The following is a 121,896-nucleotide window of genomic DNA, read 5'->3' on the forward strand; positions in this document are numbered from 1 at the left end:
AGGAAATAGATGATCCACAGCTAATTCATGTCATTCTCTCATTCACGATGTCTCAAGGAATGATCTTCTTTCGGAATAAAGCTGTTGTTCCTGGGAACAGACAGGGCGCTCCACAGCGATTGTTCAATTGGCCTGAGCCTCAGGCACGCTGGCTGAGGAATTCTGGGAGTTGAAGTCCACAAGTCATAAAAGGGACAAGTTTGTAGACCCCTGCTTCAGAGGAAGACTTTGAGGCAGGTGGGGCTCTCTGGAATTCCTGTCCACAGTGATACTTCATTTTGAGGACTAACGGGGTTCTTTGAGTGGTGGTTGAAATTTGAGGGGAGGGTTTGGCAGTGGGCCTCAGTCTGAATCTACCACTCTTTCTGATTCATTGAGGCAAAAGATTTACTCTGCCTTGGAGCCAGTACTGCCTGGAAAGCATTGACATAAACATACCTCAACTCCTAATATCCTACTGTAATTAAATTAAAGTACATGCTATTGAAAGTAGTCACATGTTTTTCCCCATTTTAACTCCCCCTCTCTTCTTCCACAGAGGCTTCCTTGGTTGTTTAACAGATTTTCTGGGGAATTTAAAGGGTTAGAAAAAAGGCTGATAGTCAAGAGGAATTTACAACAAGATCTGATCTCTTTTGGACCTCCTCTAAAATTCTGAAAGCCCTCGATGTAATTATGTTCAAATTAAAATCCTAATAAAGTAGGGATCTGCTATGCACAAATCACTGTGGATGTAGAAAGATATCTCATCAACATTTTTTTCAGAAGCCCTCTGGCTTTTGGTTTCATTGAGATTTACTCCCAGAAAGCATGTGTTGGATTATGATCTCAAAAGTTTTTATTTAACAAGCCAGCAAGTCTCCACTGACAGCCAGCACCACAAGAAGGATTCATTGTTCTGAATGACTCTTTCCAACTCTGTTTTTTCACTAATTAACCAAAAGTTTCCATCTCCTCTTTGGGCTTTTCCCTTCCACTGACTCTGATCCACTCTCGGGTCAGCCAAAAAAGTGTAGCAGCATCAAATCATTGATTCCAATCCTGCCCCTATTGTTTCTGTTTCTGGTCACTGCTGTTACCTGACCACTTTCCAGGGTAACAAGTGATAAAGCTAAACTAATTTTTACATACCTTTGCAGAGTCTCTTGGAGGAAACCAGAATAAGAGGAAAAATATTTCTGTAGAACTGGAACAGCCAAGGTTGTCTGTTTCTCTTATGGCCTGGGATAAGAAGAAGATCATTAATGTCACAGCAATATGGCCAGGGCACATCTGTACCATAACCAGGGACAAATGATGACAGGCAACCCATCGGATTAAGTCTATATCTACCATTGGTACTAAATTCAGACACAGAGCCTCTTTTCTAGGATTGGGTTGGTAGAAAAATTGAGTCATCTTCTGAAATTATTAGCCAGCCTAACTGTGATATTAATATCACCTGTAGGTTATCTACTGAAGGATGTACGTGACCATATCGGCCTGCTCACTGTCTATTGCTTAACCAGTATTCCAAATAAAACAACCAACAACTTGTGCAGCAGGCAAAAAAGCTTCTTTCTGCTGCTGGGTTCCTCTTTTCAGGTGTTTTTTTTTAAAGAGTGCTCTGCAGGACACCTGCAGCCTGAAGTAGTGAAATATGTTTGATTACCTCAGCTTTTTCCTACCTCATGCTGCTTAAGGTAGCCAATAAACTGGGAAAGGAAAAACAGTGACAACTGGATCAGCTGTTTTTCTCTCAGGCTACTTCCAGAAAAACAAGGAGCGAAGACAGTGCTCTCTCTTTGCTCATAACTTTTTTTCCCCTGATTGTAAGAATAAGCAGCCAGCCAGCTCTGGCAATGGGCTCAACCCTCAGACTGATTAAAAAATAGTTATGCTTTTCTAGGGTCCCTCCCCCACGTGCTCCATCACCAAGCCTATCCCAAGATACTAGGTAGGATCTGGAAATCTTAAAATCTGTTACATAATGCGGGAAGGCATTGCTTGAGCTGGCCTTCCCTAAGCAGATGCCATCCAGATGTGTTTGAACTGCATTCCCAGTAATTCTAGTGGAACCCTACTGCAAAGGTTTAATCCTTTTTTGTAACTTATGTTTTGCAGATTGTAGAGAGAGGATTTGTGCTAAGCTTTAAACTATGCAAGTTCCTGTAATACTTCTGCATAAAAGCAAATTTCTGCAGTTGAAATTCAGTAGTGGGGGTGGGGACCAAGTTAAAGAAACCTCAGATTTCATGCAGTGTTAAAGCTGGTTGTTGCAAATGTTCTTTGAATGTTATCAGTAAGAAAGATTAGAACTGCTGGGCAGGAGTCTAACCCTTCTTTGAAATGACAGTCCTCATGATTATCTCCCACATGGTCATACAGGTTCCTATGTTGGGATAGGACCCAAGGGCCTGGGAAAACTCAGGCAAAAGCAGGGAGAAGGGAAACAAGCCATTTGCACATTACAAGTTTCTGAGTTACATCTGAAAGTCAAGGACATAGCTTTAAAAATATTTAAAATGGTGGTTGCCATTTTCAAGCCAGTGACTGTGGAGGCCTTTGAGACAACTTCAAAAACGGCGGCGCGGCAGTAGCTCGTAGCGGCCACTGCAAATCCAAAGTGGTGGTATCATTTTTACACAACATATGGATGTCGGAGCAACTGGTGTTTACATGTACCATCATCAGACATTATGGAAACTCAGAAACAACTCCAACAACTTCAATAACACTATTATCAAAGATTTGCAGAGGAAGCTGCGTAACCTCGGCTTGCTCCAAAGCCCAGGCCTTCAGACCCCGGCATCACCAGAAGCCGACGGATGGAGGAAGGGGCATCAGAAGCGGTGCGAGAGAAAGCGGAAGCGTGGAAAATGAGTAGGGGTAAATGCTAGGTTAAAGGCTAACTTTAGTCGGCCTGCTTTACCATCTATCTTGCTAGCAAATGTTTGTTCCCTGGACAATAAATTAGATTACATCAGACTCCAGCAAGCTACATGGCATGAGTACAGGCATTGATGTGTCTTTGTTTTTACGGAGACATGGCTGAGTGATAGAGTTCCAGATGCTACTACTGTTGGATGGGTTAGCTGCATTCAGTTGGATGGATTAGCCGCGTTTCGTGCCATTAGGAATGAAGCTCTGTGTGGTAAGACCCGTGGCAGTGGACTGTGTGTTTACATCAACACAGAATGGTGTATAAACTCTGTCCTCGTTTCCACCTACTGCTCACCGCTTGTGCAGTTTATGGTTGTGAGATGTAGACCTTTTTATCTACCCAGGGAATTTACCACTGCTTTTATACTCGGAGTGTATATTCCACCTAGCGCTAATGCTAAAGAAGCGCTCTGTGTACTTTACTGGAGTATCAACAAACTGCAGAACACACACCCTGACGGATTATTTATTGTTGCCGGAGATTTCAATCATGCAAATCTCAGAACTGTGCTCCCTAAATTTCATCAAAATGTGGACTTTGCAACCAGAGGGGAAAACATGCTGGATGTTGTTTATACAAACATCCCAGGTGCACATCAGGTGAAGCCCCGCCCCCACCTCGGTTATTCAGACCACATCTCTGTTATGCCAATTCCAGCATACAGACCACTCATCAGGCATTCAAGGCTAGTACGGAAGCAGGTGAGGACCTGGCCAGCAGGAGCCATCTCTGCTCTTCAGGACTGCTTTGAATGCACTGACTGGGACATGTTTAGGGAGGCTGCAACCAACGGCGACTCCATTGACTTGGAGGAGTATACATTGTCAGTGACCAGCTATATCAGCAAGTGCATTGATGATGTTACAGTCTCCAGGAAAATTATCTTACACCCCAATCAGAAGCCGTGGATAACTGGAGAGGTGCGTGCTCTACTGAAAACTCGAGACTCTGCATTCAGGGCAGGTGATAAAGCAGCCCTAAGAATAGCGAGAGCCAAATTGTCCCGGGCCATCAGAGGAGCAAAGCGTGCACATGCTCAGAGCATCCACCAATACTTCATGGACAGCGGCGACACACGGCGTATGTGGCAGGGCATCCAAGCCATCACTAATTACAGAATATTACCATCTGCCTGTGAGAGCGATGGCTCACTTCCAGATGTGTTGAACAGTTTCAACGCCCATTTTAAAGCACAGAACAACGTGACAGCAAGGAAGACTACACCTCCTTCCAACGACCAGATACTTTGTCTCTCCACTGCTGACGTGAGAAAAGCCCTAAGTAGAGTCAACCCACAGAAAGCTTCGGGACCAGACAATATTTCTGGCAGAGTGCTCAGAGGATGTGCAGACCAACTGGCAGATGTTTTCACTGACATCTTTAACATTTCTCTGAGCACCACTGTTGTCCCAAAGTGCTTCAAGACAACGATCATCGTTCCCGTGCCGAAGAAACCATCTGTGTCTTGCCTCAATGACTACCGTCCCGTTGCACTTACTCCCATCATAAAGTGCTTCAAGAGGCTCGTCATGAGGCACATAAAGACCCTGCTGCCCGTAACATTGGATCCACTGCAGTTTGTATACCGCTCAAATCGTTCCACCGATGATGCCATCTCTACTACACTCCATCAAGCTCTCACTCATCTAGAAAACAAGGACTCATACGTACATATGCTGTTCATAGACTTTAGTTCGGCATTCAACACTATTATCCCCCAACACCTGATGGGGAAGCTGGCCCTGTTGGGCCTGAACACCTCCCTCTGTAACTGGATCCTGGACTTTTTGACTGGAAGACCTCAGTCAGTCCAGATCACAAATAACATTTCTAAAACCATCATACTGAACACTGGAGCCCCTCAGGGCTGTGTGCTCAGTCCCCTGTTGTTCACCTTGCAAATACATGACTGTGTAGCAATGCACAGTTCGAACCACATCATTAAGTTCGCTGATGATACAACTGTGGTGGGTCTCATCAGCAAGAATGATGAGTCAGCATATAGAGAAGAGGTGGAGAACCTAATAGACTGGTGCAAAGCCAACAACCTGTCTCTGAATGTAGACAAAACAAAAGAGATGGTTGTTGACTTCAGGAGGACAAAATATGACTGCTCTCCGCTGAACATCGATGGCTCCTTCATGGAGATTGTAAGGAGCACCAAATTTCTTGGTGTTCACTTGGCAGAGAATCTCACTTGGTCCCTCAACACCTGTTCCATAACAAGGAAGGCTCATCAGCATCTTTACTTTCTGAGGAAACTGAGGAAGTCACAGCTTCTACCACACATCCTCACAATCTTCTACACAGTGCTTTTTTTCTAAAAGAAAAAGGTGCCGGAACTCACACATGTCATACAACCCACCTTGCCTACCCTACAAGGTTCCATCCAAAAAAGGTGCCGGAACTCCGTTCTGAGCGTTCTATGAGTAAAAAAGCCCTGCTTCTACAGAGGGACTATTGAGAGCACCCTGAGCAGTTACATTACTGCCTGGTTTGGAAACTGCACCGTTTCGGATTGCAAAACCCTACAGCGAATAGTGAGGATGGCAGAGAAGATCATTGGGGTTGCTCTTCCCTCTATCATGGATATTTACATCACACGTTGCATCCGTAAAGCCAGAAACATTGTGGCTGATTACACACACACCTCATACACACTCTTCACTCTTTTGCCATCTGGAAAGAGGTACAGGAGCATTTGGGTTTGGACATCCAGATTGTGTAACAGTTACTTTGTACAAGCCATTAGAATTCTCAACACGAAGAAACTGGAACTATAAATACTTGTATTTGTAGTTTTTTAAGTTTTTAGTTTAGAGTTATGTGTAGTTTGTGTTCTGTTCTTCTTTTGATTCGTGTCGTCTGATGTAGCACCTTGGTCCTGGGGAAATGTCGTTTCATTTCACTGTGTAGTTTATGAACCTGAGTGTGTGTTCCTAGGTCATATTTCCCCCCTCGTCTCTTTACCTTTCACCCCTTGAATTTCTCCAGAAAAAAATGATTTGTGTTTTAATAGTTTTTTTTCCTAAGAAATTTAGTAGAACTATGCATCAGATCCACCCAACAAGGCTATTGCATATTTTCAATTTTAGCCTGGAAAGCACAACTATACTTTAGTAATTGTTTTGTATATACTGCACCAAAAAACACTATGTCACTAACCAAATTTATAAAAAGTCGTGTCCATTTCTAATCCCCTCAGTCCAGGTTTTCCTTTGCTACGTTGAGCTAATAATTAAAGTATGGTAAGTATAATGTATTGGGATTTGTACTTGAACTGATTCACGTGTCTGTTTGAATGCTGCTTAAGGTTGCTCAATGGTGTGTCTGTGTAATGGTCACTGACTAAGCCAGACTTCTTGTCTCCAAGAAGATCTTTGGATGATTTGGGGCAGGAATGGGTTCCTTCAAACCTATTGGCTGCCGCCTAGTGGCCAACTGTATAAGTAGCTGCGCAGCAGCCTCTGTTTCAGTTCTGTTCCTGTTTAACTAAATAAAGCATGTTCCTGTTTGCAACCTTCCGTCTTGCTTATTGCCTGCTAAGAACTGGCCACACAACAGTAAGGATATATTTCTCTAGGTTTTTAAACATATGTCTCCATTATCACAAATGAAGATTAGAGACATATTTTTTAAAAACCTGGAGAAATATATCCTTCTCATACTTTAATTATTAGCACAATGTAGCAAGGGAAAAACTTGGACTGAGGAGATTAGAAATGGACACAACGTTTTATAAATTTGGTTGGTGTCATAGTGTTTTCTGGTGCAGTATATACAAAACAATTACTATGGTATTATTGTGGTGTTTTTTTTAAAAAAAAATATCCCAGCACTACTTACGAAGGGGAGTTGTAAGCTATCAAGCCATCTTTCCCCTGAAAAAAATGAAACTGAGAAACTAGTACAATCAAGCTTAATTCAAGCATAATAAAGCATAGATCAAGCCTAAATGGGGCAATGAACTATCTACGGGACCTTTAATCTTCATTAGTTGATTGCTCCATTTAGACTTGATCTATGCTTAATTATGCTAGTTTCTGGGCTTCATTTTTTTCAAGGGAAAGGGGGTTTGATGGCTTTACAATTCCCCTTCATCAGTACTGCTGGGATTTATTTATTTATTTGCCTATAACTGGACAAATGGACACAAGTAAGGACATTCTGTATGAAGTGTCTGTGTGCTATATGGGAACTTGCAACATTTGCTCCATGGCAGTAGTTTGAGATTAGCTATTTACAAGATGATCACGGTTGCCCAGGGAAGCAATAGCAGCTGGCAGAAAGACTGCGAAGCTGATTCCTTACAAATGAAAGAGGCCCCAGTCCAACTTAAATCCTACCAGGATCTTGTTAGCAGATGGGATTACCCCTGAAGGTTTAACCAAGGGATTCACACCGTGGGTGCGTATATCCCATTAAGCCCCTGTTGTTTAACCATGCTTGCTGTATTAACAATAAATAGCTAGATTTGCAAAATATGCTACTCCCAAACCAAACCCATTAGGTACTTTTGTATGAACCAGGTCAGGATTTCCCCATTTTGACTGAATAATGACATATACTCATTGTTACCGTTTTGCTGCCTGCTCACTTCAGTCTAATCATGTTCTCCTTTTTCAAAAATGAATTCCTGCAATTATTACTTGGCCCCTGATTACTTTCTTCTTACCCATCTGAATCCATTCCTGATTTCTCACCCCTGATTAAATTACTAGCTGTTGCATTTGACAGACAATACTGCTGGCTCAAGAATTCTGGAGTTGATGTCCACAGGCCATAAAAGGGCCATAGTTCCCTTCCCCTGATTTATAGGCTCTGGATGAATTTATATTTTGCCCCTTCCTTATGGAATTGTTTTGATACTTCACTCAGCCTCCGTGGCCAGGATATGCGCAACAAGGCAGCCTACTCATTGCTAATAATATAAGCATCTAATCAAGCTGCGTAAAAGAGCAGGTAACAGGCCAGTGAAGCAGGATGGAGTAGTGGCCTTAGTTGCACAAATCAATAGTTACCACACATCCTCTATACTTGTTTCACTATGCATTTAGCCAGTCAATTACAGTATTTCTAGCAGGACTACCCAATTCTGTAATAGCTTTGTTCCCTATGCCAACCATCTGGTAAACTCACAAGATTTATTTTTCTCGCCATGCACATGTATACATAACCTGAACTAGACTGTTGTTTCTCTGTGTCCTATAATATTTGTGGGTATATGCATAATTCTGTATTTATTTATTTATTTTTGTCATATTTGTGTAGTGTATATTGAATGTGGTGACTCTTTGAGAGCTGACTGCAACAAAATTTCATTTTAATGTATGCCGATCAGTATACATTCAAAGTGACAATAAAGTTATTCTTAGTTGTGTGTGTGTGTGTGTGTGTGTGTGTGTGTGCATCAAAGAAATTGACATAAAAGTAACATGCATTTCTTAGTATATAAATATTGTGGTTCCCACACAACATTGCCATGCTCTAACGTAAAAGCTTTAATCTTCCACAATAATTTCTGGAGGAAAACCAAACATTTGCATAAAAATTATTAGAACAGGAATAACAGAGGTATTGGGGAGCATTAAACAGAAATCAGACATGTGAATGGTATTGTTTCAAAAATGGTCAGAACACTACAATATTTCAGAAGCCACAATATTTTACTATGGACTGAAAGCAGGATATAAAATAACTAACACAACCTAAAATATTCATTGCTGAAACTATTTTGGCTGTTCCAGCTAAACATATTCCCAAAATATAATAGTAGAAATACAGCAGTTTGAAATACTGTACAAAAGCTATCAAAATGCATCCAAGTTTGGACTTCCGGTTTGTCATCGCGGCCGCCATGGCCTCTGGAAGTGGAGCTCTGTCTTCCGCGTTCAGTTTCGCTCTGCTGGGGGACCCTGGAAAGGGTCAAAAGTCGCTCTATAGAGGCGATCAGCAAGGAGGGGACCCCCCACTTGATTGCAGAAGGGCAGCATCCCTTCCACTCAATCTGGGGTAGCCCTCCAAACCAGCGGAGGAAAGACCAGCCATAGTAATATGGCATGTCACTAGGCTGCAGACAGCCGAAGTCAAACTTACCACAAAGCACTTTGAAAGCAATGCAGGTGAAATTGGGTGAGATCCAATCTTCTCTTTACCCTAAGTATTTTCTTTTCCTATAAAAGCTGCCTGAAGTATCTTTCCCCTTGTGAGGAGAGAGGGTAAAAATATATTCTAAAATATATATTCAAATAGATAAAATGTGTATTTTGGACATTAGATTCTGCTATGAATTGAGATAAGGAAAATCTTGGTTACCTAAAGCCTGAAAATTCTAAATATCAAAGATTAAATTGGAATATTAATGGGAAACTAAAAATTGGGAAAAAATTAATAACAGGGTATGGATTGTTTATGAAGATTGAATATAAAAAATAATTAAGATATGTATAAGCTAAAAATTTATTGATAAATGTAATAATGATGCTTTTACTGAGTTGATATAATAAGAACTGTATTAGCTTAAATACAAGACAATAAATGTTAAGGGAAAAAGAGAGGAAATATTTGAGGTTGTAACTTCAGATTTGTACTAAAGATTTTGTTATCAAACTATTGATTAACCCAGCTACCACATTGCTTTTAAAATACTTAAATGTAATAATAATAATAATAATAATAATAATAATAATAATAATAATAATAGTAATAGTAATAATAATAATAATAATAATAATAATAATAATAATAATAATAATAATAATAATAATAATAATAATTTTATTTGTATACCGCCCTTCTCCCGAAGGACTCAGGGCGGTGAACAGGGCAAACATGTAAAAGTACAAAGATACAAAAGTTAAAAAAGAATTAAACAAAATGCCCAAGCTAAAACAATAGGTAAATATATTTACAACAACAATAAAATCCCAACCCATCCCCCATCAGGCCAGGCCGGCTTGTTCAAACAAATAAGTCTTCAGATCGCGCCGGAAGGAGCGAAGGTCGGGCGCCATCCGGAGCTCAACCGGCAACTGATTCCATAAAGCCGGAGTGCCCACAGAGAAGGACCTCCCCCTGGGGGCCACCAGACAACATTCTCTGACCGGTGGCACCCTGAGGAGGCCCTCTCTGTGGGAACGCACAGGGCGGAGGGAAGTTGATGCCAGCAGCAGGTGATCCCTAAGGTACTCCGGACCCATGCCATGTAGGGCCTTGAAAACTGTAAAATTGGAAAATTAATAAAATATTATAAGAAAATCCATCCAAGTTTGGATCAACTGAAACATATATGAGTCTCCCAGATAGTGATAAAGCTTGATAAATTTACACTAGAGATGCCCAACATTTTCATCCCAAGACTGTATTTTTCCCTTGAAAGGACATGGGGGGGGCAGAGATGAGGATAGCTTACTCCAAACTGTGCAGGACCAAGGCAAAAATACCACAACTGCAAGAATACCATAGATTAATGTTTTTCAGCCTTGCCAACTTCAAATCCCAGAATTCTCAGCAATAATTGTCCAGGCTGGGAAATTCTAAGAGCTCAAGTCCACAGAGGCTCCAAAGCTAAGAAACATTGTTATAGGGTGTATTTCTGAAACCTGATATTACATACATTTATTTGGCAATAAGTGCCTCTGCACTGTTTCAAAAAGAATTTTTTAAATAAATAAATATTTGCAATAATCTACGAGGCTGGACGGCAAGCATCCACCTCAGAATCAAATGCTTCTCAAAACTGAAAGGAAAGAGAAGGACTGCTGAGATTAGTTGCATGGTCTCTAGAGGACCCTGACACTTAGCCTATTCACATAGCATCCACAGCAATTGTATTTCAGGTAGTTCTCAACTTCCAACTATTCATTTAGTTACAATTCAAAATTACAACAGCACTGAAAAATGTGACTTGGCCATTTTTCAGACTTATAACTGTTGCAGCATCCCCAAGGTCACGTTATCAAAATTCAGATCTTGGCAACTAGCATGTATTTATGATGGCTGCAGTGTCAACACTGCTAACATCGGATGTTTTTGCAATGACCACAAATGGAAATGTAGCCATTTTCTTCCTTTCACTTTTAGAGTTAGATGATGCTGGGGAGGGGGGATGTGAATAAGAGTCCAGCTAGACATAACAATACTGAGCCTAGCATGAGAATTAAGGTTGTTGAAATCAGAGCTGATAAAGAATTGGCCAGCCGGAGAGCTGGAGAGGAAGCCTGCACTTCAAGCTAATTGGGGGATGTGATTTATGACAGTAAATTGGAGGAGGGAATTGTGCTTTGCTACTATGTTCCCAGGGGAGGGGAATTCAGTTTTTGGCTTCGATTATGTAAGTGCCGATATTCTGCTACTTGAATAAAAGGTTCTTTAAGGTAAACAATGCCTCGAAGTTCTTTTGAAGAGTTTCATCTGTCGGAACCATGACAATCACCTTTTGCAACCTTCTGACCAGTAGTCAATGGGGAAGCCAGATTCACTTAACAACCATGTTACTATCTTTACAAAAGCAGTGATACACTTAATAACTGTGTCAAGAAAGGGGGGAAAATCATTTAACAATTGGCTCTCTAAGCAACAGAAATTTGGAGTTCAGCTGTAGTCGTAAGTGGTGGACTACTCATACTAAGCCAAAGTCTTCCTGATCATGGGGCAATGACATTACCAAATTAGATTGAGGAATTTTTCCTCCCGCAAACAAGCAGTAAATGCTCCTTTTAAGGGGCTTTTTCAAATTGCATCTATGAACTTGCCCTCTCGACTTTTTATTCTGCTATAGCCCCATGATGTTCCTTCATCTTGTTTTCAGCTCTTCCGTTATTCTCTAGTCATTTCTGTTTGAAAGGAGTCTTTGCCCTCTTAAGCCAGCAGCAGCCTTTGGTAGTTTCAAGGCATGTAAAATCTGACATGTTCTTTCAGTAGTGCTGTCCCACAAGGGGTGGGAACATCCTGATACTTATTGGCCACTTCAGGCTGATGCAGACTCTGATCCCAAGTGGTCTTCTTTCTTGGCATTCCTTTTTCATGGGGGAGGAAGTGGGCTGAAGGAGCTTGGCACAGCTACTTTCCACTGTACCAACAACTCCTCACAACCTTCTGAACAGCTATTGAGTGGGCTGTACTATGTGGCAAAGAAACCAGACTGTCTTTCTACTTTTAGTGGGTTTTAGCCAGATAGATTTAAGCACAAGTTTAGCCTTCCTTGTAGCTTGCACGGCTGGGCTATGAGACAGCCAACTCTCCCCATTTATATTCATTTCCCCATTCTGCCCCGACAAATCTGTTTGGTGGTCCACAGAGAGTGGACATCCAGCTCTTGCACTTTACAGCTCCCCCCAGTTTTGACAAGTGCTACAAAGCAGGGGAAGCAGATTAACTGCTTATCAAAACTTGGCACCTCCCTCAGATCCAGCCCTGCCCTAACTTGGTATCCTGTTGGTCAGTTCTAAAAGTGAGAGGACAGCAAAGCTGGACAGTTTAACAAATCAGTTTGCTTAACTTGCTCTGCACACACAGGGTTAGGATGCTTAAGATTTGACAGAAAACCAAAAAGGAATCAATCAGCAATGGGAACAGCAACTGTTACGTTGGCATAATTTTCTTCCAATTGAAGGTTAGATGGGTAGCATTTTAATTCAACAGAGCCAAAGGCCCAATGCTTGGATTCCCTAATTTTCTGGATGCTGTTCTAATTCTGCCTTAGTTCACCTTCAATCGTATGAATTTCTATTCTCCCAGGAAATTGGGTTTGCTCCATTTTTATTCATTTGATTTCCCCATTTTTTATTTTTTATTTTGTCTTTCGTCTTAAGTCTTCTCCCTGCTTTCCTCCTCCCCCTCCTCTTCGGTATTTCATAATGTTTAGTGTGTAATGCTGTCAAAGTAATGGGGAAATTCTCTTAGAAAGTTTGAACGGATGCTTCCCAAGAGGTCGGAGAAGAGAAACATTATTTTGTTACCTTACAGCTTGTGTCAGCAGAGCATATAGTTAAAGTCACTTAAGATTATAACAAGGGGAGACGATATATTAAGCAATTATAGTAATAGCAACCTTGTTAAGAATGAGCTACCAATATGAGATAGAAGCAATAACAGTGCTCACTCAGATGCAAGTGCAGACTTGCATTGTTCCAGAAGAAAGCACCTGCAATTTGCCCACAGGATTAACCCGTGGATTCCCAAGAGATTTTCCATGAGTGTGTTTTCTAATTCCCTCTGCCTAATCAGGAACATTTAAAATATGCCAAAAAGATAAATGTTACCAGTTTCCCAGTATGTACGTAAGAGAAAGGCAGCTGGTGGCTTCCAAATTACATTTTTCTGATCCTGGGAGACATCTCTTACCTTACTACTAAAAGTTGGTGACATAAATATTCACCAGTTTGAAGTTGGAAATTCATGCACATAGCAGTGTGTACCCTAAAATGGGCTAATTCATTAATTAATTGATAGGCTTTGTAAAGGGGGCCAGAAATTCTTCACTTGCGCCTCAAATCTAGGAAGTATGTATGAGGAAGTCCTGCCTTCTTAGGATCATAGTTTTGCTCACCGTGACCATCCCTCCCACCAAAACGTTAAGCATGGGCCCCAATTAATGCGAGGCTGGGCCTTCCTTGCTTCCTTCCTTGCTTCCTTCCAGATTAGTATTTAAGATAGTTCACTTAAAAGCAGTGAAACAATAAAAACATTAAAGCAGTAATTAAATTTGTATTCACTAATATTTCAGAGCCTAATTAAAGAAATGGGTCTTCATACATTTTCTGAACACTAAAAGAACAGGGGCCAAAAGCAATTTCAGAGGGAATGTCTTCCTTAATGGAGAAACATGGCCATCCCATCAGAATTATTTTGGTCTTTAATCAAAATTACCCTTTTCATTTAGGGCTCCGTGATCCAGAATAAATCAATATCCTTTTTTCTGTCCTTGCAGTGATTTTCATATTAGAAGGATGGCAAGGTAAACTGCACTGAAAGAACTCAAGTAATTTACAATCTGATATTCTTTATCCAAGCAGGATCAAACGTTTTATGGCTTATTTTAATCCTGCCCTTCACACAAAAATGAACAGGATGGTTGATATATAATAAAAATGATAATAAATGTAAGAAAAATGTGAAACAGACAAAAGTAAAAGCAGCTGATAAAACAAATGACATAAACAATTAAAACCAATTTCCTTTGGTTAAGAGGGCCCAGTAAATGTTTTAATTTTTTTAAAAAAATGCCTCATGGCATGATTAGACCTAGTCCTGGAGGGAAAGATTCATGGCCCAACAGGCGAGGAGGAGGTTCACCAAAACACACATTTTGAAGTAAGCAGTGTAATACCTATAATCTATGAGATGGGGGTTATCTGACTTACTTTCAGCATCTAAGTACATCACTGCTATTGTGAAAGGATATGAATCCTGAAAGCAGTTTACATAACTGTTATGTACTGGGCTTTTTGAGGGAATACCACATGGGTTGCTGGAGCAGCTAATGGCTCTCCAGCAACCCAGTCTACCAGTCTCCTGTGCTGCAATTGGCTATCCCCAGGAGGCAATGGTTGATTCAAACCTATTGGCTGCTGCCTAGGGGCTAGACTATATATTGCGGCTGGTTGCAGCCATTTCCCTCAGTACAGTTCCATCACGAAATAAACAATGAGTTATCCTGTATTCTGTTCCGCATCTTCATTCCTGCACCAAAGAATCCGCTATTTAACAGAGGATGGGATTCTGCTTCACCGACTAAAGAGTTGAAGTATATGAGGGAAAGGCAGCACATGCTGGAGGGAAGAGGCATTTCCCCTCCCCTCTCAAGGTTGGCTAGCAAGCTACACTAGCGACCTCATGCTCGGTGGACTCATTCCCTGAGCCCGTAGCAGGATCCAGAAAATGCAGGAACCAGTAAGAAGAATGCCGAAGGTTGGCAAGTTGAGAGAGTTTGACGTGAAACATCCGGAGGAATGGCCATCATATCTTTCGCAAGTAGAAAACTACCTCAGAGCCAACCAGATCGCGGAAGAAGGACTGAAGGCCGCAACGCTACTCTGCATGTGTGGCCCAGCTACCTTTGATTTAGCCGAGAACCTTTTGAATTGACATTGTCTTCTGCTGAGCGCAACTATGCTCAGATTGACAAAGAGGCCCTAGCCATCGTTGCTGGAATAAAAAAATTCCATGACTATTTATATGGCAGGGATTTCACGGTCTACACTGACCACAAATCTCTGTTGGGACTTTTCACAATGGACAAACAACCCCCCCACATACTATTTCCAAGAATGTTGAGATGGTCTATTTTTCTATCTGCATACAATTTTAAATTAATTCAGAAACCGGGCAAGGAAATGGGCCATGCTGATGGCCTCAGCAGACTACCACTGCCAGTAATGGATCCAGATCTGGCTCCTGCTGCTAGAATATTGTCCATACAGGACATACCTGAGTTTCCCCTCCAAGCAGGGGACATTGGTGCTGAAACTGCCACAGATGAAATACTTAGTAGAGTGTTGTCATGGTTATACATGGGCTGGTTGGAAAAAAGTCCAGGCTCAGAATTTCAAAGCTATTTTGTCAGGAGGCTTGAGTTATCTGCACATAAAGAGTGCATATTATGGGAGAACAGAGTCATAATTCCCACTTCCCTAAGAGACAGGGTTTTACAATCATTACATGAAGGCCATCCAGGCATTGTCAGAATGAAAGCTTTAGCTAGAAGCTACCTCTGGTGGCCTGGCCTTGATAAGGCCATTGAGGGTCAAGTCCATGGTTGTTATACATGCCAGTAGTCTAGGCCTGAAATGCCACAGGCTCCAGTTCACAGGTGGGAGGAAACGCATACTCCCTGGTCTAGGGTTCACATAGACTACGCTGGGCCTTTTCAGGGGTAGCTCTTCCTGATAGTAGTGGATAGCCACTCAAAATGGCTGGAAGTAATTCCAGTTCCTAACATGACTACTGCTAGGACCATCCAAGTGCTGAGAAAACTCTTTGCCACACATGGGTTGCCAGATGTCTTAGTTTCAGACAATGGGGCCCAATTCTCTGCTGCTGAATTTCAGGCCTTTCTTAGAGATAATCTCATCAGGCATGCAACGTCTGCGCCTTTTCATCCATCTTCTAATGGTCAAGCTGAACGCATGGTGAGGACAACAAAGGAAGCACTCAAGCGCATTGTTACAGGTGACTGGCATTACAGATTGGCAGATTTTTTACTCTTCCAGCATTCTATGCCCTGCACTGCTACAGGCAAAAGTTCTGCAGAACTGCGTTGGGGGAGGCGTTTGATTACTAAACTGGACAGGTTGCATCCAGATAGAGTGGCAGCAGAAGCCTCTCGACCAAAGCCCCCGAGGGGGCTGCACATGGGCGATTGGGTTTGGTCCAGGAACTATGGTCATGGGAATCTGTGGGTTCCTGGTCAAATCACCAAGGCATCCGGATCCCTATCTTATGAAATGGGGGTGGAGGGAGGGCGAGTTGTCAGATGACACATTGATCAGCTCAGGAAACAGTTTCCAGAATGGCCACTAAGCGAGGACTGCGTCATAAGTCCCTCCCAAGGTCCTCAAACTTGCAGCCAAGCCAGCCCTCACATGGACTACCAGGACTTTTCCTTCTTCACTGAGGTGGAACCAGAGGGAGAACTGGGGAGCTCTGCAGTGCAACATGGACCCCCTGAAGGAGCAAGCCAACCAAACCTCAGCAACCGCTGTGCCTACTCTCCCGAACAGTCTGACTCTGGGGTGGGCCAACCTGGAGAGGCCAGCCAGAGTGCATCGAATCCTCTTGACTCAGGAGCACAAAGGGACACAAGTCTACCCAGCCCACTGGGTAAGCTGGTAGACCACAAAGTGATGGGAACTCCAAGACATTCCTCTAGGGCACACAAGCCTCCTTCATATCTTGCAGATTACGTTGCAAAATAAAAAGCTATTTGTTGTTGTAAATCCTGTTGCCACTAGACTACAGAACTAATGCTATGATATAACTGTATAAAAGTGCCATTTTGGTAGCCTATTCATTCAGACGTTGTTTAATAACATTGTAGTCCACATTGTTTTTTATTATTATTGCTTTTACTTTAATGTGTTTGGACATTGAGTATTGACCGTTGTTGTGACTCATTAGTGTTATTGTGGTCTGAGCTAAGGGGGGAGGGGTGTTATGTACTGGGCTTTTTGAGGGAATACCACGTGGGGTGCTGGAGCAGCTAACAGCTCTCCAGCAACCCAGACTACCAGTCTCCTGTGCTGCAATTGGCTATCCCCAGGCAGCAATGGTTGATTCAAACCTATTGGCTGCTGCCTAGGGGCTAGTCTATATATTGTGGCTGGTTGCAGCCATTTCCCTCAGTACAGTTCCAGCACGAAATAAACAATGAGTTATCCTGTACTCTGTTCCGCGTCTTCATTCCTGCACCAAAGAACCCGCTATTTAACAATAACAATGAAGTGGCTTATTAAGCTGAACAGCAACCAAAGTGAGCATCTTCACCTATGGAGAGAAAGGAACTCTTGTGTTGATGCATGAGATAATCAGGCTCACCCTTTCTTAATTTTAATAATTAGATAAATTAAAACTGACTTTTAAAGTGGTTAAAAAGAATCCATAACTACCAAAGATTTGATTATTTATCCAGAAGGCTTTTATTTGAAAACAACAACCATTGCCCCCCCCCTCTTTTTTTTTAAAGGAGTCTGCTCCCAGTTCTGAGATGCTTGCCCTTTAATACATCCCTTCAAGCAGTACTCTCTGGCAATTTAATTGATAGGTAACTTGTTTGTCCAAGTAGTGAGGATTTTACTTCTTAGGCAGGGCCTAGCCTGGCCTCTTAAAGGATCAGGATAGCAATCAGGTGTGTTGGTAGATCTAGCTTTGTCACTGGAGGCCTAGGCGAAGTATATGGGCTGGTGCAGCTGCAACTAATAGGCTGCCTGTCCTGCACCCCAGACGGGGACCCTTGCCTCATTTCTCTATCTTTGGGTATATTTCTATGTTAGGCTGATGTAGCTGGCTCTGAAAACTGCTTAGAAATGGCCCTTGTGAAGCTCATTTCTAAACTGCTGTTTCTTTCCTTCAAACAGACCAAACAGTGCATGAGCCCTGGACCCTGTGCAGCCCCTTCAGAGCCTCAAGAGTTATTCCCTTGGGGTTCTTCCAAAAGGTAAACAGGTTTTTTTTAAGGTGATAAAAGAGAGTGATGATTAAATATTGGAGGAGGAAACAATCGTATTTACTGCATTGAATTAATTTAATTTTAATCAGATTGCCACTTAAATAAATTACATCAACTACATCTAGTCTCAGGCCTGGATCCACCCACTTCTATGTCCTGCCTACTTCGGAAATGTGTGTGTCTCCTTTCATGATATCCCAAAATCAAGTGCCACCCTTGGCTTTACTCCTGCTTTTAAATCCCACAGATGGCTTGGGAATAAAACAAGCAAGCAGCATGTGAAAAATGAGCATATTTGCTGATGGCATTTTATTAAATGCATAAGATTTTCTTATTACATACCCATGTATGCCATCAGGAAAAGAACTTGTTTAAATCAGAATATTTTTCTCTTGAGGATCAAGGAAGGTATGTCTTGTTTACTTTTTCCTCTGTTTTGTTGCCCTTTGTCCAAATTGTCCAGATTGACAGTCCAAGACAACCAGATCATTTAGAGTTTGGGTCACACATGGGCACATTATGTAAGTCCGCCTTGGAATCAGATCCACAGAATAAAAGGCTGATAGGAGGAAATGAAGCCAAATGCAGGTCTGTTTCCCGTTGCAATAGAAAAAGCTCAAGTAATTAATTCTAATGAGCAAAACTGGAACAAGGGACACATTAAAACATGGTGTGTAACTAAATATTGTTAATAGACTAAAAATCCCAAAGCTTGCATCAGGGATTGAATGGCCAACAGGTAGTCACCACTTTGCAGATTTACATCCTAGCTGTTTCATTTTGATGAATAGGCTTAAGAAATATGAAATTGTGTTGGCCCATTTTTTGGTCCTATTTGTTACTAAATGCACCAGCGCTGAACATTCATCTGCTATCCTGACCTACATACCATAGTGGATATGTCAGCATTTCACTTGCATCCATGAAGGCAGACTGGTTATACCGGAAATACAGTGTGTTTTTCCATGAAGCACATACAGTAGTGACAAATGACCTTCTAGTTTTCAACAGCCCATAAAAATAACATCTGCAATAATTGCAAAAATGCACATCTTCAGCCAATTGTTGGCAGGGAATTAAATATAATGGGCTTTAGTATAATGTTAAGTCTCTATTAGCCACAATGTACTTCTGCAAGTGAAGCAAGAAGCAAAACCACCACATCATTCTGCTTACAATCACCAGAACACTGCTGAGGTCAGATACTCCTTCCATGGTTTTTTAATTGAAGAAATTGGAAATGTAAGAATCTTCCTCCATTTTTGCTCCTGAATATAAATTCCTGGCCTCTTCCAGGAGAGACAAGTCTGAAATATTGATTTGCCCATCATAGGTATAGATTTCATTTCATTTCATTTCATTTATTGGATTTTTATACCGCCCTTCTCCCGAAGGACTCAGGGCGGTGAACAGGGCATATAAATAGCGATACAAAAGTTAAAAAAAAGATTAAATAAATTGCCCAATTAAAACAGTCAAATATAAAAACCCATAAAAACCCAGACATTCCCCCATCAGGCCAGGCCAGCTTGTTCGAATAAATGGGTCTTTAACCCGCGCCGGAAGGAGCGGAGATCCGGTGCCATCCGGAGCTCCACCGGCAGTTGGTTCCATAAAGCCGGGGCGCCCACAGAGAAGGCCCTCCCCCTGGGGGCCGCCAGCCGACATTCTCTGACCGGAGGCACCCTGAGGAGGCCCTCTCTGTGGGAGCGCACAGGGCGGAGGGGAGTAGACGCCGGCAGCAGGTGGTCCCCGAGGTATTCCGGACCCATGCCATGTAAGGACTTAAAAACTATCACCAAAACCTTGAACCTCACCCGGAAGACAACTGGTAGCCAATGCAGCTCGCGGAGCAAAGGTGTAACATGGGAGTACCGGGAAACTCCCAAGACAACTCTCGCGGCCGCATTCTGTACCAGTTGGAGCCTCCGAGTGGTCTTCAAGGGATAATTATAGTAACACCCTTGTCCATAGGTGAAGTGATAAATCTCACAGAATTATAGAAATATGGAAAAATTGGAATGGTATCTTGGAGAACATCTCACATAATCCCACTGAATCTGTTGCATGTTCACAGAGAATCTGAAGATTATCACAGGGAAAGACCAATCTGCCCCCCTTTCTGCTTTAATTATTTGTAAAAGCTACTCTCCATTCTTCAACAGCCATTCACCCTATGATGGCAACATTAACTGGAGAGATAAATGCTTCCTTCTATTGCTAGGGCCTAGACTTCCATACAAGCTCCAAATCAGCTCTGGCTTTAAGTGATCAAATGATCTTGGCTCAATTTGAAAGCGGAGTCAGCATTTTTCTGGCTTCATGCTGGCTTATTATAGCCAGAACAAAGCTGGTCTTGTTAACAGTGAGAATTGCGGGTGGTCCATTCTTGCATGGGTGGGAACTCCTACCACCACCCCCACTTTCTGGCTCCCAGGCTTGAGTAAGCTATGGCATTTCAAGGCAGTCATTCAAGAAAACTGACACTTTACATGCCTGCTCCCAGCCAGATTCTTGTTAAATAATTTCACTCTGCTGACTTTACCTGGATTACTGTGCACAGAGAAGACTTGCAAGGATCTGAAACTTGTCACAACAGTCCAGATCAGCCCTGAGTATATTTTAAAGTGGAATTTCTGAAGCATCTTTTTGTGATTTTCTTTCCTGCATCATCTAGATTCATGCAATGCAATAATGGTTAGGAATATTGCTTCCTTGCAGAAAGCAAGCATATTGTTGCATTTTCTTTTTTTAAAAAATAACTTTTATTGAAAGATTTTACATGGAGAATAAGAAATGCATTCAAAAAAAGTATAATAAAAGAGAAGAAGAAGAAGAGGATATAGAAAAAATAAAAGAAAATATACATTGACAAGTATCTCTTCTGCCATAATTGGCCTCTTGATTTAATTTTATATTCTCCTTATAATTCCCCAGTAATTCCTGGTTCATTAATTATTTGTCTTTACCTGTTGTTTCTCTTTCATGAAATGCTTCTTGTGCTGAGATCCATAAGGTATCCATGCCATCCAAACCTCAGATTGTGACCTAATTGTAAAATGTTTTGTTCCTCAGCAACTCCCTTTTTTTTCTCCAAACAAAACAACAGGCTCAAAAAACCATATTAAATCCAGTAAATCCAATCTTCTTTCCTTTGCACCATGTGACACTTTTAACTTGCAGGTTTTTTTCCCTTGACATACAAATGTTGATGTATGTTTTTGGCATCACTAGAATGGTACAATATATGGTCATTATTCTTGCCCTGTTCACCGCCCTGAGTCCTTCGGGAGAAGGGCGGTATAGAAATATTATTAAATTAAAATTAAATTAAATTATCAGGCAGTATCTAAAACAAAAACATTATTCTAGGCAAAACATTCATTTTTTATCATAGAAATTCTCCCCAACTGTTACAATTTTAATTTCTCCCATCTTAACGTTACCTTCTTAGTTTCATTCCATGTCTTAACCTAATTATTGTGAAATTAGGGCTAACCAAACTATTCCACCTTTAACGATGGGGGGTGAGGTGTTACCCCCCGTTGATAGGGCTCGCAACTTGGGCGTCCTCCTGGACTCACGGCTCAATTTTGAAGATCATATAGGAGCCGTGACCAGGGGGGCTTTTGCCCAGGTTCGCCTGGTGCGCCAGTTGCGACCCTACCTGGACCGAGATGCCCTACGCACAGTCACTCTTGCGCTCGTGACCTCCCGTTTAGACTACTGCAACGCTCTCTACATGGGGCTGCCCTTGAGGACCACTTGGAGGCTTCAACTGGTGCAGAATGCGGCTGCGCAAGTTGTGATGGGGGTTTCCCGATACTCCCATGTAACACCTCTACTCCATGAACTGCATTGGCTTCCAGTTGCCCTCCGGGTGAGATTCAAGGTGCTGGTGATGACCTATAAAGCCCTAAATGGCTTGGGTCTGGGATATTTGAGGAAACACCTGCTGCCAGCATCAAGTTCCCTTCATCCAGTGCGCTCGCACAGGGAGGGTCTTCTCAGGGTGCCGCCGGTAAAAGATTGCCGGCTGATAACACCCAGGGGGAGGGTCTTCTCTGTGGGTGCGCCTGCCCTCTGGAACCAGCTGCCCGTGGAGCTCAGGACTGCCCCTGACCTGCGTTCATTCCACTGGGACCTGAAGACTTGGCTCTTTCAGCTCTCTGGCCCAGGCTGAGAATTTTAACTGGGGTTCTATTTTCAGGGATAATTTAATCTTTTTAATTGTCTTTTAACTTTTGTATTTTGTATTGGTGTGATTTTAAAATGCCCTGTAAACCGCCCTGAGTCCTTCGGGAAAGGGCGGTATATAAATCTAATAAAATAAAATAAAAAATAAATAAAATAAAATAAATTGCATACAGTTCACATTCGTCATAATGCCCAAATATTTTACCTTTTCCTCAATCTCAAAACCAGTTTTCTCTACCAGTTCTACTTGACCGTCTCTTTTCATACTTTTGTTAACATCTTCATCTTCTGATCATTAATCTTAAAACCTGTAGCAAAGCAAATGTTCCCATTCATGTTTCTACTCCTTCTAATAGAGTGCTCCCCAAATCTGAGTAAATTACCCAAGATTGGACAAAAGTGGTTTTTCTTTAGGTAATGGTTTTGGGTGTCGCTACCCAATCACAACAAGGACATTTAAGTGAACTTTAAGTGTTTTATCTAAATTGGGTAAGATGGATTTTCTCATAAGCACTTTAGAATAGAATAGAATAGAATAGAATAGAATAGAATAGAATAGAATAGAATAGAATAGAATAGAATAGAATAGAATAGAATAGAATAGAATAGAATAGAATAGAATAGAATAGAATAGAATATTTTTACTATCATTGTGTATCTCACAATGAAATTAAGTGCTGTCCACAGTGCACACTACACACCAATCCATCTGCATAAGCCATTAAGTTATCTTTTTAAAATCTTAACTCCCATGATTCCTTCATCTTGTCTTATGTGCCTATTCAGTACCTCAAGGACTAAAGTGAACAATACTGGAGATAGCAGGCAGACTTGTCTTGTCCCTTTTTTGAATCATACAAGGTTTCGTTAATTCTCCGCTAACAATTGTGCTCTCTGTGACATATTAATCGATCTTACCCGCTTAATAAAATTATCTCCAAGGCTCATCCATCCCAAAACTCTAATCAAGAAAATCCAGTTCAAATTATCAAAGACCTTCCCTGCATCTAAGAAGACCGATACAGCTTGTTTTTCATGTGTTGCTCCAAACACTCTAGAAATATGATTTCTAATATTATCTTGCAATTGTCTTTTAGGTAAAATTCCACATTGGTCTTCATGAATAATTAATTATTAATTATTTTTTTCAAACTTTTATCCCAAACCATTGTAAACAATTTATTCAGTAAAGATACTGCTTGATAACCTTGTTAAAGTCAGGTTCTAGGCTTCTTTGGGTTTTAATGCTATATTAATCTCTTTCTAGCTTTCAGAAATCCTTTCTGTAATATACTGGCCTTTTATATGCTGAAAGTACTTGCTTGTTTATACCATTTGCTAATTGTTTAGGTTCATATGTATGTTTGTAACGGTTGCTGGGCCGGCCTAGACTGGCTGTCTTCAGCCAGCTAAGTAGGTCTTTGGGCGGGAAACTACTGCTTTAAACCTATTGGCCACCGCCTATCGGCCAACCGTATAAATACCTGCACACCAGCTCCTATGTTGTTTCTGTTATGTTCTGACCTTCAATAAAGTCTGTTGCTGTTTGAACCCTCTGTCTTGCTCAATGCCTGCAAAGAAATGACTACACAACACTGGCAATGAAGGTGGGATGTGCTGCTTCATCGTAAGAGCCTGAAGTCACTAGGGGGTGAGACCAGCACAGAGCCTGGTAGGGAACAGCGTTCCCCCACCCTCAGTCTGCCTAGCAAGCCATGCTGGAGACCAACCTGCCCTGATGATCTGTCCCAGGGCCTACGCAGAAGCCAGCAACATGAGGCAATGCAAGACACAAGCCACAAAGACTTCTCCCCATGGCGAAGGTCAGAAAGCTCAAAGAGTTTGACGTGATGCACCCAGAGAGATAGTCATCCTACATTTCCTGCATAGAGAACTACGTGTGTGTAAATCAAGTCAGCAAAGATGGGCTGAAGGCTGCAACCCTCCTCTGTGTGTGTGGCCCAGCCATCTTCAATATCTCCAAGAACTTGCTCGCCCCAGCGCTACTGGAAACCATCACGTATGCTGACCTCAAGAAGAACCTGTGCGACCATTTTGAGCCTAAGCTATCGGTGATAGCATGGAGACACGCCTTTGAACAATGCAAACAACAACCCGGTGAGTCGGCGACAGAATTCATCGCAGCACTTGGTCAAGCATTGCGACTGTGCAATTTCTTCAACTTAGAGGACCGACTAAGAGACTGCTTAGTTTGTGGACTCAGGAACAGAGAGCTCCAACAAAAAAATCTAAGAGAGCTAAGGAGACTCTCTCACTACAAGAGGCCTTAAAGGAAGTCATGGCAGACGAAGCCACCAGAGGGGCCGTGAAGGCATTGCGGCCCTCCAAAAGCGTGCCAACTGCAGAAACCGTCCACCACAAGGACACCGAATGGTTGGAAGACACCGACTCCCACCATGAAGTTGACAAGATCTAGTGGCACTACGAAAGGGGAATGAGGCCATCTGACAAGGCAGTTCTGTTCCCTAGGTGCTTGGGCTTCAGAGGCCGCCATCAATGTGCGGATTGCCATTTCAGAACAGCCACATACTGGGCGTATAGAAAATCAGGCCACATTGCTGCCATCTATTGAGGTCACCAGAGGGACCGCCAGCCAGACAAGCCATTCAGGAGAGGTACTGGGGCCCCGGAGCAACACCGAGTAGGGTTCTGCTCCAGCTGCCAGAGCATTTTACGCACTGGTGCCCACTGACCTCTTAAAAAGAAGTTGCGACTACAGGTCAAATTTCAAGGAGTTCCATGTAAAATGGAACTGGACACAGGCTCTGCTGTGTCCATCATCTCTTTTCGGCAGCCATAGCAACAGATGGGTCAAACTTTGACCATCTAACATTTTACTCACCATCTTCCAGAACTCCAGGGTGGCGGTAAAGGGCGAAGCCACACTTGTAGTGAAATTCAAGGGGTTTTAAGGCCCACTAGATGTTATTGTGGTAGATGGCCAATGTACGAGCCTCATAGGGCTCGATTGGTTCGATGTATTGGGCATCCAAGTAACCAGCATTCACTGGACTCAAATGACAGGCTTGTCTTCCGTCTGCAAGGAATTCACAGATGTTTTCGGCCCAAGTTTGGGAGAGTACAAGGGCCCTCCGATAGCTTTTAAACTTGATCCCCAGGTCGTGCCAATCAGGGTTAAGCCCCGCCATGTGCCGTTTGCGTTAGAGCATAAAATTGATGCAGAGATGGACAAACTTGTCAGTCAGGGGGTTTTGCAGCCTGTAGACAGTGTGGAGTGGGAGACCCCCATTGTAACCCCACTCAAGGCCAACAGAGAGGTATGAATATGTGCTGATTACAAGTGTACCATTAATCAGGCACTACAGCAGCACGCGTACCCTGTCCCAGTCGTCAGTCATATTCTGGCATTGTTGCAAGGAGGCCGCGTGTTCGCTAAATTAGATTTAGTGCAGGCCTATCAACAGCTGCCAGTGGATGAGGCCACAGCAGCTGCCCAAATGATTGTAATGCACAGGGGGTCCTTTAAGGTCAAGCGCCTTCAATTCGGGGTGAGTGTAGCCCCAGAGATTTTTCAGGGAATCATGGAACGCATGCTAAGGGCATTCCAGGGGTCTGCCCCTACTTCGATGATGTACTCATCACCAGGGAGTCCACAGAAGTTCTGGCTGAGCGGCTTAGAGCTGTCCTTCAGCGGTTCCACGCCATGGGACTTAGATTAGAGAGAGACAAATGCAAGATTGGGGTTCAGTCTACAGAATTCCTTGGGTTTCGAATCAATGCCAAGGGCATCCATCCTGCAGAATCAAAGCTGAAAGCAATTCAGCTGGCACCAAGTCCTAGGTCCAAGGGAGAGCTTCATGCCTTCTTGGGCCTCCTAAACTTTTATCATGCATTCCTCCCTAACAAGGCTGCAGTGGCAGAGCTGCTAAACTGGCTCTTAGACAACAATACTCAATGGCAGTGGACCAAGCTCCACAAAAGTAGTTTCCAGGCAGTCAAGGTGCTGTTCTCGAACTCGGTGCTCACGCACTTTAACAAAAAGCTGCCAGTTTGCATCACATAAGATGTATCCCCATAAGGGGTTGGGGCTGTGCTGAGTCACTTGTTGGCGGATGGGACACAGTCTTCCATCGCATATTATTCGTGGACCTTGTCCTTAGCGGAGTGCAATTACGCGTGAATTGACAAAGAGGCCTTGGCCATCGTGGCTGGGGTTAAGAAGTTCCATGACTATTTATATGGGAGGCAGTTCACTGTCTTTACTGACCATAAGCCCTTGCTAGGCTTGTTCACAACAAACAAGCAGACACCTCAAATTCTGTCACCACGAATGTTGAAGTGGTCTATATTCCTTTCGGCCTATGACTACAGACTGGTTCACAAACCCGGCAAAGAAATGGGCCACTCAGACAGCCTTAGCAGATTGCACTTGCTGCACGTGGAGCCAGGTCCGGCTCCAGCTGCACGCATTTTAGCCATACAGGACTTGCTGGAGTTTCCCCTACATGCGGGAGATGTCGCGGTAGAAATGGCAGCCAACAAAATCCTAAGTTGCGTGTTGGCTTGGATTCACATAGGATGGCTGGAAAATAGCGGGGGGCCCGAGTTCCAGAGTTTTTTCAGTTGGAAAAATGAGCTTTCAGCTCACAAGGGGTGCATCCTTTGGGGCAGCAGGGTCGTAGTCCCCAGTTTACTCAGAGCCAGGGTTCTCCAGTCTCTGCACGAAGGCCATGCAGGCATTGTCCAGATGAAGGCACTGGCGAGAAGCTACCTCTGGTGGCCAGGGCTAGATAAAGCTATCGAGGCCCAAGTATACAGGTGTTACATGTGTCAACAGTCCAGACTGGAGATGCCACAGGCCCCTGTCCACCGATGGGAGGAAAAGCACACACTGTGGTCAAGAATCCATGTAGATTTTGCCGGGCCCTTTCAGGGACAGTTATTTTTAATAGTGGTCAACAGCCACTCTAAATGGTTGGAGGTGGTTCCAATTCGTATGACTACTGCAAGGACCATCCAGGTGTTGCGGTCATTGTCTGCAATGCATGGGCTTCCAGACATGGTAGTCTTCGACAATGGAGCCCAGTTCACCGCATCAGAATTCCAGGCCTTTCTTAGGGCCAACCTCATAAGACACGCTACGTCAGCTCCCTTTCACCCGTTGTCGAATGGGCAGGCAAAACGGATGGTTTGTACAACCAAAGAGTCCCTCAAATGCATTACTACAGGGTACTGGCACCACAGGCTGGCCGATTTCTTGTTATCCCAGCATACAACGCCTTGCTACGGGCAACAGCCCCTTAGAGCTTCGTTGGGGCAAGAGGCTAATAACCAAACTGGACAGGCTGCACCCCGATAGAGTAGCCTCTGACATGGCACGTCTGAAGGCACCAAGGAAGTTACAAGTGGGGGACCAGGTTTGGATCCAGAATTACAGGCAAGGGGCCTTGTGGGTGGCAGTGAAGGTTGTTAAAGGTGGTCCTGGAGAATGGGTGAGTCATTCGACCACATGTTGATCAGTTGCGCCGGCAACTAACCGAGCAGTCGCTGGCTCAGGACTCCCAAGAGGGACAGATCTGGAGTCCACAATTCCACACTACAGCAGAGCAGTTTGCATGCTCTGAGACATTTCGTGCACAAGAGAACAGGGACGGGGCCGTAAAAATACTTCCCCCGGGAACACAGACTTGACCACAGGAGCCGGACAGTCATCCATCACCCAGTAGCAGCCCTGCCGATTTTGTGGCACTTTTGGACTTTGGTTTGGGCCAATTGGGACAGGCCAGCCAAAGGGACTCGAGTTATTTTGACTCCACCGAACTGCAGAGCCCAGGTCTACCCAGCACAGCAGGCGAGCAGGTAGAACAGGAGTTGCCAGTGACACCCCCCCGACGCTCTGAACGAGCATGAAGACCCCCCCAAGTACCTACAAGATTTTCTAACCAAATGAATATGTGTGCTATCCAGGGGGAAGGGGTGTAATGTACTGGCCTTTTATATGCTGAAAGTACTTGCTTGTTTGTACCATTTGCTAATTGTTTAAGTTCGTGTGTATGTTTGTAATGGTTGCTGGGCTGGTCTAGACTGGCTGTCTTCAGCTGGCTAAGTAGGTCTTTGGGCGGGAAACTACTGCTTTAAACCTTTTGGCCACTGCCTATCGGCCAACCGTATAAATACCCGCGCACCAGCTCCTATGTTGTTTCTGTTATGTTCTGACCTTCAATAAAGTGTGTTGCTGTTTGAACCCTCTGTCTCGCTCAATGCCTGCAAAGAACCGGCTACACAACACTTTCATTTTTTAAAATAACATTTATCACTTGTTGTAAAGATTGTAAAAGTTCATCCTTAAAGCATTTCTAATAGAATGCTGGGAAACCATCTACACCAGTGCCTTTCCTGTTTTAGTCTTTTTAATAGCTCCACACATAAGTCCATTCAAAATTTATCTTTTATTCTCTGTGATCTTTGGTAGATTCTACTTGTGTAAATATTCATTCACTTATTCCAAGACAATTCCTTCACACTTATATAAAATAGAATAATATTGGTGAAACACTTTGTGCACATTTGCATTATCAGTTATTACAGTATTTCCTTCTTGCAACTCTAACATCACTTTCTTTTCTTCTTCTTCACATCATTTACATGCCTACTATTTGCCCAGTTTATTTACAAATTTTAAATTTCTTTGGTTTGCATAATTCATCTTTATTTCCATTTCTTTCACCGTTAACACAAATAATTGCCTCTGCACAAGCTTAATTTGATGGGTAACGGTTGTCCTCTCTGGGGATTTTTAAGTTGTTCTTCCTTTTTTTTTTAAAATCATCCATAATCGCTTGTATTTTCTCTTGCTTTTTTAAAATATCACTGTTATGTTGTCTAAAATATCCTCTTATAAAAAGCTTTGGTTGCACTTTCAAATGCTGTTATGTGCAACAAGGTGATTTTTTAAAAAACAAACCATCATACCAACATGGATGCTTATGTGTTGTAGACAAGACACCATTTTTTAAAGAGTTCAGGATGATCGAATGATCAATTTTAACTACTTGTTAGATGCCTATCTGCTTTTCTCTTAGACCGCAACATGGCCTAAGGAGTACTGCTACCTCTTATTATTTTCCCAAACAACTCTGTGAAGTGTTGGATTGAGCAAAACATACTGGTGCAAACTCAGCAGTCTGAGCTTCTGTGCCTGAGAAAGGATTAGAATCTCCCCAATTCTAGTCTAGTCACAACAATTCAACAGTGGAGTGTGATATATACTACTATAAGGAACCACACTGGTTCCAGTTCAAGTGCAGAAAACACTGGGGCTTCCTGTGATCTCAGCAGGGGACTGAAAACAACTGCAAGCCAATTTCAGAATACTGTATAGTGGTCCTTGACTTACGATCGGTTGCTTGCCAGTCATTTGAAGTTACAATGGATTGTCCCAAAGGTACTTATGACCTGATTCCAAAGTTCTGGTGGCAATGGCCCCATCCCCAGAGTCATGTGACCAATCAATCAGAATGGAGCTGGAAGGGACCTTGGAGGTCTTCTAATCCTGCTCAAGCAATAGACCCTATACCATTTCAGACAAGTAACTGTACAGTCTTCTCTTAAAAACCTCCAGTGATGAAGCACCTACAGCTTCTGACGGCAAGCTGTTCCAGTGACTAATTGTCCTCACTTTTAGGAAGTTTCTCCTTAGTTCCAGGTTGCTTTTTTCCTTGATTAGTTTCCATCCACTGTTTCTTGTCCTGCCTGTAGGTGCTTTGGTAAATAAGTTGATCCACTCCTCTTTGTGGCAACCTCTCAAATACTGGAATACTGCTGTCATGCCACACCTAATCTTTCTTTTCTCTAGACTAGCCAAACCCAAATCCTGCAACAGTTCTTCATATGTTTTAGTCTCCAGGCCTTTAATCATCTTAGTCACTCTCCCTTCACTTTTTCCAAAATCTCGACATTTTTTTTCTAATGTGGTGACCAAAATTGGATGCAGTATTCCAGGTGTGGTCTTACTAAAGCTTTATAAAGTAGTACTAATACTTCATGTGATTTTGATTCTATGCCTGTGTTTATACAACCAAGGATTGTATTAACTTTTTGGGCTGCTGTCACACACTGCCGGCTCATATTTAAGTGATCATCCACTAGGACTCCAAGGTCCCTCTCATAGTTATTGTTTTTGAACCAGATTTCACCTAATCTGTACTTGTACCTTTGGTTTTTCCTACCATCCCACTTCACATGACTATGTTTTATGATGTTTTTGGTGAAAATATGTACAAACCTCTTGGTTTCAGCAAAACTGTTCCATTGTGAACATTAGGTTCACTTAATGACTGCAGCATTCACTTTAATTACAAAAGCAGTCACAAAAATGGGTCTGGTCATATGCTGACTCGCTTTACAACTGTTGCAGCTTACGACCATAATGGGCAGGCTCCATTATAGTCATAAATCAAGGACTAATTCTTTGAAGGAGCTAGAAATTGAAATTGCCAATTAGTTGGAAGTTCTCCAACATCACTTAGGTCAGTTCTACTATTTGAGCCAGAATAGATATCAGCCTGTGTCCAGCCAGATAATCTTGTCTCATGACACACCAATGTGTATTGGCAGTGTTGCATTTCTCTCTCAGCACTGCTTTTTTTTTTCTTGCTCCCCTCTTTTTAGGGTTTCATTCTTTCACTGGTGGGTAAAACTTTGCTCTTTCTTTTGTTCTCTCTTTCAAGCAAGCTTTTGGTGGAGCTGTGTAATATTTTGGCATTCAATCAAGAACTTGCAAGATTTCAGCATTCTTGCATGGACTCTTGCAAGACTAGAGTATTTTGGAGCCTTCGGGCACCCGATTCCTGCCCTAGCTGCGTTAAGTCTCAAGGAGAAAAAAAGAAACAGCTAAGATGAAACCACATCACAGACGTTAGGAGAAACCAAGCGTCTATAAAGGCCTGAGTTTAATTTGATTAATGACCAAAGCTCTCATTGGCACTGAAGAATTACGTTTTAGAAAATGAGTAAACAAACTAAATAAATAAATGGTGGTCCTTTGTATGGCCTGTTTCAAATTGCTTGTCCTCAAAATGCTTGGGCAGAATTGCCATCTGGTATCATAGAACTAGAGCCAAGGCAGGGAAGCAGATGTTTGGCGAGGATAAGTAAAAATGGCTACCTCCTTTTCCAGTAGCACAGAAGTAGCAAGGAATCAGGGAAATCAAGCTCACAGGGGCAGCTTAAGTGTGGAATGCTTGAGATAAGCTTAGCTAGATATTCTGGCATGCAAGTAGCATAATGTGGGATTGCCAAGCTCTAAGGAGAACGTCATCAAAGTCTTCCCTGTGTAATGCTATCCATATACCATCTTCACATCAGAGAGAGAGGAATCAGAGAGCTCATGAAAGCTCCAGAGTCTTTTGGAAAAGGTGGGGAGAGGAAGAAAAGCCAAGTTAATTAATTAATTAATTAATTAATTAATTAAACAAAGAAAGAAACAATATTGGCAAGAGACCAAAATATGCTCAGTTGAAGTGGTAAAGTTGGGGAACAGAAAGTGGAAAATTAGAGGAAGGGAGGAATGGATGGACATGTTTTTTGACGGGGCTTGAATGGCTGGCTAGCTAGACCCCTGAGGAGCAACACATACACCCAACAATATTTTGTTGTGGGCCCCACTTACGAATGCTGTGGGGGGGAAAATGGAGCCAGCTTTTCCAACCCTATCCTCCTTCAATCTAGAGTTTGAGTCACCCAATGAAAGTGGCAAATACGATTTTTCAAAGCAGACAAAATACAAAGCTCCTTCATATAACTTATGGAATTAATTAATCATTGACACGCAGTATCCAAAAGCGGTGACAGTGGTTCTTAAATGGTTTGAAATTCTCCTCCATGGGTCCTTCTGTCTGTATTACCTGTGTGAATGGTTAAATACGGCTTCCACATATAGGAGGTAATTGTCTTCTCAATATAGATGGAGGTAGTGATGTACCCAGGTCATTTTAGAATCTGAATAATCAGTATAGTACAGTGGACAATACTTTCTTCAACTTGTTTTATGATCCCTCTGTTATGTACTGGGCTTGTGGTGATATACCACATGCATTGCTGGAGCAGCCAACGGCTCTCCAGCAACCCAGACTGGCTGTCTCCGGTCCTGCAATTGGCTAGCCCCAGGCGGCAAGAGTGGGTTCAAACCCATTGGCTGCCGCCTAGGGGCTAGACTATATATTGTGGCTGGTTGCAGCCCAAGTTTCAGTACAGTTCTAGCAAGAATAAAGTATGTGTTATCCTGTACTCAGCCTCGTGTCTTTCTTCCTGCACAAAAGAGCCCACGACTTAACACCCTCCTTATCTCTTTAAATAATATTACATATTTGTTAGATAGCCATTGCTTTCCATATCATACTTGGGAGTTTCTAATGGTAAAAAAATTAAGAGAATCTGCTCTGATTCTTTCATTCCCCTGAACAGTTAAAGTAGGACTGCGTTCTAGCCTATTCCTAGTTAAGAAAATCCAGTTGAGATTGAGTTGACAATTTATTATTCATGCTGATCATGATCATGATCATACATAGTCATCCTATGTATTCTATAAGCATACTAGAGCCCCCATATGGAAATCTTTAATGATGGGGGGTGAGGTGTTACCCCCCGTTGATAGGGCTCGCAACTTGGGTGTCCTCCTGGACTTGTGGCTCAGCCTTGAAGATCATATAGGAGCCATGACCAGGGGGGCTTTTGCCCAGGTTCGCCTGGTGCGCCAGTTGCGGCCCTATCTGGACCGAGATGCCTTGCGCACAGTCACTCGTGCTCATGACCTCCCGGTTAGACTACTGCAACACTCTCTACATGGGGCTGCCCTTGAGGACCACTCGGAGGCTTCAGCTGGTGCAGAATGCAGCCGCGCGAGTTGTGATGGGGGCTTCCCGATACTCCCATGTAACACCTCTGCTCCGTAAGCTGCATTGGCTTCCGGTTGCCCTCCGGGTGAGATTCAAGGTGCTGGTGATGACCTATAAAGCCCTAAATGGCTTGGGTCCGGGATATCTGAGGGAACACCTGCTGCTGACATCAAGTTCCCTTCGTCCTGTGCGCTCCCACAGGGAGGGCCTTCTCAGGGTGCCGCTGGCAAAGGATTGCCGGCGGGCAACACCCAGGGGGAGGGCCTTCTCTGTGGGAGCGCCTGCCCTTTGGAACCAGTTACCCGTAGAGCTCAGGACTGCCCCTGATTTTAATCAGAGTTATAGGGGTTTTAGATTTTTAATCAAGGATAATTTAATCTATTTTAATTGTTATTAACTTTTTGTATTGTAATGTCGCTTTAATTGCCTTGTGCCCTGGGTCCTACGGGAGAAGGGCGGTATATAAGTTCAAATAATAATAATAATAATAATAATAATAATAATAATAATAATAATAATAATAATAATAATAATAATAATAATAATATACATTTTCCCATCTAGTCTGTGCGTTCTGCATGTCAAGAAAGAGGACAATCTAAATGGGATGGAGAAAAAGAAGTCCTCCTTGGGGAATTTAAAAGCAGGCATGAAGAGATTCTTGCCCATTGGATTTACCTGAGGAACACGCTAGTATATGTTATGTCTGAAATTAATTAAATATTGCAATTTCACTCCTCTCCTGCCTTCTTGCTTCTCTGGACATCAGTTTTATGACCAATAAAGAATGGTGGAGATAAAAAACAACAACAGTGAAATAATATCTACTCTGTCATCAGATGATGGTTTTATGACAGCACTAGCACAGACTACTTTGGAAGAGTTGCCTTTAGTAGGGAATACATGTAGCTCAGGTTGAAATGTTAAATGTTGGTACTAAGCCAGCTATTACAGCCCTCCTCAAAACAGGTGGGACAAGCTACCCCATATCCAACAACCCCCATCCCTGTATTAAAACTCAGTCAATATTGCCTCGTTTGTTGATGATATATTTGCAAGAAGAAAGCAAAACTCAACAAACACCAATATCCCAAGCCTTTATTTGAGAGCTACACTCACCGCATCTACCTAGTTTATTTTATGTTAGTCCCCAGAAAAAAATGTGTATATTTTTTCCAAGCTGAAAGAAGATCATTTAAGGAAGAACATTTCTCATTTGTGTAACCAGCCGTGTATCCACCATTACAGATTTGGTTTGCATATAATTTTCCAAGTATGGAAGCTAAAAGAGAAGAGCCCAAATTTATCTGTAAGTTTGGGGGGAAACAGCAACTCCCTATACTTCCTGTACTTTTAAAGACTAGGTTGAAAATGTATGGATGAAGCAGTCACAAAGTTGGAAGACAAAGAGCCCACGTTTTGGTCAAGGCCAGGGGTAGGCAACCTTGGCTCTTTTATGACTTGTGGACTTCAACTCCCAGAATTCCGGGAGTTGTTGTTTTTTTTAATCCCATTTATATCCCGCCCTTCTCCGAAGACTCAGGGCGGCTTACAATTTAAGCACAAGCAATAGCCTTCATTCTATGTATATGCCTGCTTATTAGAGCTTTCGCCCCCCCCAGCGGCATTATTACAAAGTCAGCTTATTGCCCCCAACAATCTGGGTCCTCATTTTACCTACCTTGGAAGGATGGAAGGCTGAGTCAACCTTGAGCCTGGTGGGATGCGAACCTGCACTAATTGCAGGCAGCTGGTGTTACTTAAGGAGGCATTAGCCCACTGCTCCACCAAGGCTGCTTGTTGAAGTTGAAGTCCATGAGTCATAAAAGAGCCAAGGTTGCCTACCCCTGGTCAAGGCTAATCTAAGTCAGGTTGGGCCTAACACAAAGGACAAAATGGGTCCTTCCCTCTTCCATAGATCCTAAGGAAGAAGAGTGATGATGGGGAAATGTTCTGTGCGGCACCTGAAGGCAGCATCCTATCTTAGAGAGCAAAGAGCTTCACTGGTAGCATATATTGTTTTGTTGTTTCTGATCCTATATATGTCAAGCCAGAGGTCAGGTGCTGCCTTCATCTCCCACCTGCTGAAGCCCATCTTAGCTTTCCCCGGTTGACAATCAAAGGCCACTGTAGTCAGTGGCCCATTGTGAACTCTCGCCCCATGTACAAAAAGGAGGTATTTTCTTTCTTGGGTCCACTGAGAGAGCAGGCTACCCCAAAAAATGGCCAGCAACTGTGCTGCTTTTATCCTGTCTCTTTAAGGCCTCCCCCTCCCCCCCCAGTACAGCATCATTGGCTATAAAGCTATTGCGGTAAAACAGCTGTGTGGTAGTTTGTGTAGGAGAGACAAGAACCTAAGTGGGGAAGTAAAGCAGCCTGAAGCAGCTAGAAGGGAATAATGTTCTCTGGGAGTACTCACAAGAAGTAGTAAGTGGAGTAGCAGTAGTAAGATTAATAGTAGCGGGGGGGAAAGAGTTGAAAAGAGTGAGTAGAGAGTAATAGGTGTGAGTGCTTGTGTGTGTTGTCTAGAGAACCGTGTTGTTGGCTGTTAAAAGAACCTGTGACAGGCCTGGATTTTCCCTACATACCACTCATGCCAAAGATAAAAAAACATTTTTTCGTTGTGTCATGAGAATGACATTTTCTCCAGTGGGGGAGGGAGGTGCTTCAAGTAAAAGCAAGAAAACCATGACCCTGCTTCAAAGAACTGCCCCAGGCACTGCGAGGCAATGGTTGTGATTCAAGATTAATCAGACAAAAGCAGCAGAGCGTTTTTCAGTGTTTTTGACTTTTTGCGCAGAGCCAAAATTTTCCACTTTCAGAAGTGAGATGGGGCATCACAAATGTGATTTCAATACATATTTCATTCCTAATCCTTTATTCTTTCCTCTAGCCATTGGTAAAATAAGTCCCAAGTTTGCTAATATTCAGTTTCTTCTTTTTCTTTCAGTCTCATAGTCAGTCTATCCATCTCTGCACATTCTAGTATTTTTTTTAATTACTTCTTCATCTGATGGTATTCCTTCATTTTTCCAGTATTGCGCAAATGTAATTCTTGCCGCTGTTGTGACATGCAAAATCAAATATAAGCTTTGTTTGTTAGTCTTTTCTGGCATTATACCTAAAAAAAAGTTCAGGTTTAAAATCTACATGTTCTTCCAACATCTTTTCTAGCCAGATATTTTTATTTTATTTTATTTATTTTAATTCCATTTATATCCCGCCCTTCTCCGAAGACTCAGGGCGGCTTACAAGCTTAGCAGTAGCCTTCATTCTATGTATATGTCTGCTTATTAGGGCTTTCACACACACCCCAAGCGGCATTATTACAAAGTCAGCTTAATTGCCCCCAACAATCTGGGTCCTCATTTTACCTACCTCGGAAGGATGGAAGGCTGAGTCAACCTTGAGCCTGGTGGGATGCGAACCTGCACTAATTGCAGGCAGCTGGTGTTACTTAAGGAGGCATTACACAAAACATGGTAATAAGTGCCTGACTTATGTTTACATTTCCAACATTTATCTGACATGTTTTTAAACATTTTTGCTAGTTTTGCTGGTGGCAAGGGCCATCTATAAAACATTTTATATAAATTTTCTTTGAAGGAAGTTGACATTGCCAGTTTATAATTTCTTTCCCATAAATTTGCCATTTTTCTAATTCTATATTATATCCCAAAAGTTTTGCCCATCTTATCACTGTTTCTTTAACTTGTTCACTCTCCAGTTTCAAAGTTAATAGAAAATTACACATTTTCTTAATTAGTTTCTCATCAGAAGTTAACAATGTCTTATCAAACACAGTTTGCTCCTTATAAAATCCATACAGTTTAACATCTTTATCATATCTAGCGTGCATTTGTAAATGTGCCCACCATGATAGATTGATACCCTGATTTTCCATTTCTTGTTTTAGCAAATGTAAACTCAGACAGCACATTTGTTGAAAAATTATTACTGAATGTATGGGGGAAAAACAATAAAAACTCTTTACAAAAATGTGATTTCAAAAGAGATGGTGACAGCGTATTTTGTCACTGGGCTTTCCTGATGAAGATGATGATGAAGATCCCCATGTCATAGGTGTTAGTGTGTGTGGTGGTGGTGGTGGGGTTACTCCATTGGGGAAAGGAGCATTGGAAGGGAATTTAAAGAGCAGGATGATGGGTTGGATTATTCCTTGGAGTAAGGGCGGGAGGAGTGAAATTGCCCCTCCCTTACCGTGATGGAAAGTCTCAGAACATGGCACTTCTTCTCCCTGTTCAAAGGTACAATTAAACACATTTTTTTTGCTTCTTTTATGGAATTATATATTTTTAAAATGCTACTTTCCCAATGTATTCTTGTTCTGAAAGCTATTTTATGCCATGCTTTATTGAAACACAACTATTTCAACCTTAAACTTGTTTTTTGCATACAATGCTTAAGGAATGTATAAAGCTTCCACATTCTAGAATACTGGCAAAATCAATTATTAGCTACGAACCTGAAGATGCTACCTAAATGTTGAAACTGCTGCTTTGAAATGGTTTTATCCCCCAACCTTCTTGAATACGGTGCCTTCTTGAAATGTTGCCCAAGATGGGCCTTGTGGTAGATGTGGTCCAATATATTTGGAAGGCCCGTATTGGGGGAGACATTTACTGTATGCACACTTACTTCCAGATGTAGCTCAAGCCGAATTTAAAATTTATTTTTGGAACGTATAACTACACTTGCAGTTCCTTGAAACAATTTAACTTACACACCTATGGAGACTCGCACAGAAACAGCCATTGCTACTGCAATTTGAAGCTAACATCTGCAGCTCAGGGAAAGGCAGCAAACTAGGGCCATGCTCTGGAGCAACCATCTCATTGCTCCTAAAGCCCCTGGCGCTCCATAGCAGCTTCCCACCCAGCCCAATGCCAGGCCTCCTGCCTCTGAGGGATTTCTCAGGGAAACCATTTCTGGGGAGCTCTCAGAAGGTGGGTGCCACTTGATGGTCAGTCAACAAATGAGGGAAATTGTGGTAGGGATAGACACTGGGGGACAGCAACAGCAGGCAAAGTGGCAGATTCTCCTCCTTCCTTGGGAGGCAGGTCTGGCCTTGCTTCAGGCTCATGGAGATAAACCTCAAGATAGAAGTGGGAAATATCTGGTCCAGGGGCTAAAATCCATGTCTCATGTCTTCACGTGTAACACCATGCTCCCTAAAATCTTATTTCTTCTGTCCCTTCAATTCATCCAGTTGGTCAAAAAAGTTCTAGGGTTGATAAAGGGTTCCCACCCCAAAATGTATTCATTTTAAGGGGGGAGGGAAAGAACTGGAAGTTCTAGAGCATTTCCTGAGACTCTCCTGGGAACTACTTGGCAATTTTGTCTTCACCATCTTCTCAATCCCTTCAGTCAGCTTTCCTTGGCATACACAAATCTGCACCCTTCACATTCTCTCTCTCTCTCTCTCTCACACACACACACACACACACACACACACACACACACACACACCAAAGATCCATTAGGATCACAGCTGTCTACAGTGTGCAGCTCTTCCTTTGATTTCACGGTCCTATAAGATTCTGAGTAGGTGAAAAATAAGACTTACTCAAGTTTCAACCTAACAGTCACTAGTGTGGAGTAATAAACTATTCGTCATGTTCAGACTACAAAGAAAAGTGGAATGCTAACGCAAAAACTAATCCCTATTTTTCTTCTACCTAAATATTAAAAAAACAAACAGATTTGGTCATACTATTTTTAACCTACCTGATGCATTGACATAGTTTGTGTGGGTGTGCCTTTAAGCCCTGGCAATTGAATTAACTAGTCCCTGTAGGATTTTTTTTTTGCCAAGATGCTGAGAAGTGGGTTGCCATTGCTTTCTTCCCAAGGCTGAGAGAGAAGGACTGGCCTAAGCTCACCCAGTTGGCTTCATGCCTCAGGTGGGACTAAAACTCTCGGTCTCCTGGTTTCTAGCCTGGTGCCTTAACCACTATACCAAACTGTGTCCCTAGTGGGTGTTAGCAGCAGCTTTATTCTCAAATATATAATGGTTCTTGTAGCCAGTTAGGGCAATCAAATAATAACAAAAGAGAGCCATGCAAAGAGACCCTTTAAGCTGTTTTGCATGCAATATCTAAACGGGAGGCTTTTAAAAATTTTATCTAAATTTAACATACAGTCTTGTATAATCTACATTATTTTCAATGTATTCTTATTCGTATTTTTTTTACTGATTCCAATTGTGCTAAACAAATGTCTTTGATTAGAAATTGGTCATGGAACGTTTCATAATACTCTAATGGTATATCTGAGATTTATTGACTATCCATCCTTATTTTTGAAAACCCCAAAATGATGTCGGCTGGTCAAGGGAAGAAACCAATAGTTATGATTTAGCTGAAAACAGTCCCCAGTCTGGCATAGGATTATACCTTTTCCCATCTGCTGTTGTGGGAATTCTAACATGGCTAACAAAGTATGTCTGTCCATTAAAACAGTTAGTGTGCTGATGTGCTTGTAGCCAGAACTGGTAGCAAAGAGATTTAACTAGATGAATGGCTTAGTAGATTAAGCAAGGGGTAGTGGAGACATGGCAAGGCATAGTCCTTTGTGCAAAATGGTTGCCCACTCCACTTTAAAAGGTAGGATTTGGTTGGTAAAGATAAATAAAGGCAGAGTAAAGGGGGCATTGATAGGTACTGTTAAGAGAACTTGATAATTTCAATAATAATTCTGCAAGGTCTCCTTTGGAAGCTTCAAAGAGCAGCTGAGATCCTGATGAAAAGTAAAGATGCCTCTGAATCGGGATTAACTTCTGATAATTTCATGGACATTACATTTGCTTGGCAATGATCTAGAAGTGATTTGTCATATCACTTTGTCAGACACATAATTACTCTGTCTTCCCCACCCTCTGCCACATCCCATTGTAATTCCTACCTTGGCCCAGGCACTCTATGCACTTGATAAAATGAATTTCAGCTCACAAAAGTATGTTTTTATTTATTAGATAGGAAAAAAAAAACATTGCCAGATTCCTTCTGATAGATGTTGGTTTGGCCTTGAGGACAATTGATACACATGACTACGGACTACTTTCATGCTCCACCAGAAGGTATGTTGCCTTTAATTGCATGAAAGCATGCTTACAGGAAAGGGCATAGAGGGCTGTTGACATAGAAGCACCCCATCGCATTTTGAGCCAAAGGATCGTGTCACTCATTCTCTTACAAGCAAATAAGGATACCTGATGTATCCAGGCAGTAGGCTATACATCTACCTTCTTGTTCCTGATTTCTTTATTACTGTAATCAATTTGCCCTTTTTCCCTTTAGAAGAATTTTCATTTGACTACACTTAGCAGCTGGAGATCTTTCTTCTCACCCAGTCCTGATACCTAGCTGAATCTGAAACTCTACATTTTCAATGTTTGGGTGGCACAACCACCACCATTGTTATTTTACCATGGAGCAACTTTTTAAAACACGTTTTGTGGGACATATAAGCCAGATAAACCTATCTAGAGGCCAAACTGAGGAGGACACTGATCAAGGCAGTGTGTTTCAACTTTGGCAACTTTAAGATATCTCACTGGGGAATTCTGGGAATTGAAGTCCACACATCTTAAAGTTGTCAAGCTTGGAAAATAATGGATTTAGGTGTTGGATCAATAATGGGAAGATTCAAGTTTAAATCCATTTTTCATCATGTATGTCACTCAGTCCAAACTATCTCACAAAGTTATGAGGAAACATTAGAGAAGCGAGTTCTAGGTACAGTGTCTTGAACTTCCTGAAAAAAGGTCAAATAAGGCAAAGACAAATCCTTCTGAATAAAAGGTATCACAAAAGACGATTTATGGTATACAATCCCACCTATCAAAGCAGGCACATGTTCTCTGAAAAAGCTTTTCAAGATCAAACATCTTCTCTCTGTTTATTGACCCTGCCCTAGCCACAAACACATTCCATATTTCTCAAGTTTCTGGGACCCTATAGCGTTCCATCATGTAAGAATGCTTATAGTTGAAGAGATCAATTATTTTCCATTTTCTTAGAGCTATCTCCAACCAAACCATTAAGGAAGTTTATCTAAATGTATTTTAATTATTTTATTTATTTGTTTATTTTATTATTTGGATTTATATACCACCCCTCTCCCGAAGGACTCGGGGCGGTGTACAGGGCAATTAAAACACTATATACAACACATAATGTACAAAAATTAAAATAAATTAAACCAAGTAGCCCTAAACAATAAAACACATTCTAAAATTTAAAATTTAAAATTTAAAATCTAAAACCCCAATCCCTCAGTCCAGGCCGGCAAGCTCAAATAGCCAAGTCTTCAGGTCGCGGCGAAAACAGCGAAGGTCGGGAGCCATCCGGAGCTCAACAGGAAGCTGGTTCCAGAGGGCAGGCGCGCCCACAGAGAATGCTTTCCCCCTGGGGGCCACCAGTCAACATTATTTGACCGACGGCACCCTGAGGAGGCCCTCTCTATGGGAGCGCACAGGACGATGGGAAGTTAACGCCGGCAAAAGGTACTCCCGTAAATAATCCGGGCCCATGCCATTATAGAAAGTAATCAAAGCAGTCTCAGGAAATTCTTAGCCAGATTGGTCTTTAATGTATTTCTGAATAGATTTTAGCACTAAATACTCATCTAGAAAATTATAGAAGTGTCTTGCTTTGAAATCAGCTAAACTAGCCACCTTTTACAGCAGTCTTTCTTAGCTAGGGTACTCTTCATATATATGAACTTCAACTCCCAGAATGCTTGGCAATTACTGTGTTGACTGGAGTATTCTGGCAGTGGAACCTCCCCTGACTATTGCCTCCAGGTATATGGAATTACAGATCTAATCATCTTCATATACTGGCTAGGGATGGTAGGGATGGTAGTTCAGTGCAGCTAGAAGGTTCCAGGAAGACACAAGGCTGATCCACTTCTCCTATTTCTTAATACATGTGCCATTAAAATACTGAAAATGCAGGCATTCCAGAAAGGCAAAATAATTGCACAAATTCTGAATGAGTGTAGGGCCATCAATCTTTGGCGCATTCCATTAGTCTAGATCAAAATATTTTAGCATACATACATCAACACCTGGATGTTTGACCACATAAGTAAGAGGTGCAGTTCTCTTCCAATTCTCAGGTGGCTTTGGTGATCCAACATGTTTCAACACCTATTACCACACACTGCCACAAAAGAAGAGGAAATGATTGTGACATAGGATGACGAAGGTGCTCTTTTCTGGCTTTGTTAAAATAAATCTCCTTCACGTTGAGCTAGATCCCTAGCCACTTCATGGCAACATCCATGTATTTTTTGTCCAGATGATGGAAACTTGCCTGCCTAGTCTATCTTCATCCCTGAGATTTCCTACTAGTCTCCAACTAAATACAAACCAGGTCTAACCCTGCATATTTTTAAAGACCACCATGTTTCAGTAGGAAAGTCAGATGCAGAAGAAGTTGGTGGTAAAGACAGTAAACTAACAACTAGATAATAAACAAATTTCCAAATGCATAAATCCTTCCTTCCTCTTTAATATTATCCGATTTCCCCCTGTAACTTTTACAAAGGTGTCTTCAAGGACTCAAGACTTAGGCCACTGCTTATATTCAAGCCTTCTATGGCTTTGATATTTTAACTCTGTACAAATGTACAGTATCCTAAAACAAGATAAGGCTTTTGGGGCTACTGATATAAAGCAGAGAATAAGCTACTTTATATAAGTGTGTGTTGTTTCCATTCCTTCCTTTTCCTCTGAAATTCAGAAGCTGGAGGACTCTGAAGAGTAGAACATCAATATTGGAAGAAGCTGGCTTAGCTAATGGACTCCACAGATATTTATAGTACAAAAGGAACTGTTTCACCCATGCTGGCAGAGGAGACATGCTGCAGACCCAGTTGATCAAGAAATTCCAGCTGGTGGGGTCCAGCATAACCTTCTCTGTTGTAGCTCCAAACCCTTGGAACCTCTTGGTCCTAGGGTAAAATGTGCCCCCATGCTCCTGACCTTCCATAAGAGCCTGAAGATGTGGTTCTACCAGTGGGCTTGGGGCCCCAATTGGGGAGTATCATGCTGGAGGTGGTTGATGGACCAATAGGAGATACTACTCCCCCCCGCGTGTGCATCTTGCTCCCTCCCTTCCCATCTTTATATCGTAATTTGTATTTTTATTATTATATGCAAGCACACAGAGAGACAATGTATGTACAATGGTTTTACTGCTTTTAATATTGTAAGTTGCCCAGAAACGCCTCATGGCAAGATGGGCAGCAAATCAATTTAATAAATAAATACATACATACATATATACATACATACATACATACAAGAATCTGAAAGGACATCTTATCAGACGAAATCTGACAGAAGCATGGAATTCCATAAGGAAAAATATAAGCTCAATAATTTCACCATCAGCCTCCCCTTCAAATGCTTTCCACATTGGAGATAATTACAGGAACAGGAACAAAAAATGTAATCAGCTATGCAGAAATTGTTCACATAGACTCCACGAACAGATTAAAGATACAAAAAGAATGACTTGGGGACAGCCAAGAATATACCATGGTGGTTGTACTTTTAAATTGCCCAAATCATAAACTTTGATCTTAAGAATGAGTAAGGGACATTATCTATTTTACCAAGTAGCTTTTTTCTTTTTATTTGTTTTGTTTTCATAAACAACCATAAATGACAATGCAGTAGAGACCTCAGTATTTATTAAGCACAAGATAGAAATTCTTATTATACTACAAAATAATTCAGTGTATTTAAATTTGTTTTATTCCTATTTTAACTGCTGCCTATTGGAATGCAATATTTATATGATTTTTCATTGTACACCACTCAGTCATTCTGTGAGTGAGATGGACAGTGTATCAATGCTACACTTCACTAACTCTACAATCCATGCAATTTTGGTTGATTAACATCTCAGAATTATAGTTAACATTGACATTAACTGTTTTTCTTACCTTTAAGAAAACCCTTTAAAATTTAATTTTATAGTATTAACAATTTCAATTTATGTTGTATAAATATGGAGGTGGCTGCTGAATTGAAGGCAGACTCTACCTTCCCCCTTGCTCTCTGTGCTTTGTTATCATATTGAAGTATTCTCCTTATTTTCTTTTTCATTGTGTATTCTATTATTTTATTTCTGTTTTGTTTACACTCTTTCCATTTCTTTTTATTATTGTAAGCCACTTAGAGTAGCTCTACAATGAGATAGGCAGTAAATAAATTTAACAAACAAATCAATATCATGATACCCAGCTATCTGTATTCTTTGTGTTACTTGCATTTTATAATACAATAAAACAATTGTAAAAAAAAAGCTGGAGGACTATTTATTTTTATTTATTCAATTTCTATAGCTGCCCAACTCAACCAAGAGATTTTGGGCAGCTTATTCTTAGTCTCCAGTCATTATCCTCAATATAATGAGCATCCATCTACCTGCCTCCAGGCGATTACTTAGATGTGCCTCTTTGATCAAAGAAAAACTCTATTCCACATCACAAATAAGCAACAAAGCAATTAAAGTTGGTACGTAGCCCACACATGACCGTAACACCCATGGATAATGGATAAACTTCCCATTAGCCCATATCAATGAAAATCTCCAAAATGGGAAGTAGTTGTTTCATTCTATTTTATGCTGGTTAGATCAGAAAATAGTACAAATGGCTTGGGTCCGGGATATTTGAGGGAACACCTGCTGCCAGCATCAAGCTCCCTTCATCCAGTGCGCTCGCAGAGAGAGGGTCTTCTCAGGGTGCCGCCGGTAAAAGATTGCCGGTGGATAACACCCAGGGGGAGGGCCTTTTCTGTGGGTGCACCTGCCCTCTGGAACCAGCTGCCCATGGAGCTCAGGACTACCCCTGACCTACGCTCATTCCGCCGAGACCTGAAGACTTGGCTCTTTGAGCTCTCTGACCCAGGCTGAGAATTTTAACTGGGTTTTATTTTCAGGGATAATTTAATCTTTTATTTGTCTTTTAACTTTGTATTTTGTATTGGTATGATTTTAAAATGCCCTGTAAACCGCCCTGAGTCCTTCGGGAAAGGGCGGTATATAAATCTAATAAAATCTAAAATCTAAATCTAGAGAAGGGCAAGGAAATCAAGACTCCTACAAGATGATTCTGAAAGAGCGGGCATGTTTAAACTTGACAAGAAAAGATTGAGGGGAGATAGGAAAACAGTCCTCGGTGGCTGAAGGGCTGTTACACAGAAGGTCATAATCCCTAAAGACTCAGCCCTGGACTGATAAGTTACAGAAAAAAAGATTCTGGTTATATATTAGCAAATCATGTCTAATAGAGCAATTTGACAATGCAACCAGTTACCTAGGAAGTGGGAGACTCCCTTCTCTAGATGCCTTCAAGCAGAGACTGGAAAGCAAAGCATCTGGAGTGTATCATATGGCCTAAAGGACACCTTGTAATTCTTAGGCTTCTCTGATCAACCCAACACAGCAAGAGCCATTCAGCCACCCTCAGAGGAGAAAGCCATCATAAGCCAAACTGAAGGTGCATTGCCTTTTTGCCTGTTCCCGATTTATTTCACAGAAAAGAAAGTTTTTCTTTCTACCTATGACAATCTAGATTTGAATGCAGGGATGGAAAGAGAGAAAGGAGAAGCAGTAGGGCCTGCAAATATTTTCGAAGAATTGTTCATGTCTAATATCCTTTAGACTCTTGCTCTCTTCCATATGTTCCCAGGCAACTATGTCATAGCTTTTTTTTGGCTTCTGTGAATTACCAAATCAGATGAGCTCCAATCCAGCAAACTCTCAGCATGGGACTGCAGGAAAAGTCGCAGAACCTGTTTTGCAACATTTCCTGACCAACTTTCTGTTGACCTCAATGAGAGGGAAAGGGATTTTGCAGGCAGGAAATCCATGTTGGGTGTGTGCAGGGCTATTTTTCACTGCATAAGGCTTCATCATTGCACAGTGGTGAATAATCGGACCTTCTTTATTTTAAAATTGGCATTACTGTGCAGTTGTAGAGTTACACGTATACTTACGCAACTCAAGGAAAAACTAGCCATTTGACGTAGCATTAAAAAATTGGGAGGAAACTAAATCCACGAGTTCATATCAGCAACCAAGATTTCTACACAGCTACTCACAGTACCTGAGTCTTAAGTAATCTGAAATAACAGGATGATTTTCTTCCACAGTCATTGTGTTCACAATTTGGCATCTGCTCACACACTCAAGTAATAAAATAAAATCTTTCTTGTCTTTCTCTTGTAATTAGAAGACCAGACTCAGGATACCAGAATACATTCCATGAATGCTAGAGTGATCTCATTAACACGCTTACTGAGCATTTCCTGCATTGGGGAGCAGGGGAAGATCTGTTGTAGCAATTCCTCAGGAACAAATGGAGTTTCTAGAAATATCCTGCTCTAGTTAAACTCTTGTTCTTGGGGGATGGACTGTGGGATCTCTCTTAATTCCAGCTTCATATTCATTGAGTTTGACTGTCGCTGAAGACACAAAACTCTGGGATTGGAAAATATCTAAGAGCTAAGACCATTAAGGTATTGGGAGTGGGGGGGGGAAAACATTCATCTCCAAAATCCTTCTAAGGCAACCACGAAGGAATTGTGGGATGCTTTGGGCTCCACCAGGGTTCAGTCCTTCCTGCTGGAGAGCTTGTAATCAGCTGGGAAGATTCAGCCCCAGCTCAGCCTTTCAGGCCCAGCAGCTCCAAGGGAGGACAATGAGACAGGGAAGGAGCCAGGAACAGGAGCTGGGTCACTCTGGGGAAATGAAGGCGTTCTGTCCAAGAAGGATTGGAAAGGAGGGAGAGAGGAATGGAAGAATGGAAAAACAAAGTGGGGAGGTATCCAGGAAAAAGCTCCCTGGAGAGGATGAGCTGCAGGGATAAGCTCAGTGAGATGAGTGTCATACGAGTTGATTGGATAGATTAGATAGATAGATAGATGATAGATAGATAGATAGATAGATAGATAGATAGATAGATAGATAGATAGATAGATAGATAGATAGATAGATAGATAGATGATAGACAGACAGACAGACAGACGACAGGAACCTTGGGAGAGAAGTAACACACCTACACCAGAAGCAAGCATTTTTTCCTCTTTGGCTGCTTACCCTCATGCCTGTCAGTGTTGTGTTGGGGATAAGAGATAGTTAATAAGGACTCCGGCCTTGAACAGGGTGTTGGACTAGAAGACCTACAAGCTCCCTTCCAGCCCTATGATTCTATGATTCACATCCAGGGCTTAGCAGCTGCTTCCAGAGACTCACAATGGCTTCTTAAATCTATTTAATACTATCAACATAATTCCGTCTTTAAAGGCCTTTCCTTGTGGCTCAAAGGGTTATCTACACCCACCTTTCCATAGGCTGGAAAACTGCCACAGTGTAAAATTTGCCGTCCCTGCTGCCAACCTTAATTTTGCCTCTGTTTTAGCTTGCCATCAGATGGGTGATATCCTGATCTCCTAAGGGCAGGATGTACTAAGCAAAAGCATTGATTAAATCCTTTGCCTTTACGGTACTGTCCTCTCCTTTCTGGATTTCATCAGCTGGGAGGAAGCTATGAACCGGGCATGTAGTATTGACTATGGGTTTAGCCATCTGTCAATGTCCTCTTAGCTCCTTAAGCCTGGCAGGCAACTCATCCACAGAATGGGGCTCCTCTTTACTGGAGACCTCTGACAATCCACTACTGGTTTGGGTTTCCTTTCTTTCTTTGATTAGCACTCACTTTGCTGTCAAAGCAACTCCACCCAGCATCTGATCCAGAGGAACTCTCCATGCTCCCTCCCCACCAGTGTGATAATCACCTGCTTTACAATCTTATTGTAAATATGGGCTTAGCTCTCCCTCTCCCTGAATCTGCAGGAAAGCTGATTTGCAGTCTTGGAAGGTAGTGGGTACCGCAGGAGAATATGGCTGTTTCAAATCTACCACCTCTCAGATATGCAGGCTCCAGGAAGTGCAGGCAGTAGCCACAGCAGTGGCAGCTCATATTTGTGTAAATTTTTTGGCTTGCTAACAAAGAATAAAGGGAGACAGATATGATCATTTCAAACTTATTTGTTCTCATCAGTCAGCCATACCCTTCTGAGATTCGAACCTGGGCCGACTGCGTCTTAAGCAGTTGTTTTAACCCCTAGGCCACAGGCTCTCTCTCTCTCTCTCTCTTTATTAGCTGAGAAGCAAGGGAGATATGTGTTAAATGTTTGTTAAGTATTTAGAATACACTTGCTTAGGCCCCAAACATGGGACAAATCTTATTTCCTGTTTCAGCCTAACCCAAGGCCATCTACAGGCTGTAGCCACAGCAGTGGCAGCTCATATTTGTGTAAATTTTTTGGCTTGCTAACAAAGAATAAAGGGAGACAGACAAATCTTGTGACTGTTGTGACTACAGCCTGTGGATGGCCTTGGGTTAGGCTGAAACAAGCAGGGCTTTTTTTCTCATAGAACGCTCAGAACAGAGTTCCAGCACCTTTTTTGGATGGAACCTTGTAGGGTAGGCAAAGTGGGTTGTATGACATGTGTGAGTTCCGGCACCTTTTTCTTTTACAAAAAAAGCACTGGAAACAAGCAATAAGATTTGTCCCGTATTTGGGGCCTAGCAAGGTATTCTAAAATACTTAACAAACACTTAACACATATCTCCCTTGCCTCTCAGCTAACAAAGCAAGAAAGAGCCTGTGGCCTAAAGGTTAGAACAAATGAGAACAAATGAGTAGTCTCCCTTTAATTCTTTGTTAGCAATCCAAAAAAATTACACACACACACACATATATATATATATTGCTGAGCTTTTGTCAACAAGCTGTTGACATCATCATTCAGCCCTTGCTCTGATGATGACAACAGTTTGTTGATGAAAGCTCAGCAATACAGAAGAATTTTCTCTTATATCCCAGAGTTCATTGTTTTTATCGTTTTATAACTTCAAATATATAGGGGGATTGGGAAATTAGATGAGCGTGTACATTATCATGATTAATACTGATGGTCTTATCTACCATTTAACGCAAAGGTGCTTTTTTAAAAAAAAGGCAACTGGACTTTCTTTGTTTTGCTTGAAGATGTTTTGCTTCTAATCCAAGAAACTTCTTCAGTTCTGACTTAAAATAATAAATAATTAGTTAAAATACTTAAACTAATTCAGTCATAACTGAAGAAGCTTCTTGCATTCGAAACGAAACATCTTCAAGCAAAACGAAGAAAGTCCAGTTGGGATGGGAATGGGACAACTCGCCACAGCCAACTTGCCATGGGATGATTTACTGCGGAACAATTTAATAATTCTATTCAATTATTTAAAATAAAAAAACATTTTAATTTTTGTTGATCATATTTCATTCTCTCCCTCCTTTTGCATCCTTTCTTTAACGATTCTATTCTACCATTTCTTTGTTATTAGTGTAACTTTTGTCCGGCAATGAGTTGTCTTGTGGTGACTTGGCCATGGTGAGTTGGTCTGTAGTGAATTGGCCGTGGTGAGTTGGCCATGGCGAATTGTCATAGTCGCCTTTGGGACAACCATGATCTGGATGACTGAGAATCTCCATGGATGTCTACTATTTAAGTTGCTTCTTTCTTCATTCTCCACCACCATCATTTGTTCTTTTCTTATTGGCAGGAATGATACATGGGCTTCTTATAGAGAGGAGACACTGCAGCTGGAACAGTATTCCAAAATGAATGGATGTTTAATAGGCATGTGATAAAGAGTGCCCTGGAAGCAAAGGCAAGCACCAGAGAAATGTTGATGATGATATTATCTATTCAGCTGTGTCCCACTCTTGGCAAGTCTACGGGCCAGCTCTCTCCACATCTTCTGATCTTGCACTATTTCTTTGAGTTTCTCTGTGCTCTGGCAGGTGTCACCAGAGAAATGGGAAGGTGCAAAGTCAAATGTTTTCTGAAAAGAAAAAATGGTTACAATTGAGGGAAGAGGGGTAGTCTATTTTTAGATGTAATCCTTTTATTTGTTTGCATCCATACACTGTTTTCTTCAAAAAAAAAATCAATAAGAGATCCTACCTATCCACAATTCCTTGAGAGGTATAGCTTTGGAGGTGCTCTTTTCTTTCCATCACCTTATTAGCATTTTGCCTGTTTATTAGGTATACACATTCCAGTCTTAACAACCCAATAGAGGTTGTGTCTTTATCACTTAGATGATGACAGAATGCCAAGCTAGATATCTCTCCTGCTTATATAGGAAGCATGCAGTTTTAGGATCATTGAACTAGAAAAAGTGAGAGAGTCATACCATACCCAGGAGCATAAGTCACACTTGTGTGAAAGCCCTGTCCTAACGGTAGGACAAAGAGCTTATTTGGAGGATGAGTTGAATTCAAGGGTCAAGAGAAGGCAGTTATCCATTTTATATGTGATAATCCTAGATTTCTCCCTCAGAAATCAGAATAAAGAGAACCTTCAAAATCCCACAGCAATAACATGTATGGCCCTGCAGAGCTGCCCCAGTGGCAGAGAGGGCTTGACTTGGCTTTTCTTTGCACCAAGCTTACAAAATATAGGGCCACAGCATTAGATATGAACATGCTCCAGTCCTAGTTTTCTGGCTGTAGGGTAAAAGCATATTTTCAAGCATCTTTTATCATCTTGACTTACAAGGATTTGCAGGGCATCGAGTCATCCTAGAAGAGGCCTATCTACATGGTCATCAAGAGTTAGCATTGACTTGATGGCACATAATTCAGGGCATGAAGAGAGAAAGTAGAAGACTAATCATTTGTACAGATGCTGAGAAGAGAGTGCTTAACCTGCCTGGATGGACAGGGGGCAGTTAGCAGTGTGGAACGACATAAAACTTAGACACACAGAAATGATATCAGCTGTTCACTCAGGGTGACGTTAGCGTTCTTTCCCCATCTTAATCACATGGTAATTACCTGCTGCAATCAGCATGCTTAATTGCAAGGTGAAAATTCCCAGTCTAAGAGCATGGCTTTAATTAGCATTAAGGGATTTAACTTGAGAGCAGAATGCCCAAGTACATCTTCATTCTGATCAGCATTTTATCAGTGGTTTTTTTGGTTTTCAGGATTCCCCCCCCCCCCCCGTTAAGTATTTGGTAGATGAGGCTTACAAATCTGACATTATAAATAATTGCAGAGTCTTATTACTGACTACAAACTCTTCTGGAAACAAGTGAAAATTGGATCTGTCTTCCCTGGCCAAATCTCTAATTAGTCAAGCTGCTAATTAATAAGACATGGAAAAGTCATTAAATGATCACTGAGAGTTGTTTGGCCTGTATCATTCTTTAATTTTTATTTAATTGGTTTTATATTCTATTATTGTTACATCATTTTTATGAAATGTAATTTCTCTTAGCCCCTGATTTGTCCTCCTGTCTCTTGTTTGGAAGAATGCTAAACATTTATTATGACAATGGTAAAAGCAATTTTAACATGACAGTTAATAACAGATTGATTGGGTATAAAAGATAGGATATTCTAGGCACATTTCTGCAATAAGAAGACTAAATGAACAAACAATAATGGTTCGGTCTGAGGGAAATCTGATTATATTGGTTCTCTGCGGAGGTCTTATTCTGTAGCCACTGCTGTGGGTTGCTGTTTCCCTATTTCTGATTTTGCCTTTCGATTCTTCTTTCTCTTTCAGCTCACGGGAATTTGTGAGGAAAGAGCAAGCAACTCAAGATGGAGTGCTTCAATCAGGTGATCATGAATAAATAAATCCTAACTGTAATAGTCCTCATAATTTTGGGAATGATGAGTAGGAGGGATTCAAAGCAAAGCAAACCTGTATAAAGCAATGCCAAAGGCAGCATGAAGCCAAATAAATGGGATCAATTTCCATAATCTGCAGGTCTAGTTTGTAAAATAAATTGCTGCTGTCTATTTATGTAGATAAATCCCTAACTCCTTGCCAAAGCAAATTTTATCATTTTGATACTGCCCCTGGGGTATTGTGTGTGATTGGTAGTAATAGCAGCTCATGTTCTTCTGTGTCTAAAAGTATTCATAAGATGTAAATCCTACCAAATGATGGTTTTCTTTTCACTCAACATACATGTATCTGAAATGTATTTGACTATTAGTAGCTTAGGTTGGTAGTTGGGCTGTTGGTTTGAGCTCTGAGCTTGGCAATTTGGTTGCAGACGTTTGGTCACCATTTGAGGAGACATCATCAATGCGCTTTGAATTGTGCTTGAATGTCCAAGCACTGGCCTTTAAATACCTTTTTATGTGATGCAAATTTGCATCACATAAAAAGGTATTTAAGGGGCAGTGTTCGGACAGACAAGCACAATTCAAAGCGCAATACAATAAAAGGCAAAATTACCATGAGCAACATTAAATGGAAAATAACCTCTGAAAATTCTTTGATTTTTTTTGAAACCTTGTCACCGTTTCCTCAAATACTGTGGAGATAGTCAGGATCAGCTACACGTCCTTGGGGAACATATTCCATGATTGGATAGTCCTTTTAGGAGAAGGTCCTCTCCTATATAGTCATGAAATGAACTTCAGGTAGCAGGGATGTCTTCCAAAGACCTTCCCCTCCTACTAAAAAAAAATCAGGTAGGCTTGAGTGGTAGATCTGGCCTTTGAGATAGTCAGGGCTGAGTCACAGTACTCACCCCATAACAATGCAAACATGTGCCTAACCACAGTTGTCAGTTAAAATCTAGTGACAGCTGGGGGTCAAGGAGTAACCCCAAACTATGAATCTGCTCTTCCTGTGCAGAGTGGGGAGTGCAAAGCTCTGAAACACTTTCTCAAGTAATTTATACAAAACAGTGCATTGATAGTACAAGAGCAATTCAGAAATAAACCTCCATTTAGTTATCAATGACAGACATTCACAGATACAGAACTTTTATTACACACATTAGAAAACTACATTACATTACTTTTTGACATAATCCCCAATCAAATTGAGGCACTTGTCATAATGTCTTACAAGGTTTGAAATTCCTTAGTAGTAGTCACTCAGCACCAAATCTGAGCTATGGGGAAGGGGTGATTATCATGAACCAACACCACACTAACAGTCAGCATGCCCCGACTCTTGTTATGGATGGCTCGTCTGAATTTTCATAACATTTCACAGTAGTCTTCTGAATTGATGGTCGAACTATGCTCCATGAACTTCGCTAGCAGTACTCCTTTGGCATCTTCACATTTGGTGGGATTTTCTATGGCACCACTTCTGGTGTGGTGCTGGTTCACAATAATGCTTGGCCGCACACTGCTAGATGCACCCAAGAACTTTTGAAGCAGTTCCATTGGGATGTTTTTGATCACCTCCCTATAATCCAGATCTGGTGCCAAACAGCCACTACTAAGGAATTTCAAACCTTGTAAGACGTTATGACAAGCGCCTCAATTTGAATGGCGATTATGTCAAAAAGTAATGTAATGTAGTCTTCTAATATGCATAATAAAAGTTCTGTATCTGTGAGTGTCTGTCATTGATAACCAAACAGGTTTATTTCCAAATTGCCCTCGTATATGCTGCAAATCTGACTGGAGGAGCAAGGGTTAACTGATACTGTATGTGCAGTTGAAATAGGCAACTGTGTCCAGGGCCCAATGCCTTCATCCAGTGGTGGGATTCAGCCAGTTCGCACCACTTCGGCAGAACTGGTAGCTAATTTTTTGTCGCCCAAGCCCAGAACAGACTTCTGGAAGTGGAATCCACGCAGAGAACTGGTTGTTCACATATTTGAATCCCACCACTGCCTTCATCACACTTTTTTCCCTTTAACCTTTCTTAGAGCACATGTGCTTCATGAGGAGTGTATTTCCAAGTGTCAGATTGTTGGGGGCAATATGCTGACTTTGTAAAACCACTTAGAGAGGGCTGTCCCCCCAAAAATCAGGAATCTGGTGCATCTTTTCCAACTAACCTATTTCATTAAAAGGCATAAGCTCTTGTGAGCTGCCATTTACTTCTTCAGAGCTGCAACTTGTACAAGCTTACGCCATTTAATGAAAAGGTAGTACCAAACTCCTCCTTTTTTGCCACCATGGACCCACACAGCTCTCTTTCTCCAATATCTTCCCAGAGAGGGCTTTTAAGCTCAGTAACCACCTGGAGAACCAGAATGAAGACATGATAGTAGATCATTCATTGTCCTTACTAAACATTTAGCAAAGAGAAAGGGTATCATTGGAGAGCCCCCTCAAGTCTGGTACATCCCTTTAGTCAGCAGAAGAGTAGAGTCATATGTGTGGCAGGCTTGTCAGACGAAAGTCTTTTTTTTTTCCTTCCAGCCTTCTGTCTCCCTTCCATCTTTCCATCTGCCTTTTCTTCTGGTTCCTTAAGCTCCACCCCAAAAGCATATTTCAAACCATAATTAAGAACACCCTTACTTTCTAGGTGTTTGAACAGGCCATTTTGTTTTAAACAGGTGGCTACCATTTTAGAAAGTGCTCCAAATCTCAACCAAGGAGGAGCCTCAGCAGCTTCCTGCTAGAACTCCCTCGTGGGCTGCTTCTCATCCCCAAAAACTAACCTTGGGGCAAAGCACAAGGGAGGAATGTGAATCTCAGCAAAAACATACTGCAAGGATACTCTCTGGATGTGTATTATTGTCATACAAACCATGACTGGTCAGTTGAACTAAATAATATATACTTTTAAAATCTGAAACCAGGAAATTGGGAACATGCTTATATTCATTCCTTCTGCCAAATATTTCCTTTTATGCCATGTCTGTTTGCTTGAGGTCTTCAAAATCAAAGAGATCAGCTGTAAATATTATTTTAAAACCCACAAAAAAACCCTTTTGTATAGCTTGGTTGACGCCTACCTTCGCCACTTTTTTTGGACAGGATTGCAGCTGGGTACTTACTTTTTGGGTTCCTTATTAGGAGCTCCCTACAGTCAGCTTTCCAATATTTCTTAGTTTTTTTCAATTTAATTAAAATGGAGCTAAAAGGGACCTTGGACTTCTAGTCTAATCCCCTGCTCAAGCAGGAAACCCTATATTATTTCAGACAGGTGGCTGTCCGGTCTCTTTTTAAAAAAACCCAGTGACGGAACGCCAATGATTTCTGAAGGCAAGCTGTTCCACTGGTTAATTGTCCTCACTGTTAGGAAGTTTCTCCTTAATTCCAAGTTGCTTCTCTCCTTGCTTAGTTTCCATCCATTATTTCTTGCCTTCTGACTGCCTCTTCTTTGTGGCAGCCCCTCAAATACTGGAATACTGCTATCATGTCACCCCTCGTCCTTCTTTTCTCTAGACTAGCCATACCCAATAATTTATTATGGTTTCTTTTTATAAAAAAAACCAATATCCCACCTTTTCTGCAGGAGCTTGGGGTTGCTTATATGGGGACCTTCCTTCATTTTATTTCCACAACAACACCTCTGAGATGCAGGCTGAGCTGAGAAAGTGTAACAGGACAAAGTTGATCCAGTGGCCTAGATGGACACAAGTCCTACACCAACATCTTAACCACTATAGGACACTGGAACGTCATCTCATTAACTCCATTTTTATTTTAATGCCAATTAAGTTGGATTCTGCTTACTTTGTGGTGTGCTGTTTCTTGCCGTTGCTTTTTTTTAATGTGCTAAAATGATCGCTTGTTTTATGAAAAGGCCTGAGCTCTCTGGAGCTACATTTGTATCCACTTCCCACTCCTAGAAGATCTACTGCTGTTGTGAGAGAATACTGCTGCTGATAGCTTCTGCTGCTACAGCAGACATGTCAAACACAAGGCCCGGGGGCCGGATCCGGCCCGCGAAGTGGTTTCATGTGGCCTGTGAAGCCATCCAGGAAACAGTGAGGGAATGGCCCCCACTGCCTTGGCCCTGGCCCAGAGACCCTCCTTCTGTCAGAGACCCTCAGATCTGTCCCACTCCTGCCCAGGCCCCTATAGGCACCCTTGATGCGAACGATGTAGAGCTGGCCATGCCCACCCAGTAGGCCACACCCACTCTAGCCATGCCCTCCCAGTAGGCCACGCCCACCCTGGCCATACCCACCCGGCCCCTTGAGGGCAACCACAATGCTGATGTGGCCCTCAATGAAATTGAGTTTGACACCCCTGTGCTACAGCAATTCTGACCTGGAATGCAATGGAGTGAAGGTCCAAGTTGCACAGACTTGAATCAAGCAATCCAATTAATTAATAGCTGGCCATATGGCATTACTTTTAATGAAATCATTAAACTCCTCACTGAATATCTGTTTCTTTTTCCTAAAAATGTACTACATGTACAATTATAAAGAGTAACTCAGGCCAGCAGAGGAGCAAGTAGATATAAAATACGGTATTATACTCAATGCTTGTTGTATATATTGCACTGTTTTTGTAGCCTGTAGTATACTTACTAGAAAGGTGTCATTAATACTAATTATATCTTCCTACGAATCAGTGTTTCTCAATCTTCTTGACAACTTTCAGATTTAATAGCCATCAATTCCCAGAATCCTCAGCAATGGCTATGTTGGTTGGGGAATTCTCCAAGCTGCAAATGTTGGGAAACCCAAGATATAATATGGAATATTATATATATATATATATGATAAAATTTCTGGGTTGCAAAGCAGCAGGCACAAAGTCGTATCTGTTATATTTTCTTTAATGAGGGTTTTTGAATTTCTCCAATTTAGGTATCTAACTCTGGTGCAGAGCGGGTGAGGAGGTAAGGCTCATGATTTTAATTAGTCTGCTAGAAGTCTCACTCCACAGAATACCTGGGACCAAAGCAAAGTGAATGAGGCCAGAACTAAGTTAAATTAAAATCACATCACATTGATTTACATATATTGAATATTTTTATTTATATAAAAATTACAATTTGGTGGCAGACATTGGAAGCATTCTTAGGGCCACAGATGCTTCGAAGGCTCTAAATAGCTAGCTAAGGCTAAGGCCTGAGAAGGAGCTCTGTTGACTTATGAGAAGATATGGTATATTGTGACACAACTGAAATGGTTACTTTGAAAATAAAGATAGTTTACAGTAGATAATGGAAGCATAATTTTGTGTTTCATTTTGTATTTTCAGGTGTACCAAGTGATGTTTCATTTATCGTGGGAAAATTCTTTGAAGAAACACCCTTTTGTGGAACTTAACTGCTTTTATTGGGTTAGTTTTTGACTTATACCTTGTAGTTAAACAAAAATAAAACGTTTAAATGTTTAAAGACGAATTCAAACAAAAACAAGTGTTAGATTGAATCTCTTTCTTCAGTTATATTTGTACCTCTTGAAACCAGAATAGTCCATGTAATATCCAAGTTTTATTAGCAAAGGACCTTCTTCTTAAAGCTGCATGTGGAAGCTGTGTAGAAAGCCTCACAACTTTCCCCAACAGCAGAGGCAGAAATATAAAATACTACTGCAAGTACCACATTGTACTAGCTAAACCGTACTGTGTATCTCCTGTGACAATGAAAGGGCAGTACTGATGCACCCCAACAGAGAGGGAGGTAAATGAGCTGCCAAAAAAGAGTGTCTGGTTATTTTCCACTGGTGATTTACCAGTATGATATGAATACTGCAGAGACATATATACAAGAAGTCCTATTTTAGTCATTGGCTTTGGGAGATGAGGTCTTTTCATTAGTAATAAGTGGGTACTTTCCCATTCCACTAATTACTGTTAGTGCCTTTTCTCGGTGTTTTTTTTAACTCATTAGCATATAACCAATTTTTCCCCTTTAACTGCAAAAGATAATGGTTTCTGAAATCTCAGTTTAAGTATATCTTGCTTTATAGCGGCACTAAACCCAGTTTCCTAGTTTAAATGCCATGGGGAGGATAATTTAGAAACAGGAAGTCTGTTCTGCTGCAGAGTATGCCAGAGGAGAAGTGAACAGACTTTAAGTCAACTTAACTCAATGTTTATCGGAGCAATTTCCTACCTCAATTTTGGCATCTCCAACTTCTCTTTTTTTCAAGTGCAGTTGTGAGCTTTGCTAGCTACAGCAGTGACACTTTGGGGAATAAGGACACCAAATTAACACAGACCAAGATTCCAGCTGTAGAAGTTGGTATAGGATACAGGTCTGCAACCCACGGCTCCGGAGCCGCATGCGGCTCTTTCAGCCGTCTCTTGCGGCTCCCAGTCCTCTGCCATGTGCAGTTCAAAAAAAAAAAGTGGGACTAAAAAAGTTCAACCAATCAATTCAAATATGCAGGGTAAGTGCATATCTTGCCTTGGCTCCACTCTTCAGTCAAACCTTGTTCTGCGCATGCGCGCATGTACGCGCATGTGCACACATTTTTTGCGGCTCCCAGTTTTTCCTTTTGTGAGGGAACCGGTTCCGAGTGGCTCTTTCACTGTTTCAGGTTGCTGACCCCTGGTATAGGAGTTAAAATAAATCTACAAGTGGCATCCCTTTATTGCTGATTTCTGCTTGTGGATGGTAAATGTCATAGGGCTGAAACAAGTGTTTATTGAGAAAATTAAAAGAGTATAAGGAACACAAATAATCCCATGCATGGCTGAGTGAATGCAGAACTGGGAATCAGAGCCAAGGGATTTGGGTGCAAATAGGGGCCTGAGGCAATGACTTTCTGAAGCAAATCATACCCCTTTAATCTCAGGTCCCCATGTATTAAAAAGGAAAATAGTTATTTATTTATTTATTTATAAAATATATTATCTTTCCAGTAAAAAAATGCCCATGAAGTTATTTAAAAAGACTCTTCTCATGATATTGTAAAGACAGAATAGGAAGATTTTAAATGCCTTTGCATATCTGAATGATTACAAACAATAACAAATAAACAGAATCCTTTATCAGCATACAGGTAACCATATGAAGGACAAGATCATTAAAGTAATGCATATACACGTACGGATTTATACAATGGATTATTTTCTGTTTGGAAAAACATCAGGCACTTTTCCACAAATATCCAAAGACAGTCTGAGGTGTTCAGCGATCAAAATTGCCTTCTCTTTACAAATCGCAAAAATGATCTGAAACATTTGGATGTCAACATGTTAGTGAGGGAGATACAAGGGAAGTGCAAAATGGAGGATGATTCTTTTCTTAAAAGACCTAGTTGTAATGCAGTTACATTTCTCTGTTATCTTAAACCATATTATTAATTTTAGACCTTAAAAAACACAAATAAAACATTTTCTTGAAATACAGTATTAATTATAAATTAATAAGCCTGAACTTTTCATCTTATGATCTTAAATTGTTTAAAAGTCATAGCAACATCAAATTTATTGGAACAAGTGCAAACTTAAGATTACAATCCTGAGACATGCTTGCAACTGAATCGTCAGAATTATATCACAGCAAGCATGTGCAGAATTGCACTGTAAGACTTTTAAGGAACTGGTCCATATTAATAATCATCTCTTTTTTAACAGATGTTATCACCATTCAACAGTATAACATTAGCTTATCATTTCATAGAACTTGTCAGTTTATCAAAGCAGAGATCTCATTAATGCAGTTAATACATAATTAGAAACAATACATTAAATTGGAACAGTTCTATTATATAATATATTTCTTTTGCAGACTGAAACAGAGAATAGCCTGGCTGCTTGGAAAAGCAACTGACACAATTCACAAAGCCATTTTATGCAATTATTTAAAATTACAGAATATAAAGATATATATGCAAAAACATGTATGATCAGTCTTCACATTCATTTTTATAATACCACACTCCATTACATTTTTAATTTTCCTGTCTTCCTGCCCTATAATAGCATTACTGAGCATTGGGTCCAGGTAACATTAAGTGTCAGTGTTTAAAATGAGCAGAGGTGTTCCTTATCTGGGCAAACAATATTCAATTAATATTCATAATGAATTGAAACATACACAGAAATACGAGAATATTTAACAGTTTTTCCCAGGATTCTTTGCCAGCATTATTAGAACATTCTTAGGTTATATGCTTATCAGGCCATTCTCCTCTTAGGAGTATTCTGGTGGCAGTTAAAATATACACCTGCAGCTGTACACCTTGTGGTATTATATGAAAATAGGGTCTTCAAAGAATACCTTGTACGTCTCCCCCATGAGACATGTGCAGTTGATATATTAAATAATTGGAGGAGGGTTGAAGCTTAAAGGTCCCTCAGGGGCTGTACTTCACCTAATGTCCACTAAATCATCCTTGGCTATTCCTCATGACCTCACTCTCCAAAACATTGAAAAAAAATGATTTGGCAATTTTGAGGAGCCAGTGTCTCTCCTTTTCCTGAAAAATACTTCAGAGAGTTGGAAATTCAATTTGTTAGGATTTAAAGAGTTTTTTGAATATATTTTTTGCTTGGATTTTGGAGGGAGGAGGTTCAATATTGTATAAACGAAAGATGCACAGCACAGCTATTATATCAAAGAGACATAAAATATAGCTCACAATTTCAATATTATTTATATTTATTTATATATTGTAAGCCTGCTCTTATCAATCTAAGAGTAAATTATTGGAACTCCTCTTGATCACTGTAAGATGTTGAAGGCAATGATCAGTAAACCTCACCAAAACTATTGTTACATTATTATGATCAAGATTCATTTCTATAAAATACATTATTACATCATAATTAGCGTAAATCAGTTTCTAACTGTATGATCTCTTCAAATCAAAATAGGAGGCAGTAATAAAAAAGAAATGAGGGACCATGCAATTAAAAAAGGTAAATTAAAATGGATTACTAATGAAAATATTAACACAAATGCCTAATCTTTATAAAACTTCATAAAATAAATACAAATATGATCTGTATATACAAAGTATTTAACAACATTTAAGACTTTTGGACAGTCAGTATAGTACTAAGAATACAGATCATCTTCATGCCAGATAAAAACCAGAAATTTCATATGTAAAAACCTTCTCTTATAAATCTTACAAGAGTACTAATAAAAATTCATCCCTCTTATATTGTTAAAATACTGTGTATAAAATATGCTGAATGTTTTTAAAGTATTGGATTCTGCATATTTTTAAGAAGCTTGTAAAACAGCAAATGTAAGAAAATAGTTATAAATGTATTACAAATTTTACTAATTTTATTAATAAAATTAATCAATCTGGAAATGAGCTCTACAATAAATCTACTCCATATGCAAACAAAGCTTCTCAACATACTCTCTAATGTAGAAATCTGAATTGCAAAACTTTGGTTGGGTTATATTCAATGGTGTGTCACATAGAAAATTTACAGCAACTTTAACTCACCAAATGAAAATCAAGCTGTTCACCATGTTCCATGATTTTAATTAAATCTAATATATTCTTGCAGAAATTAAGTTTACTTCTACAGCTTATTCTATATACCACTTCGCCCATACTGGTGCCATGTTAGCAGGGATTATGGGATTTGAAATTTAATACATCTGGAAGCCACCTATTTAGGGAACGCTACAACACAAAGTCAACATATGATGCTCAAATATCTTCTGCTGGTTGTAAAGCCTAAGATTATCTGACATAGTAGTGAGTTTGGCACTTCCAAATAAAGACAGTTCCAATGGCACATTCCTTACTTACAGCAGCGAATAACCTGCAAGTATCCGGCAGCAAACATTTTGTACAAAAACCAGACAAAAAGAGACCTTGTAGCCAAGACTGACAAAAGAAAAAAAATTATACAAGAAAATGCAAAAAAAAAAAGCTGAAGAACATCTTTGGACTTCTTTATGCATATGCACTTCTTGTAGTCAGAGATGTCTGAAGCACTTTAAACTGTAGCCTAGGATAATAGAAAGAAAACATGCAATGATAGAAAACATTCTCGATTGATTAGATCTCTACATAAAAATGCATTTATGAATTACTTTTTAATCAGGATCTGGCAACCTATGCTACTTCAACATAAGTCTTTCAGTAAGAATACTGAAGTATCCATGCCTTAAAAACTGCTGTAGTTGACTTTCCTGTGGTTTTACTCAAAAGACGCTAAAGATAAAACTATATTTGACTTCACATGATACCTTGCTCTTTGTTGTTGCCTTTTGATGAACTGCCCTTCTGTGACATCGGGCTTAAGATCACACACTGCAATTCATCTCCTAGATACTTTTAAAATGTAATTCCACCCCATCCTTTCATCATATAAAAAAACAAAAGCAAATATGCAAGACTATCTGAACTATCTTGAGAGACGACAGCGAGACAGCAGGCAGGTTCAAACCAACAGCGTTTATTTGGGCAGAGGTCCCGGGCGAAACAATGCCGGGAATCTCTCTTATTTATAGTAAACTGGGATGGCAACAACAACTCTCAAAACCAATAAACAGGCAAGAATCTCCCGCCAGAATAGGACGCCCAATAAGCAGGGGGCCGGCTGCGGCTGAGGCGGCTTGTTGCCGGGGCCAGCTGGCAGTTTTGACAGCTCCGGCCGAACTGCGCATGCGCGGCTCTGTGGAGTTTGACAGCTGTCAGTGTACTGCGCATGCGCGGCAGTTTGACAGCTGTCAGAGTCGGCCGGTTTGACAGCTGTCATTGCACTGCGCATGCGCGGCAGTTTGACAGCTGTCAGAATCGGCCGCTCGCTGCGTGTGTGGGGGGGGAATGCCGCGGCAGCCATTTGACGGCTGTCAAACGGCTGCCGGGGATTCCTTATGAATGTGAGGGGTTGTTTGTGTCTGAATATATAACACTATCCTACCCAAACCATTAATTTTTAGAAAACTGAGAATGAAAAGCATGATGGTAATTTTACAATGAAGTCTTTAAAATCCTAGATTAATGGTAAAATAATTATTTCTTCTTCTAGAAAACTGACCTATCTCATAAGATAGCATTTTTATACCTTCTATAATGATTTTTGAAGTACATGTAGTCCTTGACTTACGACCACAACTCAAGCCAAAATTTCTGTTGCTAAGTGAGATAGTTGTTAAGTGAGTTCTGCCCCGTCTTTCAACCTTTCTTGTCACTGTTGTTAAGTAGTAATACAATTGTAAAGTGAATCTGGCTTCCCCGTTGACTTTGCTTGCCAGAAGGCCAGAAAAAAATGATCACATGACCCTGGGACACTGCAACCTTTATAAATATGAGTCAGTTGCCAAGCCTCCCAATTCTGATCATGTGACCACGGGGATGCTGCAACGGTCCTTTGTCTGAAATGGTACAGGGTTTCCTGCCTGAGCAGGGGGTTGGACTAGAAGACCTCAAAGGTCCCTTCCGACTCTATTATTGTTATTGTCTAACTGGCCCTAAGTCACTTTTTTTCAGTGTCTTTGTAACATCAAATGGTCAGTAAACGAAAGGTTGTAAAGTCTAAGATTATCTGAATGTATTTATAAATCATCTTTCGACAACAAGGCAAAGCATGTGTTTATAAAATTTCTGACCTAGAATATGTTTTGATCATATAACCAAATAATATAATGGCATTTGCTAATGATATTTTACATGTAATATCCACTGCGCCTTCTCCCTTTGTCTAATTTCCTTCTAGTGCAGCAGCTCCTTTAACACAGCTGAATCTTGGAGCAGTTCTGTATGTAATAACTTCATGAAAATAAGAGAATTTATATGCAGCTTTTCATTCTAATGGAAGAGACTACCCCAAGCTGAATATGGTCCTTATAGTATTACTTTAAGGTTTCAAAATAATAATGAATGTATTGCAACATTGTCATAAAATAACAAAAACGAGAACTAACCTTCCAGTCTTATCCTGACACCCAGCTGTGTGTTGTTGTTTTAACACCGTGCGGCAAACTTTGGTTAGGTAACACACTGTCAAAGTTAAAATCTAGTGTTTCCCCATCCATCAGATCATTACGAATGATTGATTCCATATCGCAGTCCAATCGCTCAATGAACATATCATCTAAGTCACTAGGCAGCTTCTCTTGATGGAAAGAAACAATTCCCACTCTTCCATACCCATTACAGCTGTTCACAGTGGCGAAGGGGCTAATGCTGTTCACTTGCATTGGGTGGCTCACGACTCCCTGGACTGAGTTTTTTGCTGAGGTTGAATGATTCACACTTGAAGCATGAGACACAGTACTAAGGGTGAGAGACAAAGTATGGCTGTTTATTACTGCTGTGGGTTGGATGTGTCCTTGGTGAGAGTGAGCACTGGGGGCAAGGATTTTGTTATGGGACTGCTGGTTGCCATAGGGTGATATTGCTGAGTTAGAGACCATTAATATATTTTGTCCCAGTACTCGACTACTAGGCTGGGAAACATGAGTATCTGCCGAGGCTAAGACCTCATTATGTGGTGGTGAATCAGAAGTAAGCAACTCCTTAAGAAGTCCTGGGCAGTTAAACTGGTTAATGGTCCCATAGCTCGATTTATTGTCCTGAATTGTCGGCATAGGGATCTGTGACAAAGAATTTATGCTAGGCTGAGCATAAGTGTATTTCCTGTAGTCTGCATTGGTTGAAGCTATATTTGTATTGGACGATGTATATGAATAACCAGTAGATTGTTGCATCATGGTAGTAGGTGGTGATTGGGTAGACCCAGTCAATGATGCATTCGGAGACAAAAGGTTGAGATTATCTAGTAGGTTTTCCATATTTTCGGAACTACTCATTTCAGAAAGGCTCGGCAGAGTTGAGGCCATTTTGGTTGTTGATGAAGGATAGACCATGGAATGCACATCCCCTTCCCCAAGGTCATCTTGTTCTGGCAGAATTGGGGAAAGTCTTCCACTAATGGTACTAGCATTCGAACTGGCTCGAGGTCTAAAAGTACTCCAGTTATTATCAAAGTCATCGTTGCTATGATTGCTGGGGCTCGCAGGCCATTTTGAGAACTGTGCTCCTGGACTGTCGCCATTTCCGTCTTGAGCTGCCTGAAGAGCCGATTTTTTCTTTGCAGCTCTCCCTCTGCTTTTTGCAAACTTGCTGCTGTTGTCCATGGAGGCAGCCCTTCTTCTGGGAGATTTGCCACTTTTGCCTCCTTCTGGATTAAGCATCCACCAAGAGCTTTTTCCCGTCCCTTCATTCTGAACTCTAATGAACTTGCTGTGCAAAGAGAGGTTGTGACGGATTGAGTTCTAAAAAAGGAAAATGTAAGAAAGATATTGAACTGCTCTGCCACAGTAATATATCCTAGATCGCCCCCCAAAAACAAATCCATCAAATGAGAAATACAATAATATCAGTATAAAATAGTATCTCCACCCCTCCCCCGTACTTATTTTAAATTGTATTTCTATCAGCAACAAAACCTATCATACTTGTAGGATGCAAAGAGGGTGAATCAAGGTCAGAAAATCACAGTGGCTGCCACACCAAATAATAATACTCTTCATTGTTAGAATCAATAGGATCCTTGTCAGTAAGCACTACACACATGCAGGAAGCCACACCTGCTCCATCTGAAAATTAACACCATAGATTATCAAATGTCTGGACTAGACTTTCAGTCAGACAGCCATGGAAAAAGTCCTCCTCATGGGAGCATAGCTGGAGGGGGGGGGGGAATCAGGATCTGCTATGGACTGAAAGCTACTTTTTTTTTCTTCAAAAAGGAACTGGAAAGTCTGGATTCATCAATAATTCCATCCCGTCAGCTCAAAGACAAACTTCTCAGGAAACAGACGAGACTAATGCAAATGCAGAGAAAGGAGGAGGGGAGGCTGCCTAGAGAGGAATCAAAAGGACACAGAACAGGGCAGATGGCACCTGGCTTCCAAAGGGTTAAACCCACTACAATTTCTTCTCTTGCCAGTTGACCAGCTAATTGGTCTGAACAGGGAGCTAGTTTACCTCAGCTAAAGGAGCGGGAAGCCAACAGTCCATTCCCACCAAACCATTCATCTCCTGGCCAATGAGAAACAAGGAAAAGGGTCGGACACGTCTTTCTATTAGTAGATGTCCTGGGAGGGACTGGAATCAGGTGGGTTGGCAGCAAAGGGACAGATAGCTTTGACACTGCCCAAAAACGCGATTGTTACGTTTCCATAGACGGTAGACAATGGGTTTATCCAGCATGGAAACAGGTCACACAACTGCACGTACAAAGCTTTTGCCAAAAACTGGCAGTTACTTAACAACCGCTGTAGAAAACCTCATAAAATAAAATAGTTATGTCTTCTGGGCGTAATGGGCAGCCTCGCCTATGGTCATAACTCAAGGACCACCTGATATTTAAGATTCCAGGTTAAAATATACAATTATAAATGCTGTGAAGAATATCGGAAGCCACTTCATTATAACTTTTTTCTTTTTTTTTCTTTCTTTTCTTTTCTTGCACTTTTTGCTTTTTTTTCTCTTTTTCTCTTTTTCCCTTTACATTTGCTTGTGTTCGTTTTTACCTTTTTGTTTAAAAGTATGTATGTGGCTGCATGTATGTGTAAGATTAGAATAAAATAATAAGATAAAACTAAAACAAAAGTATTCAGATTTCATTTGAACAAGTATAGTAAACCCACTAGAAATATTAGGGGAATATATGGTTATCAATTTCAGAATTTGCTATGAATCCCCCTTTTTGCAAGATACAAAGGTGGTGGTGTTTTTGCATAAGGTAAAGAGAACACTGCCGTGTGTTTTGTGTTGGGGGAGGAGGGCTTTTGTGGCTTTGTGTCAAGGGAGCAGAAACCTGACCTTTTCCCCCACTTTCTTGCATTTCACCCTTCCTTGTCTGGTTCACTTTTTTTTTATTAAAGAGTTTTACAAAAACAAGATTTTACAATATATCCCCAAATCTCCCCCACCCCAAACCCGCCCACTTCCCCCCCACTTCCCAGAGCTAAATACAGGATTATAGTTATAATAATCATATTCTAAATAAAAATTATGCATAATATACAATTAACCAAATTCATAATGTGCTTTAACTCCCCCTTAACATAACTACATACAAAGTACCAATAACAATATCCCTCTAAAATCTACTCATAAGCTAAATGGAACTTTTTAGTCCCATATTTATTCTGAATATAATCTATCCATCTCCTCCAAACTGAAATATATCTTTCCTGTGAATGATCTTTCAAGTAAGCAGAAATCTTAGACATTTGATAATGCAGTAAGACAGAGAGGTAAAACGTTTAAAGCAACACAGGATAGTGAGAAATGGACGGTGTGTGGTGTCAAATTTTACTTTCCTCCTTTGCCTGTACTTTTTTTGGGTGAGAGGTAGGACCCGTCCTCCGTTTCATAAATCAATGGGAGAAATACACCCTTGCTCTACATGTCTATTTTATCTTGTACTATGTTTCTAGTTAAGGTTAGCTTGCTTCATTCACCCAGTGTCAAATCCAGAGATTATCACTTTCTAATTCGAACCATCATGTTTTGCTCATCTACTCAGCAAAAGTATTCTCCTATTTCCTGCTTCAGTATATTCCTACTGAAAATAACTTAAAGAGGGACGACAGAATAATAGCGCTTACACTGTTTCCCTAGCAACATCAACAGCTAAGCAATTTTTGAAGCAACTTTTGATAATTCTCATGGGAAGAAGATTGGAAAACTTTTTTTAAAAACACAACACTCAGAATTCCTCAGAATAAAATCCATTAACACATTGCAAAAAGAATTTGACAGCCAAGATGTTTTGTGGCCATCATATATCCCACCTTACCAAAGCTTAAAGTATGTTTATAGTGAAAATGTAATTCTGTGCACAGACCTATCTGTGCAAATTATTCACTCCATCCACAAAAGAACCATTTAGTATTTTGCAGAAACTGCAGACCTCCTTAGTCATCAAAAAAATTACAGTCTAGTATTCTTATACAAAGGACATTCAAGGTCAGTTTTGGAGTAGCTAAGCCATCTCCAATTTTTGCCAACAACAACAGAAGTTCCAAACAGGAAAAGGTTTGCAGCAGAGTGCCTTTTACATAAATTCCTGTTTTTCACAAGCCAGGGGAGATTAAAGAAACTACAGTGTGATTTACTACTTGGAAAAAAGTGTGGAAGAGAAATAAGTAATGCAAAAATATTTAGCATAGTTATTGATGTTGTGTCTACAAATCTTTGCCAAACACAGACATGACTTGATAATGGTACAATTTTAAACACTGGAACTTGGCACCTGGGCCAGCAAGTGCCGTGACTGAATTTGGAGTCTGTCCCTTATGCCTAGAAAGAACTTGAGTGACACTGAAAATGAAAGGTGGCATTTTTTTCTAAACTAAGCAGGAGTTTCACTTCAAAGTACATGCATGAACTCTATGTGTCAAATTTTATTGCTCTATTTCTTGGCAGGATTGATTGCAACTTCATCCACAATAAATCCTCAGTGGAGTCACTAAGTTTCTCTCTAACTTTGCAAGCATGGCTCTGGACACATTTCTGCATGTGGGCATAATTGTTCTATTGCCACTTTATACATCTTTGTTTCTATTCCCTGATTCCCCCATTATGTTTGGAAGATGATCTGTGTGATCTTTTGTCCTCATGCCCAGCTTAGAAAGCAAGAAACAGGCTGGGAAAGCTAAGACTACTACTAACCTCCCACAATTTACAGCAATTCCTGCAGTAATAAAACTCTTGTTGGGGAAATAAAAATTTTTTAGCCCATGTTTCAAGTCCATGCTATGTGTATTTGGCTACTTTGTGATACACAGACAGACAGACAGATCTAAGCTTTTGGTATGATGGAAAATTGTTTAGACAACAAGACGTTCTGCAAATAAATCCCCATTGAATGCTGTGATGTAGGCATAATAGAATCATTTTATCACTACTCTCTTTCCAACACTTATAGGTCACACTCTAGAACAGTGAAGGGAAGCAGAGAGAACAAAACAGGACAACACGTCACAGCCAATTCACCACGGCCAACTCGCTGCGGCCAACTTGCCACAGCCAATTCAACAAATACAAAAATTAAATTAACTTCAACAGAAGCGTGGCCAATAATAATAAAGTCAATCCAGAAATACAAGTCACAGTAATTTCAACAACAATGGGGTCGTCAATAATAAAAGTGGCTGAATGAAACAATTAATACTGTGTTGAATTGTCCCGCAGCGAGTTAACCATGGCGAGTTGTCCTAGACCCCAGAAAGAAAGCAATGACTGGCTTGAATCCAGACATCTGGATGTGATACAAAAGAATTTGATCCATACTACCCCAAAAAAACCAAAAACCAACCACCATGCCAGGCATTTCACTGAGATTGTGAAATTGACAAGAAGGATGAAATTGAGTTCAAGGCTCCGCTTTGCAAATCAAGCTGCAAAGTTTTTTACAGGAATTGTGAATCCTATAACATTGCCTGTAAAATCTGCCATTGAGTTTAAATGATGGAAGGAACTGTTCAGGCAACCATGTTCCTGAATGGGAAAATGCGGCAGTTTGGCGGGTCGAATCCCGAGTGCCGCGTAACAGAGTGAGCGCCTGTTACTCGTCCCAGCTTCTGCCAACCTAGCAGTTCGAAAGCACGTAAAAATGCAAGTAGAAAAATAGGGACCACTACGGTGGGAAGGTAACAGCGTTCCATGCGCCTTTGGCGTCTAGTCATGCCGGCCACATGACCACGGAGACGTCCTCGGACAAGTGCTGGCTCTTCGGCTTTGAAACGGAGATGAGCCCCTAGAGATGAGCCCCTAGAGTCGGAAACGACTAGCACGCATGTGCGGGGGAACCTTTACCTTTTTAATCCTCGTAGAGTTCCAATGTCATGTATTGCAATTGAAGGAGAAACCAAACTTTCCCACTACTTTCATCCTTTTCAAATATTACTCATTTGAGTAATATTTACTGTTTTGCTGTTAGCAATTTACTACCAAATGTTTGTGGCCCCTTGAAGCACTTGATTGTATCCTGATCAATGTTCCTGGATCACTAAATCAGATACGTTAATTTTCCATCTACTGTTCATTCAGAAGCCCACTTATGTCTCTCCACGGCAAAGCTATCATCTGCTTCCTGTTACCTGGAATATGTGTACAGGAGGCGATGCTGTGAACTTTGGAAGCAGAGAGCTCTACAGAGATAAATCTGACCCAGTGAGGCCCCTATGGCTTAATACAGATTGTTGATTTTCAATGACTATTAGCAACCGGAAACCAGTGGTCTGATCCTCACCAATCTTTTGAATAAGTAATCAGCAAGCAGTTGGGACACCAGATTGTTGGGCTTCCTGCCTTAACAGCAGCAGGAAACCAATGATCCATTTCCTGCCGGCCAGCTGATCATGCTGATTAGTTGGCCAGCAGGAAAAGCAAACCAAGTTCCTAAGATTCCAGAAGGTCACACTTTTGGTGGTTTAGAACTGCCTATGATCCTAAGGCCATAAGCTTGTCCGTCCATAATATATTGGCATTCCAAAATTTCAGTTAATCTGAAAATCTTCTCCATTTCTAGCAATAACGCCATCTATGGGGAAAGGCATTGCTATTCCATTAAAAGGAAGTAAGGTATGATCTGCTTAGGCATGAATGTAGTAGATTTTTATAATGGTATTACAATATCACTTATTTGTTATATCTTTTATAATCCATTTAAAATCTTCTTGAGACATTTTAAAAGAAACAAGTTTGAATACAATCACTTACAATAACTATATAACCAAATTAACCCATCACCTGTAAGACATGGCTATTTTATCAAGAATTTCTAAAATTATATGTATCATCAAACTATAGGAAAGCATATGTGCATGTTACTTTTGAACAGTTTCTCATATTGATGGATTTAGTTAGAGGCTTGCTTATCAACATTATTTAGCCAAAAAATCATTGATATATTGATATACATATAATAGTAGTAAAATGTTTTGATTTTATCCTGTACTTCAGGATTTGATAACTGTTTTCCATTCTGATACATAGAAAAGAGTTTTTTCAGAGGATATTTAAAATTAGAAAGTTACATTGGTGATTTGTTGTACTGCTCTTTTCAGATGACAATATTCACTGTTTCAAGATTTCAGGTGATGTCTTTAAAAGCACTGTAATATTTTTTGAAATCAGTTACGAACTACATCTCTGGGGAATTGAACATCTGTTTCATTAGCTATTGTGCACCCTATTTATAGCAGAATTGAGACTACACAGAAATTGCAAAGCATTTCATAAAGTGTGTTTGTCTATGTTTGGGTATGTGTCTATGAATTAATGAAATAAAACCCTAGCTGCTTATTTCTTAATTCTCTATGTTATTATTTCTTAATTCTCTATTCAATGTATTCTTTACATTCTGTTTCTTGGGTTTGGTCTTAGGAAACATGTACTTTAAATTTAAGTGAAATGTACAGTGTAAAATGAATTTTTAAAAACAGCAAACATAGATGTAAAAAGAAGAAATTTAAACTCAAGGCAGCAAGAAGCAGCACAAAATCTTATATAGTCAAAAGTCAAATCACATATTATAAGTGTTCTTAAAAGAAGTAAATTGCTGCATTCAAATAACATATTTTACCTGATTAATTAAAATATTTTCAGAGCGTCATATCATACGTTGTACCATATACAATCAAGCACACTATTTTTATAACATGCTAAGCCACGAAAACAAAATAGCCTTCCCCCTTCAAAGGTAACAAGCTTTCATCTCATTCTCATGTTGCTTGCCAGAATACAAAGACACCCTGCTAGTAAAGGACATGTCCTAATAAGGTTGGCTGTATCTTACCACCACCTCACTGTACAGTCAGGCTGAAATTGGTCTAAAATGTTGTGGTCCGAAAAGTAATGCTTTCCCTCATAATATGACACAAAGCTTCTCCTGTGGACATTCTAAAGCACATAAGAGGAAAAAACTTTCAAGGACAGGTTCAAGGAAGATCAGCTGTGACACCGTCCCCTCCTATATGGTTGCTGGTCTTGGCACCTTCGTGGAACTGTTTGCTTTGGCTACAGGACAGATACTTCACGTATCCTCTTTTGGGAGGTGTGGGTATGAGAATATTGATCTCATGGAAGACAATATACAATCTTCCTAATTTGGTAAGCAAAATGAAAATAAACCTAGGACGTAGGTTTTGAGAAACAAAAGTAAACCTCAGAAGTATTGCCCTTTAAAGTTTTTAGACGCCTGCTGAATTTAGGAGGGGACAACTGTGTAGGCTACACCATTCCAAGTACTGACGCAATCAGACGGCTGGGAGAGATTTCAAGAGAACCTCAGCTTGTGGTAGGCTTGCGAGAGCTAATGCCACAGCATGGACAATATTTATTGTGCTGATTTTGGCTACTGACCCTAGGGTGCCTTAGAAAACAGCTGAACAGCCTATGCTTGTTCACTAGGTAGATCTACCTGAGTCAGATAAAATTACTCCGGCTACAATTGGCACATGATCTAGCATTGGTGAGAGGCAGTGACCTAACCCCCTACCTTAAAGACACAAACCAGGATACAAGTAGTTTCCTTTAAGTAGATCCTATCAAGGTGCTTTGTGGGATTAGGAGAGAGCAAAGAAAGCAAAGGTGGGGGATCAGGGGCGTCAAGAGCTAATGTTGAAGATAAGAACCGTGTGTTTTTATAGTCCTTTATTACCATCCTTCAGCCTCTGATTACTGAGAAAGAGGAGTCAGAACTACTATCCTGATCATCTATGTAAGTTCCAAGGTCTAAAGAACAGAGCAGTTTTGGAAGATACTTGAGAGGATAATATTCTAGTAGCTAGAATTTTTTTTAAAAGAACAACCCATTATTTTCAGCCCCCATAAAAAGAAAACCACTCCATTCCCTGGACAGTCTGCTTTCTTGCCACAGTAAGAATAGGTAAGAAAAATAGCTACGTAATAAAAACGGAAGCTCAAATCTGAAACCCATCCTAGAACATGTATGAACAATTATTGGTACTTTTATTTTCCTACCCAGTTGAGTGAGGCTGGCAGGAAGGAGAAAGGTAGCTGAAGGTACCTATGACTGCTCAAGGTTACATCCTGGGTGAGGGCAGCAGTTATTGCTGAGGTATAATAAAACAAAACAGCAGAGGCAGCCCTTTTCATATTGATATATTTTCTTCCCAATTCAAGGATGTGGGGAAATCACATTACCACGGCCACGAGGAAGAGCCCTTAGCCAAATATATAGTGTAACTGCCAGGTTTTTTACCTGGCTTGAGTTTGAGTGGAAAACTCAGTTGAATTGGGCATTTTTCACATTCGTACCCTCGTGGTATTTCAGCCTCTGGATCCTGGTATTTTACTACATTTTTATAATGCTTTTCAAACACGGGTAGTCCTTGACGTACGACCACAATTGAGCCCAAAATTTCTGTTGCTAAGCAAGATAGTTGTTAAGTGAATTTTGCCCCGTTTTATGAGTTTTCTTGCCACAGTTGTTAAGTGAATCGCTACAGGTGCTAAAATTAATAAATTTGCTTGTCAGAAGGTCGCAAAAGGTGATTTCACGGTCAAAGACACAGTGCAACTATCAACCATCATAAACACTTGCCACTTGCCAAGCACCTAAATTTTGATCACGTGGCCACAGAGACACTGCAACAGTAGTAAGTGCAAAAACAGTTATAAATCACTTTTTTCAGTGCCATTGTAACTTTCAATGAATGAATGGTTGTAAGTCAAGGACTACCTGTATTTACTGCTGTAATGAGCAGTCCTCCTTTAAATACAGATTAGAATTGTCCATTAAGATAGGGTCTTGCCATTTAATTTATCCAGTTTGTCTTACAGGAGTCAGGAAACTCCTTTGAATTGGGAAACCTCCAGGACAAATATTGACAAAATGATGGATTTGATTAAGCCAAAGGTAGAATCATCATGCATTTCCTGTAAAGTAATGAAAAGCTAGCACAGTTGAGGAAACAACTACTTTTTTAACCCAGAAGACAGGAACCCCTAAATTCAAGATGCTCCCTTCCTGGAATACCAGAAGACTGTAATCTAGATTAGAAAGGCAAAATATAGCCTGAAGTGAGGCTCCTCCAAAAAAATAACATGGATATGTCCATAAAGTCATCAAGAGTCTTATGTGATTAGAAAGGAAGATTAAATAGAAAAAGGAATATAATTTTTTTTAAAAATCAAAAAAGGGAATAAAGATTTTCTATCTTGTCAACAGGTGTTGCCAATGGCCATTAAAATCAGTCCTGGAGATTTCCCAATAAATGCATGCTTATGACCTACCTTGTGAGTCATGAATATGAATGAATAAATGAAAACACACACATACATACACATACAAGAAAATTGATTAAATTAATGCTTAATAATTAAAATTACTTGTAAAATAAAGCACCATTTTCCCTATATGTGAGGTGCCTTATTTTTGCCAATATGAAATTACAGTTTATTCATAGGTAATTTTTGGGAGAGGAAGGGAAAATCAATGTATTCTCATTGTTTTCTTTTTTCTTTTATTGTTCTATTATTTTACTTCTGTTTTGTTTACTTTTTTTCATTTCTTCCCTTTTATTGTTGTAAACCGCCTGGAGTAATCCTATGGCGAGATAGGCAGCAAATAAATTAAATTCATTCATTCATACATACATACATTCATACATACAATATTTTCATTGTGGGCCAAACTTCTTTTATCAGTATGTATCATAAACATTGAGGCCTGGCTGATATGCTCTTAATATTTATACCTACAGTGACCCATTCATTAGAATTACAGATACTTAAATATCAAAGGAAACAGTTGTTAGAATCGGTGATGAAAGCTGTCATTTAATTGTCAACCGAGGCCATGTAAACACTTTTGAAAGGTCACCGCTTAAAAACCATATCCCCTCTGAGCTGACAATAAAACGCCACCAACTTCTTTAACTTATATTTTGTTCCTATTTAGTATTTCCTGCAACTTCAGAATCATAAAACGGGAATGACAGGCCCTAAGCCAAGAACCTCCATTGTTTTCAATGGAGGCACACAAGAATTGGCATAACAGGCTGGAAATGACAATGGAGGTGGAATTGGCCAGGCATCCATTCACACTGCCTACACCCGCTCTTTGTCTCCCCTTCCCCTTACAGGATGAGTTTTGCTCAGAAATTCCAGTACTGTATTACAAACACCAAGGGGAAAAACATGCCATGCACACTATATAATGAGAAAGACAAATAGCCTGTTACATTTGTATTCCACCCAACCTCCAAGGAACTCAGTGCAGCCTTTGAAAGTTTCCTGCAGTGCCACAAACATTAGCTTCAAGTTTATGAATGGGACAGGCAGCAACTGAGATCAAAAGACACGCAAACTGCCCAGAGGGATTTATCAAAGCAACATGCACCGGACTATAAAGCTCTGCTTAGCACAACTATTTTTTTTAACTACATGGGCATGGTGTTATTCTATACAAAGAATTTATTTCACTACTGGCAAGACAGTCCAGTATCCCAACTTTCATTCTGCTGCTCAGAGCAATTCTGCTTTTAACATTTCTGCATGACTTTCTCTTTTAAAGAGGGGGCTCGTCCAGATTCCAAGTATTTATTTGTTTACACATAAACATATTGGGTATGTAATGTGTTTTCTATTTCAGAATGTCTGTTTTTCTTCAAGTTACTGTCAATCTTCTCATAGTTCCTTTCCAGACCAATTTAAACATTTAAAGGAAATAATCAACAGTGTGGAGTAGGACACACAGATGATGAAATGTAATTCATCAATAGACTGCCTTGTGGTTCATTTAAGTGATTTTACATTCTGAATTTAATTATCTTAAAGAATTCTCTTCCAAAAATTTTCAACCGGGGAGCACTAAAGAAATATTTCTCTTCTCTATTCTCTTTATCAAACCCTGATTTATTTATTTTTATAATACCTGTTACAGAGAACACCCAAAGGGTTTGCCAACATAGACTTAAAGAGACAAAGAAAGGAAATACCCTGAGCATGTGCAGTTTCACATTTTAAACTAACACTTACTTAAATCACCGTAGCTCCATTCTCATAGTCATGCTACAGCTACACAAATAAAAAACTTGCTTCTGCCAATGTGCTTACTTTTTAAAAAGTAATCTTATTCCTAATAATGCACATAAAACTAAAGTAAAACTAAAACACTGTAGGAATAAATGTGCCAAAAGAAAAAAATATATCCACATAATATGGTTCATATAAAGGAAATAACTCAGTTTTTATACAACAGATTCAATACACTTGAAAAAAAGTAGTTTTTCTTGAATTAAATGCCTTTAGATCAAAAGGTACATAGATAACATTGTTTGATATTAACATTGTTTAAAGGCCAAATCTGTTGATTAATTAAGATCGAACATTCCAATTCCTGTTCCACTGTTACTGCAAGTTACTGATACCTACCTGCAAAATTTTCTTTTTTGGTCCATTTTAAAAAAAATTGGGTTTAAAATTTTCCAAAGTATTTATAATAAGAGTTTTGTATGCTGCTGGTGCAAGTCAAAACGGCATAATCAAGCAATGTTTTCATTATGTATACTGACATTCCACGCTTTTAGATAAACCAAATTCTTCTTATAACTCCACAAATACCTTTTAATTAAAAATCAACTCATCTAGGATATTATGATTTCTTTAACCTCGAATTTCCCTTAACCCCCTTCCCCAAAAGATTTATCTGAAATTCTCTAACAGTTATCCGATAGATACATTTACTTGGGAAATAATATTGTATTACTGTAGAACAGTGGCTCTCAACCTTTTCTTTACCCCGCAACCCTAGAACGCTTCTGATAGATTCTCACACCCCTTACAAAAGTTCAAAATATCGGCAACAAATTATGCATATACACTATAATTTTGAAAAGCCGAGTTTTCGCGCCCCCTGGAATATCGTCTCCTACCCCGGGTTGGGAACCCTTGCTGTAGAAAATGTGATGGCATATAAAATAAATGTATATGACTGACTAACTACTGTTTATCTATTTACTCAGGAGTGAATGAAAGGAAAAACATAAGACAATCAGTCCAGTATCCCCATATCAATTCAGCTACTGATGCAGGTGCTTGAGGAATCCTTTTGAGTGGTTATCTGGGGAACAAGGAAGGTTTGGACTCAATCCCTGCAATGCAAGGAGATGCTGTTTGCTGAAATTTTTATAAAAGTTTTGGATTTGGATGGGCCTTCTTGTAAAATAACAGTGCACAAACATAAGCTGTAACTTCAAATATGAAGGATCATCTGGACATATGCTATTATTGACATTGTTTGGACAGGCATGCTATTCGTTATGCTGCTAGATGACTAAACTCGCAAGATAATTCAGTTGTATTTACTATGCAGTCTCCTCTGTAACAATGTGAATTCCAAAAATAGAAAATAAAATGGACAGCATAGCACCGAAGTCGCCCTCCTTACATTCAGTAAGGTATACTATTTGCTAAGAATCCAATCTGCTAATCCAAAAAGAATGGAAAAATTTCTATCAAATATGTTTTTAATTAAATAGATTGGTTGGCTGACTGACTGACTGACTGACTATGTACTCTCAAACTGATGATGAATCTTAGCGACCGCTAAAATAGATATTTTTCATACAGAATCTGTTCCTAACCTGGATTTTCAGATTTTCTAATAGTGTACTTGTTACCATTGTAGCTAAGTCCATCTTTTTTGCTGCTGGTCATTCTCCTTTTTCCTTCTGTCTTTGCCAGTCTTACAGCCTTCTGCAGTGACTGGGTCACATGAGGAAAACATTAACAAATTCATAAAGGTAAAGGTAAAGGTAAAGTTTCCCCCGCACATGCGTGCTAGTCGTTTCCGACTCTAGGGGCCGGTGCTCATCTCCGTTTCAAAGCCGAAGAGCCAGCGCTTGTCCGAGGACATCTCCGTGGTCATGTGGCCGGCATGACTAGATGCCAAAGGCGCACGGAACGCTGTTACCTTCCCACCGTAGTGGTCCCTATTTTTCTACTTGCCTTTTTATGTGCTTTCGAACTGCTAGGTTGGCAGAAGCTGGGACTATTTAGAAGCTGGCAACTATTTATGGCCTTGGAGTCAAGGATTAATCTCTCTATTCGCTGATTTCATATTCAACCATTGAATGATGACTGTTGCTTTGGCCATCTTGGAATGGAAATAATGACTTAGAAGTTGCTAATTATCAAATTAACAGATGGACTTTAGTAGGAGTGCTTTTGTCATGCTATTGTTATCACGGTGAACGTTAATACAATCTCTTCCTCTCTTTCTTTCCCTTTCATGGACTCTGTACACTCATAAGGAACTAATGCAGATCAATAAATTGGATTGATGAGATTATACCCAAAAGAACATTTATGTTTTCTAAATGACAAAAGAAATAATTGTTTCTCCTCATCCTTAAAACTCATTGGAAAAGCTGCCACATCTCCAACCAGATATAGAAAAGCTGATGTCATTCATTAGTCCTGCTATCCAATAAGTAAAAGGGGAAGTGTAAAATGGGATCTGTGTGGGATTAAAATTGGTGCTTCTATGTCAGCACAATTAATTATTTTATTTTATTTTTATTTTAATTCCATTTATATCCCGCCCTTCTCCGAAGACTCAGGGCAGCTTACAAGCTTAGCAGTACAGCAGATGAGGAATTAGGTACAGCAGATGAGGAATCAACTACACGTGAAGGTTAAAATTAATTTTATTGAGATTGGTTATAATAAGAGAATCTTGCAAGTCTGATTGTGCTGTAAATTCCCCCTTCCCTCTGGCACCTGAATTAGGGAGGCATCTATCTAAGCCACTTCTGAATATTGTACCTCAGGATTTAAAAAAATATTTGAGTCCCGCTTATTTGGGTAAGGATTTTTGCATATTCCTGTCATATTTCTGCATATTTCCTTATTCTCTACATTCTGCCACTTACGTTTTCTCCCTTAATGTGTAATCCAGTGAGGGTTCATGCTTTTCATCCCCAATTGCTTTAATTAGTACTTCAGTCTGTTTGTGGTCCTTCAATGGGATAATGATTTCAGACACTGTAAGTTGAAGCCAAAGTAATCAGAAAATGCTCACAAGTAGTCCTCAACTTACACTATTCGGTCAGTGACCATTCAAAATTACGATGGTGCGGAAAAAGTGACTTGAAGTCATAGCCATTGCAGTGACTATTGATCAAAAATTGCAGTGACTACCACATATTCAAAATTCAGGCGCTTGGCAACCTGACCACATTTATGACCACAGAGAAATTTCTATGTCCCTCGCCTGCCGCCTCCCCAATTATGCCTGCCCTGCAGAGCAGTACTTACCAAGAACACGGGGAGGTCTGGGGCTGAAGTAGAGGCCCAGGGTCTTCAGAGGTCTCAGCCAGCTGCCACCACCCTACAAAGCTCCAGTTGCCCCACTACACTGTGTTCCACAGGCCCTGCCAAGACCAGCTAACCTTCACCATCTTCCACTCCCTGCTGATCAGGCATGCCTAGCCTGACCCTATGTGAGGCATCTACTGGCCACACCAGGCCTTCTTCCTGAAGCCGCTTGCACCATTCACCAAATCACAAGTGCCATTCTCCAAACTGTGCTCTCTGTTCTTGGGGTGCTTTGAAAGGCCTTCAGAAAACTTCTAAGATCTTCCAAAGCGTCCTGAGAATGGGGCACATGTCTTTCTCCATTCCTGTGATGTTTCAGAAAACCAATAGAGAGAGAATATTTGTAGCTCAGGGTTGAAAATGAGGGGTCCTTGGTACTCTCTGAGCTTGGTTGTTGTTTTCTTGCAGACGTTTCAAAATCTAGCGCTGATGATGTCATACCTAGTTTCGGTAATGAAACGTCTGCAAGAAAAGAATCAAGCTCAAAGAGCGTCAAGGACCCCTCGCTTCAGAAAACCTTTGGAAAGCTTCTGAGGTCTTCCAAAGCATCGTGAGAATGGCACACTTGCCATTTTCCAAATGGCGCACCTGTTTTCAGGAGATCTGGGGAAGCCTCAGCAGCAGCAACAGGAGCAAGAAGACAGTGAAGGTCATCCAGGGCGGTGGGATGCAGGATGGCGGGAGTCCCAGAGCGCTGGGCAGCAAGGGCTGCCGGGATGGGATGGCTGGGGTGAAACCCTCAGAGCGGTGGCAATCCCAGAGCTGCGGCATGCCAAGAAGCCCCTCTGCACCATGCTGCTGGGCCAGGCTGTGGCAGCTGAGGCTTCCAGGGTGGCTACAGCTTCACATTGCTCTGAGGCTTCTTGCAGCCCCACAGCCACAGTGAACCAAGGAGTCCCTGAACCACGGCCTATTCTTTCTCCGGCCTTCCTGAGCTCATGCCGGACTACAGCAGCCCCCTCTTCCAACTTGTGCATGGCCTCCACTGGGCCTCCCAAGGACTCCCTCGTCCCCTGCGACACCCCTGCATTCTTTACCTGGGCCTCCCTCCACTTCCTGCAGTGTCTGGAGTTACAACAACAACCAGGATTGCCACCACTAAGTGATGCGGACACATGACATTGTGCTCTGCATCACTTAGTGATGGCCATTCTGGTCCCCATTGTGATCGTAAGTCAAGAACTATCAGACTCTCTATAAAAATACTTTCGGATTATCAGCTATGTAACAGGTTCAGGGTTTTTACTGTAATAACTAGTTTAATGTCAAGATGAAAAATCTAGAGTGCCCGACATAAAAATTAAGCCACTCGTTAAGTTGCAGCTGGGTAAAAATAAAAGCAAAAGGAAAAAAACATGTCACAGCCGTTTTAAGTTCTTACAAGGACTTGCGTGAGCCAGAAGAGACTTGTCACTTTCACTGATAATTAGCTGCACAGTCTGACACAACTGCCTACTACCGTATATTAAAAATAAATACCTTCTCTTAGCCCATTTGGTTATACACATTTTCCTATTCCTTTCCCCATCATGGGCTGAGGTTTTCTAAAAGATTGTGCTAAGGATGGAAATACAATTTAAGCTGTAAAAACTAAGAAGACAACAGTACCAGTCCCAATCAATCTCTACTCAACTTTTCCTGAGAGATCCCGCCTCTTGTAAGAATTCAGAAATATTATGGGAACATTTGTTTTATTGAATAAAATTATTATATAATTAAATAGCATATTAGAAGGGGGGGGAGCCTTGGTGGAGCAGTGGGCTAATGCCTCCTTAAGTAACACCAACTGCCTGCAATTAGTGCAGGTTCGCATCCCACCAGGCTCAAGGTTGACTCAGCCTTCCATCCTTCCGAGGTAGGTAAAATGAGGACCCAGATTGTTGGGGGCAATAAGCCGACTTTGTAATAATGCCGCTTGGGGGTGTGTGTGTGAAAGCCCTAATAAGCAGGCATATACATAGAATGAAGGCTACTGCTAAGCTTGTAAGCCGCCCTGAGTCTTCGGAGAAGGGCGGGATATAAATGGAATTAAAATAAATAAATAAAAAATAAAAAAAATCCTCAAACGTCCACAACAAAGCTACGCCAGTGCCACCTGCCCACACAGACACATGCCTTGCTTGCAGCAGTAAAGCAAGAATAAAATCTCTGACAAATGTTTAAAAAAAACAAAAACCAAACCCACAACATTTAAAATTAGGAAACCAGGGGCCCCAAATTCATTCATCCTTTAAACAGGCCATCAATTACCACCCATCTGCTTCCTGCAATATGTAAAAAAAAATAACGTTCACCATCCTCAGTCAACCCTATATTCTGTAGAGATAAATAGATGGAAAGAAAAGCAAGAGGCTGCAACACTCGACCCCCAATCTTTCCCCAATATTATCTTACTACATCCTACTTGTACAGAGCTCTTAATCATTTAAAATTACTTGTTTTCCGTTGCAATTTGCTTGCCTTTGAGCTTACATCAGGATTTTATTTATTGATTGATTGATTGATTGATGGGATTTATATCCCGCCCTATCTCCCGAAGGACTCAGGGCGGCTAACAACAAAACATATAATAAGTACAGAAATCAAGATAAAATCATCTGTGCAATAAATTAAAATTAAAAATTATGAGCAAGATCTGTAGTACATGAGCAAATTACCTATTCCATAAAGCTTCCCTAGGTGGAGTACAAATAATGAGGAATGTATTATCTATTTAGTTGTACCTAATAACGAATAATGTACATATTCATCTTAAGTAACCATTATCTGCCTATAAAAGTCTTTTTAAAAGGAGTTTAAAATGTCAAAGACTACCAACAGCTGATGTCTAGTATGTGATCCCTGGTATTATATGGAGATACTCTAGATACAGGGGTAGGCAACCTTGGCTCTTTTACGACTCGTGGACTTCAACTCCCAGAATTCCTGAGCCAGCCATGCTGAGGGGAAAGGGAGAGGTTGCCATGCTGGCTCAGGAATTCTGGGAGTTGAAGTCCACGAGTCGTAAAAGAGCCAAGGTTGCCTACCCCTGCTCTAGAACAAGCTTGGGAGATGCTAGAACAAGGGTGGGCAATTAATGTTCCCAAGGGGCCACATGTGAAACTGGAGCTATTGTAAGGAATGTAGGCACTGATGCACACACAGATGTAAATTAAAAAAAAATAGCAGTCACCTTCAAAATAAAAGTAACACAGTTGTATTGTGGGCATGACGCACACTTACTTATGTTTGATTTCTAATTTCCAATTGACCTCATGCAGGCCAGACAGGGACAGCCAAAGGGCTGTAAAATGTGCTAGAACAGGGGTGTCAAACTCAATTTCATCGAGGGCCGCATCAGCATTGCGGTTGCCCTCAAGGGGCCAGGTGAGTATGGCCAGGGTGGGTGTGGCCTACTGGGTGGGCGTGGCTAGAGTGCATATGGCCTACTGGGTGGGCATGGCCAGCTCTACATCGTTGGCATTAAAGGTGCCTATGGGGGGCTGGGCAGGAGTGGGACAGATCTGAGGGTCTCTGGCAGAAGGAGGGTCTCTGGGCCAGGGCCAAGGCAGTGGGGGCCGTTCCCTCACTGTTTCCAGGATGGCTTCGCGGGCCGCATGAAACCACTTCGCGGGCCGGATCTGGCCCCCGGGCCTTGTGTTTGACATGTCTGTGCTAGAAGATTTGTGTCTTGGCTAATACTGAACTTTTGGCAAATATCCAGGTGCAAAATGTAGAAAATAAAAGAATATCATCACAGCATATGGAACCATTCAGGCTAGTTCCAGATAGAAAGTCCCCATTGTTATTCCTCAAAAAAATATCCTGCAGCTATACTGACCATACTGACAGGTGAGAAAAAAATATGGGAGAGAGCCCTGCGTGAAGCTATGATTGAAGTGGGGATAACTTCATAGTAAAAAGCCTCGTTTTGAATGATCATCATCCAAGTTCAGTCTAATGCATAATTCTGACACAGGTGTTATTATATAAAAATTACATGATAGCTTGACTGCAGCAGCAGAAGGAAAAAGCGAAGTGAGAAAACCAAAATTGTATCAGACTAGAACATCATCAACAGATCTTTTAAGGGAAAATAAGACTTGTCTTATTCACTCTTATCAGGGATCAGAAACAGGACAGGGGGCAGCCACATAAGCAAATGTTACTCACTCCGTAATGCCTCTTAGAAGATATAATCACGCCCCTATAAACCTCTCCTTGTTAGCTTTATCTTGATGAAACTTTTTTTGCTTCCTTCCCTACAGATATTCACATCAGAGTCCATAAGTGTACGTCACACACACAATAATACAACTGTGTTACTTTTATTTTGAAGATGACTTCAAAAGTTAAGCATGACATTTGCTTCAGTCATTTCATAATGCTTTTGAAACAGAACAATCCTCAAAAGAAAACTATGTAAAACCCAGACTTTTCCCATTTTGAATTATGCGTCTCTGACACACATGCAGTTCATAAATACACACCTCTGTCAATTTATGGCTTCTAATTATTAACTATCATTCTTTTCCCAATAGAACGTCTCCTTAGGATGCTCCTTTGGACCCCACATGACTCCTCAGACATGTGGGGAAAGACATTCAAAAGGCCTTTTTCCTTTTAAAAGGAAAGCTGGGACAACAATGAAAATCGGACATGTTACTGACCAGCAAGCTTGTAGGAGGAATTCCTTCCGTTAGAGGTTTTCCTTCCACCCTGTTTCATTTTTTTCAACTGGAAGGCAAAATTTCTCAGGCAATAAAAGCATGCTCAGAACTCACTGGGTTATTTTTACTTTCCCCTCTTTAAGCTTTTTCCCTCTAAAACTGATTTGGGGGGGAGGGTTCTAGAATAAATTTGGGGTTCCCGTGTCAGCAGATACCTCCTGCTTGCATATGGCTGCAGCTCTTTTGATTTCATAATTTTAGTAGTCACAGAATGAAATTGGGACAACAATATTGGATGAATCAGCTCTGCATTAGGGTGGGGAAAGTGTCTATCAAAAGGAGATGCTTTTAATTAAACCTCTTTAAAAGGCTGTTGAAGCTATAAAGCTATCAGAGACATAATAGAGAATACATATGCAATTCCCTCTATGCAGGTTTTCTGGCTAAGGGGTCAATTACAGTAAAGATCTCTTTTCCATTATAAATTGCAATTTTCTACTTTTTGAAGTAATTAACCACCCTGTATGGCATATGGAGCCCCAACAAAGGGATTAGAATTATATTTCTAAGTAAGAATGCCAGGCTCAGGGAATGGCATAAAGTACCATAGAGGGCAGCAAGGTTGGCACTGTTTTGAAATAAATATTTTGAAAAGGTTGTGTTGTAATGTGTGAATTCTCTTTTATCTTTCTACCTAGTAAGTAGAACAGGAAGCGAGTGGTACAGAGAACAAAAGTAGATTTGCAGTTGTTGTTAAAGCACATTTTCAAACCTTGCTCCATCTCAGATCATCAAGGATGAGGCAAAAGCAAAACTGAATGTATTTTATGTGTATTTATGTAATCAGAATTTAAAGGGAGACTTTTAAACTTCCTTCCATCCCATTTTAGATTCTTAGGCTGCATCTTGCATATTTATTTTGCCTTACAGATAGTGTGCATAGATTAGGATAAGAAGTAGAAATTTGCTTAAAGTATTGATTTGGCTTTAGCAGCAAGGCTAATAGAATCCAACTTAAAATTGGTCAATTTACCATATTACAGCCAAAAAAAGATAGAAGTTATATGCTTTCTTATAAAAATATAAATTTAAAGAACATGAGATGCTTCTTCCGAAGAATTTGTCTGCCTAAAAGTCCCTAACTTTCATAATGAAAGCTGGCAGACATTGCAAAGTACCGGTAGATCTAGATTAGGCACATCATGACAATAAAAACAAAGCTGAATTTTCTTTGGCTATAACTTAAGATTAATTTTAGAATGCAAACAGTAATTATGCAACTGAGGTCATAAAGTTCTTATAGTATTTTTCAAAGGATACTGTAATAATCTTGGTAATAATAATAATTGGTAAGTAAATTGACATTTGTTTTAATATATAGGTAAACAAATAAGTTGCTGTCATTCTGATGCATTTCTTCAGACGTTGGAGATACTGTACTAAAATATTATCTTATTTTCTGCTGAATGATGGACCATTCATCTAAAATTCAATTCATTCTAACACATGGGCTACTTCCACATACCGGTATACTGCTTGTACTTCATTCAACATCTATCCTTCAACTTTTTACCATTTTCAACATTTATAACCTGAGTTTTAATTCATTCCCATACAAATCTCTAAAATACTCCTTCTAGTAGTCCTTCATTTAATTTCATCTCATGTGTTTTACTTTTATTTCTAGAAACTTTCACTGTGCTGGAACTTCTTGTTTAGCCCTCTTTAGCCACTCCCAAACATTAAAAAAATCCATCAAAATCAGTCTGCATTTTCTTTGCCTCTTTTAATTTTAATCTTTCCTTGCCTCTCTTTTACATTCTTTGTAACTTTTTATTCATTTCTTATACACATTATAAAATACCTTTCTTTTATCCTTATTTTTTGCATAGTTATCTCATATGTGCATTTTTTTTCTCACCCTCTTTAAATTTATCATTCCACCAAGGATCTTTTCTTATTCTTATCGTTAATATAACTGCACACAGATCTGCAGCATGTAATTCTTTTCACTCTACTGCAAGCCATTTCCATATAGACCTTTGTTACACCCACTTTCTACTCATTCTGATGGGAAATTAATATTTTGCATAAAAGAATCATCTCTTTCCTTTCAGATGTTCTATTCTTATTCTAATACTTCAGAGTTTTTCCTGTTCATTTTTTCTTAAAATATACTCTTGATGCTACCAAATATATTCTATATTCAGAAACTATCATCATCTATAAAGAGCAGTGCTTTTTTTGTAAAAGAAAAAGGTGCCGGAACTCACACATGTCATACAACCCGCCTTGCCTACCCTACAAGGTTCCATACAAAAAAGGTGCTGGAACTCCGTTCTGAGCGTTCTATGAGAAAAAAAGCCCTGATATAGAGTATTCTCTGGTTTTTTTATTATCATTATTTACTGGAGAACAGTGCAAAACCCTGTGGATTCCTATTTTCATATACATCAGAAGAACCTAGACAACAACAATTTGTACTTTGTGATATATGATTTTTCTCTTAAATCCAACCTTAACTTTTCTGTATGTATTAATTAACCATCTATTCATCAGAGAACTTTTCACTGTATGTTAGTTTCATATGCACAACCTACCTCCCTCCCTCATCTACATTACTTATTTTTACACTACAAATCATAATCTTCCATATGATTATGATTTGCTTGTCATTGACCACCACTAATCACTGTCATTTCAGTCAATCAAAGTTTTCATGTAACGTGTTTCAGTAAGGTAAAGGATGTAAAACAGCTTTACTTATATTGTAACAGGTGTTGCATTAGCTACTAATGTTAAGGACAGTGCTGGTCAGTTTGGCATACTTTCCCACAAGCAAAAACAAATCTCACTTGTACTACAAGTTGTATCCCATGCTATTCCATGCAAGCTAGGTTCTCTTAGTCAGTAGATTACCTTGCATGCCAACCCCACTGACTAAAAGATATAAGCAGCATACTAACATACACTCAAATGTATTAATTTGTAAAATCTAGTGAATGAAAGTCGTGACACTCCTCTCCATTAAAAAGCAAATCTGGGGGTCTGAAGGCTGCTGTCTGAGGACTAATTAAAGCAGGTATTTTGAAGAACTAGGAAGTTCTTCATGGGTTTTTTGAACACATTAGACATTTGTGCATCTTCTACAGTTTAAAAACTCCACTGATAATCCTTCCAACATGTTGACAAGAGATGCTTAAAGTTCCTCAGTTAAGATCTACTGAAAGTCTTTTTCTGAATGGAAATAAAAGGCTTTATAGATATAGGAGTGTCCTCAATTCTAGCATATGTATTCATCAAATCCATCTGTTGGGGAATTGTTCTGATGAGCCAAAAGAAAATATTTTGCTTTATCCTACATGCATTATACCTGCAAGAAGATACTGTATATTATATTTTTTCTTAAGTCACAAGCATCTTTGGTACCCAGGTTGCTCTTCTAGCATCCTGCATTATTTTGATTTAAAAGACCCAAGAGTCAAAAAGTCATAGCTGAAATAATAAATGACTTATTTTTCATCCTGGTAAAGGAAATACATCATGACCCATTGTGATACACTCACAGATGCTGTTTTCACAGGAAAGTTTAAAAATAACTGAATCAATTTGCCTTGCTACTAACATTAAAAAAAAGCTTCTTCCCACAATTCATTGGGAAAGAAAAGACATGTTTTCAATACTTTGAGTGAATTTAGAAGGAAACAGCATTTTAAGGGGAGAAACAACAGAACCCCTAATTAATTTTAAGAAAGGTAAAAACCTGGAAAAACATAATCCAACAAGGCTGAACGAATTAGATCCTCCTATAGGCCACTGTTCTTTAACTCTAGAATAAAGGCATACATTTAGATTGTATTTATACAGGATTGTTCTGCTGAGGTGGTTTTCCAAAAATCAATGGATCCGCACTTCAAGATGAAAATCTAAACTCCAAGGGGTGGAAATGAGCACTGCTAGATTTAATGGGGTTACTGAGACATACACAAGACAGGTTCTTCTATGACAGTGGTGGCAAACCTATGACACAAGTGCCAGAGGCGGCACTCAGAGCCCTATCTGTTGGCACGCGCGCCACTGCCACCAGCAGCAGGTCCATCAGGCTGCCCCACCCAGCACAAAGGAGGCGAAGTGGCCGACTAGCAAGCTCGAGTAGAGGTGGTAGAGCAGAGGTCAACAACCATTGTCGATTGGCGGACTGGAAGAAAAGGGAGGGGAAAGCATTTTACATGCGTGCGTGCGCGCATGGGGCCGCGAGTATGCACGTGCTGCAAATGGGGTAGGGCTAGTGCCTGCGTGATACTCCCTAGTCCTGCCCCATTCTTGTGTGGTGCAGCGCCTTGTATCTGCAACCCGTGATGCAGCGGTGGACGTTTTTATGTCTTGCAGCACGGTGGCCCATTTTTGCGCTCTTGGTTTTTGTGTGCCAGAGGCAGCACTCAGAGGGGCCTCCCTGCCACCCCCCCAAGGGGACCACAATGCTGATGTGCCCCTGGCACTTTGCGATAAATAAGTGGGTTTTGGGTTGCGGTTTGGGCACTCAGTCTCTAAAAGGTTCGCCATCACTGTTCTATGATGTTTAAAAACATTACATCCAGCAGGATTTCCTGCAAAATAAATTGAACGTGTCCTTATTGCAAGTTCTACTCATTCATCCTAGCCAGTTATCCATAATTGCAGGTTAAGTGTGATTAGTATTTAATATTCATTTAATTGGCATTTCTTTCCTGCAGGAGATTTTTTTTTAATTACTGGCTTCCTAGCATCGTGGCCTTTTTTTACAGTGAAATATCACTACTTTACCATGAAGAAATGAAAAGATTTTGCAAGATAGAGACAGTAATTAACACCCTCTCCCCTCTATATGCATACATAGAAAATTAAGCCAACTAATTAAGAAATAAACGTTAATCACTAGTCAGGCTGAACAGGAGGCAACAAGATTGGCAAAATCCATATTGTAAATTTTTAATTCAAGAGTAGAGTGCCTTAATTATGTAGTTGTAACATAATTCCAATTATCTTTCCCTACTCATGAATTTAGCTGCCACTTCAGCTGAAAATCAACTGAATTTGGAGACCAGAAATAGTTACTCTCCAAAGCTTCTTTAATATATTTTCCTTTGTTGTGTTTATTGCATATCACCACAAATAGGGCTAGGGAACAAAACAGAAAAGAGCAAGACAGAAAGCTCTGGAATAAAATTATTTTGGGTAACAGTGCCATCTTCATTATTTGGAAGAGGTAAATGATACAATTCCAGAGAAAGAGATTATTGTGGCAGTAATACCATACAAGCGTAAAATATTCACCAATATTTGAAACCTGCATTAAGACTGTCTACAACTATTACTACTACTCTCGGAAATCTGAATCTAAAACAAGGGTGTCAAACTCAATTTCACTGAGGGCCGCATCAGCATTGCGGTTGCCCTCAGGGGGCCGGGTGGGTATGGCCAGGGTGGGCGTGGCCTACTGGGTGAGTGTGGCTAGAGTGCCTATGGCCTACTGGGTGGGCATGGCCAGCTCTACATCGTTCGCATCAAGGGTGCCTAAGGGTGCCTGGGCAGGAGTGGGACAGATCTGAGGGTCTCTGGCAGAAGGAGGGTCTCTGGGCCAGGGCCAAGGCAGTGGGGGCCGTTCCCTCACTGTTTCCAGGATGGCTTTGCGGGCCGCATGAAACCATTTCGCGGGCCGGATCCGGCCCCCGGGCCTGTGTTTGCCATGTCTGGTCTAAAGAAACTGCTTGATCTTATTATCTGCCTCTCAAACAAAAAGTAATTCCATTCTTTCCACCTACAATTTCTATTAAGCACTGGAATAACAGGGCAGGATGATGAAAACTGAGTCAGAACTGAAAAACAAACAAAAAAAAGCAAACCCAATCTGACTATAAGGGAGATTTCCATTTTTGTTGTTGAGACCGAGAGCAATAGCTTTTAAAACAAACGCCGCCTTGCAAACTTGGGTCTGTGGGTGGCCCACTTCTTTCTATCAGGTAAGAAAGTCTGGCAAATCTGCAAGTTTCAGAACAAAACTATTATTATCATTTATTTACTATGACAGAGGAGCCAGGTAACACTTTTCCATTTGTTGCCATTTCACGGTTTTCCACCAGAACTATCACGTTTACATGAAATATATGTCTAGTGACTTTGAATGTTCTCTTTTTACTGGAGAAATAAACTTCACTATCAAATTTCTTTTTGCAGTGTGTCTGTAAATATCACTGGGGCCTTTTGGATGAATGGGCATCCATCCTACCCTAAAACTCATTTGCCAGACATTGTGGAAATTAAGTTGTCTTGCATTAACTAAAGGAATGGGGAACATAATCTGGCCCGAGGGCTGTGTCATCTCCTCCTAAACTTGCTGGACCAGACTTAAAGTTCTTCCACAACACAGCTTTAAGTTGCTTGACTGACTCCCATGCATAAACCAGAGATAAATTAAGTTCATTCAAGAAATCCTTTTCCTGATATCAGCTTCCTCCACTTGGCCAAAGTGATGGCCACTTTATCTTTGGATTAAAGGACTTAATTGTGATCACATTTCTTTACTGCACCCATTCATGCTGGGAAAGCAAGCTGAGCAGATCTTAAAGGATGTGGCTTCTACTGAGGGTCACCGTATAAGAATCCCCTCATGCCAGTGGCCTAATAGGGAGGGAGGGAGGGAGGGAGGGAGGGAGGGAGGGAGGAAGGAAGGAAGGAAGGAAGGAAGGAAGGAAGGAAGGAAGGAAGGAAGGAAGGAAGGAAGGAAGGAAGGAAGGAAGGAAGGAAGGAAGGCTTCAATTACATGAATGCAGCCGCCATCTTTACTTCTTTGACTCCCTCTGGGTGCCGAAGAGTAGCAATATCTGATACAGAAGTACCAGAAAATCATGTTACCAATGTGTTTAATTAAAATGTACACTCAGTTGCATTTTGATGTACAGTTTCATTAAACATCAATTATGTCCCTGCTTCCCTAAGAAAGGTGAGTTCTGGGATAAGTATTATGTTTATTTTTCCCCAGATAATTAGTTTTACCATTCTTCTTGTCACTTAGTCTAAAAGGGGAAGCTGGCAGAACTGTTGTCAATTGCACCTGATTAACAAAAGGCCCACCATCAGTTCATCACACACACACACACCCCAAAAAAAGAAACAGACTTTCATCATTCCACCAGTGAACTTGTACAAAAAATGAAAATCATCCAGCATTTAATTGGGCCACTGGGGAAACAAAAAATGGTTCACTGGTTAAGGTCTCTTTAGAAGGGGGCGTGAAGCCCAGGAAATTGACCAGTGACTGGAAGGAAAGGGATATTATCCTTCACTAGCTCTGAACCTAGTACTGGAGATGCTACCTAGTCTACTAATGAAATATCTGTAAGAAAACAACCAAGCTTAGGAAGCACTCTGTGGTATCCTTTCCTCAGCACATAGCAACCAACTGTAGTGCCTACCACAACATGTAATACAGCACCTTAACCCAACTAACTAGACAACATTGTTTGCCCCAGAAGAAATCAGAAAACATTATTTTTGATGCAAACGTCAGGTGGAAGTGCCCTCCCAGTGAACTGGAACTAGGTAGATAATGATCATCATTTATCTATGTCACCAAGAGTTAACAACAACCTGATGGTACATACCCAATCAATCAGATGACAATGTGAATTCCTGCCCTTGAGAAATGCCTAGTGCAGACATGTCAAACACAAGGCCCGGGGGCTGGATCTGGCCCGCAAAGTGGTTTTATGCGGCCCGAGAAGCCATCCTGGAAACAGTGAGGGAACGGCCCCCACTGCCTTGGCCTTGGCCCAGAGACCCTCCTCCTGCCAGAGACCCTCAGATCTGTCCCACTCCTGCCCAGGCCCCCATAGGCACCCTTGATGCGAATGATGTAGAGCTGGCCATGCCCACCCAGTAGGCCATACGCCCACCCTGGCCATACCCACCCGGCCCCCTAAGGGCAACCGCAATGCTGATGCGGCCCTCAATGAAATTGAGTTTGACACCCCTGGCCTAGTGGCTCAGGCTTGCACTGGGACCACCCAGCTGTGCAGAACAATCCCAAATCAAAGAGAGGAGCTTTTTCTCATGAGAGACACTTTGGTCTAGTGGTTAAGGCACCTGGCTAGATACAGAAGATTGTGAGTTCAAGTCCTCCTTAGGCATGAAAGTCAGCTGGGTGACCTTGGGCCAGTCCCTCTCTCTCAGCCCAACATACCTCACAGGGCTATTTTTGTGGGGAAAATAGGAGGAAGGTGTGTTGAATATGATCCTTGCTTGAGTTATTTGTAAAAATAATAAAGATGGGATACAAATAAATAAATAAATATAATAGAGACAAGGAGTGACTGGTCTCTGGTTCAGCTATCAGTGGAGAAAGGAACCTTTTTCTCTATAAAGAAGAAAGGGAATGCTCCTGATTTTTTATTCTGTGAAAAATACAATTTTTGTATTTAGACAAAATTGTACACAAAATTGCTTTTCTTTGATTTACTGCTGATCAGAAATAATGGCAATAGCAATAGCATTTAAGATTTATATACTCATTTCAGATTACAGGAACTGCTGGCTCAGTGGCTAGACTGGGGAAGTGCTCTTCTTGTCTATCCTATTAATTAAAACTGATTTTATGCAGCAATCAAATATTATATGTCTCCAAACCGTAAAATACACATAAGTGTATAACACCTGATATATTCTCAGGTGTTATATACTCTCCTGTTATATACTCTCACTTTACATTTTGAAAAGCAGTTTATAAAATATAAGATCTGATATCTCAACTATCTGAGAATACAGTATTTCAGTGCTGCCAATTACCAAATACCGGGGTGTGCTATAATATCAAACAGGAATCTGCCACTTTATATATACCATATAAAAAGCCATTCAATTTTCAATTCCTATCAATGGAAGAAAAGGAATTTGAATGTGTTCCCTGCCATAAGCCAATTATCCTCTTTAACTTGGATTAATGATAATACAGGGAAGCCTCAATGCAATGGACCTGAGAGGCAACAGATAACATTTCCATGGTTCCAATTTGCCTAATAATGTCATTTGCATGATGGCGTAACTACAGATGATATACTCAATTTAATGAACCCTTTCCTTCCAATCTGTGGTTTAAATCAAGGTTTCATTATATTTGCTATTCAGACCAGATATTTACAGAATGCCAGAAATATTTTGAGTGTATCACTCCCAATTCTTTACTTGAAGGAGTAGTCAGCCCTACTATCTACTCCATGTTTCCCCAAAAATAAGACCAGGTCTTATTTTCAGGGGGTTTCTTTTACCTCTGGCACCAACAGCCCCACCCAGCTGGTCCACTTCTTGTGACCGAAACCTGCATTTCGCAGTCAGGCCTTTCTGGAAGGCCAGTGCAGCTGAGTACCAAGCTATGGATTCAATCCATAGCTCGGTTCTTGGGTGCAGTGGCCTTCTGGAAAGGTCTGTGACTGAGAAATACAGGCCTGGCTGCAATGTAAGTGGGTGTGGGGTGCATGAGGCAGCTTCACACCCCCACCCCAGCTTGATTTTTAAGTGTGTGCCTCACCCCAAAACTAGAGCTTATTTTTGGGACAGGGCTTATTTTAGGCCCACCCTAAAAATCAAGCTAGGGCTTATTTTCAGGGTAGGCCTTACTTTCAGGGAAACACGGTATTCTATTTTTCCACTTTCCCTACCTTTTGATTTCCCCTCTTCCTCTTTTATTTGTTTCTCTGAAATGGCTTTTCCAGTTTCTCTGACTTCTTAACTTGGGCCCTGGCTTGCAATTAGCTATTCTATATTTTATGTCATCCTGTTTTCTATTGTTTTCTCAATCCTGCCAACTCTGCTGGGCTATTGCTCTTAGCATTCTATATACTTCGTTACAATTAAAATCACATGTTTTCAATTTAATCCATCACATTAAGGGCAGCAAAAGGAAGTGCGAGAATTTATATATTCATTCATTAGTAGGCAGCATATATTTATGGTACTGGTAAAATACTTTGAAAAACTTGGGTTCAGCTTTCCATTCTTGAGTCCTTTCACATAAAATGCGTAATAGCTTTTTTTAATCAGTTAGAAGCTACTAAAAGTAGAACTAAAATCAAAATTCTTTAATACAGAACTGTATTACCAATCAATGCTCTTCTATCACAACTGTTTATGTAATATGTATTCAGAATTCGTTCTTTACTAATTGCCCCCTCAGTTTTTAAATGCAGTTGGCCCAATCACCATGTCTATTAAGCGGATGGTGCATCTGTTCTTAAGGTTTTATTGTCTTAGGCTGTTATATTTTTGATACCCACAGAAATGTATTTTAATAAACTAAATTATGTCTGATAAACAGAGAATCTTTTCTAATGCATCTAAATGCCTGTTTGCAGGTTCACCCTATTTTACTACTTCTTGCTAGTCCAAGTTAAGCTATTATCAAATCACTACTGATTTGACCCTTGAACAGTCTCACTAAAGTTGAGCCACACAGATCTCTTTTCTACAGTTAGTATAGAAGGAAGGCCAGAACAATCTCCCTCCTCATGTTTATATATCTCTAGGGGTATTACAGTAGAGGGATATTTCAATTATTTCCTTTATTTTTTTCTTACAAGTGACAAGCCTATTAAAAATAGCAATGCCATTAAAAAAATGAGAGTTCAGATAGATTCCCCATCCAATCCCAAATAGGAAGAGAAAATGACATCTGAACAATGTAGGAATTCTGTTTAAGAATCACATCAGAATTATTATTCATTTGTAATTTCCCCAGCTCAGTTGAAAAAAAAAGAGGGAGAGAGAAAAACACCAGAATGTGAAAGGCAAGCAGAAAAGCAGTATTTAGTTTGGGGCAGAGTTCAGCCTATTTTGCATACAGTTGCCCCTCCCTCCCATTAAAAGATCAGGTCTGCAAAGGACTCCTTGATTTTCAGCTGCATCTAAATTACTACCACTGGTGATAGTAGAAACATTTCACTACACCTAATATACAAGCTGCACTTATTTCTGAGTCAGTCTGATCTAGCAACAGTGAGAGGCCTTTGGTGCTTGGCTGTTTTCTTGCAGACATTTTATTACCCAAACTAGGTAACATCATCAGTGATAGTAAGGAGCGGGGTCTGCTCTCAGTTTACACAGAAGAATAAACTGAGAGTAAACCTCACTCCTTATTACTGATGATGTTACTTAGTTTGGATAATGAAATGCCAGCAAGAAAACGATCAAGCTCAGAGAGCACCAGGTACTCCTTATTTCAACCCTGAGCTACAAATATTCCCCTTTATTGGTCTAGCAACAGTTTTACGCAGTGCTTTTTTTGTAAAAGAAAAAGGTGCCAGAACTCACACATGTCATACAACCCGCCTTGCCTACCATACAAGGTTCCATCCAAAAAAGGTGCCGGAACTCCGTTCTGAGCGTTCAATGACAAAAAAAGCCCTGGTTTTACACAATCATGATTAGACCATGGCATTGTGGCCTATATGCAGAAGCACCCAGAAGTTCCACTGGAGAAAAACACAGTGATTAGGCTGTTAATTGATACATATGATGTTGGGCCCCTTATCCTCTCTTCATTGAAAGATCTGAAATAAAGGCACTGTTTAGGAACTCTTTAAAGTGGTATTTTCTAATATTTGCTCAAGACTTATCTAGTGAGATTTCCTCTTCCTTGGGGTAATCCCTGAAAAAAATCATAAAGAATGGTGCTGGGCTAGAAACCAGGAAACTGTGAATTTTAATCTTACCTTAGGCATGAAAGTCGGCTAGGTGACTGGGCCAATCACTCACTCTCTCTCAATCCAACCTACCTCACAGGGTTGTTGTTGTTGTGGGGAAAATAAGAGAAGGAAGGAGTATTAGGTATGTTCATTGCCTTGAGTTGTTTATGAAGTAATAAAGGTTGGGTAAAAAAATCTAATAAATGAATTTTTATTTTTAATTTTAATTTTTAATCCCATTTATATCCTGCCCTTCTCCGAAGACTCAGGACGGCTTACAATTTAAGCACAAACCAATGTGCTTAGCAATAGCCTTCATTCTATGTATATGCCTGCTTATTAGGGCTTTCCCCCCCCCCAGCGGCATTATTACAAAGTCAGCTTATTACCCCCAACAATCTGGGTCCTCATTTTACCTACTTCGGAAGGATGGAAGGCTGAGTCAACCTTGAGCCTGGTGGGACTCGAACCTGCACTAATTGGAGGCAGCTGGTGTTACTTAAGGAGGCATTAGCCCACTGCTCCACCAAGGCTCTTAAATTGAACAAGCAAGCCTCTGTTTATTTTTAATTGAGTGCACACTCCCTGGATTCAGCTGCTTTTGGATAAGAAAACTGCTCTTCTGATCGAAAAATACATTAATGTTCCTTGCATACCCTTGTATTAACGAGCAACCTCTGAGGAACTAGAGCACAGGTGTAAAACCCGATTGCGTCACATGATGTATCGCAATGTATTGTGACTTTTTTTGCCTTTGCGGAGCTGGGGTAGGCGTGGCCTGTGTGTGATGCATCTGGCCTGCGGGCCGGCAGTTGAACGCCTCTGAACTAGAGTCTGAAGTTTGTTGTATTCAGATTATATATTTTGTTGTTTTCTATGGTTCTAATTTTGTAATTGTGTAATGGGTTTTTAATGTTATTTTAGTATTTATAGTTATTTACTATAGATTTTCATAACTACATTGCCAATTTGGGAAATGCTTTTTATTTTCCAGAACAATCACTTGGCAGGAACTAACAGAATGGCACCTTTAAAAACTAAATGCACACTTTAAATTTAGATGAAATGATAAACTGAAAAGGACCAGGAAAAAATATGGTATATTTTCAAATACTAGTTTTCCCCAATCAATGAAGCCAACATTCCATCCCTGATAAAATGTTTAATCTCTTTGGATCACTTATAAAGTAATACAGGTGGGATAAAAATGTAATCTATAAATAAATAAAAACAAGAGAAACTTTAAAAAAGTAAAAATGGTAATGTACTGTAATGTACTTTATGAAATGTTCACTTGTGAATTTAATACAAACTTTTTAAGAATTTATATTTAGCATTTCTGACCAAAAGTATATTTGTTTAACAAGCTGGGCTTAATATTACATTTAAACACTGAGATTATCTTGCTTTTGAAATAAAGCAGACATACATCATTCTTGAAATATTATTATTGGTCTTAATCAATGAGACTTATATAATATACGAAAGAATGACTAAACTTGACTCATTTGGTATTTATGACATTCTTCTTCCAAAATGTACTGAGTCACAGGGTTACTATCAAGAAGTAAAATTTCTCTTGAAAATACTTCTCCTTTTGGAGGTGGGTTTTTCCCCCCCTTTGGTATGCAAAAGAATGCCTTCTTCTGAATCACTTAAGTGTTCTTCCTTACAGGTGTGTCTGTTCCTGAGGCTCATAACTTTTGAAAAAGAAATTAAATCTTGGTTCTTCAATCAGGTCTTTTATGATAGGGGTGTCAAACTCGCAACGTCACTTGACGCGTCACAACTTTTCCTCCATTGCCGGTAATGGGGTGGGCACGGTTTCAGCATGACGCATCTGGCTCGCGGGCCGGCAGTTGGACACCCCTGTTTTATGATGTCATTTTAAAAAACGTAACCCCATCTTTGAATATTGTTTTGTACAGTGCTTTTTTTCTAAAAAAAAAAAAAAAGGTGCCGGAACTCTCATCTTGGTGGGCGCAGGAGGCGAGGGGGCAGGGGGGCGCTGCTGCAGTCACAGGTGTGAGGGGTGTTGGTGGCGGGCTGCCCCCCGGGGCTGGAGCCGGCGCGGCTGGTGCTGTGGGAGCAGCAGGGCCCACTCTATATGGCGGGGCTGCGCGGGGTGGGCAGCGGAGGCGGTGGGGGCCAGGTGATGCAGGGTGGCCACTTAGGCATGCAAGGCAAAGCGACGGTGGCACAGGTCCAGCACCAGGTAGGCCACCAGCCTGGCTGACACGGATGAGCACAAGGAAGGAGTGCACATGGATTCCGCAGGACCCACCTCCCACTCATCCTCTCTTACTTACCTAGTTGAGATGGTGTAGTTGGGCAGCAGGGAGGGATGTAAAGTTCCTGCCAACTCGCCTTCACTGCAGACAACTTGCCAGTGCAACGTTTGCTGGTCAGGTTTTTTGGCACGCTCAGCAGCAATTCCTATTGGCTTTCGAAAGCCAATAGGCTTTCGAAAGCCAATAGAGGGAGTAGCATAGCTTGTGCAAAAGCTCTTTTTTATGCAAAAAAGGGTGCCGGAACACCATTCTGAGCGTTTTATGAGAAAAAAAGCCCTGCTTTTATGTTTTAATCTTATGATTTTAAAAATATTGTAAGTTGCCCCAAACCTCGCCATGTGGATTGCATAGAAATATTATATAATCGGTAAATAAAGGTAGAACATATGTTAAATATACATCAAATGATAATATGCTTTCCTACAAAGTCAATTCTTGCTCATTGACAGACCAAGGAGTTAACTCAAAAAGGCAAGAGAAAAATCTAGAAGAGGTCTGTGCAACTTGTAGAAGGGAAAGGCCCACACTGATAAATTAAAAATCTTTGTGGTCTGCAAAGGAATGCTGGTGGGCTAATCAATGATTTGGTGACTAGAGGAGCGTCTACAGTGTTGGAGTTCGTGGTCATGGTAAGCCATGGAGGCACTAGGCAACATGACTTTCAGGGCAGTGGTGATGATTTTATTACTTTTTTTAAAAAAAAAAGTCTGTGCTCTGTCAAAGGGTGCTTGGTAGGCTGCATGTACAGGCCTGGTCTAGAATTTATTTTGGAGCATTCAACTATCTAGAGCAGGCATGTCAAACTCATTTTGTTTGAGGCAACTTCTTATAAAAGAATTGCCATTAATTTGTTTTAATAAAATAATTTACCGTAAATCAATTTTTCACTTGATTTCAAATTAAATGAATTATATTGGTTGACAATGAGATTTTTTTTTAGTACAGTTGCCAAATGCAATACACTGGGGTTTTAGTTATATGTGTGCACTAATTATTTCAACACCAATACATTTTAACAACATATTCTATTTGTAAATGAATACAAATGCAAATTATACAATTTTTTGTGCAAAGATAAAACAAAATAACAGATTTAAGAGCTGTTATCATTAGTTATCCTTAGATAAAAAATAATTCCATCATTCAAAACTTTGTTATACTGTATAACAGATGCTTTGGGATTAAAAAAAAGACTGACTCTATTTGATTGTATATTACCATGGCATTAAAACAAAATTCGAACAGTGTATGAAAAATAAAGGTTCCCTAAACATCTGCTGGCTATATCTATACATTTTCTTTGATAGCACTCTATTGCCTTCTTTTTAACTTTTTTTCCAACTTCCCAGCTTAAAAAAGGCAAGGCATCGGGAGCTGAAAGTTACAGAGACTTTTTAAGCAGGTTGCTAAGCAACCTGTTCACACTCTTACCCTCCCACTTTTAAATTAGCCTGTACAGATCACATTTCCTTCGATTTGAGCCATCTGAAGACCTGTCGCTGCGATGCATTCTGCTGCTCTGCAACCTGGCTGCCTGAGGAGAATTTGGCTCTCCAGAACAGTTTCCTTCAGTGTGTGTGTGTGTGTGTGTGTGTGTGTGTGTGTGTGTGCAAAAAAAGGTGCCAGAACACCATTCTGAGCATTCTATGGGAAAAAAAGCCCTGGATATATCACATATAATTGAAGATTGTAATTAGTTGCGTGTGCATGTTCAGCAAGTGTGATGTATTTGTGCTGGCATTTCTAGGCCTCTTTCCAACCACATCCAGAAAAATTTGTAACAAACATTGGAATTTTTAAGGCCATGTTTGGTATTTCCCAGCAATCTGTTACTGGAAGGAAAAAGCAATCCCTGCTGCGTTACTGATCCCAGAGAAGCATTTGCATGTATGCAGGTATCCTTAGGGTGCCATAGTTATGGATGAGAAATATTGGTTGCAAAGTTGGTATTTTTGGATGTAATACAGATATTTTGGACTTATTTTTGTTTCTTTGCATGTTTGATATTTTTAAAAAGGCATATGCTACTGACTACGCTTATGCACATATGTAACATCTTTTGCTAGGATACATGACCACTGCTTTTCCAGAATGTGAAAAGTGAAAGATTGTGACTAAACAAAATTTTAATGTACTGATAATACCACCAGAAATTATTTTAGCCTTTTTAATAAATGTTATTGATGTTAAGCTCACCATGGAAAACATCATATATTGTTATGTATATACTAGGTTAATTATTTAAAGACTGAAGTGCAACATAACTAGATTCTAAATAATCTATTTTTCAAAACACACAACAGTCCAAACAGTAAAAGTCCAAATTAAGAATATTTCACTTAAGAATTGTTTAATTTAAAGTGGTTTAGTTATAATAGATGGTTAGATTCAAAATAGTTTTCAAGAGTATGTACAAAAGATACTATTTTTTTCTAGCATCAGCTAAATTAGACATATTACATTGAGAAAAATGTTTCTCATTTCTTTCCTGTTACCTTTATTGATTTCATTGCAGAGACGTTAACCTAGGAAATAGATTATTTTGTTATCTAATTTTACCTTCCAAAAGACAGAAGCAGATGAAAAATGTGAAGTTCTTTCCTGTTGGCTTTTTTGAATTAGCTATTTTAGATTCTAAAAATGTAGTTCCTAAAGAAGTAACCCTGTAAATAATTTTAATGTCCTCCACTAGTGCAGGCTCTTTTATGACTCAAGGACTTCAACTCCCAGAATTCCTGAGCCAGCATGGCTCAGCTTGGAAACCTCTCCCTTTCCCCTCAGCATGGCTGGCTCAGGATTTCTGGGAGTTGAAGTCTACGAGTCATAAAAAAGGGCCAAGATTGCCTAGCCCTGCAATAGGCTTTCAGAGGGAACTTTTTTTTTTTTTTGCAAAAAAAAAGGTGCTGGAACACCGTTCTGAGTGTTCTATGAGAAAAAAAGCCCTGGTTTTTGTATCTCTTTATGCGAGTCAGCCTGATCACCCTGACTGGATAGAAAAGAGGGATATAAATTAAGTACATTAATAAAAAAAAACAAATTTAAGGATGTAGAGGCCGTTCACAACACTGCCAGAACTTACTCACCCATAAAAGCTATACGAAATTACAGGTAATTTATTTTAAAAAACACTTGACATCATTTGAGTCCATAAAAATCAAATGACCCTAGAACACAGAGCATCTGTGAGGTGTTTATATCAAAAAAAAGTCAAGATGGTAGCCACAATTGCATGAGTGAACCCCCAACCTTTTTATGCACATTACATATTATACCCCTTAAAAGAGAGGTTTTGATCACATGGCTGACTCCTTTTTCATGTCTCTACAAGCACACCAATATTAGAGAAGTGTTAGTACAGAAGTACCAGGAAACCATGTTAAGTTAAGATGTACACTCAAATGCATTTAGATGCATAGTTTCACTAAATGATGGTAATCATCCATGTTCTTGCTTCCCTAAGAAAGATGGGAATACAGTATTATGTTTAATTTTCTCTGGATAAGACAGATTTAATAGTGATATTCACACACAGAGACACACACACCATCATCATCATTTTAGCCATTGTCTATACACTGCAGGATAAAGGCCTTATATATACATATGAGAGAGGGAGGGGGGAGGGAGGAAGAGAGAGGGAGAGGGAGGGAGGGGGAGAGGGAGGGGGAGAAAGAGGGAGAGAGGGAGAAAGAAAGTAAAGTATAGGGATAGCACAACCAGTAACCTTTCTTGTATTTCCATCTAAGACGACTAGCTTTAAATTGCTGGGCAAGCATATAAAAGCAAGCATATAAAAGAAGAATCATTACAGTAATCAGTAGGAGGAAATGTTGAGGCAGTAAAACATGGGAAAGCATATCCTGAAAAAATATTTTTAAACATGCCTCTTGGCAGTCAATATTGGATGGCAGCATGCCGTCGTTTCCAAGCTATTTGATAGTAATAAATTTCCTTTGGGGTCTGCTTTTAATATTGCAGTTCTTTAAGCTGTACACTGGGCAGGTGTCAAAATTACACCTGTATCCTCAATTAGCATTTTGACATGCAAGTACAGTTTTCTTACCACTTCTCTAGTAATGTGGGAAAATGTAACAAACAGGACCACAGAGCAGAAAGACTTGCTCAAGATTTTCTTCTACTATTGCAGCAGGAAAAAAAAATAATGAAAGCTGGGAAATAACAGAGTCAATGGGAGTGGGGGTGGCATGTAAATTTAATAAATTATTATTACCAGGGCTTTTTTTGTCATAAAATGCCCAGAACGGAGTTCCGGCACTTTTTTTGGATGGAACCCTTGTAGGGTAGGCAAGACGGGTTGTATGACATGTGTGAGCTCCGGCACCTTTTTCTTTTACAAAAAAAGCACTGATTATTACTTATATTGGAAAGAAAGGAGAAAAAAATGAATTGCAGACAAGTCCATCTCTTTTTAGTTACAAAAAGATATTCTTAGCATTATTCTTATTAGTGCTAGTGTTATTAGTGTCATAGTTATTGTTATACAAAAAGTATAATAAAACTAGTACTAACACTGTTACAACTATTAGATTGTACAATAGACAGGCTTCAAAATCAAACCCATGTCCTCAATTGTTGTTGTTGTTAGTTCCGAAGTCGTGTCCGACCCATCGCGACCCTATGGACAATGTTCCTCCAGGCTTTCTTGTCCTCTACCGTCTTCTGGAGTCCATTTAAGCTCATGCCTACTGCTTCAGTGACTCCATCCAGCCACCTCATTCTCTGTCGTCCCCTTCTTCTCTTGCCCTCAATCTTTCCCAGTATTAGGCTCTTCTCCAGTGAGTCCTTCCTTCTCATTAGGTGGCCAAAGTATTTGAGTTTTAGCTTCAGGATCTGGCCTTCTAAAGAGCAGTCAGGGTTGATCTCCTCTAGGACTGACCGGTTTGATCGCCTTGCAGTCCAAGGGACTCGCAGGAGTCTTCTCCAGCACCAGAGTTCAAAGGCCTCAATTCTTTTGCGCTCAGCCTTTCTTATGGTCCAACTTTCACTGCCATACATTGCAAATGTCCTCAATTACTATTCTTAAACTAGTAAGTGAAGTCAAGTTGAGCTCAACTGCTCATGATGTGCTCATATCCGTAGTTTTCTTGGCGGCATTACAGAACTGGCTGCCCCTGCTTTATTTTACATTTTTAATTCCCCAGCCTCTTATAGGCCTGCTCTTTTGTAGTGACCTCCCAATCAAGTACTAAACAAATGCAGTCTAACGTACGTTTTTTTGACATCAGGCAAAGTCCCCTGATTTCTAAATAAAAAGTGATTTCATATGCAGGTATACAAGTCTTTAACGGTCTGTTTTTAAGAAAATACAGTATATATAGAAAAAAGTGCCCGGTTTACCCTGAAAAAAATTCAAAATAGTTTGTACTGAATAAATATTTCATAATTTTATAGTTAATTGCGCTATCCCAAGCAACAACATCTTCTCGGGCAAAGAAATATAAAATAACATTAGAAAGTTATTAAGATTATATAAAATCATAATAAATTGTAAGCTACCTGGATACGCTGTATCACTGAGATGGTCAGCATAAACATTTTTTAAATATAATATGATGTATAATAAAATGTAATCTAACATGATACAATATATAGTAAAGTGTAATAACATAATAATATAATAAAACCAATACAAATAGTGCAACAAAGTGGAAAAAATACTATTTCTGATATTAAAAGCAGTTTCCAGGTATGAAGTGCTAGAAATTCACATGTCTTTTATAAGCTTGCAAAGTGGACAGCAAGGCACAGTATGCAGGTGAAGGATGCGAGGTGTTTCATTATTCCTATGGGGAAGGGGATGGCTGCAGCATAAAAACCAATCAATTTGCCAAAGAGGAAAGCCCTGAAACTCAGCATTTTTCATGCAAATAATTTATATGGGTAACACTGACATCTTTTTCTCATTTAATTTAATCGGTAAATTAGTGCAGAGTCATAGTCCCAAGATAGGGGGCCACATAAATCATTTAAATAAACAAGCAACATCCAATGATTTGTTTACTAATAACAATTTAATTTAATTTAATTTAAAGATGTTCTAATTATAGCGATTTTTTTTTACTTCTGTGAACCTTCCTATTAGTGGGCTTTGAATTTACGTATAACAAACCAGCATTTTTTCTGCAGAGAAGTCTATTCAGGCGTAAGCAAATTTATTGTCACCATTTTGTTATAAAACTTATCTTCAGCGTTACAATGATCATGCAGATTAAACAGGTAACAGATCCTAAAATATTTTATTTAATATTTCATTAATATTTTATTAATGAAGAGTTGTTGTGAGACATTAAGAACTTCAGCTTCCACCTGAATTGGAAGACATGATTGTGAGCTTCAGCTGAAACACCAGCATACATCCATGGAAGCCTAATACATAGACAATCTGATGAACTTCTGTTGCATGTATGAACCAATAATGCAAAAATAGTATCTTCAATATTATAACACTGGACCAGTGATTTCCATTTTTCTAGCACAGGAAATATGTGCAAGGTTTGTTTAAAAGAAAAATATAATTTTCCAACATAGAATGACTGGGATTTAAAGAAATACAAAAGCACCTGATGCAGCTTTTTACTTTTCGAGAACAGAATGAGGGGGAGACATCTTTAGTATATTGTTTCCTATAAGAGGCTGTCATTTTTTCCACTCTAATGAGAGATCATCCAAGTGTCAAATGTAACCAGGAAATCCGAGCTGCAGATAAAGAAATTATCAGTTTTATACTTTCTTATGTCTGTACCTCAGACACATGCAGGTAATTCAGAACTGATTTCTCACTTCACTTGAAGGGGCGATCGGAGCTTCACAATAAAGCCACTGTCCAACTAATCTTGATATTCTTTTTCACCAAAGTTGCAAAAAACTTAGAAAAGAAGTAGGACTTTTCTCTCCTGCCCAGCCTATACAAAAGAGCCTTATCACAACCTAAATACTTTAAAGATACGAAACGAAACGATCAGAAAACAAAAGAGGCTTTTTAGTTCATGTGGTACAACTTGGAACAGGTATCCTCACAACCAGATGAGGATAATTTTTTATCTTCTTGAGGCAACCGTAGTATTTCAGAAAGTGGGCACAATGAAACTCTTTTGTTGTTTTCAAACAAAAATTAGTATACGGTTTCAAAATATTTTGTGTGACAGTATATTGTTATAGTCTTATTTCTTTAAAAAACTCCTTTTAAAAAGTCCACTCTGAAGAGAAGTAGAAACATATCATTTAATCCTTTTTTGTTGAGGTGTGGAGACATATTCATATTAGAAGCAGAGCAACTTCTATACTTTTTCACTTTTCAGAATTACTAAAATGACCCCTAAAGGATACAATTCTAATTCCTGGATATTTCTAAAATTCAGATTATATCTGACCACTGGCTATCCTGGCTTGACTTTACAGGAATCATAGCTCCAAACAGCCAGTTGCCAATTTTTTCCTAAAAGTTTAAAAGAACATTTAAGCATGGGAGAGTCAGTTTTCATTAGCAACAATTGCTGTACTTTAAGCAACAAGAAAGTAAAAATATTCAGGAAACAGATGATCACTCTTCTCAAAACTGAGAAGAATTGCTGCTTTGTTGGTATATTCCTTTCTAATACGGAATATCTAATTCACATGCATATACTGAAGCTCCTATTTTGATAGTTATAATATTGTCCTCAATTTTCAGGCCAGAAACAAGTAAACTGAATCAAATACACAGATTTTACATAATTTTCATCAGTAACAGGTTGCTTGTCATCAACACCGTCTGTACTGACTTATGAATATAGAGCACAATGAAATCTACATTATCACTTTGACATATGGATGAGTAAATCTATCTTACTTGATTTACTTTTTGAGTAAAACTATTCAAAAATCAAATTGATAAATCCATTACAGTTCAGACAGAGGGCATTGAGAGGTGTGAATAGCTACATCAAGGATGTTCGCAGTGCTGAAACACTGACAAAGACTCACATATTAGGAGTCTCCTTTTAATCCTATCATACCAAATCATCTTTCAAAGCCAGTTCCTCTATAAAAATGGAACAAATAGCTATTGACATATAACCTGGTCAGGTTACGATTCATTTTTTACGACTCAAATAAACTGATTCACACAAATTTCTTGGCGCTCAAAGGACAAAACTGTCCTTTGTCAGAGATAGTTGAGGATTAGATTTATTAGGTTATATCACGAAAAACACAGAAGGAAATATAGAATTTTAAACACAAGTTGTTATCTATTTGAAATCCATCTTCGTACAGAGGCCACCGTGAGCAGGGGGGGGGGGAAGAGCACTTTGGCAATTCCTCTTCTCTGAACAATTCATCATACCATTTTCCATGTTGTTTTGAAGCCTCCAGAACAGATTGGAAATGCAAAAAAAAGGGCAAATCACTGAAAACTACTTCTGGCTACTTTTACTGACAGAAAGCTCAGATGACTCAAACAGCATTTCTGCAGCATAGCGAACAGTAGGCTGTGATCTATATGCAGATTTTACACAGAGGTTGCTTATTTTTTCTAAGGTCACCAGATCTGGCCTGCAAACCCCAGGACAATTACTAGATGGGAGCAAACAAAGTGGAGTTTTTTGTGTCTCATTCCTGCCATCTAGTGGTCATCGGGATTCTTACAGTCCAGATCTGGTTTCTCTAATTTTATCCATACTACCGTAATTATTATATGATTCAAGGGATACAGATACCACATGGAATAAAATTTCAAAGTTGCAGCTTTTGCTAAGCCAAACTGCAGTCTGATCAGTTGTTTTTGCAATAATTAAAGTTTTAAAACTAAGGAATGTACTATATTGCAGTAGCATTTTAATCTTTTAAGAGATAAACAGTATGGACAGCCAGGAATACCTGGCTCAGGCATTATACCAGCACTGAAGAAAGATGGTTTTTTATATTATTATCATGTATAATTATTTCAAAGTAAATATATTACCAAGATTTATCAAAACTAGATTTTACTTGAATGCTAAAAATTGCTGAATACAAATGTAATGAAATAAGTGCCATTTGGTTTTGCATAAGTCAAATGCAAGAAAATTATTTGTGTCTAGGAAGACAACATATTCATTTGATCTGAATTTAATATGAACCAAATTGCACTGAACTTTCCTAGTATAAACTGGAATGTAATAGTCCCTGATTTCCAATTTGTAAAAATGCATGTACCATCAAATGTACTCTCTAGAGCAGGGGTGTCAAACTCAATTTCATTGAGGGCCACATCAGCATTGCAGTTGCCCTCAAGGGGCCGGGTGGGTATGGCCAGGGTGGGCGTGGCCTACTGGGTAGGCATGGCTAGAGTGCATATGGCCTACTGGGTGGGCATGGCCAGGTCTCTGGCAGAAGTAGGGTCTCTGGGCCAGGGCCAAGGCAGTGGGGGCCGTTCCCTCACTGTTTCCAGGATGGCTTCGCGGGCCACATGAAACCACTTCGTGGGCCGGATCTGGCCCCCAGGCCTTGTGTTTGACATGTCTGCTCTAGAGAATTGTATAAAAATAGCATTTCAAGGAAAAGTACTTGCCAAATAATGCAAATATTGCAGAACACTTCAAACAAAATTGCACACAAATATTTGTATTGACTTTTTAAGCAATTCAAACACTGAGAATAATAGATGCATTTTACTGAATACCGAGTATTGTACATATGTTTTCACTCTGTGTTGACCTTATTCACTAGGCATCAGCAGCTAGAACCTTGCACAGCCATGCTATGTAAAATATTTATTAGCATACATTTTCCTGGGTAAAACAATGTTTCCCTTCACCAAGAAAAGCATTTTTTGTCTAAACTTGTTAAAGGTAGGAACATTTCCTACTTTCATACTGTATTAGTACATACCAGATTTCTGTAGAGAAGTTCAGTATTTGTGACATACTCAAATTATGACTGTCTACATAAACAACAGAGATCAATTATATTTGAAATTACGTCCATACAAAAGGAAACTGGAAATAGTTTCCTACTGAACATTTAATCTCAACAATCCGTAAACATTTGAACAGTTACTTTACTGGATTGCCCATGACTTTATTGAAGTGTGTTTCCTATTTTTCCTTGCTGAAATTGAAAACTATTATCCTGTTCATTGTATTTACGGGATCTATTTATTAGAACTGTAAATACTGAATTAATTAAAGCTAATTTAATATGAAACTAAATCTGGGGATTATGTTTTCTTTAATAATATGTTAGCTAAGCAAATAACTGTTAACTAGTTTTTTCCCCCCAGAAATGGAGATGGGAAAGCCAACAAACTATTTATTTTCTCAAATGACCTGCTACCAAGAAGTTCCACTGCTCATATATTTCCATATAATGTCCTTCTGAGATTGGCAATATTGGGCACACCAAAAGGCTAACTTTGATGAAGATTGCCATTGCACTTGTCATTTTTCCCCCTAATTGTCACATTATAACAATGGGAATTTGTTGTGAATCAGCACTGTATCTCCTTAATATATTAATAATTTTGTTCTTTTCCTTTTACCAAAAAATGTCACTGCTCAACTCCATTTTTTTTCCTTTGGAAAGTGTGGAGATAATATTCATACACTATTTTATTGAACTGAAACAGCTAGTGACCATTCAGGAGCCAACAAAACATATCCATTCCCAAGAGAAAGTCTCAAATATTAGTAAGCTGTAATATCTTGCCCGTTGGAAGGAACCCCCCCAAAGATCAAGCATCTCAATTAGGTAACATCTGCACCAAGATACATTAATAAATTATGAGTGTAGCAGTACCTTTCCAATATATATATATATATAGTGTTGAGTATACAGTACTCAACAGTATACAGTATAACTGTTATACAGTATTTGTTTCTCCTAGTTTGTACTTTCTCAAAGCTATCAGATACATAGATGCTTAAGGTGGATTAACTGACCGTGGCTATGAACTCAGGAAGTTTTCAGGGCAGGAAGAAAAACCTGCCTTGGTACAATATAGAAGCAAATATAGAAAAGAAGTCAACTTTGCACCGGGCAAAACAGCTAAACCTGTAATATCCAGTTATTCCTCAATCCAACCTTAGCCAATGCGACGCCCTCCAGATGTGTTGGACTATCCTGTGGCCGCGTGAAAGACTCAAAGAGCATCAAGTTCAGAAAGGCTGCAAGTTTGTTAGTCAAGCAAAACTGCTCAAGTTGCCTGGATCACCGAAGGGCCTCTCAAAAATACCAGAGGAAATGACACAGCTGTGCTTGAAACCAGCTGTCTAGCGAGTTATGTATAGCAACCGGGACAAAGACAGGAAAAGGACCGAAGGATCTGGGGGCACCCTTCTTCAACCTAGCACTGCCCGAGCGGCTCCTCATTTGCCAACGCCAAAGAAGAAAAAAGGACGCAGAGGGAAAACGAAAAGTCCCACCAATACCCCACCCCTAGACACCCCAGAATCGATAAGGAAGAAGGGAAAAGGCGAACGATGCATCCGAGCCAACTAGAGATTATTTATCCCGCCGGCTCTCTGCAGATTTGCCAGGGCAGGAAGCGGAGGAAACGACCAGGGTCTTTTTGGGCAGCAGCTATTGCTCGGCTCTTTCCCCTTCCCTCCTCCTCCTCCTCGCCTCTGCCGGCCTCACGTTACCTCTCGGCGAGGCAGAGTTTGTAGCCTTTCCGCATTTCCTACGCGCCCAAGCAAAGTTAGCCAGAGTTGGGACGGGCGAGGGGCAATGCCACCCACCCACCCGCCTCCGAGGCCTGCTAACCTTCCATCCGGCGGAGCTGTTGCTGTCCCCCTTGTCCTTGAAGTAGGGCACGTTCTTGACCATCCACTCGTAGATCTGGGAGAGAGTGAGCCGCTTCTCCGGGGCGCTTTCGATCGCCTTCGTGATGAGGTCCGCGTAGGACAAGTTGCCCCAAGCGTTGCGGCGGGAAGAGCTGCTCTTGCGAGGGCCCGTCACCGAGGCCAAGGCGGCGGGCCCTGCGTGCTGCTGCGGCTGAGGGTGCTGAAGGCACGGAAAGTCCCCGCAAAGGCAGCCGCCTGAAACTCCCAGGTCCGCCGCTCCGGAGCTGCCCGTGCCCGCCTCGAAGCCGTCGCCTCCGCCCGCTTCCAGCAAGCTCAACAGGTCAGCGCCGGCGGAGGAGACGCCGAGGGCCGTCACCCGCCCGCAGCGGGACGGGGACGCGGCCCTCGCCGGAGTTGCGCTGGGCGTCTGTCCCGGACTGGACGGGGCGAGCTCCGGACGGGGTAGAGGCCAAGTGCAGGACCTCGGGCGGGCCAGCGGCTGGAAATCTGGGTCGGTCTCCACGGGGTGAGGCGCCTCGGCCATGGCGAAGGAGGAGCGGGGGTGGGGGGAAGAAAGAGCGAGCTTTCTTGAGCCGGGCGGGCGGCTTCCTCGCCTGGCCAGCGGCCTCCCGTCGAGCGCCAGACGCCACTTGACAAACTCCCGGCTCCGTCCCGCGGCCGCTGGCTCGCTCGCTCGCTCGCTGCCTGGCTGGGCGACAGACGGGCAGGGCTCGCGCAGTTAGCTCGGCGTCCTGGCTGAGGAACGAGCACCAGCGCCGCCCACTCCGCCCGGGCCTAAGGGACGAGCACGAGGGGGCGGCCCAAAGGCCGAAAGAAACGCCCCTAAGGCTTTGCCCGCCTGGGTGGAGGGGAGGCTCTCTCCTCCGCGCTGGGGAGAGAAGCACGTCGGGGCATTTCCCTCCCGCTCCCCGCGCACACAGACACACACACACAGACACACATACACAAACACAGACACACACACACACACTTCTGGACTTTCGCAGTCCAAGGGAAAAAGGGGGGAAAGCACTGTCCGCGGTGGGTGAGTTGTGGGGACTTCTTGAAGTGTCCCCCCCCCACCCTCCGGTTGCTCAGGGCCAACCCAGCGTCTCGTTTTTTTTTCTCTTCTCGGTCTGGTCCGCCGAGGCCTCGGTTCGCCTCGGGAACTCTGCTCCCCTTTCGCGTTCGTGGGATGGAGCCCCCCCCTCCCCGGGCGCGCGCGTGTGTGTGTGTGTGAGCGACGGTGTGTGCGCCCGCGAGAGAGGCCGCGGGGATGCGAGGGTGCGGCTGCGGTGAGCCAGGCAGGATGTGCGGGGTGGAGGGTGTATGCGAAGAGCGCCCGCCGGGCGAAAAGGCTGGCTGCTGTTCAGAGATCTAAAAGCCGTGTTTCAAATGTGTTTTATGATTTAAATCGATCGCCGTGTGTGTGTGTGTGTGTATACATACATACATACATACATACATACATACATACATACATACATACATATATATATATATATATATATATATATATATATATATATATATATATATATATATATATATACACATACATATATATATACATATATATATATACACACATATACACATATATATACACACACATACACATATATATACACACATATGCATATATACATATACACATATATATACACACATGCATATATACATATATATACATATATACACATATATACATATATATACATATATATATATACACACATTATGTTTTTAATTTTTAACTCTAACTTTTAATTTATTTTAATTTTAATTTTAATTTATTGTACAGAGGCCTTTAATTTTAATTTTTATCTTAACTTCTGTATTTATTATATGTTACTGTTGTTAGCCGCCCTGAGTCCTTTGGGAGATAGGGCGGCATATAAGTCCCAATAATTAATTAATTAATTAATTAATTAATAAACAAACAAACAAACACATATATACACAGAGAGAGAGAGAGAGAGAGATACCGTGCAGGGTTTTGGAATAAAACGGAACACGAAAAGAATTAAGTAAAGGGGACCAGAGGGTGGGGGGGGGAAGAAGCACTGTACAAGGTATGAGGGAGTTTAAAAACCGTTTTAAAAGTAGGTTGTTTACTCACAGAATGGAGGCTGTTCAGATTCGTTGCAATAGATGGGAGGTGGAGACCCTGCTGCTAGGCAGGTTAATTAAATTCCCCACAAGACACGATCTGGGCTAGGTTTTCCCTGGAAGGCCTTGGCTGCAGCAGAGACCTAAAGGGACAATTAATATATGTGGAAGTCTAGGGCCATGTAAGACCAAATTTTTAAAAAAGGATGTACTTGGCACACTGTTCTCTCTCATCATAAACTCATGGAAAGCAAAAATAACCAAGTGTGGTAAAGCAAAGAAATTAAAAGGCACAAGATATTTTTTTAAAAATATAACTCTAAACCAAATTTATAACAACCTCATTCACCATGCCTTTCCAAGCTCATCTTTGCTTACAAACAGTACTTAACTCCATCACATGCAAAGTACAAACCAAGAGCCAGAGGCCTTCCTGCCTTTTTGAGGATCTCATCAATTACTTCCAACTACTCCTTCCTCGGTATTCACCTTCCTCTCAATCCAGTCACTCTTTCTTTGGCAATTTAATTTCTTTAAAAGGGGGGTGGAGGGGATTCGATAAAAAAAATGTTTAATGAATTATCAGGTGATTGGTATGCCGCGTACTTAACAATACTCAAGGTGCCCTACGATATAAATATAATAATTTAAAAACAGTAATGCAACCATCAGCTAAAATCTATAAATAAATTCTATACTCTCCCTGTAATGGGAGTTTTCCCTGCGGAAGAATATTGTTTGCAACCAGAGTATTAACTGGGCGGTTAATACAACCAGAGTATTAAGGGTTAGGGTAGCTTTCTGACTGCAGTAGACAAACTTCCGAGGATGAGGAGGCCGCACCAAAAAGACCACGTTCTGTCACATAATCTCTTATGCTGCTTCCCATTATGCTGTATTGGGCAGGTAGTTTCTACCTGAAGCAGACCACCTCAAAAGTAGCAAGAAACTAATCCATAAAGGGAGTTATAGGTGACAACACCACCAAGAAGCTTACTGGTAAACTCTGCTGCTCCCGCAGGATGGAAATGACTCTGCTAAGCTTGTTAGTGCCAGTCACAAAATAGGCAGACCCATTCTGTGCCATTTGTAGCTTCCAGGCCAACATCAAGGGAAACGCCATGCAGAAGAAATTGTAGTCGCCTAACTAGGGAGTTGATAACAGCAAGATTCACTGTCTTCAGAACTTTCTCATCTAGAAAAGATAGCAAATGGGGCACACAACAGCTGGCCAAAAACTTCCCTAGCTACAGTTTTTATCTGCTGCTCTAGCAGGAGCCAGAAGTCCAGAAGAACAAACGTACTGTAGAGCAGGGCTTTTCAACCAGTGGTACGGGTACCACCTGTGGTACATTGGCACCTGGCAGGTGGTACGCGACCATCCTAGAAAAGTGGTTGTGGGGGAGGGGAATTAGCTGAACCGGTGGCAGCGCTGCACAAGCCTGAGCGAGAGACGGATGGAGCTGCAGGGCTGTCAGGGCTCAGCGGAAGCGCCAGGATCAGCGCCAGGCTCCAGCTGGAGCTCAGCGCTGATCCTGGTGCTTCTGCTGAGCCCAGAAGAAGCACCGATCAGCTGAAATGTTGCAGCATCTCCAGGATCTTGTGATTTACATTCAGATGCTTGGCAACTGATTCATATTTATGATGGTCACAGTGTCCCAGAGTCATGTGAAGTGACCAAAACCTTCTGCAACCACCCAGCAAGGGGGGGGGGAATAAAAACCAAATACACCCCCCCACCCCCACTGCCAATCTTCAACAGAAATGCTCACAACAATGAAAACCTTGGACAGGAGGAAGAGCGCCATCAGGTGGGCAGACAGGTGTCTTGCTCAGCTGTGGCTTGGGGGGCACTTTTTCAGTGCCATTGTAACTTTGAACAGTCACTAAATGAACTGTTGTAAGTCGAGGACTACCTGTACTTCATCACTTTTCCTTTTTTTTTTTTTGGTCAAGTTTTTGACACCTTGCTGGGCGACTAGTGGTACTCGGATGTTGCCATATCCTAAAAGTGGTACAATAGGTGAAAAGGTTGAAAAGCCCTGCTGTAGAGTTGATCCTTCGAACGAAGTGCAATTCCATCAAGACCTACAAATGGATCATCCATAATACCTGTTCTGTACCAATAGAAACTAGAAGTCGCCACAAAATCTCCAGGCTTCAGGTCAAGACTTTCACCATCTCTTCTGCTCAGCCTAGGGGGTAGAGATGTATAACAGCAAGCTCCTCTCTCCCACCAACATCAAATGGCACCATCTACTCAGAACAGTGTCCCAACCCCGTCTTTAATAGTCCAAAATGATACCATGGTCAACAGCATTGGATGAGTATCATTGACAGATGCAACAGTACTGTAGTAGAAGTACACTACCCTCATCCAGGTCCCAGTAAACAAATTTTGGGCGACCACCAGCCTGGCAATGAAATCAAATCTCTTTGGGAAGGCACCTGCAGGCTATTACATAGGCCAATACACTAATAGTACTCCCAGATTATGCTTGTTAACCAAAATCACTTATGGTGAGTTCAGACTCAGCGGAAAAATCTCATTCTCACAGTATATCGTGGTCATCCCTCCTCCATTTCCTGACCTTGGTGTAATGGCTGGTGTACAACTTGAAATCCGTCTCCCAGAGCTTGTTAAGCCAAGGCTCTGTAATACATTCTAGGTCTACTCTCTTTTCCATTACAGGCAGTTCTCATTTAGCAACCACAATTTGGACCGGCAACTCAATCATTAAGTAAGAGATTGCTAAGTGCAGTTGCTACTGTGCTTACAATCTTATTTCAGCTTTCCTTCGCTTTAAAGATCTGAAAATGTCATAAATCCAAAGATTGGTTGCAAAGTTACTTTCTTTCATCATCGTCGTAACTGCAGATGTTTCTGTCCAAGGCAGTCACTAAATGAGGACTACCTGTAGAAGAGCAGGGGCTTATAATAAACAGACCTACCATTTAGTAGAGTCAACCTGAATCCAAGGTCTTCCTAAGAGATTATCTAATATTAGTAGATGAGGTCCCTGCTGAATTTTCTGTACACTACCTTCATAGGCTGACTTTTTAAAATTCTTAGCATTGTCCCATAAGTGCAGGAACCACTTCTCTCCCCCTCCCCACCAGATTGGGGGCCTATTTCAGCATTTTAATCTATTGTACACCAAAATATAAATAAAAGTAAGAAAGTAGCCACCTTTTGGCAGCAAACATAGCTGTATCTCAACAACTTGTGGAACAATTAAGCTTAGAAAGAGGTATTGACACAGCCATATGAGGAGTTTATGATTTGTGGAAATGTTAATTGTATGCTTTGTTTCCTTTATTTATATATCGGCTTGTTTCGAACAGAGAGGCTAATGCAGTTAATTTCAACCATAAAGTTGGAAAGCTATATACACTGCAGGATGTCAGTTCCTCAAGCTTAGGAGAGATTAAAAGTGCAAAAGGTTGTGTTGCCAGAAGTCTAAACCATTGTTCCATTTCCCATATAGGAAAACACATAAGTTTATCCAGAAGAACACTAAGTCCCTGTTTTCATACTTGAAGCAAATAGCAGTGTCAAGGAACAGCATCTGTGTGTATATCCACACGCACATTACATGCTGAAAAAGTGAATAGTTTTAAATGGGGTTAAATTTAATTAATGTGAATATGCCCTCATGAAAATCTCATGTATTATAATCATTTCATTATCATGCTTAATTACTTTCTTTTTAAAGTCAATAGCAAATATTTAAAACAGGCTGGTGTGGTACAACTGACTCAGTTATGGGCAGGAATAGACCCGCCTCTTATGACCTGAAGAGGCTCCTGCAACAAGCCTGATTCCCAGGAAGTCCCACACTGCCAGACTTGGAAGAAACGAGAAGAAAAAAAAAAACTCTGATACCGGTAGTTGAAGAAGGAAATTTGTTTTATGGTCCAGTTGGAAGCCCTGACTGAGAAGGCCCTTACAGTAAAACTACTGCAGACATGTCAAACACAAGGCCCGGGGGCCGGATCCGGCCCGCAAAGTGGTTTCATGTGGCCCGCGAAGCCATCCTGGAAACAGTGAGGGAACGGCCCCCACTGCCTTGGCCCTGGCCCAGAGACCCTCCTTCTGCCAGAGACCCTCAGATCTGTCCCACTCCTGCCCAGGCCCCCATAGGCACCCTTGATGCGAACGATGTAGAGCTGGCCACGCCCACCCAGTAGGCCATACGCACTCTAGCCACACCCACCCAGTAGGCCACGCCCACCCGGCCCCCTGAGGGCAACCACAATGCTGATGCGGCCCTTAATGAAATTGAGTTTGACACCCCTGAACTACTGTATCTTTCTCCCAGAGGTGGGGGAATGCATAGCTTCACCAATCTATGCAGTCCAGGGGTTTTCCGCCCTTTCATTGTTTTCCTTTTTATTTTGAATTTTCCCTTTAGGTGGGAACAACAACAACAACAAAACTTGGCTTTATTTATTTATCACGTTCTATCTCACCGTTGGAACAACTCTTGGCAGCTTGCATTATATCTGAAATAAAAATTACGATATTTTAATTTAATAAAATATGTATGGTTCGTTGTTTTGTTTTTGTTTTTTGAAAAGTCTCTCTGGCTTCCTTTGATAAGAAATCCAACTATAAGTGTGCATTGGTGTGCGGCAGCCTGCAGCAAATTTTGCTTAACCTAGCTCGAAAGTTCATTTCAAAATTGGGAAATGTCTGCCTTCTCGATAGGAATGACTGAAAAGAAAACCCCAAAGGACACATCTTAAGGGTGAAGTAAGCTGTCACTTCCTTCCTGTGCTTTTTTTTTCCAGAGAGGCACCTATACATCTGGTCAAATTGCTTGCTTTGCAGACTCCTGGTGCATGCGCCAAATACACAACCCGAAGCGCAACATTCATTTCCTTCAGAAAAACATGCATATGAAAGCACTTTGATCATTAAGAGGTGCAAACAATAGTTCTATTAAGGACTATTCCTTTTTGCAATGATATCTTACTATATTAAAGAATAAGCTCTTGAACTTTACAGTAAAGCTTTGTTTTCCTTCCACCACCATAGCTTTTTCCCCATCGGAAAACCAAAACAATAAAAAAAAGACATTAAAATCTCTTAATAGCAATGATTGGCAAGCTAAACATGGCAGACTGCCTGCCATGTTTTGCAAAGATGATTACACCCTTTTCTCCCCCCTGATAAAACAGAAGATGGAACCCTTTTAGACAAGTTAAATCTTCAGTGCCGATGCCTGGCTTGGCTAAGATCAGGATAGTTAGTCAAGGAGCTGCTGTGAAGGACAATTCTCTTCCAGGAGAGGGGAATGTCCAAGGAGCTTAGGAGACTGCTGTACCTGCCCCAATGAGAGGGCCAACACAGGACATTATTATTAAAGATATCTTAAAAATACAGTATTGTAAATGAACTTACAACTGTTCATTTAGTGGCCGTTCGAAGTTACAACAGCACCGAAAAAAGAGACTTATGACTGTATTTTGCACTTAACAATTCTGATCATGTGATCAAAATTCAGATCCTTGGCAACCGACTCATATTTATGACAATCGCGGGGTCACGTGATCCCCTTTTGCAAGCTTCTGACCATCAATGGGGAAGACAGAATCGCTTAATCGCGTTACTGACTTTTAAGAACTGCAGTGATTCACTTAACAGCTGTGGCAAGGAAGGTTGTAAAATGGAGCAAAACTCACTTAACAAATGCTTCACTTAGCAACAGAAATGTTGGGCTCGATCGTGGTCATAAGTTGAGGTCTACCTGTAAGGTAACTGCAGAAATGTAGGCAAGAGTCACACCTGCTGAATTCTAGGCTTTGATGCATGGGTGTCATTTTAATTACATTTCAATGAAACATGATGCAGTTTATCTCTGCTCTTGGGTACGTGCAGGCCTTGGTCTTGGGGCCCTCTGTAGTTCCGGCTTCTCATACAAAACTGACATAACCCTTATGCCCCAGGTTGGTTAAGCAGCTCTGTTTCAGCTCTGGTCTTTAAAGGAGAAGGACCATAAATAAGCCGTATTTTAGTCCTAGCCTTTCCTTGTGATATTGTGAATGAATGGATGGAAGGAACATTTCATGTCAGAATTGCTCAACCGGTTGTCCAGCTGGAAAGGAGTATGAGTAACGTGATGCAATTAAGTCGTTGCTGACTATTCAGGACCATATTTTGTATACAACCTTAAACCGAATAATCCATTTCAGTAACAAATGCATAATTTATTAATGCTGTTTCAATTAAACATTGTAGAGATTTGCAGCCTGGTTGTAGGGATTCAAAGCACATATTAAATTATTACTATTCCCCTGGTTATCCAATCACCTCACCTCCATCATTAAGACATTACCATCTGGCGGTATCAAAACACCTAAAAATACATTTCTGGAAATATTGATTGAGCTCATTACTTTCCATGTATTTGTTCATCACCCTGAGTTAAAATGAAACAAAACATTTTATACATAAATGAAATAAGCCTCCTTTAAAAAAAACCCTAACTCATCTGTTTTAATAGAAAGCAGGAGTAGTCACAAGACGTAAAAATAGATCACATTTCAGTATTGGTTGTATGATGTGGGTCTACCCATATGCAAAGGGCAATGTACCTGAGAATAAATGCAGCACTAAGAGCTATGTATTTTTCTCGGTATCATGTTGCTGTTTTGATGTGCAGGACAGATATCATAGTATTGCCCACATGCCACCTCTGAGAGACATCCTTTATTTATTTTTGTATTGCAATATGCTGGAAGAGTCTAACCGCACAGAGCACCTTTGTATATTAAATAATGCTTGAATAATTACTTGGAAATAATACACTTGACACATTACACCCCGATTCATTTTTAATTTTAAAAAGTCTCAGGTCAGTTTTGCAAGAGGATTAACATTAAACATTCATTTTCAATGTTTTACAATCCTGTTTACTTCACTGACTTCTTCCCATTTTCTGCAGTATATAATCCAACACATCATGATGTAACTGTCCACAGTGCTAATCGTTTTAAAAAAGCATGAAGTTGCTGGAATCAGTCCCCAGGATCCTTGAAAACACTGTTCTTAGTCTGCTTGCAGAGATTAATCGGATTTGACACATTTTTAATGTCTATAACAGTGAGAGAGGTTCCATAAATGTAACAACCAACTCTTTATTTAAACATGGCTATGAATTATTATCACTTGTGTCATGGGAAATAGCAATTCCCAACCAATCTTGGCGCAGCTAAAAGACATAAGCAGAGCTACACTTGGGTGGTATTTAGATGAAGATTGCAAGGAAATTCCAGAATTTTAATCTTGCAGAAATACTCTGGAAGTTAAGCATTAATGGCAATCATTTCAATTTTATTGCAAATCGAATTACATGTTTATGTCTAGGCAATGCCCCAGAGTCATGCTGGACTCAAGGATCTTTTCACCTTTTTATTGAAGGGGGAACCTTAAGTTGACAGTAATAGCCAAAGGTGCTTTTTATTCATTTAGACCAGGAATGACCAGTTTGTTCTGGATTGAAGCCTACCCTTGGCCTTTGAGCATCAGACTCCTTGTGGTGATGAAGAGAAAAATTAAATTTGACTTTATATATTTAAATTAAGTGTAAATGTAATATAATATTTTCAGCCATGTAGCCAATACATTTTTTCCTTTTGGCACATTAAAAATTACACATTTATAATGACTTTGGAAGGTTTCCAGAGGTTGAAGGCAAGGCGTTACTGATTTCACATGCAGGCGAAAGAGATCAGCTTGCACAGATGTGGTTTAGCTCTGCTCACTCAGGATGTGCCTCACTTCAGGCTCAGGAACACATTGGGTGCCATCAGCTTGAAAAAGTGGGTGTAGCCACCATTGAAACATCCATATTGCAGAAGGTAAACAAAGCAATAGCCCCTAGTTCCCCCCCAATTTTATTTTTTTGAGACTGCATCTGTTGGTGAGCGCATTGTTGTAACCGTCCTTAGTTCCTTCCACATGGAATTAGAGATGGGTGAAGTATACATCACATGAAAATTTATGTTTGAATAAATACATTTCAGACCTTTTGCACAGGACTAACTAGAACATACATATATGCCAAAATTAATATTTTTTTTCAGAACTTGCAGTGAAGTTTGTAATTTGTTGCATGAATCTTGTGTATCACGTATTACAGGAGAATATACATAGTAAATGTCAATTTTGTGCTTGTATTCTCTGGTACACATAGAAAGAAGTGTATAGATATATGTATTGTTGTTGTTCGTTGCGAAATCGTGTCCAACAGATCGCGACCCCATGGACAAAGTTCCTCCAGGCCTTCCTGTCCTCTACCATCTTCTGGAGTCCATTTAGGCTCACGCCTACTGCTTCAGTGACTCCATCCAGCCATCTCATTCTCTGTCGTCCCCTTCTTCTCTTGCCCTCAACATAGATATATGTATACCCTAAAGTTACTTTGCAAGTGTTCATGCACAACTTTTTCCAATGAGCTCACAAACAATGTAGCAGTAATGGGCTACTGCATTTCCACTCATTCCAGCCTGGCAGTGAAATGCTTGACTTCAACAAATGAAGAATGAAGCTGAAAAATCAAGAGATCCATGCAAACTCAGCATACATTTGTATCTTATTAATAAGCTTTCCCCTCAAGTTTACTCATTTTACCTTCACTTCAAGTATCATCTACTCATATTAAAGCAGTTGTTTTGTAATTTGGCCACAATTCCCCTTCTGGAACCCTTATATTGCACTCACTATGGTCCCTGTACCAGCAGCACTCAGCCAACCCTATAAATATGCTTTAAAATGTACACATTCTTGTCACAGCTTTTGTCTGTTAAGATATAGAGTGACATATACTGTACAAAGCCAGCAAGTTTTGCAATTAGTCAGGTTTGCTTTCTCTGCATTTTAACTGTCAATTTCTCCTTGCGCTAGGCTAGGGCATCTGGAGGAAAGACAAGAAGATAATTGCTTATGCTGCAATTTTTATCCCTATCACACTTTTAATGGTTCAGAAGTTCAGTAAGATAGCAACATTTACCACTCAGAACTGACGATTTGGTTAGAAAAGCTGCAGCTGTAGCAACTGGGGGGGGGATATCTCTTGTTTTAATCATTTCAAAGGTGTAGCTCTTCAAGACACTTACACCTATCCTTAAGTCAAAGAAAGCCGCTGGACAACTTATTATATAAAACTGACCTGAGCACCAAACAGATCTTTATAAAGTACTCACAGGGTTTGAAACGAATTGTTTTCAAAAGATGGTTAGAAATTATTTTCGGGTGCTGTGTTAGGCTAGCCTCTCTAGCCTATTCAGTACAGTTTTTTCAGTAAAAGCTGTAAAATCCTATCACCTTGTTAGCATTGCCAAAGCATTTACAGGTACATTGTATAGGGAAGGATTAAGGATTGTTGCAGGACACAGAATCAGATGGCAGCATGTGACCCTAGCTTCTTCTGTAGCCATAGTCAAAACTTGCCACATTCAGCTGAATTTAGGTATAACAAGGAATTTCAGGTAATTTAAAACTAGAAGTGTGCATTTGCAATTATGGCTGTAGCAGAGAAAGAAAAAGGAGCAGCTTGAAACCTGTGGTTTTTTTTGCCTCCTTTGTTTTGACTCTTTGATTCAGTCTTGCCTCCTGGCCATTGCCTGGACTAAGCCCTGCAAGTGGTTGGTTTTGTTTTTTGTTTTTTGCAAAGTTGATCAGAAGTGGTTTGCATTGCCTGCTTTCTAGGGCTGAGAGAAAGTGACTGGCCCAAGGTCACCCCACTGGCTCAAAGTCTCCAGCCTAGTGCTTTAACCTCTATACCAGGGGTAGGCAACCTTGGCTCTTTTATGACTCGTGGACTTCAACTCCCAGAATTCCTGAGCCAGCCATGCTGGTTCAGGAACTCTGGGAGTTGAAGTCCACGAGTCATAAAAGAGCCAAGATTGCCTACCCCTGCTCTATACCAAACTGAGTCATGTATGTTATGGAATTTATTGTGCAGAGGTCTCCTTGTGCTACCAAAGAGTTGCACAGACAAGGAAGGGCACTGAGAGCAGTAAAAATCACACACAGAAATACACTGAGTTCTAAAAGCAAAAAGTAGTTTACTTTTGAGGTGGTGTAAGAACAAAAATGCACAGTCAAAAAATAAACAGTCC

At 40.5% G+C, this 121,896-nt stretch overlaps 1 protein-coding gene across 1 annotated transcript; it reads right to left on the reverse strand.

Moving 5' to 3' along the window:
- Positions 1-58,694: 58,694 nt before the first annotated feature.
- Positions 58,695-110,395, reverse strand: FOXO1 (forkhead box O1). Its single transcript, XM_081333191.1, has 3 exons — positions 109,637-110,395; positions 63,799-65,151; positions 58,695-61,877 (listed from the first exon to the last, which is right to left on the reverse strand). Exons 1-2 carry the CDS (start codon positions 110,198-110,200, stop codon positions 63,808-63,810), a joined length of 1,908 nt encoding a protein of 635 aa, XP_081189317.1. The 5' UTR covers positions 110,201-110,395; the 3' UTR covers positions 58,695-61,877; positions 63,799-63,807.
- Positions 110,396-121,896: the final 11,501 nt, after the last annotated feature.

The sequence above is a fragment of the Vipera berus genome (genome assembly GCF_964194415.1).
Source record: "Vipera berus genome assembly, chromosome: 1".
In the NCBI taxonomy this organism is placed as follows: Eukaryota; Metazoa; Chordata; class Lepidosauria; order Squamata; family Viperidae; genus Vipera; species Vipera berus.

What these genes read in the sequence shown, in the direction of transcription:
- FOXO1 (XM_081333191.1), bottom strand. Translation starts at nt 110,200, where the DNA reads ATGGCCGAGGCGCCTCACCCCGTGGAGACCGACCCAGATTTCCAGCCG. An exon ending in ACAGCTCCGCCGGATGGAAG is followed by an intron (nt 65,152 to 109,636) that starts GTTAGCAGGCCT and finishes TTCCTTTTTTAG; the next exon opens with AACTCAATCCGTCACAACCT.